General features: G+C 39.3%; 1 protein-coding gene across 2 annotated transcripts; it reads right to left on the bottom strand.

Annotated features, from left to right (window-relative positions):
- Positions 1-40435: 40435 nt before the first annotated feature.
- On the bottom strand, positions 40436-119040 carry SLC25A24 (solute carrier family 25 (mitochondrial carrier; phosphate carrier), member 24). 2 transcript variants are annotated; one of them, XM_006865982.1, is made up of 10 exons: positions 118785-119040; positions 87728-87854; positions 82780-82867; positions 66522-66633; positions 64281-64439; positions 60072-60224; positions 52770-52877; positions 50918-51085; positions 46564-46714; positions 40436-41025 (listed from the first exon to the last, which is right to left on the bottom strand). In XM_006865982.1, the coding sequence occupies exons 1-10, from the start codon at positions 118965-118967 to the stop codon at positions 40841-40843; spliced, it is 1434 nt and encodes a 477-aa protein (XP_006866044.1). In that variant the 5' UTR covers positions 118968-119040; the 3' UTR covers positions 40436-40840. The 2 variants fall into 2 exon arrangements, with proteins under 2 accessions (XP_006866044.1, XP_006866045.1); XM_006865983.1 differs by lacking the exon at positions 118785-119040 and adding an exon at positions 99156-99281.
- Between the last annotated feature and the right edge of the window lie 8214 nt (positions 119041-127254).

Below are 127254 nucleotides of genomic sequence, written 5' to 3'. Positions count from 1 at the left end.
TTGGAGGCCAAGATGGCTAGGCTTCGTCTCTCATACTTTGGACACATTGTCTGGAGAGAACAGTCGCTGGAGAAGGATGTCATGCTGGGTAAGGTGGAGGGTCAAAGAAAAAGAGGAAAACCCCCAGCGAGATGGATCAGCCAGGTGGCATCATTGATGGCTTCAAGTGCGGCGGTGGTAGTGAGGTTGGCTCAGGATCGGACATTGTTCCGTTCTGCTGTGCATGAGGTTGCTATGAGTTGGTTCCGGCACCTGACAACAACAACAACAATAGCTAGTGATCACAAACATTTCTTCATATGTTTTTTGGCTGCCTGGATCTCTTCCTTGGTGAAGTGTCTGTTCATGTCCTGTGCTCATTTTTTAATTGGGTTGTCTTTTTCTTGTAAAGCTGTTGTTGTTTCCTATATATTTTAGAAATGAGCCCCTTGTCTGATGAGTCATTACAAAAGATTTTTTCCCATTCTCTGGATTCCCTTTTTACTCTTTTGGTGAAATCTTTTGATGCACATAAGTTTTTAATATTTAGTATGTCCCAATCATCTATTTTGCCTAGTTTTGTTTGTCTAATTTTCAAAATGTTTGGTAGTCTGTATATGCCCTGAATTAGAGTCCTCACATTTGTCCCTGTTTTTTCATTGATGACATTCATAATTTTGGGATTCACATTTAGGTCTTTAATCCAGGCTGAGTTCGTTTTTGTATAGGGTGTGTGGTAAAGGTCTTGTTTCAATCTTTTGCATATCGCTTTCCAGTTCTGCCAGCACCATCTTTTAAAGAGACTGTCTCCTCCCCATGTAACATACCTAGGCACTTTGTAGAAAATCAGTTGGCTCTTTGTTGATGGGTTAATTTCTGGATTCTCAATTCTGTTCCATTGATCAATGTATCTTTCATTGTACCAGTACCAGGCTGTTTTGACCACTAAAGCCATGTAGTAAATTTTGAGATCAGGGAGTTAGAGGCTTCCAACCTTGTTCTTCTTCTTAAACAGTGCTTTGCTCATCCTGGGTCTCTTTTCTTTCCATATAAAGTTTGTAATTGTCTTTTCCATCTCTTTGAAGAATTTCATTGGAATCTGGATTAGGATTGAATTATATGTGTAAATTGCTTTGGGCATTATTGACATTTTCATGATGTTGAGTCTTCCTATCCAGGAACATGGTATGTTCTTCTACTTTTGTAAGTCTCTTTTGGTTTCTTGTAGTAGTGTTTTATAATTTTCTTTGTATAGGTCCTTTGTTTCTCTGGTTATGTTTATTCCTAAATATTTCATCCTTTGGGCGACTATGGTAAATGGTATTGCTTTCCTAATGTCCTTTTCAGCACTGTCATTGTTACTATAGTGGAATCCAACTGATTTTTGTATGTTGATCTTACACCCTGCCACTTTGCTGAATCTCCCAATGAGGTCTAGTAACTTTTTTACTGAGTCTTTGGGATTTTCTATGTATCGAATCATATCAGCTGCAAATAGAGTTTTATTTCGTCTTTGCCAATTTTGGATGCCTTCAATTTCCCTATCTTGCCATATAGCTCTGGCTAAGGCTTCCAGCACAATATTGAATAGGAGTAGTGACAAAGGGCATCCTTGTCTGGTTCCTGCTCGCAGAGGGAAGGTTTTCAGTTTCTCTCCATTGAGAGTGATGTAGTCTGTTGGTTTTATATATATATGCTCTTGATTATGTTGAAGAATTTCCCTTCAATTCCTACTTCGCTGAGTGTTTTTATCAAGAATTTATGTTGGATTTTGTCAAATACATTTTCTGCAACAATTGATATAATCATGTAGTTCTTTTCTTTTTTTCTTATTTATAGTGTGGATTATATTGATTGTTTTTCTAATGTTGAACCATCCTTGAATATCTTTTATGAAACCCACTTGGTCATGATGTATTATTTTTTTGATGTGGTGCTGGATTCTGTTGGCTAGGATTTTATTCAGAATTTTGGGGTCTATGTTCATGAGGGATATTTGTCTATAATTTTCTTTCTTAATGATGTCCTTCCCTGGTTTTAGTATGAGGGTTATGCTTGCTTCATAAAAAGTATTAGGAAGTTTTCCATCCTCTTCTATACTCTGGAATAATTTGAGTAGAATTGATAACATCTCTTCCCTGAAAGTTCGGTAGAACTCACCTGTGAAGCCATCTGGGTCTGGACTTCTTTTGGTTGGGAGTTTTTTGATGACCTGATCAATTTCTTCTTTTGTTATGTGTCTGTTCAAGTTTTCTATTTCACTCTGAGTAAGTTTAGGTAGGTCATGTTTTTCTAGAAATATATCCATCTCATCAAAGTTTTTGAATTTGTTGGAGTGCAACTCTTCATAGTATTCTGTTATTATCATCCTTTTGATTTCATTTGGTTCTGTTTTGACTTCATTCATGTGGTTTCTAATGTGAGTTATTTGTGTCTTCTCCCTCTTTTCTTTTGTTAGGTTTGCCAATGGTTTGTCAAATTTATTAATCCTTTCAAAGAACCAGCTTCTTGTCCTGTTGATTCTTTCTATAGTTTTTCTGTTTTCCATCTCGTTTATTTCTGCTCTTATCATTATTATTTCTTTTATTTTGGTGACTGTAAGTTCCCTCTGTTTGTCTGTTTCTAATTGTTGGAGATGATGTGCTGGTGTGTTAATTTCAGTTCTTTCTTCTTTTTGGATATGCGCAATTATCACAATAAATTGTCCTCTCAGCATCACCTTCACCATGTCCCAAAGATTTTGGTATGTTGTGTTTTTATTCTTGTTTGTTTCTAGGAACTTTGTGAACTCAAGTTTAATTTCTTCTTTTACCCAGTCTCTTTTCAGCAGAGTGTTATTCAGTTTCCATGTATTCGACTTTATTTCCTTGGTCTTCTTATCGTTGATTTCTAGTTTTATAGCATTGTGGTCTGAAAAGATGCTCTGTAGTATTTTGATGTTTGTAAATTTATGGAGTCTTACTTTGGACCTAACACATGGTCAATTCTGGAGAATGTTCCATGTGCACTGAAGAAGAACGTATATCGTGCTTTTGTTGGATTGAATGCTCTGTACACATCTATGAGGTCAAGTTGGTTGTTTGTACTGTTAATTCCTCTGTGTCTTTGTCGAGTTTCTTTCTAGTTGTTCTGTCCCTTTTCGAAAATGGCGTGTTAAAATCTCCCACTATAATTGTAGATCTATCAATTTCTTTTTTTCAATTTTTGTAAGGTTTGCTTCATATATCTTGGAGCTCTTTCATTGGGAGTGTTGATATTTATTATAGTTCTGTTGTTTTGCTCAATTGACCCTTTGATCATGAGACAGTGTCCTTCTTTATCTCCTATGCTGATTTTTGTCTTAAAGTTTACTTTATGAGAGATTAGTATTGCCACTCCTCCTTGTTTATTGTTGCAGTTAACTTGGTATATTTTTTTCAATACTTTAACTTTTAGTCTGTGTTTGTCTTTATGTGTAAGATGTGTCTCTTGCAGGCAGCATATTGATAGGTCTTGTTTTCTTATCCATTCTGCCACTCTCTGTCTCTTCACTGGTGCATTTAATCCATTGACATTCAATGTAATTTTTTATAGGTATGAATTAATTGCTACCATTATGCTAATTTTTGTAGTGCTGTTCATTCCTTTGTTCTGCATGCCTTCTTGTGCTGAGTTTGTGTTTTTTGTGCTATTTCTTGTCAATTTCTTCTTAGTTGTAATGTTTGGTTGTTTTGCTTGGAAATTCATTTTTATAGTAAGTTGTTAAGTGTTAACTTTCTTTGGGGTTACCTTATAGTCTATTAACTTTTCCCTCCATTTAAGATAATCTATTGTATTCTCTAATCTACCCGACCTCCTCACCACCTGGATCTCTGTTCCTGCATTTTTCTCTTCTTTGACATTGATATTATTTTGATCTTCAGTTGACCTCCCAGCTCCTTTGAATTCATTGTTGTAATTTTGTTCTGTTCTGGACTCTGCTGTCTATTGTCTGAGTTTCAGGTGGTGTTGCCATGCCTGCCAATCTCTGGTTGCTGTCTGTTCTTGTTGGTTTTCAGTCCAAAGACCTCCCTTTAGGATGTTTTGAAGTGCTGGATTGGCTTTGACAAAATCTCTTAGCTTCTGTTTATCCTGGAATGTTTTGATTGCACCATCATATTTAATTGACAGTTTTGCTGGATAGATGATTCTTGGTTGGCAGGTTTTTTTTTTTTTTTCTTTTAGGGTTTTGTATATGTCTCCCCATTGCCTTCTTGTCTGCATTGTTTCTGCTGAGAAGTCAGAGCTTAATCTGATTTGCTTGCCTCTGTAAGTAACATTTCTGTTTTCCCTGGCCGCTTTTAGGAGTCTCTCCTTGTCATTGATTTTGGAGAGCTTGATTATTATATGTCTTGGTGATTTTCTTGTGGGGTCTATCCTTCCTGGGGTACATTCAGCTTCTTGAATGTTTATCTTCTCATGTTTCACGATGTTAGGGAAATTTTCTTCCAGAAGCTCTTCAACTATCTCCTCTGTGGACGTCTCTGATGATTCTTCCTGTTCCGGAATGCCAATAATTCTTAAGTTATTCCTCTTCATATTATCCAGCATGAATCTTAGACTCTCCTCAGATTTTTTAAAACCTTTTTTCTGCTTCTCTTCTATCTTAGGAGTATTGAGAGATTTGTCTTCCAGCTCGCAGGTTCTGGCTTCCATCTCTTCAGTTCTGCTCTTTTCCCCTTTCAGTGTATTGTCCATTTCTGATATTTTATTATTAATCATCTGGACCTCTTTTTTCAGGTTTTGAATTGTTTCCACTGCTGTATTGATCTTGTTTTATTGCTCTTGTAGTACTTTCCTGACTTCTTCCTTGTTTTCTTCCACCCCTTTTCAGAGCATCTGAATTTGCTTCCATATCATTCTTCTGAATTCCTCCAGGCAAATCCAAAACCTGCTCTTCTACTTCTGGAAAGCCTTTGTCTGTCTCCAGCTCATTTGTCTCAGTCTCTTTTTTGGTTTTGGACATGTTTTGAGATCTTTTGTAGTGTTTTCTTGGTCATTTCCAGTAGTTATGTGAGTTTTTAATGCTTAAATGGATGTTTGTTACTGTGTTATTAAGCTTACTGGGTGTCTTCTGGTGGATATAATCAGGAGATAGGCTTCTGTAATGCTTTTTGTGTGTAATGTTTAGTAGCTATTATTGGCTCTTGTCTCAATGGTGGAATATTATGGGGTATGCTTGTAGCTTGGTTATATGGCCACAATTGCTGTCTCTTCTTGGGTAACATAGGAAGAAAAGCTCCCACCTCCAGGAAAAGTATGTGATCAAAAGGACCAAAAACAGAAACAATATAAAAGAAGAGACAAAAACCACCACTTTGAAACAAAATAAAAGTGTAGTTGACTGGCCAGTCACCTTGCTACACAGGCAGTGTGTGTGCACTGTAGAGGCCTCCAAAAGTGGGTGGGGGTGTCCGCTCGCTCAGGCCCCTCCTCTAGTCACCACTGTAAAGGTGCACAGATAGATATTGAGAAGTTAATGGGAGAAAGATTGTCTACTATTTTTGTCTCTGAAGGTCAGTTAGGTATCTACGTGTGCACAGCATAATTCTCGAAATAGTTGTATCCTTTCAAGTTGGGATTTTACAGATTATTCATATGGTTTGTCTGTCAGGCCAGACCAGGTTTTTTCTTGCTGGATAGGCCAGAGTAAAGGGTCCCACACAAGTTAACTTTAGGGCTGGGACCCACAAGCTGACATCATAAGCAGCCACCAAAGAATTTGCCCGTGGGACTGATAGGGTTCTTTCTCTCTGTGCCATGGGAAAACTGTGGGCTCAATGCTGGACTTTTTGGGGGGTGCACACCCACTCACCTGAAGGTGTCCAGGCTGGTCAAAGAAGGCATGACAGGGAAGAGAAGGAAAAAAATGTGTAGAATCCCCCCACACCTCCTTTTGCAAATGTCACTATGTGGCTTTTAGGTCCTGTTCACTGTGCTGGTCTGGCTATAGCCCCACCCTCTGAACTCCACCCAGGTGAGGTGATCGCAGAGGGAGTCCCATGTCCACCAATTCCTAAATCACAATATTTTCCTTTATATCATGATTTTTCCATTGGTGGGTACAGGAAACTGACACCCTGCATGTTATGTTAGACCTAGAGCTCTGGTACCGTTCGGTTAGAGCAGTTTCTCTGGGTTTTTAGCCCTTCCCCCATGGAGCCTGTCCTACCTGGCTCAGCCTCTGCTGCCACCAAAACCAGTTTTGACAGTATATTTCAAAATATTGATTTTTTTCAAAATAATAAATAATTTGTCCAAATCTTCCACTAGTCTGTAATTATCTAGAAAATTCCTATTGTTAACCCATTATACTGTTTTTCATTGGCTAAACTAGGGTGAAGAATATTCAGTTTTCGGACTATATTGTTGTTGTTGTTATTAAGTACTGTCAATTTGGTTCCAACCCATAGTGATCCTGTATTGGGTTTCCAAGGAGTGACTGGTGGATTTGAACCTTGCAGCCCAGCACATTATCTTCCAGCGCCTCACCACAAAATCATTTGGTCTGGCCCTGCCAAGGTACTCATTTCCAGCCATCACATTGTTAAGTGCCATTGAGTCAGATTCAACTCATAGCCACCCTGTATAGTGTTTCCAGGAGTGGTTTGTGAACTTGAACTGCTGACCTTATAGTGCAAACCCACCTTGCAGTCCAACACATTAATCCACATCACCACACAAGGACTCTGCCATCACAGTGTTGTTGTTGTTGTTGAGTGCCGCCGAGTTGATTCTGACCCTTAGCTACCCTGTATAGGGTTTCCCGCAAGCGGCTGGTGAGCTTGAACCACCAACCTTGCAGTTCCAAGTGACCTTGCAGTGCAGCACATTAACCCATTAGGGGTGAGTTAATTAAATGCTTGACCAAATATAGCAGGCTACTTTTTATGTTGATCATTTTGTATGGCCTGTAACTGATGTTATAAATTTTGGCAGGAAAAAAAAAAAGATTCCCTACCCCCGTCTAAAACATTGTTGAGGATGAACTAATAACTCAATAATTTTTTTAATGAGTGAACAAACAAAACCTCATTATTATCTGTAATAGTATGCATCCGAGCCAAGCCAATTATCCTCATCTTCCAAACTATGCTTTTCATGTTTGTGTATCTAAGACCTGCTGGTGTTCCTATTATTTCCTTCCCACTGTCTCCTGGATTTCCTTTCTGCTCGAATGCTTGATTCACTTCCTCTTCTATGTTTAATGAAAGTGCCAGCAAAATCCTTTTTCATCAGAGAACCTGGTTTGCGTTTCACTTAACGTTCTGATTAAGTGAACTCTGCCTAATTCTACTTCTAGAAAACATAATATAACTACCAAAGCTATGGATGAGACTGAGCACCACTTTTGGCATTTCATTTATATTTATACCCCATGGAATACTGGGGAACCCAACCCTCTACCCGTGACTTAGTAACATGGAAAGAGTACCCAGAGTTTTCTTGGGAGTCAATGAAATCATAGAAGACTGAGCTCAAATTAAGCATAAGCAATGATGGGATATCATTTATTGCAGCAACAAACTCCTGAGCCCACCCTGAAACTTGGGGCTCTGGCTCAGTCCCCCAGAGCACAGATGGTGTCTCCACATGGAAGTTATCATTTTATTTATGAAACTTGCCTTATGTGTCATTTAAACTGCCCAAGGACTCCTGCTCCTGATTTAGATGAGATATCTTCTGATTCCCTCACCATAGTAACACTAACTACTTGAGGATTTCCACACTGTTCTGGGAGGGACCAGGCATCTGGGGGCACAGCTGACATACATTCAGGCTAGTCCAACTTTGGGCAGCTCCCAAGAGCAAGGACCCCATCAGAGGTTCCTCCTACTGCTCCTCCTCCCCACCCTACCCTTCAGAGCTTCAAAAGCTTCAGAACTCCCTAGGGAAGATATATAAATTAAACTGTAAAAGTGATTCTAGGTTAATTAGCTATATTAATCGAACAAATCCTGAGTAGAAAACAAACTTAATAGAATTGGGTTTTTTTTGGTCTCTCAGCTGCTTTTCATGAAGTTGAGACCATTTCTGCCTCTAAAACAGCATCAGGGTTTTGTCTGGCAATCCAGGCAATCCAGGGTGAAGATGTGTGACTTTTAACAAGTCAAGTAACCTCTCCCTGCCTTACTTTCCTCATCTGCAAGGTGAGGATAATGACACTGCACTTCTTAGGTTGTTGAAAGGATTTACAAGTTGAGTTATATAATCAACCAGTTCAGTTCTGAGTGAATGACAGTTACCACTATTACTTCCTCAATTTCTAGCATCCCAACACACATGACCTCCTCTAGGATTTAGAGATTACCTTTCAAAGTTTCTAATGTATACTAAGAAATAAGTTATTAACAGATTCAACCTGAAAAAGAGGGTATTTATTAATCAAGATAAATCCTAATTTGTGGGAATGTTAGAAAGATAGCTTAGAACAAAGGGGGGTCTCGTGGTCCTTTGGCCCCTCTCTCCATGTCCACATGCTTTAAAGCACAGTAGAGAAACATGCTCAGCATTTCTCAAGCTGGGGGAACTGAAGAAAAAAATCAAGCCTCAATGTTTGTTATTGAAAGATTCTCTGGCCAAATTATTGAATGATGCAGAAAGCATCAAGAAAAGATGGAAGGAATACACAGAGTCACCGTACTGAAAGGAAATGGTTAATGTTCAACCATTTCAAGAGGTAGCATATGATCAAGAGCCAATGATACTGAAGGATGTGGTCCAAGGTGCTTTGCAGGAATTGGCAAAGAACAAGGCACCAGGAATTGATGGAATCAAAATTGAAATCTTTCAAGAAAGTGAGGCAGCACAGGAGGCACTCATTCATCTCTGCCAAGAAATTTGAAAGACAACTATCTGGCCAACTGATTGGAAGAGATCCATATTTGTGCCCATTTCAAAGAGAGGTGACCCAACGGAATGCGGAAATCATCAGACAATCTCTTTGATATCCCATGTGAGTAAAGTTTTGCTAAAGGTAATACAGAAACAGCTACAATCATACATTGACAGAGAACTTTCAGAGGTTCAAGCTGGATTCAGAAAAGGATGTGGAACAAGGGATATCATTGCTGATGTCCAATGGATCTTGGCTGAAAGAAGAGAATATCAGGAAGATGTTTACCTGTGCTTTATTGACTATGCAAAGACTTTTGATTGTGTAGATCATGACAAGCTATGGACAACATTGCAAAGTATGAGTATTCCGGAACACTTAATTGTGCTCATGAGGAATCTGTACCTGGACCAAGAAGCAGTTGTTCGAACAGAACATGGGAACACTGAATGGTTTAAAATTTTAAAAAAGGTATGTGACAAGGTTGTATTCTTTCACCATACTTATTCAACCTGTATGCTAAGCAAATAATCTGAGAAGCTGGGTTATATGAAGAAAAACGTGGCATCAGGATTGGAGGAAGACTCATTCACAACCTGCATTATGCAGAAGCTACAACCTTGCTTGCTGAAAGTGAAGAGGTTTTAAAACATTTACTGATGAAGATCAAAGAGCACAGCCTTCAGTATGGATTATATCTCAATGTCAAGACAACAAAAATCCTCACCACTGGATCAATAAACAACATTCTTATCAACAAAGAAGAGATTGAAGTTGTCAAGTACTTCATTCTTATTGGATCAACTATCAACACTCACGGAAGCAGCAGTCAAGAAATCAAACTACATCTTGCATTAGGCAAGCCTGCTGCACAAGACCTTTTAAAAGTGTTGAAGAGCAAAGAAGTCAGCTTGAGGACTAAGGTGTGCCTTAGTTATTTTTAATAACCTCATATGCATGCAAAAGTTGGATAGTGAATAAGGAAGACCGTAGAAGAATTGATGTCTTTGATTTATGGTGTTGGAGAAGAATATTGAAAGTACCATGGGCTGCCAAAAGAACCAGTGGATCCGTTTTGGAAGAAGTGCAGCCATAGTGCTCCTTGGAGGCCAAGATGGCCAAACTTCGTCTCTCATACTTCGGACATATTGCCAGGAGGGACCAGTCACTGGAGAAGGATATCGTGTTTGGTAAGGTGGAGGGTCAGTAATAAAGAGGAAGACTGCTATCGAGATGGATTGGCCAAGTAGCAGCATCGATGGACTCAAGTGTGGTAACAGTAGTGAGGTTGGGTCAGGATCGGGTAGTGTTTCGTTCTGCTGTGCATAAGGTCACTATGGGTTGGTACCGACTTGATGGCACCTAACAACAACAACAACAGAGGAACTGCTTCTGGCTTATGAGAGGTACCCAATTCCTGCTTTGAAACCTAAGAGGCCAAAAATAGTGTTCCTGCTCAGATTCTTAAAAGAGAAGAGAAATTTGTGGTTATTAAGCAATTATTTTCTTGATGCAGTTCCCTTTTTGATTGGTTTCTGGCAGTTGTTCCTTCCCACTTCTCTTAATCAGCAGCCCTAAAGCAGCCCTGGTATTGCTGTGGGTTAGGTGTTGGGCTGCTAACTGCAAGAGTGGTGGTTGAAACCTACCAGCAGCTTCATGGGAGAAAGATGAAGCTTCCTGCTCCCCTAATGATATACAGCCTCAGAAACCCTATACAGGGCTGCTATGAGTCTAAATCAACTGGATAGCTGTAAGGATAGAAGAATCCATGGGACCCTCCTTCCTTAGGAAACAACTGTGTCACAGAATAAGTAAGTTCTTTTAGACAATGTGAGACTGCTAAGCACTGACCTCATCGATAACTGTGTTCTCAGTGCTTACTCATCAGTGTTCACTAAGCCCAAGCTGTTTGCCGTGAAGTCAATCCCAACTCACAGGGACCTCCTGTGTTACAGAGTAGAAATGGTCCAGGGGTTTTCTGGGCTGTAATCATTATGGAAGCACTGTTGGGTGAATTTGAACTGTTAAACTTTAGCTTAATGTTGCTGTTGCTGTTAAGTGCTATCAAGTTGGTTCTGACTCATAACGACCCCATATAGGGTTTGCCAGGAGCAGCTGGTGGGTTTGAATCGCTGACTTGGCATTACTGCTCCAGCACTTATCCTACAGTGTAAACCACTAACACAACCCAGGGATCTTTTACCTAAGTTAAAGCACATGAAAAAAGCAAGTGTTGCAAGAGTATCTAGGTTATTTTACTTCCCCAAGCCCAAGTTTCTTTATCTGCAGATTGGGGTATAACAATATCCAAACACATTTTATAAAGATTAAATGATGAAACTCAAGCTGAAAAACATAATAAAGAACAAAAAGGGATATTTTGTATCATCCAAAAACAATCCACCAAGATGCTTTCATATTCAGGAACCTATATGTAACAATACAGCCTTAAGACATATACAGGACAATGCATAAAATAGTAGTACATATTCTCTCAGTACTGACAGTCAAATAGTTACAAAAAGTATATCGAAAAAAATATGACTAACACAAATAATGGAGCCCTGGGGTGGCACTATAAGGAAAGTACTAGATGGCTAACCACAAGGCTGGTAGTTCAAACCCACCAGCCACTCCTTGGGAACCCTACTCAAGGTCACTATGAGTCAGAACTGACTCAGCAGCACTTACCAGCAACAACACAAATAATGTTTGATATTATTTAAATGTGTGGATGTGTGTGTATACATTAAACAAAGAGTGCAAAAGCACACAAAGTTAATCTTGTTCTAGACCACAGAGACAATCTCTACTAAAATATATTCATTTCACTGAACACGATAAAATAAAAGTTAAAAATCAAAAGATAGTCACCCCCTTTTTATTATAAGATAGAGACATACGAAATTCAGCTCTTAAATCTAGAAAAGTAGCAATGAAAAAATCCAAAGAAAATCTAAAGAAAGAAATAACAAAGACAAACAAACAACAAAAAATATCCAAATCCACTACCATCGAGTTGATTCCAACTCACAGCCATCCTATATAGGGTTTCCAGAGCTAGAAATCTTTATGGAAGCAGTAAGTCTCATCTTTCTTGCTCAGTGCGACTGGTGGGTTTGAATTAATAACCTTGCAGTTAGCAGTGAAGTGTTTAGCCTACATTACCACCAAGGCTCCTTAATAAAGACAAAAGCAGGAATTAATTATGTAAAAAATCAAAAGTTGTATAGGAATTGAATAAAGCCAAAGGTTGGTTCTTTGTCATGACTAATGCAATACTTCAGCTTTGCCAATGATGATCAGATGGGAAAGGTAGAATACCAGAAACAGAAGAAGAATGTAACGACAGATACAGAAGTTGAGTTTATTTAAATAGTAAGAGAAAATTAAGAATAACTTTATATTAATATTAAATGGCTGTGTACAATAAGCACTAGACTGTGAAACCCAAAATTGACAGTTTAAGCCCACCAGTTACTTTTTAGGAGAAAGATGAGACTTTCTCTCCCTCAAAGATGTACAGCCTCAGAAACCCTATACAGGGACTCTATGAGTCAAAATCGTCTCTATAGCACTTAACAACAGCCAGCCACAACAATATACTTGAAATTTTAATGGAAGGGACCTTTTCTAACAGATCCTTTACCAAAAAGAGAATTTCAACTCAACAACTGGTATTCATATAATAACATGAAGTAATAATCAAAACTCTACCTCTAGACTGTAGCTTAAGAGTGTGCAGGGGAAGATAGAGTCCCTACTGAATAGTTTCCATCTTGTCTAGAGAGCTCTGGTGAAAAGAGATGGGAATAAGATTCTTATGATTCAATAGTGAGTAATTGTTATCATGACTAACTGTGACTGTCACAATTGCAAAGGTAGAAGTTGTGTAACAAAAAGTTGTGAGACAAAAAGGGGGGAGTAAGCTTACAGTTCAGGAATCTTAAGAGTACCCGAGGACCATCAAGAGAGAAGAGAATGAGCAGAATGTGGGACCCTATCCAGAGAAGCAGTGGCACCAGAGATGGAGGCAGAGATGGGAACATGGAGAGATAGAACAGCTGAGGACTCTAGACTCATGCAAAGAGAAAGGTTCTGTGCTGGCAGTCAGGTGCTGACAGCCAGGAGGTAGGCTTGCAGAATGTGTCCTTTATGTTTGTTTAAATTATTATAAATTCATGAGTGTTTTTGTGTACATCCACACCCCCTCCAAAAAAAATAAATAAATAAATAATAACAAACCAGGGAATGGAAGCAAATACTGTTGAATGATGATGCATGGAGGAGATTGTAATCATTGCAATGAAACGATGGCGTAAAGCTGATGTTCTCCCATGTAAAGTATCATTCAATTCACAATAAAAACTTACCAAAAAAACAAACAAACAAACAAAACAACTTTACCTCTAATAAAGATACCAAACCTGAATGGTTACTTACCAAGTTCTATCAAACTTAAAGTAACAGATAACTCCCACTATATAAAAGCTATTCCAAAAGACAGAAAAATGTGTGAACTTAGTCAAAAGACTGAAAACCCACAGAATGGGAAAAAATCTTTTGCAATGACATAGCAGACAAAGGACTAATTTCTAAAATCTATAGGAAACTATAACACCACTACAAGTAAAAGACAAGTAACCCAATTAAAATATGGGCACAGGATATGAACAGACACGTCACCGAAGGAAGACATTCAGGCAGCCAACAAACACATGAAGAAATGTTCACAATCACTAGCCATTAGAGAGATGCAAACCAAAACAACAATGAGATATCATCTCATACCAGCAATAATAGTAAGTTCAAAAAAGCAGAGGACAATAAATGCTGGCAAGAATGTGATGAGACTGGGACCCTCCTACATTGCTGGTGGGAATGCAAAATAATCCAACCATTCTGGAAAACAGAAAGTTGGAAATAGAAATACCACATGATCCAGCAATTCCTCTACTTGGTATATATCCACAAGAAATACGAGCCATAACACAAGTAGACATAAGCACACCAGTGGTCATAGCAGCACTATTCACAATAGCAAAAAGATGGAGACAGCCTAAGTGCCTATCAATAGAAGAATGGATAAACAAATTTTGGTACATAAACAATGGAATATTATGCTACCTTGAAGAACAACAAGGAAGCTGTAAGCCACTGAATAACATGGATGAACCTTGAGGACACTATGCTGAGTGAAATTAGTCAGTCACAAAAGGAGAAATACTGAATAGGACCACTATTATAAAAGCTTAAGAAAAGATACCCATACTAAAAGGAAAAAAAATCTTTGTTGGTTACAGGCAGGGGTGGGAGAGGATGGTAGAGCACAGGGTAGGAGATAAACATATCATTGTTCGGGTGTTGAGTAGGGCAATACACAAGAAGGGGGAGGGGATGGAAAAGCAATGTAGATAGAGGAACATCGAGGTAGGTTGGCATGAGCTAAATGGGACAGAGGTAAATAGCGATACATGCTCAACTTTGGAACAACAGGGCTCTGTAATACAAGGATCGAGGCATAGTCTAAATGGGTAAAAGAGGAGCTATAATGTTAAGATGCTTCACTGTCTTATGAATATTGGTTTTGCTTGCCTATTATTGTAAAACAGACACTTGAGTGAAATAGAAAGGAATAGAAAGCTTGTAAACCCATCTTCAGCCCATAACTGATTGGAATACCTAAAAAGGGTTCTAGAACTTGCCAAGTGAAATAGGCTTCTTATAGAACCTTTGTAGTGTATAGGACCTTAGGTGGAATGCTGAACCTTTTGAGGTGGAACATTCCCACTAGAAAGGATAAGCAGACCAGCCTGCAACAGCTAGACCAACAGAAGATACTTCTTGAAAGAAAGACTAGCAGGAAAAATCCAAAACAAAAATGGCAATCTGATTGGCTACTACAAGTTGTTCACTGTGAACCATCAAGACAAGTAGTCAAATCCATTCAGGACAAGCCCCCTTCTAAGACTGAAACTCAAAGGGAACACATGAGCAGGCATGTAAGATTGCTGGTGACCACGTTGGTCAGCTGGTGAGTGGAAGGGGGGAATGGCAGCAATGAAGATAAGTGCTGAGTTCGACCATGTTCCATAGACTCCTGTCGACCTGGATATGAGAGAGAAAAGAGGAAGGGCTGATTGTTCCAAAGTGTGGTGAGACCTGGGAACTCCTGAACCCATAGACAAGGACATAACCACAGAGGGCTAGAGCTGAGAATGAAGCATCCAGCTGATGTGAATGGAGGGGAGACGTACAAAAAAAAAATGAGGAAGAATGCCCAAACTTGTAGACAGTATTCATTTGACCTAGCCTTGATGGCCTGATGACCAGATCTCTACTAGAGGAAGATGAAAAAAAAAATCTTTTTGATAAAGGAAACAAGTATAAATTGCTACAATTTGATGAGCTTGACATATACTTATGGATATAGTAACTCAAAATACCAACTGAGAGAGGAGTCTTCACATCAAATATCAATGCTATCCTCTCTGTATACAGGATAGATAGGGATGGACAACTTAACATTGGCTACCTAAAATGGGGAGGGGGAGGCTGAAAAGGCATGAAGTGACTGGCTTACAAGTTTACAATAAGGAGTTTAGTTTCAGAGTGTGTAGGGGAAGAAAGAGTCCCCACTGAATAGTTTTCATCTTGTCTAGAGGTGTCTGGTGTAAGGAGATGGGGATAAGAGTCTTATGATTCAACATCATGATAATTGAGACAGTCACAACTGTAAAAGAAGTTTTGTAATAAAAAGAGGGGTGTATTTAATCTTACAGTCCAGGAACAGAGGACCCTAGGACCATCAAGGGAGAACAGCACAAGTGGAATGTGGGACCCTGTCCAGAGAAGCTGCAACAGCAGAGATGGAGGCAGAGGTGAGGGCATGAAGAGATAGAGCAGCTGAAGACTCTAGACTCATGGAAAGAGAAAGGCTGTGTGCTGGTGGCCAGGAAGCAGGCTTTCAGAATGTGCCCTTTGTTGCTTAAATGATTATACACTCCTGAGTGTTTTTGTGCACATCCCAAAACAAAACAAAAACAAAAGGGAATAGAAGCAAATACTGTTGAATGATGAAACACGGAGGAGATTGCAATCATTGCAATGAAATGATGAGTGCAAAACTGGTGTTCTCCCATGTAAACTATCACTCAATTCAAAATAAAAACATGAAATAAAATTTTAAAAAAGACTTTTCAAAACCAGTACAATACTGGTAAGAACACTGGACAGGGATCATTTTAGAAAACAAAACTCATAGGTTCTCTTACTTATGAATCTAGATGCAAAAGCCTTACATAAAAACATTAGCAAATTGAATCCCAGAAGTGTACTTTGAAAACTTACACCAGAACCAGGTAGAGTTTATCTCAAATATAAAAAGGTAATGCAACACTGAGAAATGCATCTAAGAAATTCACTACATTAAAAGAAAATTAAAATATAGTGTGGTATTGTTGTTAAGTGCTGTTGAGTTGGTTCAGACTCATAGCAACCATGTATAGGGTTTCCAACGAATGTCTGATGGGTTTGAACAGCTGACCTTGTGCTTAACAGTCCAGTGCTTATCTTACAGCACCACACAGGAATCCAGTGTGGTATTATCATAGGAATATACAGATTAATGGTATGGAAGAGAGAATTCAGAAGCAGACCCACACAGACATAAGAATTTGATATATGATAAATGTGCATTATGAGTAAGTAGGAAACAGATGATTATACCCCACATCTACTTCCTCTTTCTTCTTTGTTGATGTTGTTGTTGTTGTTAAGTACCATCAAGTCAGTTCCAACTCATAGCAGCCTTGTATAGGGTTCCGAAGAGCAACTGGTGAATTTGAACTGCTGACTTTGCAGTTAACAATCCAGTGCTTATCCTACAGTGTCTCTGTTTAATTAAGGAAGGACACCCTATATGAAAATGGACTTCATAGGTATGCAGCCTTTCAATTCTGCAAGGTCCCATGCTCAGAAAGGCCTGATACTTGGTTTAGTGTCAGGCTTGTCACTTTCTTATAACTATGAATAATTTTTAAAACAAGAGGCCCTGTATTTTTGTTTTGTACTGGATTACACAAAATATGTGGTTAGTCCTGCCCTACTCAGGATAAATGAGTACATGAGTCATGAGACTCCTTGGTAAATGAATCTGGGAGTACCATTCCCCTTACCAGGGATTCATTTAGGAGTGCGCATGTGATTCCGTTTTCTAGTGAGACAAAAGAGAGGCCCACTTGGAGGCCTCTGGGAAGCATCTTCATTCTGGAAAGAGACAACAGAAGACGTGTTTCTCTTTTTGTGTCTATATGTAGTTACCTATGGATATAATTCCTAGAACTGCGGTAGCAAGTCATATCATCTGGGGAACTAGCCTTGGACTGAAACTGACACTGGGGATGGCAGAGTGCTGACTGACAGAATTGACCAGACAGTTGTGACATCCTAGGGCCTACCATTCGTCAGTCAGTTTGCCATACTGTGGTGGCTTGTGTGTTGCTGTGATTCTGGAAGCTATGCCACCAGTATTTTAAGTGCCAGCAGGGTCACCCATGGTGGACAGGTTTCAGATGAGTTTCCAGATGAAGACAGTCTAGGAAGGAGAGAGAGACTACTTCTGAATATTGAGTCACTGAAAACCTTATGAATAGCAGTGGAACCCTGTCAGATAGCACCAGAACATTGACTATTGAAACATGATTGTGAGGTTGGCGCAGGACTGACTGTTTCGTTCTGTTGTGAAGAGGGTTGCTAAGAGTTGTTACCAATTTCATGGCATCTAGCAACAACAACAACAACAACAAAGAGCCCACATTAGTGGCTGCAAAACCAAAACATTACAACTGTGCAAATGGCACAGGACCTGGCAATGTTTCATTCTGTTGTGCATAAGGTTTCTGAGCTGGAACTGACCGGACAGCACCTAACAACAATAACAATAGGGTCCACACTTTCCTTCCTTTGGATTTCCTATATTGCTACGGAATGTACTAAAACCCAACCCTTTTACCACCGAGTTAATTCCTACTCATAGCAACCCTATAGGACTGAATAGAACTGCCTCACGGGGTTTCATCCAAGGCTGTAATCTTTACATCTTTCTTCCATGGAATGGCTGGTATGTTCCAACCCTCATCCTCTCCATTAGCAGCTGTGTGCTTAACCACTGGGCCACCAGGGCTTTCTATGTAATGTTGTTTGTTGTTAAGTACTGTGGAGTCAGTTCTGACTCATAGTGACCCTGCACAGGGTTTCTGAGGCTGTAAATCTTTACGGGAGCAGAATGCCTCATCTTTCTCTGGTGGAACCGCTAATAGTTTTGAACTGCTGACCTTGAGATTGGCAGCCCAACTCGTAACCACTACGCTAACAGAGCTCTAATTGTTGTTTAGTGCTGTTGAATTGTTTCCTACTCATATCGACCCTCTACAGGATTTCTGACAGTGACTGGTAGGTTTGAACTGCCAACCTTGAGGTTACCAGTCCAGTGCTTATCCTACAGTGCCACACCAGGGCCTTGTTGTTCTTTGTTGTTAAATTCCGTCAAGTCGGTTCTGACTCATAGTGACCCTGTATAGAATTTCAAAGGAATAGCTGGTGGGTTAGAATTGCTGATCTTGTGGTTAGCAGTCCAGTGCTTATCCTACACCAGCACCATACTGATTGCTTATTCCTTAAGCTACTTGGTAGGACCAGAATTAGAAGATGATTACAAGGGTGAGAGAAAAAAAAATCAACCAAGAAGTAAAATCTCATTTCTTATATTTTTAATTGGTAAAAAAAATAAAATACAATAAGAAATATTTACTCCAGTACTATTAAGTGATGATAAAATGTGAAAAGAGTCTCGAATAAGTATGTAAGGAACACAGTGGCTAAGCATTCAGCTATAATCTAAAAGGTCATCAGTTCAAATCCACCAACCGCTATGCACAAGAAACGTGTAGCAATCTATTCCTTAAAGATTACAGCCACAGTTCTCCTCCACCTTATAAGGTTGCTATAAGTCAGAACCAACTTGATGGCAAATTGCTAGCGTGGAAGTAGGTACAGATATGAGTGCCATAACTTCGGTTGGCCCAACCACGTATAAGTCTGTGGGACAAGGAGAAAAGGCTTGTTTGGAGTGATGCAGGAAGTAGGCCATAGTCAGCCTTTCCCCATCCCTGATCCAGCAGCTATGACTGCCACTGCTGAGTGTCTTGGTCAGTGCTTGTAGGAAGAATCTGGCCTGCTGCTATTCCTCCACTCTAACTCTTGAAGCTTCTCATTTTCCCAGGCTACCTGGAGCTGCTCACAGTGACACACACCCAGAGACAGTCGACTGCAGGTACAATTTTGAAAACCCTGAGATTCTGGTGCTAAGGAAGAATTAGAGCTGCTTGTGTTGGGTTCACTTTGATAGATTTGTATGAATTATATACAAACATGTCGGTTCTGACTCATAGTGACCCTGTACAGGGTTTCCAAGGCTGCAAATCTTTATGGGAGCAGAAAGCCTCGTCTTTCTCCCATGGAACAGCTGGTAGTTTCAATCTGCCTACCATGAAGTTAGCAGCCCGATTCGTAACCACTATGCTACCAGAGCTCCTTATACACAAACATAGATACTATATATAATGATTGCAGAATGTCCGAACAACATAATATCCTATCATCATATCCTATCTCACAGAACATATCGTGGACATTAAACAATACATACCTGTATAACGTTATGAGTCAGAACTGACTCCACAGAACATAACAACAACAATAATTGCACAGTAAGAAGCTATTTGATAGTATTTATTAAGATATGAATTGCTTGTGTCCCAGCAATGGAATGTAGACGGACCTCTACTAGGTCTGTTTCTTTACAAACCTAGGTGAGAGTTCCTTCGTGTATGTTCTCTTTTCCTGATGATGGAATTTGGAGCTGCCTTCAGCCACAAAGACGAAATAAGATAGATGGAAGGCTTGCCAATTGCCCTGCGAATCGTCATCTCTCCACTGTGACTGCTCACTTCATAATTGTTATGTATGAAAAATAAACATTTATTTTCTTTAGCCAATTACATTTTAATTCAATCTTTTCTTTCCATAGCTTGTTTTTGCTCTCACTAATCCAGTGTTGATGTGTGAGGTATGTGTAAAAATTTATAGAAAGATATGGAAAAGCACAACAAAATTCATTGTAGTGATGTCCTCCAGGTTGAGGGTAAGGGGTAAGTTTGAGATTACTAGTCAAAGAATTCTTTCTGTAATTAAAAATAATTACAACATTATATCCAGAGGGTGCGGAGGAAGGTAGAATCTCCACTGAGTAGTATACAACCTGTCTGGACGGGGCTGAAGAAAGGAGATGGGGATGGCACTCATGTGGCACCGCAGTGAATAATTGTTATCAGGACTGCCTGTAAGGGTTGGAAATGTAAAGGTTGATGTTTTGTAGCAAAAGGAGTGGATTGGTTGACTTTGCAGTCTAGGAGCGGAGGTCCCTGGGACCATCAAGGGAGAAGAGCAGAGAGTGGGACCCTACCCAGAGAAGCAGTGATGCCAGAGATGGAGGCAGAGATGATGACATGGCGAGATGGAGTAGCTGAGGACTCTAAACACAGCGAGGGAGAGGGGCTGTGTGCTGATGACCAGGGGGCAGGCTTGTAGTGTATACCCTTTGGCTGATTGATGATGCATGGAGGGGATTGTAACCATGGCAATGAAGTGATATACAATAGGATGAATATAAAACTAATGTTCTCCCATGTAAACTACCACATAATTCACAATAAAACATTTTTAAAAAAATTCCTGATTCAGGCTCCAGAAAAATAAAATAATAATAATAAATAGAAGGTATTCATTCATACGTTGTGTGATTTATTTAAATCTTTTAAGAATTGAGATAATGTTGCTACATTTAACATATGGGTTCTGGTGTGGCATTGTAGGATCAGCACTAGACCGCTAACCATGAGGTCAGTGGTTCAAACCCAGCAGCTGCTCCTTAGAAATCCTATACAGGGTCACTATGAGTCAGAATTGACAGCACTTAACAACAACAACAACAGCCAGTATTAGTGAGAAGTCAGGTATGAGATCATTAAGAGCATATGCTTTGTTCTCAGTAGGCTCCAATGCCCCTCTACTGGGGTACCTTGGTCATTACTTCATCTCTGAGACTGTTTTCTCACGTATAAATTAAGGCTAATAATACCTGCCTGTTATAAGAAATAAAAGAGATTCAGTATGCCAAAGTACTAGAATGGTGTCTGGCATTTGGAAAACACTCAATAAATGCGAGAACTTACTACTACTAGTGGAAAGTGATGAGGACTTAAAATACTTACTGATGAAGATCAAAGACCATGGGCTTCAGTATGGGTTGCACTGCAATGTAAAGAAAACAAAAATCCTCACCATTGGACCAAGAAAGAACATTATGATAAATGGAGAAAAGATTGAAGTTGTCAAAGACTTCATTTTTCTCAGGTCCACCATCAACAGTCATGGAAGTAGTGGTCAAGAAATCAAATAACATACCACATTAAGCTAATCTGCAGCACAAGATCTCTTTAAAATGTTCAGGAGCAAAGATATCAGTTTAAGTACTAAGGTGTGCCTGACCCAAGCTATAATATTTTCAATAGCCTCATATGCATATGAAAGTTGGACAATGAATAAGGATGACCATAGAAGAATTGATACATATGAGTTATGGTGTTGGAGAAGAATATTAAAAATACCATGGACTGCCAGAAGAACAAACAAATCTGTGTTGGACAAGTACAGCCAGAATGCTCCTCAGAAGCCAGGATGGCCAGACTATGTCTCTCATACTTCTGACATTTTATTAGGAGGGACCAGTTCCTGGAGAAGGATATCATGCTTGGCAAAGTGGAGGATCAGTGAAAAAGAGGAAGGTCTCCCAACAAGATGGATTGGCACAGTGGCAGCAGCAATGGGCTCTAGCGTAATGATTGTGAGGTTCGCACAAGTGTAGGCAGTGTTTTGTTCTGTTGTACATAAGGTAGCTAAGAATCAGAACTAACTCTATGGCATCTAATAACAACAACTACTATTACTAAGATATCCACGAAAAACAAATGAAAAACTATCTTTCACAAAGAAACAGATCTGTGAAAACAAAAATGACAAGGTGCTTGTTGTTGTAAGCTGCCATCTGATATAGCTCTATTTCAGATGGCTCAGGAGGGGGAGCCATTTCCCAGAGACTGCAGGAGAGGGTCATAAGGGTTGTTCCTTTGGCTGATGTAGTAACAAGCTAAGCATTGCTAGATCCTGTAGGGTAACATTTATGGGCAGGATTAGGGCATCAATTAGAGATGGCCAAAGGCAACTACTGTCCTTTGCTCTCCAAGTTGCTGTTGTTAGATGCCTTCAGGTCTCTGCTCCTACCCTTGGCAACCCTGTGTATAGCATAATGAAGTGTTGTCTGCTTGGTCTTGCTTCATCTTCAAGATCATTAGAATGTTTGAGTCCATTGTTGTGGGTTTTGTGCAGTGTCTGCCAACCTAAAGACTCATCTTCCAGCAGTAGCTCTCTCAGTGCTCTGTAGTGATCCCTAGGGTTTTCACTGACTCATTTTCAGAATTAGATTGCCAGAGTTTTCTTCTTAGTCTGTCTTAGACTGGAAGCTCTGCTGAAACCTGTCTACCGTGGGTGACCCTGATGGTATTTGAAATACTTGTGGCATCGCTTCCAATATCACAGCAAGATACAAGCCACATCGTATGATAGATTGATGGGCAGGTGGTGATTTACTGTCCATAGGACTCTGACAAATGGCATCCACCTCATTGGCCAGTGATCAAGTGCAGAATGATGACCTAGAAGAGCCAAATCTCATATCTAAGTTCAGCCATATCTTTCATGAACATTTCTATTCTAATCTTATTAGGTTATAAGTGCTTAATAGACAAAAGATGGGAATATGTTATCCTGTATCAGAGTTCTTGGTATTTGTCTGCTTAATTCTCAATATTTTCAATTATATCATAAAGAAATAATTATGCAAACCATAACTTCATAATCCACAGGGAAATGACTAGTTTATTATCCTTGAGAGATTTGTACTAGGGCATCTAAAAGCTTTAGATAAGGAGCTAATTTAATTTTGTTTCTTCCTCTGCTAAGATTTCATACTCTGGGGTAATATATACAAAATAGGGAAAACATGTGAGGTCTCTAGATCAAAAATATTAGCATTAACTTCCTAGTCAAAGTTTTCTTTACAGTTTTCCTCAGTGACCTCTCCACTTGCAAACTTGCCCATTTCCCTAAGCGTGCCTTTTCATGCCCCCCTTGCCTTTACAATGCTGTTCTCTCTTTCCAGAACACCATTAAAATAAAAAATAAAAAAATCTTTTTATTGCAAAATTCCCCTCATCCTTAAAGACCCAAGCTTAAATTACAACTCCTCTCTGATGGTTTGTCAACTCCCCTGCCCGTTGCTCCTAAACTCATGGAACCAACTCATGTAATCATACTTAGCACGTTATATTGAAATTGTTGCTTTTCCAAGTCAGCCTTTCCCCAGTAAAGTGTGAACTCTGAGAACAAAAACTATCTACTATTCATCTTTGTTTATGCCTAACGGAAACCTTATACAAGGTGGCTATGGTTTAGAACCAATTAGAAGGAACTTAACAACAACAACTATGTCTGGTAAGGACTCCTGTGTGGTGCTGTAGGATAAGCACTGGACTGAGAAACACAAGGTCAGCAATTCAAACCCACCAGCTGCTCCTATACAGGGTTGCTATAAGTTGGAACAGACTTGAGGGCACTTAACAATAACAACATCTTGCAAAGGCTCTGGCCTCTAGTTAGCAATAAATAGCACTCAATAAAACTGTGGTGAATGAGTTACTCTCTTTTCAGTGGTAGCATGAACACTCGATGCTTCTTCCCCCTTCTATCAACCGTTTCTGTGTTCTGGGTTAATTCCTGTCCTGTATCATTGTCTACATCTCATGACTTCTTTATATTCTGTGCATGCACTTCCAGAGGAAAAGACAAAACCTGACCTCTTTTCTTATCCCTCAGGCTCTTCTTCTTCTTTATTAAATTAAAACCCAAAATATTAAATCACAAAAAGACTTCTGGCTCAAGCCCCTCCTTCTGTAGATGATAGTGAGATCAGACTTCCTTTCACTGGCTTTGACTTATTACTTCATAAGGGAATAAAAATTAACCTCTTGGAAACAGTACATACACCCAGAGGTAATTCAATGACTAATGAATGAGCTATTACATAACAAAACAGCTTAACTGGCTATTTCTGTTTAAAAGGCACAGACTCCATATTTTACAATGCTTAATTTCCTTTCATTCTTTCCAATCTTGTCATTGTGAGGTAATTACTACATATCCCTCTTTGAAAACCAAGCCTTCTTCCGCTCATCCTATTCCTGCCCTTTTAAATGAGCTATGCCTACCTGCATCTGACATCACTGAGATTGAACTAAAGTCACCACACAAAAATGCAGGTCGTGGCTCTGCCCTCAGGGTTCTCCCAGACACCTCCTGTAGGTTCCCTCAAGTTTTCCAGGTGCTTCCATGCTCTTATATTTGGGACTTGTACAGTGATCCCTATACTGTTTTAGTTGCAGGATTAAGTTTGGATTTACTGACCAGCTGCTGACCTTGGCTGAACCTCTCACTGTGTCCTCTTGGTTCCCCCATAGAGTGATAACCCTGCCTCAGGGCCACAAGAAACCTTCCCACCCACTGTGAGAGCACAAACTTTCCTTCTGATGGGGAAGGAGTACAATTTGTCAACCCTGCCTCACATTCTTCTTTTCACTGGTTGCCGCTGCACATTGTAAAACCTTCCTGTCATCAGCTCCCTTCAAATCTGAGCTTCATAAAATTGTGCCTTATCCTGGCCCCTCCCTCCCCTTCCTATCCTTCCCTTTCCACCAAACCCCTTCCTTCTACCCTTTGGAATTTGAGCTTCATCATCCCCATCCCCCTGAGTGCTCTCTCCACCTCAAGACTGTATTTGCTGTGAGGACAGTCCTTGCCCAAGTCAGGGTGAGGTGGGACACTGTGTCTCGCTCTCCACTTTCACACCGTGTTCCCCACAGGCATCCTTTTGTCAAACTCATGCTGCACTGCAGGTCCTACCACCTGAACACTCATTGCCTTTGTCCTTCATCTTTTCCCCCAATTTCCTGACCACTCTCATTCAAGGATCCCAGGTGGTTTAATGATTAAGTGCTTGGCTGCTAATGGAAAGGTAGGAAGTTCAAACCCACCTGCTGCTCCCAGGGAGAGAGATGTAGTACTGTAAAGATTATAACCTTGGAAAACCTGTAGAGGAGTTCTGTTCTGTCCTATAAGGTCGATATGAATTGGAATCAACTCAATAGCAACTGGTCTTTTTCTCTCTCATTCATTAATGACTTTAAAAACTGGTTTTCTCTAAGACTTAAAGCTCAAAATCTGTCCACCCTAAATTCTCTCCTCTGATGTATATGCCAATTACTTCTACCACCCTTGTTCTTCAAACTCATTATTGGGACCTCAGAGTTTCTTCATGCACTTTTCTCTCTGCACCAATCTCCTCTCTCCCTCTTAATCTACTTCCATTCCAAGGCCCTAATTTAAAAAATTCCCCTCTAGCACTCTCAGTTTTCTTTCCCTTCTTGTATGCAAAGCACTGCTCAGTTCAATCAAGCTATCTGCTCTCTTTGAGCTTGCCTCTTGCCCCTGGAGAAAACTAAGTGTGGTAGAGCAGGATTTTCTTTAAAGTCACCTACTTATTTTCTTCTTCTCCAGCCCCTGGTGACCTTTACAGAGTGAAAAACCACTGATCCATTCTCAGTCCTCATCTTACGTGATGTGGCTGCCAACGCATCACACTTGCTGGGTTCTCCTCCTCTCTCACTGACTTCTCCTTCTCAATCACTGTCACTGCTTTCTCCTAATCTCTCTGACCTCTTACTAGAGGGTGCTGTAGGTTTCTGTCTTGTCCCTCCTTCCCTCCTCCTCATCTATACTCATTCCTTAGATGTCATCGGATCTTACGGTTCTAAATACTGTCTAGATGCTGATGACTCCCAAATGTATATCCAGTCTGGACCCTTCTCAACTGAATTCCAGAATTGCCTACATCAAATTTTAACTTAACTATCGCATCACTGTCAAGTTGATTCTGACTCGTAGAGACACTATGGGACAGAGTAGAACAGCATGTAAGGTTTCCAAGGCTGCTATCTCAGGGTTTTGAACCAGTTCAAAGTGGTTCAGTCACAACGGATGCAAAACAAATGGACCAGATCCAAATTTATAAAATGTAGGGGAAGTGGAATGAACAGGAAAACAATAGGTTAATGCCTTAGAATGGGAGACTTGAAAGAGGTATAAGGAGGCCCTGTCAGAGGCTGATTCAGGAGATTGGATTATTGCCAGGATTAGAGAGTAACACACATTCAAAGCAGCATAGCTGGCTGCCATCTTTGAGCTGGGCACTGTTGTTTCCAACTCTGTAAATCAAGATTTTACTTTACTCTGCCAATTGAGATTTTGGTAACATGCATGCTGCCCTTGTTTTCATATAAGGAGATTAAGATGCTAGCAAGGCACTGACCCATAACTTTCCCCAGTCCTGTTATTATTTCATTATACCCACATTTTACAAATTTGGAACCATTCCAGATATACTTCATTGGCCATGACTGAACAAGGAAGAACCAGTTTGAAGTTCTGTATTATCTTTTTTTTTAATGTTTTCTTGTGAATTATGTGGTAGTTTACATGGGAGAACATTAGCTTTACATTCATCCTATCATATATCCTTTCATTGCCATGGTTACAATCTCCTCCATACATCATCAACCAACCAAAGTATATACCCTGCAAGCCTGCCCCCCGGTTGTCAGCACACAGCCCCTTTCCCTCTCTGGGTCTAAAGTCCCCAGCCACTCCATCTCTCCACGTCATTGTCTCTGCCTCCATCTCAGGCATCACTGCTACTCTGGGTAGGGTCCCTCACTCCGTTCTTCTCTCTTTATGGTCCCAGGGACCTTCGCTCCTAGACTGCAAAGTCAGTCACTCCCCTCCTTTGATACAAAATGTCTACCTTTACATTTCCAATCCTCACAATCAGTCCTAATAACAATTATTCACTATTGTATCACAAGAGACCTATCCACATCTCCTTTCATCAGCCCCGCCCAGACAGATTGGATACTACTCAGTGGAGAGTCTACCTTCCTCCACACCCTCTGGATCTAGGCTCCCTCTTGAAAGCTTGTAAGCCAGTCACTTCTTGCCTATGTAGCCCCCATTTTGCATAGCCAACGTCCAATTTGCCCATCCCTATCTGCTCTGTGTATGGAGGTCATGGGAATGATCCTCGCTGTAAAGATTTGTTCCCTCTTTTGAGCTACTGCATCCATAGGTGTAGGTCAAGTTCATCAAACTGTATCAGATTACTCTCTTTTTTTTTTCCCTCTTCTTTCTTCTTCTAGTTGAGCTCTGATCATCCAGTCATTGAAGCCAGGTCAAGTGGGTATTGTATTATCTTAATGGGAGCAAATTGCCACATCTTTCTCCTTCAGAGTGGCTGGTGGGTTCAAGTGACCAACCTTTCAATTAGTAGTCTAATGCTTAATCACTACACCAGTAGGGTTCCTTAGCTAGCTCATGTTATTGCTATTGTTTTGGGTGTCATCCGGTCTGCTTGAACTCATAGCAACCCTACACACAACAAAAAGAAACACTGCATTATCCTTGCAATTGTTGTTTGAGCTCATTGCTGTTGTGTCAATTCATCTTGTTGCAGAGTAGAGGAGGGCTTTCAGCTTTTCACTGACCCTCTGCTTTATAAAGCATGATGCCCCTCTCCAGAGACTGGTCCTTCCTAATAACATGTCCAAAGTTGTTGTTGTTGTTGTTACGTGCCGTGGAGTCGGTTCTTACTCATAGTGACCCTGTACAGGGTTTCCGAGGCTGTAAATCTTTAAGGGAACAGAAAGGCTCAGCTTTCTCTCGTGGAACAAGTGATAGTTTTGAACTGCCAACCTTGAGGTTAGAAGCCTGATTCGTAACCACTATGCTACCAGAGCTCCTTAAGTACATGAGATGAAATCTCACCATCCATATTTCTAAGGAGCATTTTAACTGTACTTCTTTCAAGACAGATTGGTTTGTTCTTCTGGCAGTCCATGGTACCTTCAATCTTCTTAGCCAACATCATCATTCAAACTCACTGATTCTTCTTTGGACATATTATACATTGTCCAGCTTTCACATGCATATAATGTGAATGAAAATACCATGGCTTAGGTCAGATGCACCTTAGTCCTCAAACTAACATCTCTTTGCTCTTGAACACTTTAAAGAGGTCTTTTCATTTGCTTGGATCCATAATCAATACTTATGGAATCATAAAGTTTGACAACTTTAATGTCTTTTACATGGATCATGATGTTGTCTACTAATCCAGTTGTGAGGATTTTTTCTTTTCTTTACATTGAATTGTAACCCATATTTCAGACTGCATTCTTTGTTCATCAATAGTAAGTGCCTCAAGTCCTCCTCACTTTCAGCAAGCAAGGTTGTGTCATCTGCATATCACAGGTTGTTCATAAACCTTCCTCCAGTCCTGATGCTGGGTTCATCTTCATATAGTCCAGTCTCTCAGATTATTTGCTCAGCATACATATTTAATAAATCTAGTGAAAGGATACAAACTTTCCTGATTTTAAACCACACAATGTCCCTTTGTTCTAGTCAATTGCCTCTTGGTTTATGTACAGGTTGCTTATGAGTACAATTAACTGTTTTGGAATTCCCATTCTTCACAATGTTATGCACAGTTTGTCATGATCCACAAAGTCAACTGCTTTTGCATAGCCAATAAAACACAAGTAAACATCTTTCTGGTATTCTCTGCTTTCAGACAAGATCCATCTGATGTCAGCAATCCATGTTCTCTTCTGAATCTGACTTGAATTACTGGCAGTGCCCTGTCAATGTTCTGCTGTAACCATTTTTTAGTTATTTTCAGCAAAATTTGCTTAAATGGGTTATTAATGATATTGTACAATGATTTCTGCATTCTATAGGGTTACCTTTCTTTGGGATGGACACAAATATGGATATTAGAGTCCTGATGTGGTGCTGTAAGATAAGCACTGGACTGATAACTACAAGGTTGGCAGTTCACACCCACCAGCTGCTCCTTGGAACCCTATATAGGGTTGCTATGAGTTAGAACCAACTTGACAGCATGTAACAAACACCACCACTAGTTGGTTGTTGACCACATACTTGTCTTCCAAATTTTTTAACATAGATGAGTGTCTCCATGTCAACTTATTGAAACATGTCAATTTGTATTCCATTAATTCCTTGAGCCTTGCTGTTCTCTAATGTCTTCAGTGCAGCTTTCACTCCTTTTAATACCATCAGTTCTTAATTATATGCTACCTCCTGAAATAATTGGACATCGGCCAATTCTTTTTAACATAATGACTCTGTGCATGCCTTCCATCTTCTTTTGATGCTTCCTGCATCATTCAACATTTTGCCCATAGAGTCCTTCAATATTGTAATTCAAGGCTTGATTTTTTTCTTCAGTTCTTTTATCTTGAGCAATGCTGAGTGTGTTTTTCCCTTTTGGTTGTCTAAATCCAAATTTTTTGCACATTTCATGATAATACTTTATCTTCTAAAGTTCTCCTTTGAAATTTTCTGTTCTTGTTTATTTCAGCATTTATTCCATTGACTTTAGCTACTCTACATTCAAGAACAAGTTTCAGAGTCTCTTTTGACATCCACTTTAGTCTTTTCTTTATTTCCTGTGTTTATAATAGCTGTCATAGATCACATTGTATTCTCTGCCAAAATACATGTCAACTTGGCTGGACCATGATGCTTAGGGATTTGGTAGTTATGTAATGATGTGATCTCCCCACCCCCACCCCGTGATCTGATATAATCAGTTCTAATCTGATATATTGGTCCTATGTGTTGTAAATCTTCACGTCTATGATGTTAAGGAGGTTGGATGCAATCTACAGAATTAGGTTGCATTTTGAATCAATTTCTTTTGAGATAGAAAAGACACTAACCAAGCAAGTAGAGCTAAGAGGGGGCTACTACCACCAAGAAAGAAGAGCCAGGACTGGAGTGCATCCTTTGGACCTGGGGTCTTTGCACTATGAAGCTTCTATATCCAGAGGAAGATTGATGCCAAGATGCATGGAGCTCTCCAAGGAATGCTGGGCCTACAGATGCTGAAAGAAGACAAGAAACTTTCTCCAGAGCTGACAAAGACAGAAAGTCTTCCTCTAGAGCCAACATTCTGAATCCTGACTCCTAGTCTCCTAAATGGAGAGAATAAATTTTGGTTTCTTAAAGCCATCCACTTGTGGTATTTTCTAGCAGCACTGGAAAATTAAGACAAGGACCTTTTGATTTCTTCATGTGTGATGTTCTTGATGTCAACCCACAACTCCTCTAGTCTTCAATCACTGTGTCCAATCTGTTCTTGAGATGACCTCTAAATTCAGGTGCGATTTATTCAAGGTCATATTTTGACTCTCCTTGTTGTTGTGGTTGTTAGGTGCTGTTGAGTCAATTCCAACTCATGGTGACCCTGTGCACCATAAACAAAACCCAGCCTGGTCCTGCACCCGCCTCACAACTGCGATTATGCCTGAGTCCAGTCCACTGCAGCTGCCCTTGTACCAGTCCATCTTGTTGAGGGGGTGGTCATCCTCTTTTTCACAAACTTTTCACTTTAAAGGGCATTGTGTCCTTCTCCTAGGGCTGGTCCATCCTAATAATACATCTGAAGTAGATTTCAGTATCTACAAATGCATAAAATAATCATCAAAACTGGGAAGCTATATAAATTCACTCTATTTTCTTTGACTAAACTTTATTATTTCAATCTTTTGTAATGTTTCCATTCTTTGTCTCCCTTGCTGTCTCCTAACAAAGCTTTGTCCTCATAGTATTGGTAGAAAGTCCTACCACTGGCTAAACACTGGCCACCTCAACTCTGCACCCCTTTCCGTGTGTACTTTTCAGGCACAGTCACGTCTTCTGTAGAGTTTGGAGGCACTGAACTGAAAAGGCCATCTTTATTTTTGGCATAGTTGAAAGAGTTTAATGAGGTTAGTTTAATCACCTTGATTTGCTTTTTTAAATTTTCTAGGTTGGTTTTTTTTTTTTTTTCCAAAGGCATTTAAGCTGTTGCATACAGGTTTTTTATGAAATGGACAAATTACTGTTGTTGTTTTTTTAATAACAAACTAACACACAAAGGGAGTCCTGGCGTGGCACTGTGAGTTAATGCGCCAGATTGCAAAACCGTTTGAACTACAAGGTCGCTGGTTCAAGCTCACCAGTCACTCCTTGGAAACCCTACACAGGCTCTCTAAGCTCTGGTAGCATAGTGGTTATGAATCGGGTTGTGAACTACAAGGTCAGCAGTTCCACGGGAGAAAGATGAGGCGTTCTGCTCCCGTGAAGATTTACAGCCTCGGAAACCCTGTGCAGGGTTGCTATGAGTCGGAACTGATTCCACGGTACTTAACAACAACAACAAGGGTCGGAACCGACTCAACGGCACTTAACAACAACAACACACAAAGGGAAAGAGTCAATTCGGAAGAAAAGAATGAAAGCTAAAAAACAGCTTAAAGAGGGAAGAGGAGAGAGAGAGAGGTGTGGGTCTGAGCACTTGTACCTGCCATTGGGAGAGAGTTAATCAAACAAGCAAACACTGGGCAGCAGACAGCTCGTTAATCATGTGTGTGTGTCGCCCCCTTCTTCACCACGTCAGAACATACAGTTTCTTTTCTGTTTCTCTCTGAAAAATTCTAAATATTTCTATTTAGTTGTTGGAATTAAAATCACCATAAGTCCAGATTGGGTTGCTTGAGTTTTCTATTAAACTTTTCTCTGATGTTTATTGTTCCAGGAATACAGCAAAGCAGGCTTGTGTTAATCTGAAACCCAAATTTTATTTATTTTTAAACAATTTGACTGTTGCACCACGTGCATCAATAAAACAACTCATGTAAAAATATCTGAAAGAGAACAGAAGAAACTAAATTTTATGGTGTGTTTTTCCCTTTATTTTAGCTCTTGTCTTAATACCCTTGTACTTCCAAACTGGAATTACAAGCATACCTCTGAAATGATGTTTAGCAAATGAAAAGAGATTCATCACACTATGCAAACAAATATCCCAAAATACTTTCTGCGGTCACAATTTTCATAACTAACATTTACCTATGACTCTGAATATGGTCAGCAATATTTGACTTTGCGATAATTTTTCATTTGACTTATGAAATATAGAATTTTTCTATTAAAAAAATACCTAGAGGTGGGGCTTAATGGCAGCTAGGGTGGAGGTGCAGTGAAGTTCGCTGTCAGCAGTAACACAGAATACCAGGCAAAGCAGATCCAAGGCAGAGCTCCAAAACTAGGAACCACAGAGACAGTTTGAAGGTTTATAGCTTGTGGAACTTGAAGCTGAAGCAAGAAATCACGTACTTTTGAATCTGCCGGACTGGGCTCAAAGGCCCAGAGCCGACATCTTGGGTGAGACCAAATAGCCAAGTGGGGGAGCAGAAACACCACAGAAAAATGCCGCGGGAACCTTGGAGCAAAGGTGGATAATACACTTTGTCAGTTTTGCTTTGTTCTGATTTTCTTTTATTTTTGGTCTCTGGTCATTGGCGCGCCCACTGTTTGCGCATCTCCATTCTGGTGACTAGAGGGGAGCCTGAGCGAGTGGACACCCCCCACCCTAACCACTGGTGGGTTCTTCTGCCACGCATGCGCACAGATAGTCAGCCCAAAAGCAGACCCTGAATGTTTTTTTTTTTGTTTTGTTTTAATACGGGAAAGGGCAGGACAGGGCTGTAGAGAAGAAAAGAGAGTTTAAAAACAAAACAGGCCGAAAAGTAAATTAAATCCTGAGGTATAGCATAACAACCAACACTGGTATCTTGAAATCTCTCAGGCAGCTTTAAAAGCAAGAAGCTAAAGAGAGGAAATTAAAGTCATACTCATATTAGGCTACAGATTTTTTTTTCCCCCCTTTTTTCCCTCCTCTCTTTTTTCTGTGATGAGAGACTGCAGTATTCAGTCTAGTTTTTGTTGTTGTTATATTTTGGTGTTTTTTTCCCCTCGCTTGTTTTATTTCACTGGTGCTGTTTTGCTGTTATATGCTCCCCCTCTACCTTTGGAGGGCTCTTTGTCTCCATATATTACACAAACAAGGCAGCAACTGCTGCCATATAGCCAAGCTACAATCACACTCTATAAAAAACACCAAAACCCAGGCAAGAACCAATACCTACTGCCATATACCAGGGAAAGAGACAACACTTGTGAAAGTTACTCTGAGTTAAGCAATAAGAAGAGTGAAAAGGGAAGCCCACATCCTGATCACATCTTCCTGGAAGCAATCAGAAAGCATAAAAAATTACCAAAACACATCCTCAATTAAGTATTAAGGCCACAGAAAAACACTAAACATGTCCAAGAAGCAAAAGCAGATGATGATATCAGCACAGGTCCAGAAACAAGATAAAGTGTCTGCGACAAATGACCTAGAGTTAGACCTGGACTCCATTCTGGAAGGAGGGCAGGCCTTGGAAATGCCTGAGAAAGGAATTCAGAAAAATGATTATAAAGTGTTTCAAAACACTTTACAATGGTGTTGAGAAAAATAAGGAAAAAGTCAGGAAAGTGCTACAGGAACAATCAAATAAGACAGATACAGCACTGGAAACAATTCAAAACCTACAGAAAGAGGCCCAAACGATCCATAACAGAATATCAGAAATAGACAATACTCTGAAAGGGCAAAGGAGTAGAATAGACGAGATGGAAGGCAGAACCAGTGAACTGGAAGACAAATCTTTCAAAACCACTAAGATAGAAGAACAAACAAAAAAATACCTAAAAAATAAGAACAAGCCTTTCTCTTCAGTATTACACACAAAGGATCTTCATTGTCACCTTCTAACCTAGAATGGTAACAGGTCAACGACCCCAACTTCACTCTTCTAAATAACATAATGGTGGTTTGTGCAGGAAATCTAAATCTGGCCCCAAGGAACCCAGTGATTTTCCAGGTCAAATCAGACAGAAACAGTTACATTGCAATCCCGAGTACCGGCAGCTCATAGATCTGGGAGAAGTCTGCCACCTAGTGGAAAATTGAGACTACTGCTCACATTTACTTGTAATAGGTAACAGGGTCCTTCACTGGATATCAAGAACTGTATTTACAAATTGAGCATTTCCGGTTAAGACCCATACTGTCCATTTAAAACACTATCAGATGAATACACACACACACACACACACATACACACACACACACACACACACACACACACCAGCATTCAAACTTGGCATAAAATGCTTCCTATCTATAAATAAAAACGACACCGTGGTTGTGGTTATGTGCCTTGGAGTGGGTTCTGACTCGTAGTGACCCTGTACAGGTTTTCAAGGTTGTAAATCTTTACGGAAGCAGAAAGCCTCATTTTTCTCCCTCGGAACCACTGGTAGTTTCTAACTACTGACCTTGAGGTTAGCAGCCTGACTTGTAACCACTGTACTACCAGAGCTCCTTAACTACACAGTGGTGATCTGTATAAAGTGACACTTTATAAAGCAGTATCATATAGGAGCTCTGGTAGCATACAGGGTTGCTATGAGTCAGAACTGACTCCATGGCACATAACTAAAACCGTCATAAAGAGTTATGTTTTTTACTTAAGAAATTCCACCTCATTTATAAATTGCTTTGTGCTTTTCCTACATAATGGCAGATACGCAAGGTGGGAAGTATACTTATCCCCTGACACAATTACTAAAGTTATATTTTTTAAAAATAGAGTCTCTTTTAGAGCAGTTTTAGGTTTATAGAAAAAATTGTGCAGAAAATACAGAAAATTTAAATCTCTCTCCCCACCACATACCAAAATCAAAACCCAACCTGTTGCCAACAAGGCAATTCCAACTTATGGTGATCACATGTTAAGAGAAATGAGCTCCCTAGAGTTTCTTTTTAATGAATTTATATGCAAGCTTAATTTTGTGAACATTTATTTTTGACAGGAGGGGGAGAGTGGATCTTAATAGCTGAGAGCCGCTAGTGGACTTGAACCACCCAAGGACCTTTCCCTTGCACACAGTTTCCCCTATTATTAACTTCTTACATTGTTGTTGTCAAGTGCTGTCAAGTTGGTTCTGACTCATAGTGACCCTCTATAGAGTTTCCAAGGAGCAGGTAGTGGGTTTGAACTGCAACCTTATGGTTCACACAGTCTAATGCTGATGCTACAGCACCACATCAGGAGTCCGTTATAGAGTTTATGAGGCTGTAAATCTTTATGGGAGCAGAAAGCCTTACCTTTCTCCCTCAGAGTCACTGGTGGGTTTACACTGCTGAGCTTGTCGTTAGAAGTCCAGTGCTTATCCTAGAATGACACCAGTGGTTACTAAGCTGTCTGACCATGATACTCCTTTCAAAGAAAGGAGTTAGAGCTGGCCATATAGAAATACACTATGGAGAACCTGGAGACTCCGTAGTTGGAATGCCGTTGTTTATGTTAAACACACAAAGAACCTTCTCTATGTACACAACCCACTAGTCCCTCATGAAGTAACACTTACTTCTCTCACACAGCATGCCAAAAAACAGAAGACAGTTTGAGAGTTTACAGCAAGGTAACTTAGAGAAATAATCTGAGTGTATTCTCCCTTTCGTTTCAGACCAGAACCATGACTGTTAACGTTTCCTTTCCTCAGCGATTTTTAAAGGCGGAAAACAGAAGTCATTTTGAATCAAAAGCTCTTCTGTCTTTTGCAAACATCTATGTTTCCCACAGAGAGGGTGTCAAGGGCCCAAAAGGAGGAGGAGAGGAGAACCTTTAGAATTAGATAGAAACAAGGACTGAGCTCAAAGGCTAAGAAGGAAGCAAAGATGAAGGGTTCAAGAGATTCACCTTTCATACCTTGGCAGCACCCCTTAAGAGTGGAGAGGCCAGACCCTAGAAATGGATGTTCTGTGGCATCTACCCATTCCATCGACCCACATGCTTAAACATAGCACAGCTGCTAAAAACAAGGGGTCAAGCAGGCTGGAAAAAGGGCCCCTTAGCAGTAACTGGTGGACTTTGACCACTGGCCAAAGGAGCACAGACCACTATACTGAGTGGCATTAGAGCTTCCAGCTGGATTTAAGTTGCATCCCAGTTGGTACACTAAGATTCATGTGGGAATCTGCAAGAGGTGCTGGCAAAGACTGGCAGAGAGATACATTATCAGCAGAGGCCACTGACAAGTGTGGGAATTTAGGCTGATTCACCCAGGCCCATGCCATGACTCTGTTGAAGACTGTTGGTTATAAATAAAGAGACAAGTGGAAACCCTCAGGGAAGCACGTGTCATGAATTAAATTGTGCCCTCCCCACAAGATATGTGTTGGAATCCTAAACCCTGTGGATGTGATCTTATTTGGAGATAGGTGTTTTTTTCCTAGTATGTTAATTTGATCATACCTGAATAGTGTGGGTTCTGTATCTTCTTGTTGTTGTCGTTATGTGCCGTCGAGTCGGTTCTGACTCACATCAACCCTATGCATGACAGAACAAAACACTGCCTGGCCCGCTCCTGCACCATCTCCACAATTAAAGCTTTAAAATTGAAGCTCTCATATTCTGGGCAAACATAGGGCAATCAGAGAAGAAAACAAGAACAAACACAGCCTGCTTAGTTTACTGAGATTAAATTTCTCTGTAATTCTTAGGAAACTACCTAGAAAGCGAGAGGAATGAGTGACTTTTAAGGACTCTAGAGTCTATTTTTAAAACACCTTTTATTGTGTAGAACAGTTTTAGATTTACAGAAAAACTGCACAGCATCTTTTTTAAAGATAAAAAGTCTTCCTGCAGAAGGTGAGCTAGCTGTAGAGTGGCCAATAAGCCCTGTTACTGGGGAATGGGTCAACAGATGGCACGGACAGCCAGGAGGAAAATGAGTCCACCTATGGATGACATGAGGGCCACCAGATACTGTGAGTGTTTTCAATGACATTGTCAAACATGAGACTACCACCTGCAGAGAAGAGACATTTGGATCTTGTTTAGGGGGCATCACCAAGATGTTTCTGCTATTACAGACTCAGAGACAGAGAGATGCATGGCTGACGTGCCTGGCCCCTCTCCCAAATGTCCTACCTCCATAGCTTACTGTCCTCCTGTTGCTCCCTCCACCTGTGGCCTTTGCACCTGTATTCCCTCTGCCCGGAAGATTCTCCTCTAGAGCTCGTAGAGCTGATTCCTTCACCTTCTCTAGGTCTTCACACGAGCATCATGTTTCCAGCAAGGCTTGCTCTGACTATTCCATCCCATCTCAGCACTTCGTCACTTAGCAGCATCTGACATCTTGCACACTCTACTTAGTTCATTTCTAATTATTCCACTAGATCATCCTCATGAAGAAAGGTACTGAAACTTTTATTTGGTGCTGCGGTATCAGCCTCTAAAAGTGCCTGGCATGCGATTGGTACTTACCGCTCACTGAAAGAACTAATGAGTCAGTCAGTGATGATGGAATGAAAGCTAAATGGTCTGGTCTTGAATGCATTTTAACAAAGCTATAGTGACTGTGGCTAAGTAGTTGAGCACAAAACCAAAAGGTCCACTGTCAACAAGTCAATTCCAACTCATAGAAACTCTATAGAACAGAGTAGAACTGCTCTTTAGGGTTTCTGAGACTGTAAATCTTTATGGGTGACTTTGAGCCGCTGACCTTGTGGTTAGCAGCCCAATGCTTAAGGTAAGTACAAAGCCCAAGAATATGCATATCTGATAAACTTGAAAATCCAAGAATATGCATATCTGATTAACTTCCTAAATACCCACAGAGGCTATGAACAGGTATCTTCATGTACACCAGGTTCATTGAGAAGTAGCAAGGTCTCAGCACAGCTCCAGTGGAAGAGGGCAGGACAATGCGGCAGGTGTGCTCCCCAAGACCAGCCTGAGTTCACTCCCCTGAGTCCACACTTCTCCCAGTGAGAGAAGACGGCAGACAGGAGAGAGGAGTGGTGGCTTGTAGTTCCCCTTCACCTATATCATTAATCCTTAGGCACCCCTCCCAGATTCCATAGTCCATGAGAAACAAAACAAAATATATCCTAGCCATTGAGATGATTTCAGTTCATGACAACCTCATGTGCTCAAGAACAGAAATGGGCTTCAGAGGGTCTTCTTGGTTGTAATCTTTATGGAAGCAGATCGCCACGTCTTTCTTCTGGGGATCCTCTGGGAGGGTTCCACAGTCCACCTTTCGGTTAGAAGATGAGCACAAACCACTTGCACCTCCCAGGGACCTCTGAGAACAAAAGAGCTGTCACGATCCCTGTTCTAATGAGGACACCATGCTGCACTTTCACACAAGGTATGCTACTTAAAGGACAAAATTGGGTAAAAGACTCATTGAGCTCATAAATTTGCTGGGGAGACAAGAGTAGCAAGCAAGAAATAAAACTGGCAACTTTATTCTAACAGAGGGCCCCTGAGAGAAGAGGAGGCTGATGTGTTATTACTGGAATCTGGATGATATTCCTGTTGGGATAGAGAATTTCTTACATTTTATTTTCTTTAAATGAAATCAAATTTTGTACCTACTCTGTAATGTGCATTTATTACAATTTTTTAAATTACTTCTAAGAGAACTTACTTAACTTTTGCTTCCTATATCTTCAGGATAAACTGAATCTCCACCAAGATATGCCACCTTAATTCTGTGGTTTTGCATTCTCCTTGGCACTGTACTGTGAGCCCCAGAGGTCTGACCTGGTCTAGTACATGTGAAGCTTGGATACCTGATAAATATCATTTCATGCCAAAATGTATAATACAGACCACAGAGAATATGGCTGTTTAGGAAGATACAAATTATCTGCAAAGTTTATATGGAGCCAGGTGTGAAAAGCATTATATTCAAATTGCTGCCAATGATAGAAGCTGGCAACATACATTTTTTTTTCTATATTACATTAAAAAAAATAATAAAACAAGAAACAAGTTGTTTAAAAACAATTATAATTGTTATTGCTGTTTTAATATAAATGCCAGAAAGAAACAATCTTTAACTCTGGGCTTTTTTAAAAAAAGATACAAGATCAGTTTTCCCCAAAAAATACAAGATACACAGACAAATCACATTCACACCTTACAATTTTTAAATAGCAAACAATTTAAAATTCATGATGAACAATGAATAGTTTCATATTTTTTCAGCAGCTCAAAATTTCAGAAATGCTAGCAAAATTATTCATTTCCATCATTTTTATGAGTTTAAAAAAAAAAAAGAAACAGCTAATCATATATCTTATATAGGTATATAAGTAGTACTCAAAAATACAAAGCAACTGTGAAGATAGCAGAGTCCCATGCTTGCTGTACACATTCTAAAAATAGTGAGACGTTCATCAGGAATGAAATAGATAAAAACTGTATTTCAGAATATGCTCCACAAACACGAGTCCAACTTTTCTCTTTGGTTCAGAAGGTAACAGAGGTAGGTTCAAATAAAGCAAATGCCTATTGTTTCACCAGCTGTTGGATAAAACCTTGACAGTGTGTAACAGAAATAATTAGAAACCAAACTTGTTTGAGTTTTAAAAATTAAATTAAAAAAGTGATAAAAATACCTTCAACTAATGAATATTTTTCTAAGTCCTAGTCAGATAAATTTCAGAAAAAAAATTTGTTGATGACAAAAACTGGTTTCAGAAAATAAAAATGCTATCAATATGATAAATTAAGTTTTCTAGCTCATAGTATATTCCTAAGATATTGGACGAGAGAAAATGTGAATGCATATGCCTACAAACGGCTTTTCATTTAAATCGAATATATAAGACTATCAGTGTGTCCTATCCTCTGAGGCTTATACTGCCCAAATTGACAATGGTAGGGTCAAAAAACTCCAACAAGGAGAAGAAAATAAGAATGTCACTCATCCATGATCAAACTACTTCATATAATTAAGATAGGGGGAAGTCCAGGTTGGCAAGAATGCTCTCAATAAACCTTCCTGAATAAAACAGAATCTGAGTCAAGAAGTAGAAGACAAAGGATAAAGAAAAGAGACACTCCTCAAAAGCTGAAATAAACAAAAGGGTTTTCGTTCCTACTGCTTTTCAAAGCAATCGGTGAATTAATAGAAAGTTTCAAATAAGTTGTTTTGTGATGATAATTTGATGTTAATATACTGACATTTAATCAGCGTGTAATTCCAGGCACCAAATAGTGGAGCAAGTAAAATGAAAAAGTGCCCACGGAGATCAATTTTATCTTATCACTCCTCCTTAAACAAAAATGATATGAATAGACTAGATTTTTCACATGCCTTGAAATTCTTTTATGATCATTCATATTCTGCTTAAAAAAAAAAAATAATATCTCTCTGCTGTAAAGGATGTTTTAATGCAATGATTTTCTGTTTATGGTTCTGTAAGAAAAATGTTTAAGCCTATAAAGGTATTAAAAATAGCTTTAAGTCTCAAGGTTTTCTGATCTGTTTTTAAAGAAAAAAAGACACTTAAGTATAAAAGAATTGGCATAAACTTGGACCAACCAAAACACAGATTAATGATTTATAATTCTACCAACAAACAAATTTAGTTCACACAAGTAGATTTTTCAGAATTACGATTCAGAGCAAATGTTTGCAGGAATAACTAATATAAGAGATTTAAAAAAAAAAAAATTGTGAACTGTATGAACTTATCAAAACTATGATTTTAAACAATTTTGCATATATAAAATTAAGTCAAAATATCTGAAGTGATCATTAATATGTTCCTCCCTTTTATGAAAAAAAATATAGCTTTTTTTTTTTTTGCCATGGACTTGTTGCAATTCTAGGAGAAAATAACTCCAGAAATCACATTAAAAATTTCAGTAATCACGCCAAAGCAAAACCTTCAGCATGTCATTTGTGTGCTACTCCTAAAGTTTGCTTCATATTTTCATACACCACATAGCTGATGCCAACAGCAGGAAGCACCTTCATAAAGTTTGGGGTGATGCCCCTGTAAAGTCCTCTTACTCCTTCTTTGGAAATTATTCGTCGGAAGAGGCCAACCATGTTCAGCTGCGGGGCTCCTTCGACCATAGCTAGGAAATAAAAAAGAAACCAATCTAATTTAATATCCAAGCAGGTTTAATTTTTATTATTAGTTATTATGATAAATAAGGATGCTTCAGGATGATATTCTAGAATACAATGAAAGGATAAAAATCCATTCTAATGGGCTTGACAAAGTACCCCTGTATATGAGGAGCTCTCCTTTTATAGCACCTTATAGCAAGTGCCCTGACTAGGTAGTTGTTAAGTGCCATCAAGTCAGTTCTGACCCATCAGGACCCTGTATAGGGTTTCCAAGGAACGACTGGCAAGTTTGAACCATCGACCTTGTGGTTCAATCCAACTTTGCAGTCCAGCGCAACTAATGATAGTAATAAGTTATTTCTTGAGAGCTTACTGTGTGCTAGATACAGAGATCAATATTAGCTACAGTGTTAACTACTTTACATACCAATCCTACAAGGTCAATATTATTACACTGCCATTATTAATAGTATTACAACTTCAAATGAGTTGGAGACTTAAGATGGCATAAGTTATCCTAAACCATGTAGCTAGCAAACAGTAGAGCCAAAGATTTGATGGTGTTTCTGACTCCAAACCTCACGCACCTTCTACCACATCACACTGTCACCTCCTCCTCATTAGCCAAGACCTGTAAAGAGAACAAGTAAATCATGGGGTGGGATGCTGGGAGGAAAAAGAAGATGGGAAAGACTTTGAGGAGCTTATGAAAAATATAGGGCCCTGGGCCTTAAAATTTACCTCGAGAGGCATGCGAGGTAGGAAAGAGAAAATTCATGGGGTTGGCACAGCAAAGACATGTGCTAAGGGAAACAGCTGATCAATGTGTGCGGTTATTACAGAGACAGAGAGGCTGGAGGTGGGCAACATAGAGACAGAGAAAGGGAGACAAAGTTAAAACAAAAAGTAGACCCAGTGATTAAAGCTTTGAAATTCCCACCAGGAAGTTTGGATTTTACTCTAAAGACACTGAAGAGTCATAAAGATTTGTGACTCTTTCTGAAGTCACAAACGGAAGAGAAATGGCATCACATTCATTGTCAAAAAAAGCATTTCAAGATCTTGAAGTGCAATGCTGTCTGTGGTAAGACTGTATACATATGCCTACAAGTAAGACCAGTTCATACTACTATTATTCACATTTACATACCAACCACTAAAGTCCATGATGATGAAATTGAAGAATTCTACCAACTTCTTCAATCTAAAATTGATCAAAGATGCAATCAAGATGCATTGGTAATTATTGGTAAATGGAATGTGAAAGTTGGAAACAAGGAGTAAGGATCAGTAGTTGGAAAATATGACCTTGGTGACAGAAATGATGCTGGAGATTGCATGATAAAATTTTGCAAGACCAATGACTTCTTCATTGCAAATACTTTTTTCAAAAACATAAATGGCAACTATACGCGTGTACCTCACCAAATAGAAGAGACAGGAATTAAATTGACTACATCTGTGAGCACAGACAACGGAGAAGCTCATTATCATCAGTCAAAACAAGGCCAGCAGCAGGCTATGGAACAGATCAACCATCAATTTCTCATATGCAAGTTCAGGCTGAAGCTGAAGAAAACTAGAGCAAGTCCACAAGAGCCAAATATGACCTTGAGTATAACCCATCTGAATTTAGACATCATCTCAAGAACAGATCTGATGCATTAGACACTAATAACCAAAGAACAGAGGAGTTGTGGGATGATATGGAAAAAACAAAGATCATTCAAAAGACAGGAAAGAAAGAAAAGACCAAAATGGATGTCAGAAGAGACTATGAAAATTGCTGTAGAATGTAGAGAAATTAAAGCAACTGGCAGAAATGATGAAGTACAAGAGTTTAACAGAATATTTTAAAAGGAAGCTCAAGCAGACAAAATTATTATCATTGGTTGGTTATGTGCTGTGGAGTTGGTTCTGACTCATAGTAGCCCTGCGTAGGATTTCCGAGGCTGTGAATCTTTATGGGAGCAGAAAGCCTCATCTTTCTCCCACAGAACAGAACTGCTGGTAGTTCTGAACTGCTGACCTTGAGATTAGCAGTTGGATTTGTAACCACTACACTTCTATAATGAAATGTATAACAATCTGGTGTGAGAAAACCAAAATGGAAGAATACATTCACATGTGTTTGGTATTGTAAGATGACTATGAGGGAGGTGGGCACAGTGGTGCTTTAGGATAAACACTGGACTTTAAACCACAAGGCCAGCAGTTTGAGCTCACCAGCCCTCCATGGGAAAAAGATGGGGCTTTCTGCTCTTGGACAAATGGTACTAGCAAAACTGAATATCCATTTGCAAAAGAATGAAACAAGACATCCATATCTCACACAATATGAAAAATGAACTTAGATCATTAATGAAAAAATAAGGATAGATTTGGGAGCTCTGATCCGCGGCATAAAAACACTATCAAACATAATTTAAAACACACAAACAGCAAAAGACAGATGACTGGGACCTCCTAAAATATTAGACATGTACATCAAGAGATTTCACCAAAAGAGGAAAAAGAGAATTCTCACACTGAGAAAAAAATTTTTTGCAAATGACATATTAGACGAAGGGACTTACCTCTACAATTTATAAACAAGTTCAAGAAAGTGACAAACAATCCTATTTAAAAATGGGCAGAGAACATAAACAGATACTTCACCAAAGAAGACATTCGGGCAACCAACAAACCTATGGTGAAATGCTCACAATCACTAGCCATTTATTGTTGGTGCTGCTGCTGCTAAGGGTTGTGAATTCAGTTCTGACTCACAGCAATCCTGTATAGCGTTTCACAGGCATTAAGTCTTTTCAGGAGCAGAAAGCCTTATCTTTCTCTCTCAGAGCGGCTGGTGCGCCCAACTGTCAACCTTGTGGTTCGCAGTCCAGTGAGAGATGCAAATCCAAACTTCAGTGAGATATCATCTCATCCTAGCATTCACAGAAAAAAAAAAACAACAACAACAACAACCCAGAAAACACCAAATGCTGAGGAGGGTGTGGATAGACTGGAATCCTCATACATTGGTGGTGGGATTGCATAATAGTGTAACCACTACGGAAAATGGTATGGCCCTTCCTCAAAAAAGTTGGAAACAGAAATAACCATATGACCCAGCAATCCCTCTTAATTGTTGTTAAGTGCTGTTGAGTCAGGTCCAACTTACAGCAAGCCTTGATAGAGTTTCTAGGGCGCAACTGGTGGGTTTGAAGCACTGACCAAGTGGCTAGCAGTCCAGTGCTTATCCTACAGCACCACACCAGGACTCCAGAAATCCCTCTACTTGGTATATATTCTACAGAAAACAAAAGCCATGCCATGAATACAAGTATGCACACCCATGTTCATCCCAGAACTATTCACAATTGAAAAAGACACAGACAACTAAATGCCCATCAGTGGATGACTGGATAGACAACCTTTGGTGCATACACAAAGCATGAAAAGTAACAACAAACAGGTGACATAGCTCATATCATGGATGGACCTAGAGGACATCATGCTGAGTGAAATTTGTCAATCACAAAAGGACAAATATTATATGAGTCCATTATTAGAAAAAGGCAAGAAAAGGGTTTCATGCTAAAAGAAACATTCTTTATTGGCTGCCTGGGGTGGGAGGGAAAGGATGTTATTCACTGGATAGAGGCTGTTGCTGTTAAGTGCTATCGAGTCAAGAGTTTAACAGAATATTTTAATATCATAACGACCCTGTACAGGGCTTTTGAGGAGCAGCTGGTGAGCTTCAACCACCACCCTTGTGGTTCAAATGACTTTGAAATCCAACGCTTTAAACCACAGCGCCACCCCAGGGCTCGGGATACAGGGTAGACACATGTTATCTTGGATGATGGGGAAGGTGGTATACAAGATGGAGGTTGGCGGGAAAATGATAAAAGCTGGAGAAGACAGGGAGAAGTGCAGAGTTAAAGGGAACAGAGGTAAATACTGTTACATATACTATCCTGCAGTACAAGTGAATGGATGTGGGAGAGACAGTGGGGTTGTACTCACAAATATATAAGGGTTCGACAGAGGATATTTGGACATGGTTATTTACCTTTGCTGCAAATATATTCATGAATGTGGTGGAGCACACAGCAAGAAAAATTATGAAAACTTCTGAGACATTACCAAATACCTTGAGGGAATGATTTGCTGAACCTGGAAGCTAGGACCAGTATCAGGGAACACCATTGTCATTGGCATAACATATACCACAAAAACAATGCTCTACATCCTACTTTGGTGAGTAGCAACTGGGATCTTAAAAGTTCAGGTACAGCCACCTAAGGTGCAACAATTGGCCTCTCCCTGTCTGGAAAAAGAAGAGTGACAAAAACTGAAGACACATAGAAACAATTAGTCCAGCGGACTAATGGCTATGGAAACATCCGCCTCCATGACCCTGAGATCAGAAGAACTAGATGGTACCTAGCTATCACTACCAACTACTCTAAAAGGGGTCATATTTTTAGAAGGTCTTGGACAGAGTGGGAGAAAACAAGGAACAAAATTCAAAATCACACACAAAAAAGACCAGGCTTACTGGTCAAATAGAGACTGGTGGAACCCCAAGATTATGGCTCTTGGTTACCCTTCAGTTCGATAATTGAACTCACCCCCACGACTCAATTTCAGTCAAGCAATAGATAGGTATACAGAGGGGACAATAGCACTTGTGAGGTATGCATACCATAGAATGATCAACTGTTCAAGATCAAAGGGCAGCATCTACCTAAGAACAAAATTCAGAAGCGTGGGGGAAAAAGGAGGAAAGGAAACAAGAAACCCAGGGAGGAAGTAGAATAAGTAAGGTTACACTGTTGTTGTTGTTGTTGCTGTTATTGTTAGGTGCTGTCAAGTCAGTTCTGACTCATAGAGACCCTGGGCACAACAGAACAAAATGCAGCCCAGTCTTGCTCCATCCTCACAGCTGTTACACTTGAGCCCATTGCTGCTGCCATTGTGTCACTCCATCTCATTGAGGGGCTTCTTCTTTTTCACTGACCCTCCACTTTACCAAGCATGATGTTCTTCTCCAGGAACTGTTCCTCCTGATACCATGTCCAAAGTATGAGAGATGAAGCCTCGCCATCTGACTTCTAAGGAGCATTCAGGCTGTACTTCCTCCAACATAAAATTTGTTTACTCTGCTGGGAGTCCATGGTGCTTTCTTTCCCAACATCACAACTCAAATGCATCAATTCTTCTACAGTCTTCCTTACTCACTGTCCAACTTTCACATGCATATGAGACTACTGAAAATGCTTTGGCTTGGGTCAGGTGCACCTTAGTCCTCAAACTGACATCTTTACAGCATAGTTGCCTACTGTAATACATCATCTGATTTCTTGACTGCTGCTTCCATGAAGATTGATGTGGATCCAAGCAAAATGAAGTCTTTGATGACTTCAGTCTTTACATTGAGGAAATTGTAATTGAGATAAAATAAAACATATGATTTTTTTTTAATGCAAAACAGATGATCTGCTCCTGTAAACCTTCAGTCACAATAAAAAGTTAAAAACAAAACAAAAACTCACCTTGAGCCTGCATGCGAGTTCTCACCAAAGCCAGGGGGTAACTAGCCAGCTGACCACAGGTGCTGGATAAGGCACCACATCCCAACAGCACCATGACTCCAGGATTTACAGTGTCCTTTGCAAAATTCTCTAGCCAGTGGGACTTCAAGAGCTGCCAAAGGAAAGAATAATGGGAAACTAACTTTACAACTGCTTTCATTTAACATAACATTTCCACTATTCTTTTTCTAGTGAGAGGCATGTCATGTTTCTGCAAGATCATGTAGTATGAAGCCACAGGGTATTCAGAGTATGTGAGGGGTGCACTGATTCCTTACTTATTTTGTTCAAAGTACACTTGAAGATCAATAGCACACCAGACTCTGTAGGATCTAAAGAGCATTTCTGGTGGTGAGTAGTAATAAATTAACATAGCACCATTCCTGCTAATATTCCTAGTCACCATGTTCTATAAGGAGTCCTGGTGTGGCTCAGTGGGTTAACACGCTGGACTGCAAAGTCAGTTTGAACTGCAGGGTGGATGGCTTAAGCTCACCAGCTGCTCCTCAAAAACCCTATGGGTCAGAACTGATTTGACAGCACTTAACAACAACAACTAATATTCTATAAGGAGTCCTAGTGTGGGGCTGTGGGATAATGCACTGGACAACAAGGTCAGTTTGAACCACAAGGTCAGCAGCTCAAACTCACCAGTCACTCCTTAGTAACCCTACAAAGGGTCGCTATGAGTTGGAAGCGACTTGATGGCACTTAACAATAACAACACGTTCTATAAAGACACCACTAACACTGATAGCAGTTACCAAACAAACTTTGACCTTGTTCAAGCTGAACTAGATTCTTACTGTTTGGTTTTCACCCTTTACACATAAGCATGCAGTGAATGCCCACAATAGCATCAGGCAGGGTTACTGCTTTTGGGGTATTATTAAATTTTAACAAGTAGGTGAATTTGCAGAAGAGGAATCCACAAGTAATGAGGATCAATTATAACTGTATCTCATTTTACACTTTCCACATACACTATTTTTCTCAGCCCTTACAAAAACTCCGACATGGATTCTGACGTTATCAATGAGGGTAACTGGTCTCAGGGAGGATTTTAATAAGGGTCTACTGACCCCCAGGCCATGCTTTCCCCCATTATCATTAGGCCTCTGTATTTCAATTAGAAGGCAATCATTAGAAGAAATTATATAAAATATGTATGCTAATCTACTTTTTAAATATAAAATATTTTAAGAATAAAAAAGCATATGCTGGTATGTGAAAAAGTTATACAACTAGTTTAAATATTCTAATGAAAATTTTAACTGCGTACTTGGATTTTATAATTTTTACCATGAGAATAGTCCTATAAAAACTAGAAGTTAAAAGTTAGATTTGAATGTCTTATTCATGCCCATTTAGTACCATAAGACAGCAATAAAGCAAGCCATGGATGCTAAAGAGAACCAGGTCTGAACTACAGAAATGAAGGACTAGAAGTAATTCACTAGAAACAGATAAATGGTACATTTGCACTAGTAAGACCAAGACAGGAAAAAGAGGGGGAAGGGAGGGGATGTATTCTTTATAAAACTCAACAATCTATTTAAAATTCTAATAAATATAAATGAGCTCCTAAGTCTTCCTTCCATGTTCCTTAGTCTATTTTATTCTACCTCCTAGGGACCCATTTCATGATCATTCCTTGCCTCTCAATTCTGTCCTTTATTTTAAATTAATTTGTTTATTCATTGGTCTCCCTTTACTGACGCTGTACCCTCAAGTTATAGATATTCTCAAAGCTCTTATCCTATGAAGGTTCTCCTTTACAACTAGTTTGCCATATCTTCAAGTCTGTTTTTCTCATTCCCTTCACCAAGTTTCTTAAGTATTGTGTACCCCCCTTACTAGGAGTCCTGGTATAGAGCTGCAGGATAATGCACTGGACTGCAAGGTTGGTTTGAACCTCAAGGTCAGCAGTTGTAACTCAGTCATTCCTCAGAAGCCCTATACAGGGTCACTCTGAGTCAGAACTGACTTGATGCCACTTAACAACTGAAGAGCAGAGATGTCAGCTGGAGGACTAAGGTGTGCCTGACCCAAGCCATGGTATTTTCAATAACCTCATATGGATGTGAAAGCTGGACAGTGAATAAGGAAGATCGTAGAAGAATTGATGCCTTTGAGTTGTGGTGTTGTAGGAGAATACTGAAAGTGCCATGGGCTGCCAAAAGAACCAGTAGATCTGTTTTGGAAGAAGTGCAGCTAGAGTGCTCCTTGGAGGCCAGGATGGCTAAGCTTCGTCTCTCATACTTTGGACATATTGTCAGGAGGGAACAGTAGCTGGAGAAGGATGCCATGCTGGTAAGATGGAGGGTCAGAGAAAAAGAGGAAGACCCCTAACAAGATGGATCGGCCAGGTGGCATCATTGATGGACTCAAGTGTGGCAGCGGTAGTGAGGCCCAGGATTGGACATTGTTTCATTCTGCTGTGCATGGGGTCGCTATGAGTCGGTTCTGACTTGATGGCACCTGACAACAACAACAACAACAAAAAACTCCCCTTACTGGCTCTTCAATTGACATTTACTTTTAACTGAACTCCAATATCCAAAAACCACATCACTATAGCTACTCTTATGACAGCCAACAATAACTTAATAGCATGCCTGCTAAGACCAATTCAAAGGAGCTCTAGTAGCATAGTGGTTATGAGTCAGGCTGCTAACCTCAAAGTCAGCAGTTCGAAACTACCAGCCGTTCCGCAGGAGAAAAATGGAGACTTTCTGCTCCCATAAAGATTTACAGCCTCAGAAACCCTGTACAGGGTCGTTATGGGTCAGAACTGACTCCACAGCACACCACCACCAAGGTCAATTCAGTCTACATTGTACTTGAACTTTCCGAGTTCCCCATCATTCCCTCCTTGAAGCTCTCTCCCATGCCCACGCCCAGTCCTGGCATTCTCCCCTGATGCTCCTCCTGCTGCTGTGGCCATTCCTCCCTAGTGACCTCGGCTGCCTTGACTTCCTATATTCAACTCAAATTTTTTTGATAATGTCACCAAAACCCAATGTTTCTTTGCTGAACTCTGATACCCTCAAATCTTTTTCCCCAGCTTAGAACATTTCTGCCAAGCTACAGACTTATACATATATCCAAGTTCGGCATCTCCACTTAAATATTTACAAACACTTCAAGTATAATATTTACAAGCATCAAATTCATATCCCCCACCCCAACCTGGTGTGGCACTATGGAATAAAGCCCTGAACCACAAGGTCGGTATGAACCACAAGGTCAGTGGTTCAAACTCACCAGCCACTCGTTGGAAACCCTAGACAAGGGTTGCTATGAGTCAGAACTGACTCGGCGGGACTTAACAAAAACCACCACCCCAACCAAACCTATTCCTCTGCCAGGATTCCCTACAATCAGACCTAATTAAGTTTCCCACATAATTTGTCCTTCAATAGCTTTTTGTCACCTTCAGGATAGAAGCCAATCTCCTCAGCCAATCAACATAGTGTTTCAGGATCTGAACGTATGCTACTTCTCTATCACCATCAACAAACACAGTCAAATCTTATATGTTAAAGTTACCTGTAATTTTTCAAATGCTCTCTTAAACTTCCAGGTCTCTCTGCCTATGCTATTTCCCAAGCCTCAATCCCTTTTTCCCCACAAGTGTTCTTACTCGTCCTTCAAAAGCCAGCTCAAGAAGTAAAGCTCTCATTGCTTCCCCTCCTAGCATGAGCCCTGGGTGACACAGAGCATTCCCCTGCCAGACCTCCAGTTTCTCAAAGACAGATACCGAGTCTTCTTTTCAATCCTTAAATCCACAGCATCTAATCTAAGACTTGTACATAGTGTGTGCTCAACAAATGTTTGTCAGAATCATGGAGCGACTGAATGGCAGGTCTGAGTCAAGGTTTGTATTCTTCTCTTCTCTCTCCAGCACAAGAAATGAATTTGTGCTGCCCACGCCAGTCTCTTAACTTTATCAGTGTCATTAGATTTTCACAAATTTAAGCATGTGTGCCACTTTTGCATGTTTTCTCTCCCCAACAAAAAATCCCTAGGACCATCTTCTGAGCTAGCCACTATACCTAAATTTGAGTCCATGTTCTTCAACAACAAAATAACTTGTAAGGAAACCTAATACAAAACTGACCCCATACATATGGGACCTCATATTCAAAGTCTTCTTGATTGGTAAGCAAGATTAAATAAACACCACTGAATCTACATTTGGTTACAAACTACTTTCTGGTGCATATATGTAGAGTTGACTTGTCAAGTCCAATTCTAATAAGAAGAACCATCAAATCATATTTTCAGATTCAAAAGATTATTATAAACTCACCTCATATACTGCAAGATCTATGCCTGCATAAGGTATGATGCCTAGTAGGTTGGGAATATAACCTTTGTAAAAAGCTCCAAAGCCTTCATGTTTCAAAATCTTCTTGGCACAGTCATATATGCCAGAGTACTGTCCAGTTTTGCCTACAGCCAGTCTGGTTTTTAAAACCTAGATATGAAAGAATAAAACAGAAATACTACTGTTCATATAAACGGTATCATCGTGACATTCGTAAGTGATTTCACAGAGCACAAATACCTGGCACAAACTGTCACTCAAATAACTGCCCAACTCATTGGCGTGTTCTCCCTCATGTTTTCTCCCTACTGAGGGACAGAGGCCAGGGCAAGGGAGACCCATTTATTGCAAGTGAAAGGATCTGAATGGCAGAAAAACTGGACAGAAGATAATTTATTGATGTCTTAACAGAATTCAAATGGTGACCAATCAGGCATGGCAGGTGAGGAAAACGGTAGTGTAAAGTAAGCCCCCAGTGTTTCTAGTCTGGAACATAAGCTTGGGGTGGGGGGCGTGAGAGCGTGATACTATTAACTGAGATGGAGGATATTAAGGGGAAGAAGAATAGGCGTTTGAGTTAGGAGTTTTTTTTTTAGGGATGTGTGGAGTCATATGAAGACAAATTAATCATGGTGAGTATAACACGGTTATAAAGAAAGCTGTATTGATTTCCATACCACAAAGAAGTAAAATTTAAGGGTGCTTCTTGTTTCAGTTATATCAGTTATTGAAAAACCGGTTGTTATATCAATAAAGATATCCACACATCTACAATGTTATTTTTGCTCTGCAGAACTCAGAAAATGTCTTCTGTAAAAAGTCAGAAAGTAAATATTTGAGGCTTTGCAGCTTAAAATAGCAAGTCACTGTTGCGTGCTCTTTTTCTTCTTCTTTTTTCAACAACCTTTTAAAGTTAAAAAAAGGTAAAAGCCATTCTCACCTCTAGGGTTGTACAAAATAGGTCATGGGTCTGTAGTTTGCCAGTCCAAGGCCTATTAGATGGGTATCTAATTATGATTCATATCACCTACTCAAATCCTGGGTCTCCTGGTGTGGCGCTGTAGGATCAGCACTAGACTTTCAACCACAAGGTTGTCAGTTCAAACCCACCAGTTGCTCCTTGGAAACTCTATATAAGGTTGCTATGAGTAGAATAGGACTCGATGGCACTTAACAATAGCAACTCAAATCCTGAGGTTCCATTATTAAATTCATAGTACTGAAACTCTTTGGATAGGAATAGGAGTCATAATGCTCACTAACACTGGTAGCCAATCCAAGATGGCTTCCAACAATCCCTGCCTACTGGTGTTCATACACTTGTGTCATTTCCCCCCTCCCACATTCTACCAGGGGTGATCTGGGTGACCAATAGAATATGGAAAAGGGAAAAAGCATTTGTCTTCCATCTTGAGTGCTTGCTTTCTTCTCTCTCTCTCTCTTTTTCTTTCTCATACACATATACATACTGACTCTGGGGGAAGCCAACTGCTATGCTGTAAGGATATTCAGGCAGCCTATGGAGACACCCCTGTGGTAAGGAACCAAAAGTCTCCAGCCAATATCCAGCGAGGACCTGAGGACTGCCAATACCCAAGACTAGCTTGGAAGCAGATCTGCCCCACTCCTGTTGAGCACCAGGAGCCCACAGCCCTGGCTGACACTCTGATTGTAGTCTGGGAGACCCTTGAGGTGAAAGGCACCCAACCAAGCTACTCCCAGATTCCTGACCCACAGACAGTGTGAGGGGCTTGGTGTTTATACTGTCAATGTTGGCATAATCATAAATAACAAACATGAGCAGACTTCAGTCAGACTTCACAACAGTTCTTACCTCCATGGGGTAAATAAAAGTCTGTGCAGTTGCTCCAGCCATGGAACCCGAAATAAATCTCTCAAAGGTTCCTACTTTTTGTCCTTCTTCAGTAAGCAATTTTTTATACTGTATAAATGAATTTTTTAAAGTGCATTAGTACCAAAATAGAAATCAGTTCTTAGAAATGAATTAACTGACACCGTATCTCAAAATACAGCACTGCATTAACAATACCTAGCAGAAAAGCAAGGCTTAAATGTGAATATATTCAGTTCACTAGACAGTGGTTTTCAAGATAGGTTCCCACAGAATGCAGATCTTCCAAAGTGCTCCTTGGCTAAAACAAAATAATAGCATTTTTCCCCCCAAATGCAGAGAAAATTAGGAGTTATTTTAGGATATTTTCCTATAGATATTTTTTTCAGGATTAATTTTTATCAGCATAAACAAAACTAGTAAAGCAGTGTCACATAAATACTAACAAAACAATTTAGAAAAACGGTTTTTGTAATTAAGAAGTATAAATACACTAACATGTCAACCCTGCCTGGTTGACTGGACCAATGGTGGGAATCTGACCCAAGTGCAACCCAAATATCAATTGGGCAGGGTGTTAACGTCAGGAGGGCCCCAGAGTGAAACAGACCTGGGCTGTAATCCCAGGACAGTCGGGCCTTGCACACATTCATAAATATGTTCCGACAGCAGTTTCCTCATTTGCAATGACAGTACCAACCTCATGAAGTTGCTGAACAAAGTCAATAAGATAATACATGCAACACAGCACAGTGCTAGGGCACACAGCAAATGTTCAATGAATGCTATTATTACTAATTTATGATCTTTAAACATCTTGGAGAAAAAAAAGTCTACCCAAATGTAAACTGAGGTATAAAGCAGCCAGGCAAATCAGACTCCTCCTCTCAGTAATGCTAGGAGAGTCTGCAGAGGTAATCAGCCACTGACACCAGAGGGAAGCATGGAAAACTCAATGGAGAGCAGCAGACATGAGGAGAAGGTAGGAGGGACTTCTCTGAGGATTGTGCCCTTGTAGCCACACTTGTCCATTCAATAACCCCATTCTCTGAGCTAGTCAGAATTTTTGTTCCTTAATATCTAAAATGGTCCCTAGGTGGGGCCTTAAAAGGCCCAATGCAATAAATGACATATGCACACTTTCTCTTTATAAAATTATGTTCCTCTGTTCATGACACAAATTTAATCTATTCTTATTTCATAGAATTCCCTCAAATAGCAGATATTCCTCCATAAAGAGATCAGTGCTTCCAGGTGCTCTGTACCAGAATGTTGAGTAAAACTTCTTTTCAACCTGGGGCCTATTAATTTTCCTGCCTATTACATTACCACCATCATTAAATAGAATTTGTTTTTTCTTTTAAAAAAAATGCCCTGCCTATTAACAGGAACCAGAAAGGCACTTTTATATCTTGTACCCTCCATAGTACTTGCCTAAGGCATTCAGTGAATATTTGATGATTAATTAGGAATAAGTATTTCAAATAGGCAGGAGATTCAGGGCTCCTCTGCCCTCAAACACACCATATGTGGAGGGAAAAGTTGAGGACAGAGAGTCTATAAAGTGCTAGGCTCTGTGCCAGATACTTATACTATGCTACCAAACCTAATTCCCATCTTGGAAATGAGCTGACAGTCACAGAGACTTTAAGTAGTGTGCTCAAGATCACAGAATTTGACTTTCCTCTTGTCTGTCTTGGTTCTCTCCCATTTGTTAGAATACTTATTTCATTCAGTCTTTCCCATTTTCTTCCAACTTCCAACATCATTTCCTCCCTCATTCTCAGCAAGTTCTTCTCTTGGAAATTCAAGGGAGAATAGAGAAGCCATCAGACAAGCATATCTTGGTGTTCCTGCCAAACCCTGTAAGACTATCCATTTCCATGTGTATCTTCCTTCTTCCAAAACTGGCATAAGGAAAATCCCGTAGCCAGAGGCTAATCCTTCTAATATGCTCAGGATCATGTCTATTTTTCCTCTAGTCCCTTCCCACCCTACCCCATCACACACACACACTCTGAACACCTGCTGGTTCATCAACCTCCACTGCCTTATATTGAACTTCCCTCTTTGTACTGACATATTTCTTTTTACACATTGTTGTTAAGTGCCATCGAGTCGCTTCCGATCCATAGTGACCCTGTATAGGGTTTTTGAGGAGCAGCTGCACATGGGAAAAAAAATTAAAATATGCCCTCTACCTTTCATCTTTGTTATCTACCACTCTCTTTTCTTCTTTCACAGTCAAACTCCTTGAAAAAGCGACTATCCGCTCCAATTTTCTTTACCTCCCATTCAGTTTATCTTATTTCAGTATGGTTTCTCATCTCATTACTGAACTGAAAGATATATACCAAGTTTCCCTACCTCTGGGTTGATAAATCATAAAAGATACTTTCCTTATATTATTTGACCTTTCATGAAACCCTTCTCTCTTGCACTGATTTCTCTGCATTTCTTCCTGTCTTCTTAGTCATTTATGCTCCATCTTCTTTGCAAGTTTCTTCTACTTCCACTTCTTTGTTTGGGCTTTCTTTCTTTTTTCAGAATTCCTTTGGGCTTTATTCTCAAAAGTCATCTTACTAGTTTTCTTGAGTGATTCAAGTCATTACAATAGATTCAACTCAATAAAAACCTCTCTAGCAAAGATCTCTCTCCTAACTTCTGAGCGATGAGTCCATAGAACTACTGGACTGTCTATGAGTGTTGTGGATTGAATTATATCCCTCAAAGAGATATGCTGGAGTCCTAATAGCCTATACCCATGAATATGACCTTGTATGGAAATAGGATCTTTGAAGATGTTGCCAGTTAACATGAGGTCCTAATCCCATATAAGTGGTGATGCTGTAAAATAAAAAAAGAGAGACAGACAGACAAAGACAGCCATGTGAGAATGAAACTATTTCAAGGAATATCTGGGGCCACTGGAAGCTAAGTGAAACAAGAAATGATCTTCTCCTAGAACCTTTGGGGAGAGCCTGGCCTCTGCTGACATCCCTAATCTATACTACTAGACTCCAGAACTATGAGATAACAGATTTCTGCTGTATAAAGGCCCCCTTTTTTGTATTTTGTTACAGGTGGCCTGAGGAAACTAATACACAACAATATCTCAAATTCAACATAATGGAACCTGACATTTTCCTCAAAAATCTATCCTTCTTATTGTATTCTCTCTGCATTCAGTTGCTGAAGATCATCCTTGATTTGATTTCTTTCTTTCTTTTTTTTTCATTTCCAGTTACTGAGTTCTGTTGATTTTATTTCTAAAATGTTTTTTAGTTCATTCCTTTTTTCTCTATATCTACAGTCACTACCTTCTACTGGTACTCATGGTTTCTTTCCTGAATTACTAAAATATTTCCTTAAGTAATCTCCCTGCCTCCAGGTCTAGCCTCACTCTCTTCCAATCCATTCTCCACTCTTCTGTTAAGTTGATCTTTATTAAATGCAAATACACGCCCCTGTATAAGATGCTTCAATAACCCTCCACTAAATCCAAGAAAACTCTAAGCTAACATGACATTGATTCTTGCCTACCTGTCAGCCTTCTTTCATCATAATCTTTCCTGATGCACCATCCACTACACTTGAGCTATAGTGAACCACCTTCAAATCAATGCATGGGAGGCTCTCTTGCATAGGCTTCTGTCTTTCTGCCTGCAATACCCAAGCTTCCCTTCATCTTAATGGGCTTGAGACTCAGGTTGGCTCGGGCTCAAATACCAGTTTTGGCTGTTTTGTCTTTTCACTCATTTAGTGAGGATTTATTTTCACTGAGAAAGATTCTGGGGAAGACAAATCTGAAAACAAATAATTATTGCCTAAGGAAACTCTGCCTCATTCAGGAAGGACAATAGCACTGAGATCATCAGAATTCAGTGTGAAAGTCCTAAAACAGAGATGCAAAGAGAACTAGAACAATGCAGAAAAACAAACCAAAACTCACTGCCAAGGAGTCAATTCAGACTCATAGGGCCCTGTATAGGATTTCTGAGGTGGTAAACCTTTACAGGAGCAGAACGCCTTTTCTTTCTCCAGTGAAGCAGCTGCTGAGTTTGAACTGAAGACCGTGTGGTTAGCAGTCTTATTGCTACTCTACAGTCCCATCAGGAAACAGTGCAGAAGAAAAACTCTAGTCTAGATTGAGCAGTGAGGTTGTCAGGGGAGGTTTCATGGAGTAAACAAGTCCTAAGTAAAGTTTTGAAGGATGTGCACCACTAGATGACATATGGAAAGAGAAATTACGGGTGCTTATATGTGTTGGTGGGGCAGAGGTACCCTAGGATATGCAAGCAGAGATAGAGATATGTGGTATGTAGGTGGTAATACGTATGGAGATGAAGGGAAAGATGACAGACTGGATGGCAGCTAGTACATAGAAGCCAGTTAAAATGTCATAGCTTTATACAATAGAACATTGACCCAACACAGCCACATTGCAACCCTGTCATTGATACAATTACATACCACTGCAGTAATGACAACTCAAAGAGACCAAACTGAGAATGAGTTTGAACAGCTACTCATCAGGCTGAAAACATCCTTTTGTTAATGTTCTACATTATTAGTTATTCAACGAATAAGACCTAACTGACTTTAGAAGTAAGTTACCAAATATTTCATGAAATCTGAGAATACACCCCACTTAGATTACAATGAGGTTTCCATTATCCAATGGGTAACTGGATATTCTGCAATTCACTATTCTAAGGAGACTGGAAGCTGTCAAGGATTTTATTTTATTTGGATCTACAATCAACACCCATGGAAGCAACAGTTAGGAAATCAAACAACATATTGCACTGGGCAAATCTACTTCAAAAGACCTCTTTAAAGCATTAATGAGTAAAGACGTCCCAAACCATGGTATTTTCAATTGCCTCACATGCATGTGAAACATGGATAATGAATAAGGAAGACTGAAAAATAATTGATACATTGAAATTGTGGTGTTGGTGTAGAATATCGACTATACCATGGAAAGCTAGAAGAACAAACAAATGTGTTTTAGGAAAAATACAGCCAGAATGCTCCTTAGAAGCAAGACTTCATCTCATGTACTTTGGAAATATTATGAAGAAGACGCAGTCCCTGAAGAAGGACATCATGCTTGGTAAAAGAGAGGGTCAGCAAAAAAGAGGAAGACCCTCAACAAGCTGGAATGATATAGCAGCTGCAACAGTGGACTCAAACACAACAATTCTGCAGATAGCACAGGACCAGGCAGTATTTTGCCCTTTGTACAAAAGGTCGTTATTAGTTAAAAACCGACTACCCAAAGGCATTGGTTTTGGCTGAGATGCTTAAGAACACTTCTTAGAGGTAGCAAACCTTAAGAAGACCATGACGGATGAATGAATTTTCAAAAGGAAAGGAAAAGTCGAAGGACATCTCTAAGAAAATTTAGCATGCAGAAATAAGAACACTGTGACGAGGATTCAGAAAACAGTCCCGCTGAATGGAGGCAAATAATGCCTAGTGGTAAGGTCTCAAAGTAAGAATCTGACTAGTGGCATAAAATGCCATACACATGTTTACGTGCAATAACAAGGGACTTTCAAAAACATCAAAGATCTTGCATAGTGAGATTATAGGTTTATTCTTAAACATTTATTTTAGGCTTTGGCTTTACTGTCAAAAAATCCAAATGTGTGGTCAGAATAACTTAAGGATATCTAAAATATTAGCATTATTAGTTGCGATATGAATCCTCAAATACTCACAGAAAACACACACACATCCTTCCCAAAGATAGGTTCTAACCTAGTTTTTCTCTGCGTCTCTATTTCTTAAGTCAAGTAAAAGTACTTGTGTGATCTTAAGAGTATTTTGATTCTTTAAGAAAACACTTGTAAAAAACAATTTAAAGTCTATTTGCAATAATAGAAAAAATATATATACAATGGAGTTAAATTTCAATGCCCTTAGAGTCTTTCATAAACAACTATGTTGTTGTTGTTGTTATGTGCCATCGAGTCGGTTCCGACCCATAGCGACCCTGTATAGGGTTTCCGAGGGTGTAAATCTTTACGGGAGTAGAAAGCCTCATCTTTCTATAGGATAATGAAAAAATAATTCTTGTGGATGCTCAACTATACAGTACTGCTACTCGCAAATCTGCTGCACAAGACCTTTTTAAGTGCTGAAAAGCAAAGATGTCAGCTTGAGGACTAAGGTGTGCCTGACCCAAGCCATGGTATTTTCATTAACCTCATATGCATGCAAAAGCTGGACAGTGAATAAGGAAGACCTTAGAAGAAGTGATGCTTTTGAGTTATGGTGTTGGAGGAGAATATTGAAAGTGCCATGGGCTGCCAAAAGAACCAATAGATCCATTTTTGTAAGACACGCAGCCAGAGTGCTCCCTGGAGGTCAAGATGGCCAAACTTTGTCTCTCATACTTTGGACATATTGCCAGGAGGGACCAGTCACTGGAGAAGGATATCATGTTTGGTAAGGTGGAGGGTCAGAGAAAAAGAGGAAGATCCCCAATGAGTTGGATTGGCCAAGTGGCAGCATCGATGTTCTCAAAGTGTGGCAACAGTAGTAAGGTTGACCCAGAATCGGGCAGTGTTTTGTTCTACTGTACATGAGGTCGCTATGAGTCGGTACTGACTCGATGGCACCTAACAACAACAACAAATGGACCATTAAGAGAAATCAAACTCGCTAACTAATTACTAAATGCTAATATCTTAAGTTAACAAAAATCAAGAGACAAATTGGATTCAGAGGTAGAATCATTTGTTTGTTCATTCAACAAACACTCACCGAACATCTCTCCTGTACCAGGTTCAGGTTAGGCACTGGAGCGCATACAGAGAAGCCCTTGTCTTCATGAAACTTTCACTCTAAATTCAACTCACTTTTACAGCAATATTAAATTATACAAAAAAAAATTCAACTTCAAAGTTTTCCTTCCAGATATTAAGCTGGGATGTTTCCATAGAACTTATGTTAATGTGCAGCTCCGTTCTATGTTCTGTTCTGAATTCAAAATCAGTAAGCTGCAAACCTACCCTTCTTTAAAAGTCTACTTAGAAAGTAGCACAAAAGTCTTTCTTTATAATTGATATGAAATTCAGAATCACAAAACTTAACTTGAGGAATCTCTGAGTTCATCTAGTCTGAACTCCCGTAAGAGAAGTTCTTCATCGAATAGATGTGAAAAATTATCATGTAGTGCAACAGTTATCCCAAAAGCACTATATGCTTATCTTTATTAAATCCATTACCAATGCCTCTTTGTTAATAAACTACACTGGTGTTAGCAATTACCTGTTCATATGCCCAGAATTTAACAGCTGTCTCAGGAGCAATTTTAATGACATTTGTACCATTTCCTCTCCAAAGGGAACGAATGCCTCCTTCTTTCACCATCTGTCGAAAGCCACCAACTAAGTTCATTTTGTCTGATTTGGACCCATGAACCTAAAAATAAAAGTCAAATGATATAAAACATAGGTGATATGCTACTGTTACTAGCTCCAAACTAACTGTGCCAACTACCTTGTTCAATAATATTTATAATAACAGATGTAGGTGAAAATACAGAAAATTCTTCAGACAATACCAGGGCTTTGAATCAGTTCCTTCCTGTCTGACTTTCTGCTGAGAATTCGGATGTACATCTCACAAGATCCCCACCTGATACTTATAGATCCTCAGAATAACCTGGACACAAAAGAATCACATGGGGATCTTGTTAAATGTAGATTCTTATTCAGTATCTCTGGGGTGGCCATCCAAATTCTCACCAGGAGCTCAAACAGGAATGAACTGGTTCAAAGCACTGGTAAGTAAGTACACAGTCATGGGAGGAGTCTTGTATCTGAACCTAAAACTAAGAAGAATCAGTATTCTTCAGCCTGGGGATGTAGACAAAGAAGACATGGTCAAAATTCAAATGATCTTGAACACCATTTGTTAGATAATGGGAACAAATGATGCAATGTTAGGCTATAGTTTAAGATAAATTAAAAAGAAGTAACACTGAATGTAAAACCTTCACCCCTCCCCACAAGAAGTAGTGCAGACTTGGCTTATACTACAGATGTAGGAGCTACTACCAACTAAGGTGTACTCGGCCTTATTGTTGTCTATATAAAAACTGATGAAATAGAATAAACCAAAGAAATGTGTTTTTCTTGTGATTGTTTCAGCTTACACAAGAGTGTTACTGTTGTTGTTAAGTCCCATCAAGTCAGTTCTAACTCATATTGAGCCTGTACAGGGTTTCCGAGGAGAAGGTGGTGGATTTGAACCACTGACCTTGTGGTTAGCAGTCCAGTGCTTATCCTACAGTGCAGCACAAGGGCTCCTACACATGAGCAAATACTACCAAAAAACAAAACAACAACAAGAAAAACCACCTAAATCTATGAGCACATGATATAAAATAAAAATACTTTAGAAGCTATAATATGTCTATTACTAGTAAATGATTACTCTATTTGTCTGTATAATTCATAGCACAAATAAATAAAATAACCATAGACAGAGTCTTACTATGTAAATTCTCTAATTCATATCCTTGTCCTGATGCATAAGGAAACTCATATAGTCCTTGAGGGATATCAACAATCTTCAGCTAATGCATTTTACTCCCTCTCATGGCCTTCAATTTCAGATGAAAAATATCATTTCCTAGAGCAGTATGTTTTTTATGCATGCAAACATAACTATAATAGTCACTGAAAAACAGACTAATTGATATGCTTTTCTAAATCCCAAGTAAGCCTATATTGTTCCTAAAGTACAAGCTTTTTGAGAGGAAAATAGTAAGTCACTACTCACTTCAATTTCCCTTCACAGCATTTCATATAATTAACACATATTAGGTGCTCAATAGCTACTTATGAAATTAGTACACTTCAAGAACTAGAAAATAATCATGCTGGAATCAGGCTTTTAATTTTGTTTACAATGATGGAACATTAAACTAGGATTGTTGAGTTCTATGCTGTCATATCATAAGGAAGGAAAAAGCCCAGAAAAAATTCAATTTTAAATAAACAAGATTCACAATAAATATAAATTCGAATGCTTATTTGAGTTTTCTCAAAGTTAATAATTTATGGTTCCTAAATGAAAAACAAAACAAAATACAAAAACCCTCTCCACTTTTTATTTAGAGCATTATCTTTGCTCCTAAATACATTTTGGTGTTTGAGCACATTCTAAATGGATTCCAGTTACAAATATGCCCATTAATCTTCCCATACATAAATCTAAAGACAAATATTCAAAATGGTGACCCTTGGTAAAACAAATACAACTTTTAAAAATATTTAAGTAACTACTGTGTTCTAATAGGAGTCCTGGTGTAGCACTGTGGGTTAATGTGCCAGACTGCAAAGCCATTTGAACTGCAAGGTCAGCGGTTCAAGCTCACCAGCTGCTCCTTGGAAACCCTATACAGGGTTGCTATGGGTCAGAACCGACTCAACAGCACTTAACAACAACAATGTTCTAACAGTATATTCCAGTATGTCAGACATTTTCACATACCTTCATGTCACTCCATTCTTACATCCCCGATTGCTAGCTATTCTTGTTGCTATTCCACAATGGAGGAACATGAGACCTCAGGGGTTTTAAGCAATGGGAGAAACACCCATTCTTTGGAGCCCCATCCACTGCTGTCAAGTCAATTCCAACTCATAGTGACCCTCTAGGACACAGGAGAACTACTCTATAGTGTTTCCAAGACTGTAAATCTTTGCAGGAGCAGACAGCCTCATCTTGCTCTTGAGGAGTGGCTGGTGGGTTTGAACCTCTGACTTGTGGTTTGCAGCCCAACACTTAGACCAGGGCTCCTGAAAGCAACCCCACTCCTTCTCTCATTTGTTGTAAAGGAAAAGTGAATTTAATTCTCTGAGCCTCAGATTCCTGAAGGGTAAAATGAGGATAAAGTACTCATCTCATTGGGCTGCAATGGAAAGATTCAATGGTTTACCATCATGTTGTTGTTGTTGTCAGGTGCCATCGAGTCAGAACCAACTCATAGCGACCCCATGCACAGCAGAACGAAACAATGTCCGATCCTGAGCCAACCTCACTACCACGGCCACACTTGACACCATCAATGATGTCACCTGGCTGATCCATCTAGTTGGGCGACTTCTTCTTTTTCTCTGACCCTCCACCTTACCCAGCATGACATCCTTCTCCAGCGACTGTTCTCTCCGGACAATGTGTCCAAAGTATGAGAGATGAAGCCTAGCCATCTTGGCCTCCAAGGAGCACTCTGGTTGCACTTCTTCCAAAACAGATCTATTGGTTCTTTTGGCAGTCTGTGGCACTTTCAGTATTCTCCTCCAACACCACAACTCAAAGGCATCAATTCTTCTACGATCTTCCTTATTCACTGTCCAGCTTTCGCATCCATATGAGGCTATTGAAAACACCATGGCTTGGGTCAGGCACACCTTAGTCCTCAAGCTGACATCTCTGCTCTTCAATACTTTAAAAAGTTCCTGTGTAGCAGATTTGCCCAGTGCAATACTTCATCTGATCTCCTGACTGCTGCTTCTGCGAGTGTTGATAGTTGATCCAAGAACGAAGTCCTTGACAACTTCAATCTTTTCTCCATTGATAAGAATGCTGTTTACTGGTCCAGTGGTGAGGATTTTTGTTTTCTTTACATTGAGTTGTAATCCATATCGAAGACTGTGCTCTTTGATCTTCATTAGTAAATATTTTAAGTCCTCTTCACTTTCAGCAAGCAAGGTTGTATCATCTGCGTATCTGAAGTTTTTAATAAGTCTTCCTCCAATCCTGATGCCACGTTTTCCTTCATAGAACCCAGCTTCTCGGATTATTTGTTCATGAGCACTAAAGAAATCCTAATTCCTTTCCTTTCCCTCTGTACACCTCTCATTCCCCCGCCAAGGCTACACTGCTCGCAAACAGATGTCTGTTTTCAAGATTCCAGAATTCAGAAATATACCACTTCTGATAAAGTACATAAAATACAAGGACAATGCAAATAATCTAAGGAGAATCCTACAACAATGGTTAGAGATTTTCTCTTTTAATTAAACATCAAATAGGCCTAAGAATGTCAAAAGTAAAAATTTCATTCCATATGTTGTCATTGTGGTCAAGTGCCCTGTATAGGGTTTCTGAGGAGCAGCTGGTGAGCCTGAACCTCCGACCTTGCAGCCCAGCACATTAACCCCAACATTTTAAAGTTTGATAGAATCTAAAAATATCTTCATGGACTGAGATGTTGTTAAGTGCCGTTGAGTTAGTTCCCTGTATAAGGTTTCTGAGGAGCAACTGGTGGGGTTTAGAATCACCGACCTTGTGGTGAGCAGTGCTTATCCTATAGTGCCACAATTTAGTTAGTAGCCACAAAATAGAAAAGTTTTTAAAGCTATGAAAGGACATTACTGAGAAAATTTAAAACTTCCTTTTAAAAGCACTATTATTTTCCCCCCACTAAATGTTTTAGAACATTTAGCGTTTGCTGAGAAAACTCACCTGCATCATGACTTTCAGACGATCCAAAGGGGCAGTACTTGTTCGGGAGACAGCACCAGCAACCCCTCCCGCCAAAAGCTGCCTCCACCACTGTCCAGATATTTTTTCATCTTCTGTGAATTCATCTGGAATAGTTAAACTATCCCCTATGTCAATTCCCTGTTAAAATGGAAAAGAAAAACCTCATGTTTCTTCTGTTAGAATCAGATTACCCCAGAAGTGTTTTGTACAGAAGAATCATGTTATTTTATATTTACAATCAACTTTATTTCTTAGAAAGTACAGTGACCCAATTTGAGCATATAGATTATTGTAAACACCCCATTCACAATATAGCAACTGCACTATAAGTTCACAAAAAATGAAGACTAACAGCAATTTCAAAATCATAAGACCAAGAATTACAGCTTTCTTTCTTAATTCATTCAGAGTAACTTCTCTCTTCCTGATCTAAAGCACAATGAAAGTATTACCGAATATTCTACCAAGTGTAGTGAATTCTTTTTAGTTACAGTCACATCTCATAATGCCAGAAAACTATTCTAATGCACAATGGTATTGTCTAAAAAATGATTTTGCTAATTCCTCAAAGATATTTCTGTTACCTCAAAAAGTATCTCTAATATCCTAATATGCTTTATTGAAGAAATTATAATGTTTTAAAGTACACATATGAAGAATCCTAAACTCATTTTTATGCAGACTGTCTGTAAACAGCATTATGGATTTGATTTGTAATTTTAAAAAGATTCATAAAATTTTGCTATTGGGAAGGTATTATTTTCAATGCTCCCCCAATCTATTCTAAACATTATTATAGATTACAAACATAGCTTAAGAGTAAACAAAGTTTTGTAACAATACTTTTACAACTGTATCTTTGAAATGATTTCAGTGTATAACATTTTATAGGTAAGAATATAAGGACAAGGGATTATGCTATGGTCATAATCCCCTTCCTTCTTTTAACTACCAGTAAAATGAATATATAAATTTTTTTTTAACCTCAAATGTTACCATTTCCAAAGATGTCATAAGAATATGATCATATAAATATATCCTCATATAAGCATATATTTTATCTAGGCAACTAAACTATTAATGTATTAACATTTTATACTTACAGTTGGAAAGACATTAAATACTAATAATTTTGCAACAATCTAAATAAGCCTAGGCATTGTTACTAGTGGCAATCTGAACTCTAGGCTTCACTTAATGCAATGAAATTTTTTTAATGTCTTAATTGTATATACCAAATTTCTGAAATCCATGAAAAAGTATTAAAGACAAACCCATCAGGATAAAAGCAAAATCCCCTCAGAAAGCTCCCATTGGTTTCAGGAGCAGATTGCAGAGTAACTCAAACTTTGTGTATAAATTGTTTATTTTATCAGCATATTCATGACTTTTAATTTAAAAACTTGAAAGTTGTTTTGGAAGACAGACAGGTATGAAAGGCTGAGAAGTTGAGCCAGAAATATTTTTTAACCTTTAATGATTTTACTCTAAGTACCTTCATTATGCCAGCGATAAATCTGGGCATTATGACTACACAAGCAAAAATTTCTGAAGAGACCTTTGGTCATCATCAATGGTCAAAGAGAGATTTTGGCAGTCATGAGGTACTGATATGATTTATTAGGTACTGCATCTGTATAATGTAAATGCCTATCACTTTCATACCTCGAAGGCAGAATAAGTAAACAAACAAAGCACCAAACCTGCTACCATCAACTCTATTTCGACTCACAGCAACACTATAGGACAGAAGAAAACTGTCCCCTCCTAAAAAAAACCTATACAGGGTTGCTATGAGTTGGAGCTGACACAATGGCACTTAACAGCAAACAACATTTGGGTTTCCAAAGCTGCAATCTTCACAGAGCAGACCACCACATCTTTCTCCAGAGAACCAAGTGGAGGGCTTGAACTGCCAACATTTCTGTTAGCAGCCGAGCACCTGCTTAAATATAAATACAAGATGGGCAGCTTATCCTCAAGAAAGTACCTCTTCCAAATTCTGAGAATCTAGTGAAAATAGATACTACATCTTCAGAATTTATGTGGTCTTGAAGATTTCTTTTACGATACTCTAACCGTATACTTAATAGATGACATAGTTTAGTAACTACTGGGACTTGTACCTCCTGGCTGTGTTCTAGGATGCTCTTGGGTAACATCTGTGCTTATAGCTTATAGCTCCAAGGAAGTATAAACTAACACAAAATACACACTTACAGTAGAATGTTTCCAGAAACGGATAATTTCCTCAATGTCCGTAGCAGGGTTAAATAAGAAGTAGTCCCGCCATTCATTCCAGTCCACGGTCATCGTTCCATCAGCATCAATGCTGAAAATGAAGCCTCTCATTAAAGAATGAAACAAAATTGATAAATAAAGCTAACATAAGTGGCTATTTTACAAAGTAACAGGCTTTTTTCCTACTTAATATTGTTTTTAAATTTTAAAAGTCTCAATTCATAAGTATAAGTTGTTGGAAATGGCAGCAAGCATTTGATGTTCTTGTCAGATATGTTTATATATCTAAATAAAAATGGGCCCAAAAATCAAAGGGATCTTACAAACGACTAATTTCAACATAGGCCAAACATTAAGACAATGAGCTATTAAAATGAAAGGCTGAAAGGTTTGGGGAAGTAGTACTGATCAGATCCATATTCCATTTTCCCTTGCACGGCCTCTGAAAGCATTTCTTAATGTTCTGTTGCAACTTGAATGTGATTTTGAAATAAATTGAAAATATGCCATCAATGTCTTTTTCAGCAAGTTAAGAAAATTAACAAGTGAATGTAAAACAGCAAACCCTTTATGATTGGGCCTTTGAGTCTTAAATATCTCAGCTTCAATATTTAAAATTAACACATTTTAGCCTTAAATATGTGGGAGTACTATGGCTCTGTAGGATAAACACTGGACTGGTAACCACAAGGTTAGCAGTTCAAGCCCACCAAATGTTCAACAGGAGAATGAGGAGGGTTTCTGTCCTCACAAATATTTACTGCCTTGGAAACACTATACAAGGCCACTATGAGATAAATGGAGAAAAGGTTGAAGTTGTCAAAGACTTCATTTGTTTGGATTAACCATGGAAGCCGCAGTCAAGAAATCAAAGGATGTATTGCATTAGACATATCTGCTGCACAAGACCTCTTTAAAATATTCAAGAGCAAAGATGCCATTTTAAGGACTAAGGTGTGCCTGACCCCAGCCATGGTATTTTCAACAGCTTCATATGCATGTGGAAGTTAGACAATGAATAAAGAAAACCATAGAGGAATTGATGCATTTGTGTTATGATGTTGGAGGAGAATATTGAAAGTACTACACAAGAACAAACAGATCTGTGTTGGAAGAAGTACAGTCAGAATGCTCCTTAGAAGCCAGGATGGCCAAACTTTGTCTCTCATACTTCAGATACATTCTTAGGAGAAACTAGTCCCTGGAAGAGGACATCATGCTTGGTAAAGTGGAGGGTCAGTGAAAAAGAGGAAGACCCCCAACAAGATGGACTGGCACAGTGACAGCAGCAATGGACTCAAGTGTAGCAAGGACTGTGAGGTTGGCACAAGACCGGGCAGTGTTTTCCTCTGTTGTCATAAGGTCGCTATGAGCTGGTACCAATTTGATGGCATCTAACAACAGCAACAAATGAGTTGGAGCCAACAGCAACAACAACAAGACTTAAATACCTGTCATTAATTTTAAGGTTCAAAGCAATAATGGCATTGGTGTCTGCTTCTCCTAAGAACAACTCTGAATTAACTGTGCCCAGATGTATGAATGTTTGTTCACTACCGTCTACCCAGCACCAAGAAGATGTTCATTTGTTTGTTGAATGAATGCATGTCTCTAGAAAAAAGTTTCAATGTCTCCTCCAAATTTATTTGTTTTTTACATTAATGTGGATTTGTGTGAAGATAATTCATAAAGATAGCAGTCCAATAAAATCCAATTTCAGATATTTAATGTTAGGTTTTCTACTACCACTTTTTAAGGAGCTCTGGTTGCATGGTGGTTACAAGTCAAGCTGTTAATTTCAGAGTCAGCAGTTTGAAACTATCAGCGGTTCCACAGGAGAAAGACGAGGCTTTCTGCTCCCATAAAGATTTACAGGGTCGCTGTGAGTTGGAACCAACTCCATGGCACATAACCGCCACCACCAAGCAGCATCACTACTACTGTTTATTTGGATCTGCATATGTAAATTTATATTTACAATTTCATTTGTCCCAGCACACAGGTATTAACATTCTACATTCCCTGAATCCTAGTCACTGTGCTTGTCACAGTATTCCGAGCTACAATATAGATAGCTTGATTGATATCAGTATTTTATATTTTAATATAATTCTGAGCTACCTGTTTTAATTGGGGATATAACATGACATGGCTGTAACATACCAGGTAATTTTTTAAAAATGTAAGTAAGTTACAATTAACATGAAAATGCTTTAGCCAAGATGAACCAAACTGTTAAATGAATAGTAGTCAAAATGAACCCAACAGTGAACATGTTTACCTCTCAGTCCTCATAGTCTTTTCCTCCTACAGTCATTCCACATTGACCTCCTTGCTGTTCTTCAAAGGTGTCAAGCACATTTCTACATAGGACCCTCTACTGGTTGGACTATTCTTCTCCAAGTTCTCCATATAGCTCATCCTCTCATCATCTTCAAATCTTGGTTCAAATGTCATACCCTCAACAGGGCTTACTTTCTTAATACTGTATGTAATCTGCTATCACTGCCCAGAGCCCACCTCCACTCCATGTTCCCAAACCCCTTTACTTGTTCATTATCTTCTAACATAATGAACATTCCCAACATCCTCCACATGTATACGTAAGTATATTCTATAAAGGCAAAGATTTCTGTTGATCTAATATAATCTTGCACAGATAAGTAATAAATGCTTATTGAATGAATGACAGACTTAAGTGATGAACTTCTTGCTATGTCTTCAAGTTACTAACATAGTTGAGCATCTTTGGCCATGCTTACTGATTATTCATGTTTTCCCATGTGTGAAATGTCCATTCATGTCTTTTGCCCATGTTTTCAATGAGTTTATTTTTGTCTGATTCACATTCTGGCACATTTAGCCCACAGCCACAGACTGAAAATGGGATACTTAGCCCCATTGTACTCCATGTATCCTGGAAGAAATCTGCAAGGTAAGCACTCTTGAATTTCAAACCCGTGTTTCACTGCTTTCATGATTCCTTATTAAGTCTTAAGCTTTATTTATGTGTTTCTCCACCTGAAATTATGCTTCTGTTCATTCTATTTGTAGTTTCCATCTGCTCTCTAGTGGACAATTTTGGTAGGAATTCCAACATTGGCACTCTATGTGGGCATTTTAAGATAAGTAATTCTATTTCTCTTAGGAGGGTTGGGGTCATTTGTACGCATTTTGGTGGGGATCTTGAGCTGTCAGATTGTGATGGATGTCTGTGGTGGAATCACTAAAAGTCTTGCAAGAAGAAATTGTCAGGAGGAATGGGCAGCATTTCCTGACAAGTTTTGGAAACATGTGCTTGCTCAGAGAAGTCTCTGTACCTTTAAGACGTGTTAACCTACATAAAAACAGCTTTGAACATTATATAATTACTTTCACGTGTGTGTGTGTGTGTGTGTGTGTGTGTTGCTTTGTTTTGTACTGTTTGGGGGATGTTATGCTGTTGCAACACAAAATGTCATAAGGGTAACTTTAAGCTCTTTGATTTTTATGCTTAAAAATATTGGTCCTGATTTCCCTCTCCCATAAAATTTACATGGGCTTCTTTTGCAACTTGGATGTTTTCAGCTAGTTACTTTTAGATTGCCAGTTCATTTAAAGAGCATCATGTAGAAAATAACTCATTTATTTTGACTGGTATATAATAAGGCTGTAGGAAACCACAAGGTTGGCAGTTCAAACCCACCAGTCACTCCTCAGAAACCCTATACAGGGTTTCTGTGAGTTGGAACTGACTCACCAGCACTTAACAACAACAACAAACAAAGTAGTAACACTCACAAAATATGATTTTTTGCCTCCGGATGGCATTATTAAATTAAGAAATTTTTTAGCTATTTTTTTCAAACGTGTGTGCTTATGAGTTATCTCGATATTATAGATAATTAATAAAATGCTTTCATTTCAACAGATCTTAGTGTTTGAAATCAACATTTCCATAAGTAACTTGAATTGTTGTTGTTAAGTGCCACTGAGTCAGTTAAGACTCATAGGGATCCTGTTTGGAATTTTCTGAGGAGCAGCTAGTTGATTTGAACTACTGACCTTATGGTTACCAGTCCAGTGCTTAATCCTACAGCGTCACACCAGGACTAATTTGAATTGTTGTTGTTGTTGTTAGGTGCCTTCGAGTCAGTACCAACTCGAAGAACGAAACACTGCCCGATCCTGGGCCAACCTCACTACTCTTGCCACGCTTGAATCCACTGAAGCTGCCACTTGGCAAATCCATCTCGTTGGGGTTCTTCCTTTTTTTCTCTGATCCTCCACCTTACCAAACATGATATCCTTCTCCAGCAACTGCTCCCTCCTGACACTATGTCCAAAGTATGAGAGATGAAGTTTGGCCATCTTGGCCTCCAAGGAGCACTCTATCTGCACTTTTTCCAAAACAGATCTATTGGTTCTTCTGGCAGCCCATGGCACTTTCAATAGTCTCCTCCAACACCATAACTCAAAAGCATCAATTAGATATTATAAAAATAAAGTTACCTTAAAAAAAATTTTTTTCCCCTTAAATTCTGATATAGAAAAGACTTCCTCTAAAGAAATTTGGCTTTCAAGAGGAAACCTAGATCCAGAGGGCGCAGAGTAAGGTAGAATAGACTGAGTAGTATAATCTGTCTGGGCGGGGGCTGATGAAAGGAGATGGGGATAGGTCTTTTATGGTACAACAATAATTGCTATCAGGACCGACTGTGAGGGTTAGAAATGTAAAGATAGACATAGCCACAAAGGGCTGGAGCTGAGATTGAAGCATCCAGCTGATATGAAGTGAGGGAAGATGCATAAGAACACCCAAATTTGCAGATAGTACCCATTTGATGTAGCCTCGATGGCTTGATAATCAGAACTTGAGTAGAGGAAGATTAAAAAAAAAAAAAAAACATTTTTTTAAATAAAGGAAATGAGAGTAAATTGCTACAATTTCATGAACTTGACCTATACTCATGGAGGTAGTAACTCTAAATACCAACAGAGGGAAAGAGTCTTCACATCAAGTATCAATGCTATCCCCTCTATACACAGGGTAGATAGGGATGGGAAACTTTGACATTGGCTACCTAAAAAGAAGGGGAGTGACTGACTTTGCAGTCCAGGAGGGGTTCCTGGGACCATCAAGGGAGAAGAGCAGAGTGCGGGACCCTACCCAGAGAAGTAATGACACCAGAGATGGAGGCAGAGATGCTGATGTGAAGCGATGGAGCAGCTGGGGACTCTAGACCCAGAGAGGGTGAGGGGCTGTGTGCTGATGACTGACTGTGTGCTGATGACTGACTGGTTGATGATACATGGAGGGGATTGTAACCATGGCAATGAATGTAAAGCTAATGTTCTCCCATGTAAACTATCACATAATTTACAATAAAACACTAAAAAAAAAAAAAAACCAGAAAAAGAAATTTGGCTGCTCATTGTTTTCCAAACCACCTAGGCCAAGCTAAACATATGCACAAGCATTAGCAAGCCTAGGTTTTTGTCTTTAGTTGAAAGTCAGAGGTGGGGGAGGATACTCTGAATTTGTATGGCCCAGGAAGAACTTTGGAATCCTGGTAGGGAGCTGTAGGATATGCACTGAACTTGCTAACCACATGGTCATCAGTTCAAGCTCATTAGTTGCTCCTTGGAAACCCTCTACAGGGTCTCTGTGAATCAGAACCAATTTGACTGTACTTAACAGTAACAACAACAGAGATAACTTTAAAGAAAGATAAGAATTGGATGGATTCTTGGTGACTCAGAGTGTTGAGTAACCTCAGGGTCAACAGTTGGAACCTAACAGTCTGCGGGGAGGAGGGAAGATGCTGTCTGCTCACAAGCAGATTTTTAATCTCTGCAATCCTAAAGAAGAATCTGCTTTACTCCATGGGGCCCCCATGAGTGAGACTAGACTCACTGGCAGCAGGCTGGATTCAATTTTAAGTAAAAGTTTGAAAGAAGTTTTGAAGTATCCAAACAAATTATTATTTCACTAGTGATTAGATTTTATAGTATATGTGTTGAATTAAGAGATAATTCAATAGTCATGTATTTTTGCTTTTCAGAGAAAGGCTTTATGCATTTAAGTCTGATGAAGTAACATGATTTATTTTTCCTATTTAAAGGATTATATTGTGGTAGTGGTGATGTGCCATGGAGTCGGTTCAGACTCAAAGTGACCCTGCGTAGGGTTTCTGAGGCTATAAATCATTACAGGAGCAGAAAGCCTCATCTTTCTCCAGTGGATGGCTGGTAGTTTTGAACTGCTGACCGTGAGGTTAGCAGCCCAACTCATAACCACTATGCGACCATAGCTCCTTAAAGGATTATGTTGTAGGATAATAATACAGTATCATATTATAGTTCAAACTCACCAGCTGCTATTTGTGTGAGAAATTCTCAAGATGGTCCGTCATCAGGACGAAAGGGAGTCTTGGGGGTCACAGGCTAGCATAACAAACTGAGCTCAGGAGAGAGGAAGAAGCTAGTTTCACCTGCTAGAAATTTAAAAATAATAATATAACCATAAAGAGAGGAGAGGAAGGGCTGGTTGGTCCAAAGTGTGGTGAGACCTGGGGACACCTGAGCCCACGGACAAGGATATAGCCACAAAGGGTTGGAGCTGAGATTGAAGCATCCAGCTGATATGAAGTGAGGGAAGATGCATAAGAACACCCAAATTTGCAGATAGTACCCATTTGATGTAGCCTCGATGGCTTGAAAATCAGAACTCGAGTAGAGGAAGATTAAAAAAAAAAACATTTTTTTAAATAAAGGAAATGAGAGTAAATTGCTACAATTTCATGAACTTGACCTATACTCATGGAGGTAGTAACTCTAAATACCAACAGAGGGAAAGAGTCTTCACATCAAGTATCAATGCTATCCCCTCTATACACAGGGTAGATAGGGATGGGAAACTTTGACATTGGCTACCTAAAATGAGGGGGTGATGGAGGCATGAATTGACTGGCTTACAAGGTTTCAAGAGGGAGTTTAGTTTAAGAATGTGTGGGGGAAGAAAGAGTCCCCACTGAATAGTTTTCATCTTGTCTAGATGGGTCTGGTTAAAAGAGATAAGGATAAGATCTTTATGCTTCAGCAGTAATTATTATCATGACTAATTGTGACTGTGACAATTATAAAGGTAGAAGTTTTGTAGCAAAAATGGGGGAGTAGTTCATTTTGCAGTCCAGAAACAGAAGACCTTAGAACCATCAAGGGAGAAGAGCACAAGTGGAATGCAGGACCTTATCCAAAGAAGCAGCAATACGAGAGATGGAGGCAGAGATGGGGATGTGGAGAAACAGAGAACCTGAGGACTCTAGATTCATGGGAAGAGAGGGACTAAGAGCTGGTGGCCAGGAGACAGACTTGCAAAAGGTGCCCTTTGGTGGTGTAAATTATTATATATGCCTGAGTGTTTAAAAAAAAAAAAGAGATAAAGTGAATAGAGAGAAATACTGTTAACTGATGGTACATGGAGGGGATTATAAGCATTGTAATCAAACAAGGTGTATGATTTGTTGAATGTAAAACTGATGATGTTCTCCATAAACTTGCACTCAATTCATAATAAGAAATTTAAAAAAAAAAGAATACACTCATCAAGGAAACGAGGAAAGTTCACGAGGAGGAGGGAAACTAACTTTAAATGACAATGTCACCAATAAGGGCTAGTAGGCTATGTTGGGATAGATTGGAAACTCCATAGTACCCAGTAAAAGGGGAACTGGAAGACGGGCTTTTTCGAGACAGGGGAATAAAACTCTTTGCAAGCTGGTCACGCCTGGCATCTGCCCATGTCTATTTGGTTGGGCGCCCTATTTTGATAAATCGAATACAGAAAACTTCAATCTCACTAAAATTAGTATAGATTGGATTTCTTGAGCATTTGTTAGTATCGACAAGGTTCTCACACTTGGGTGGCTATGAGTCAATAGCACTTAACAACAACAACATTACAGAACATGAAGTAAAAACAGTATTTAAAAATTCAGTTAAAAGAAATTATCCAGTATAATCAAACTCACATCCTTCTGACTACAGTTTAATAGTTTAGACCACTTTAAAAAGTTTAATGTTAACGATATAATACAAGAATTAAATCTCCTTCTGATTAAAACAACACGATTTTCCTTTAATTATTGATTTACAGGTTTAATGCATTCTTTAACTAATCTGAATTTCAGGACAAGGGTGCATTAGATTTTGCCAAGCAATGGGCTTTTTTTAAAAGAAGTTTATTTATCAGCAAATTAGTATATATTCAGTGAAAGAGTTTTACTGAATTTTGCTCACAATTTTAGTTACTATGGCAATAATAATTATGCCAACTTAATCATAATTATTTTTTTACAATCCAGCTGCTTAAATACAAATGTAATTCAAATATTAATAATATAGTAGCATATCTAAAGTTTTCTAAAAAGGTTAATCATAGTATTTTAAAATATTTTCAACTAATGTTCCTTCTAAATTTTAATTAACTATATTTGACTTCACATAGTCTATAATTTCCAGCAAATCTTGCACTTTTAAAAATATTGCAATAAATTAGTCTAGCCATATTAAGTTTTATCACCTGAAAATAAACTTCTGTTCTACTGATGTGTCATTCTGATGTTTCCCAAAAAATTTCCCAAAAAAAAGGAACAATATTGGACTTATGGGAAAGACTGATTATTTTTAACTCAAATTCAACCGAACTAAATCAAAATGTCCAGATCTCTGGAAGGTGACAATGCTCACAAATTCCAGCTGATTAAAAACAAAAATTAATTTTTTTGTCTTAACCAGAAATGAGCCACTTAATAGACTAAAATGCTATAACTGGTTTTTATATTAGAATATTATCAGTGCTTTTAAGCTTCTGTTTTTTTTCCAAGTCTAAGAAACCATTTTCCTCCTAAATTGTCTTAACTAATAGGTTTAAATTTATAACTTTAAAATTAAAACTTTTATTGATACATTTAACAAGATTATAATAACCAAGACTAGAAAAGGACTGAATTTCAAACTATGATCATACAGAGTAAAATGACAAAGTTTTCTTGCTAAGTGTCTTCAAGAAAATAGTTTTATGTTTTAATAAATAAGCGTTTCTGTGTTCATGCTCACATACAAACTGAACCTTACAACATGTAACTGTTACTAGAGTTTCTGAGGAGCAGTTGATGGATTTGAACTGCTCACCTTGTGATTCGCAGTCCAGTGATGATTCTGCAGCACCACACCAGTAGTGGTATAGACAAAGTCTCACAATATCTAGTCTTACTACAATCTTTCAGATTTCAGTTTTATAGTTATCTTAGACCATTGACCCAGTATAGTTAGTATTTCTACTCAGCTCCTTTTAAACTTTGAATGTTAGTCCTTTTATTTTGAACTGTAATCTAAAGAAACTAGAGAAACAGACTAACCAAATAAATCAATACTGAGCATTGAGTCAGAATGATATCAATAATAATTTAATTTAGTCAACAAAATAATTTTATTATAAAATTGATCATAATCAAACTGTTACTCCCTTATGGTTTCATCATCCAGTTAATAGTAATCAAAGAAATTCTTGTGGAAATTCATGATTAGAGGAGGGAATGGAATATGCGTACACAAAATTTTTATCATTTTGCCTGTTTCTGAAAAGGTGACCAACAACTGTTCCTAAGGAAGGGGAGTTTGCTTGTGGGAAGAACACTTGGACTGTTGTTTTTAGACCCCCTATAGTAGTAGTCGCCCTATGTTACAGGTATGCCTAACTAAATTTTTTATTTGGTTTTGCAAAACGTTGTAATATTTTCCTTTAAAAAAAAGAAATTTAATCCCCAAGCTTACATGATTTCACCCCAAAATGTTATATGCTGGAAGAGGTTAAAAAAAAAAAAAGGACTAAATTGGAAACCTACTAAAATCGACCAAATTTTGCTGTAACTAGAAACACATTTGTCACAGATTAAATGAACTGAAACACTCCTTTTGGAATTGAAGTAAAAATGTCCTAGTGGGCAGCAACAAATGATGGCTATTCCCAAGGCCTTGGACTTTTAGTTCATTAGACTTTGTTCAAATTTCTCTATTGCTTTTGAGATTGCCTTGCCTTGGCAATTTGAGTTTACAGACTGGTAAAAATTTTGCATTTAACATCTATTTTCATGTTCTTCACTACTGTATGTCTTAGGTTTCTATAGACCAGTAGTTAGTTGCCTTAGTAAATGAATGCTATTTGAAATCATTGTGCTATGACTGACCCTCATTCTTCTTTTGATAAGTTTTATTCCATAACTTGAGTTTATTATTTTATATGAGTGAACTTTTACATGTGTCTTTGCCACAAAGTTTTCCTAAATATATATATATCATATATATAACTTCATCGGAGCCCCGGTGTGGCATTGTGGGTTAATGCACTGGACTGCAAAGTTGATTTAAACTGCAAGGTCAATGGTTCAAGCTTACCAAACCACTCCTTAGAAACCCTATACAGAGTCACTATGGATCAGAACCAACTCAATAGCACTTAACAACAACAACATATATCTTCATTAGTATTACTAAATCTGTATGGAGCCCTGGTGGTGTAGGGGTTATGCATTGGGCTGCTAAGTGAAAAGTCAGCAGTTCAAATCTACTAGCTGCTCCACAGAAGAATGATGGGGTTTTCTGCTCCCATAAAGATTTACAGCTTCAGAAACCCTATATAGTGTCTCTAAGAGTTGAAACCAACTCGACGGCACATCGACACTACCACCACCACCACTGTTGGACTAGATTAATAATGCTATTGCTATTAAAATCATAGGATAGATCCTATCCCACGGGATAAAGTTTACTTATCTAATTTCTCAAGAAGCAAATTTGCTGCCATACATGCCTAACATGGGTTAGGTCATCTTCATGAAGAATCATGGTACTTTTAAACTGCATTCTGTATATAATAGGCCCATACTGTCAGCATGTTTACAGGGAAAGAGATAGTTCTGACAACAATAATGTGCAGTTGGCTCACTCAACTCTACAGTAAGCCTGACAGAGATGGCATTCCTGTTTGAAGCCCTGGAGAAGAACCAGATGGTATTCGATGAGTTTAAAGAGCTTGCCATTAAGAGCTTGCAATAAGCCACAATCCAGATGCCCAGCAGAGTCCAGGTTTTAGTCACTGATGTGATCACCATCAATCTCTGTCTAAGAGGAGGAAATGCTATAAAGTATGAAATCAGAAGGGTTTTTTGTTTTTTTTTAGAAGTGGAAATTCATTTAATTTGCAGACTGGAGTATCAATTTGACTAGGTAGTTAAAAACATTCCAAAAGGAAAGAACTTTGAAAGATTATTTTTTTTATTAAATGTTTTTATTTTAGATTGAGTGAAAGTTTACAGGGCACATCATCAGCTTCACATTCAACCATTCATATAGCCTGTTTCATTACATTGATTATCATCCCCTCCATATATCATCAATTAACAGTGTTTCTCTCTATCCTCTTTAGCTTTTTATTTTATTTTATTTGGGGGGGGGAGGTGAGGGAACTTGCCTTTTTGGAATTTACAGTCTCGGCTTTTAGGGAAGGTTTTTACATTTGTCTGTGGATATCCAGGGCTCATGTATGAGATTACTAACAAGCATTACTGAATAATCAGATGAGGGACAGTTTGCTATGTCTACTAGGTGGCTAAAGTCTGATCCTCAGAGCCTATGGTTTGGACAGTCAACAATGCTTGGGCCCACAGGGTCTTGACCTCCTGACCGGGTCTGCACGGTCTGCATCAGATTCCCCCTTATTTATTGTTTGTTTAAGGGACGCTTCCTGTCTTAGGCGGTCAGTGTGAATTCCTCAGTCTTACCAGGAGCTCTGGTAGCGTAGTGGCTATGAATTGGGCTGCGAACCTTAAGGTCAGCGATTCGAAACTACCAGCCGCTCCGCGGGAGAAAGATGAGGCTTTCTACTCCCGTAAAGATTTACACCCTCGGAAACCCTGTACAGCGTCGCTATGGGTTGGAACCGACTCGACGGCACTTAACAACAACAACAACAACCAGTCATCAAAACTCATTGCAGCATGGCAATGGCTCTGTCTTAGGTTGCCGAGGTTTCAGAAGGCTTTTTGCCTGAGAACAACTCCAGCCTAGCAGAGATTAAGTCCATATTGTGTGTAGGTTTATGTGTTCGGATGCCATTATTTCCTGAGTACCTCATGCATCTGACAGCTGAACAGCCAGAGTTAGAAACAGAGTATATTTATAAGTGTGTTTGGGGGCCAGTCCCCCCAGCCAGCCCTCACAGGAACAACCCTGAACATACTCTTTAATGGTCACCTGGTTGTGATGTCATACCCCGAGAGCCTTAGGGACTATAAACTGTCCTAACTGCAATAGTCCCCTCTCTGTTTTCTGAAGGCATGGCTTACGTGTGTGACACACGGCTGCTGCCATCAGTCCTGGTTGTAGAAAGAGAGTCCTTTGTTCTTTGTGCCCTCTAAAAGATCCCTACGTAGAATGGAATTTTGGAAACTCATTCATGGTGTCAATGATTTCCCTTGCTCAGGTGATCTACATGTGTCTTTGTCTGTGTTTACTCTCTTTAAGCCTTAATAAAGAGCTTGTATAATATTTATAACTTTGAAGATAGGGTCTCTTTTCTCCCTATAATAGGGGTTATTATATTTGAACCTAGTTCTCCCATTTTTCTTTTTGCTTTCAATGTATCCTGGTCTATCTATGAAGTTTTTTGACTCCTTTGTCCTCTTTCTTGGATTGTCTGAATTTTCTGTTTGTTTGTTTTTTATCTTCTTATTCTATGTTCTCCCTCCCTTGTTTGGCAGTTATATGCTCAATATCTATACTTTCAGTAATCTACCTTTAAAACTTTAATTTTACCATATACATATAAGAAAGTTAATACTTTGACCTCAACACTCCATCAAAAAAAGACCAGACACTAAAACATTTTAGAGTAAATTATCCCTTCCTGACTTACATCGTATTATTGTCTAATATTTGAGCTTTCCTTTTTCTTAAACCCACAAATTAGTCATTATTATCATTTTCATTGAGCCCTGGTGTTGCGCTGTGGATTAATGTGCTTGACTGCAAGGTTGGTTTGAATCTCAAGGTCGGCAGCTCAAGCTCACCACCTACTCCTCAGAAACCCTATTCAGGGTTGCTACCTACTCAAAGGCACTTAAAAACAAACAACATTATATTCAAAGTTGTTTCCAATGAACTGCTCAAATAGTCCATAGGCAAAAGAAAGATACCAGTAGTCCAGAAAGCATCTTTGTCCCCTCCTCCAAAATACTGCTCAGCCTATTTCCCAAATATTGTCTGTCTACACATTACCTAGCAACAACAACAACACATTCCTAAGTTTACACATGCCCTTCTCTTTCCTGCAGTGTTCTTACACTCACACTTTCACACTAGGATAACTTCCATTCATTCATCAGTACATTCTTTAGTACTTTCTGAGGGTCCATATTGCCAAATGCTAAGCATAGAACAGTTAATTACCAAGAGAGATATAGTCTGTGCCCATGTAAACCTTAGTGTAGTAGGATAAAAGGCATTAACAGTCATAAATAATAACTAATGTTCATTGAGTTCACTGAGTATTTACTAATCATGGTTCTACGTACTTACTATTGTCTCCATTTTACAGGCAAAGAAAAGTTAAGTGTTTTGTACATAGGCACAAAGTTAGTAAGTAGAGTAGAATGATGTATTTGAACCTAGGCATTCAGGCTCCAGAAACTGTACTTCTAACCATAAAGCTATGCAAAATAAGCAATTCAATGGTTACTACTGATGAGAACCTTGAGCAGAGAAACAAGTTGTTCAAATAAAGAATAATGGTAAAAGGGGCTAAATTAGGAATGGTGACAGAGCTCTCTGAGGTCAGAACTTAGTCTAATAAAGGGGAGTAGGAGAGTGTTAGCTCCAAAAGCAGCAGTAATTGCAAAGAACTGAAACAAACACAAACATGGCTAGAGTCAATAGATTTGAATTCTCAACTGAATAGCTTAAATTCCTCTTTGAAGTTATCAAAGAATGGCCATTGTAGGGAATGGGAGGCAGATAAAAGCTAGTAACCCTGTGGAGAAGTCACTATTGGGAATGGAAGAAGGTGTCCAGTAAGCACATGTACCCAAAGCTTTAGGCCTGAGATAGGACTGCTTCAGAACTAGGGGAAAGCAAGAAGTGTGGAAGAAACTGGATCAAGAGGGGATCAACGAGCTGATAAAAATGAAGGGATAAGAAGTCTTTATGTCAAAAAGAAATGTGGCATGAGCTTTTGTTTGTTAATGCCATCCAGTCGGTTCTGACTCATAGCAAGCCTGTATAGCGTTTCTTGTTCAAACTTTTTCCCTATATATAATGGAATGTTAACCTGTTGCAAAGAAAATTGAATTAAGCATTGGCACATGCTGCATCATGGAAGAATCTTGAGAACATCATGATAAGTGAAAAAACAAATGAAAGGCCACATATTATATGATCCCACTCATATAAATTGTTCAGCATAGGACCTAAAGTAGATTAGTTGTTGTTGTTGTTGTGAAGTGATGTCAAGTCGGATCCAACCCATAGCAACCCTGTATAGGGTTTCCGAGGAGCAGCTGGTAAGCTTGAACCACCGACCTTGTAGTTCAAACGGCTTTGTAGTGTGGTGCATTAACTCACAGTGCCACACCAGGGCTCCGAGGTAGATTAGCAGTCCCCCCAAAATTCGGTGGGAGTGGGGAAAGAGGATAAGTGAGGAGTGACTGCTAATGGATATGGGATTCTTTTTGGAGTCCTGAAAATGTTCAGAAATTAGAAAGTGGTGAAGGTTTCACAGCTCTGTGAATACACTAAAAACTACTGAACTATGTATTTTAAAAGACTGAATTTTATGGTATGGGAATTATATCTCAATAAAAGTATCATAAAATATATGTGTGAGCATGTGTGTAACTACTTTTAAACATCCATCACTCTATATTATCCATGATATATTATGATGCTCCAGCTTGGAAGTTGTATCATGCTAAAACTATCAAAGGGATACAGGAATATTATTTCAGGCCTTAGAATTAGACAAAAGCCTTCAGTTTTGGGGAAGAATGAGTCTTTACAAGCAGAATGTTATATGCTCCATATCCCACTGTCAGAATTCTGTTTTATCTCCATTCATTTGTTAGCTTTTCATTTCCTCAGGAAACCCTTTCTCACCCAGTCCTAACAAAAGCAACTCTTATGTTCAGCCTTGAGACTTCAGGCCTTCCTATTGAGCACCTGCTTACAAAAGAAGTTCTGTTAGAAAAGAGAAAACTCATACTGGAACAGGTACGTCAACCCAAAAATCGTGTGCTTATCCTACAATGCCTCTTCAGACAAAAAAGCCATTTAGAAGAGAACTATTCAATAATGTTGAAGACTGCAAATATTCCCAGGAATATTAATATAATGCAACCATCCTTGTCTATTTTCCATTATCATAAATATTGGCGCCTGCAGTGTTTGTAACAAAGGAGTTTTTAATTGCTGGACTTCAGAGATTATTCTCTGCCCTGTGAAATAAAATTTCAAATCTGTAACGGTCTGATATACTAACTAGATGAACTGGTTGCCCTTGGCACTAATATCCTAATTGTTTTTGTTAGCCAAAAGGGTTTTGGAATTTCTCTTTTATCAAGTCATACACATGGGTTAAATAATGTGAGGGGTCTGGGAGACTTCTTGTCCTGAAACAATGGGTTTACACTGTCACATTAGAGACCAAAGGAGAGGCAAAGGGCAACACCGAAATTCCTAGCTCCTTATCGCCATTCCACCACTCCATATGATCCTGCAAGAAGGAATCTGGTCTGGGTGTACATTTCCCACTCTGACATTTTAGGTAAGGAGCCCTGGTGGTACAATGGGCTAGCAGAAGATTAGCAGTTTGAACCCCCCCAAGAGCTCCACAGGAGAAAGACCTAGTGATAGGATCCCATGAAGATTATAGCTGAGGAAACCACATGGGGAACTCATACTCCGTCATATATGGTCACTACCAATTGAAATCAACTCAAAGGGTACAATAACAAACAACACATTTTAGATGTAGGTGCACGCACAAAATGAAAAGGAAGGAAAAGGAAAGATGTTGGATGTGCGTAATGAGGAACGGTGGGGTATAGGGAGTTGTTTTAAAGCCATACTTGCAAACATAAATCTTTTAATGCAAGATATTCAAACCGAAGTCAAGAGACAATTGTCAATACAATGAAGAGCTTACCTTTTAAGAATCAACTCTGCTTGTTTTTCAGAAATAGTTAGACCCAACGTCTGGAGTGACTGGACAATTTCTGAAGCCTCAATTTTCCCTTTAAAAAGATGAAAAGATCAGCAACTCAGACTCAGAACTGATAAGAAACTTAAAAACTCATTTTAAATCTCTCATTTTATACAAGAAAGCCTTGAACTGATTAAGGCAAAATTATGTAATTAAGTGAGTTATGGGTTTGCTTAACCACATATTATTGTACTATCAGTACTCAGTATTCAACAAATACAGGCATACACACATTGTTCATTTAATAATCATAGCAAGCTTATAAGTAAATAATGATATTGCTTTTGAGAAAAAGACCAATTTTAATTAGCTTTGCCAAGTAACATAATTAAGAAGTAGCAGAGCTGAGATTCAACTCAAGATATTCTGGCTCTGGTAAATTCAAAGTAGGATCTGTTATTTAAAATATATATATGTGTATTTATACATTATAATAAATACCAAGTATATAATTTATTATGTATAAAGCCATATTGTACTGGGTTAAGGAAAGCAGAAAATGAGGAAATTAAGCCAAAGAATATGAATAAATCTTTTGAGAAATCTGGTAATAAATATAATAAGAGCTGGGCTATAAGGACAATGGAAGAGGGAAGACTGTCAGGATTAAGGAAAATGAAGCATGTCTGTAGACAGAAAGAAAAGACTCAAGAGGATAAAAAGAAAGAAAATAAAAGCAAAAAATATAGGAAATACTGCATTTCCCTTAAGCAATTAATAGAGTTAGGGGGATTCTAAGACATGAAACAAAACAACGAGGGTTTGATACCAAGCCAGTATTAATGGCAAAGCTCTCCAGGAAAAAAAAAATCATGAGTGAAATGCAAGATTTCATTTAAAATAAGGGCCTTGAAGAAATGCCAAGTTTTTGAGAGAATTTTTCAGGAGCAGTATGAGAATGTGGACTGGGGGCAAAGAAAGTTGGAGGCATCCATCTGTTAGAAAGGGAACGCCATACTTATTCAATCTGTATGCTGAGCAAATAATCTGAAAAGCTAGATTGTATGAAGGAAAATGTGGCATCAGGACTGGAGGAAGACTCAATATCCTGTGATATGCAGATGATACAACCTTGCTTACTGAAAGCTAAGAGGACTTAAAATAGCTTGCTGATGAAGACCAAAGACTACAGCCTTCAGTATGGGTTGCACCTCAAGATATAGAAAACAAAAGTCCTCACCACTGGACCAATAAACAACATCCATACCAATGGAGTAAAGACTGAAGTTGTCAAGAACTTTATTTTGCTCAGATCAGCCATCAACACTCATGGAAGTAGCAGTCAAGAAATCAAAGGACATATTGCATTAGGCAAATCTGCTGCACAAGACCTCTCTAAAGTAATGAAGAGTGAAGATGTCATTTTGAAGACTAAGGTGAGCCTGACCCAAGTCATGGTATTTTCAATAACCTCATATGCATGTGAAAGCCGGACAGTGAATAAGGAAGACTGTAGAAGAATTGATGTATTTGAGTTATGGTGTTGAAAGAGAATATTTGAAAGTACCATGGACTGCCAAAAGAACAAACAGATCTATGTTGGAAGAAGTACAGCCAGGGTGTTCCTTGGAAGCCAAGATGGCCAGACTTCATCAGTCATACTTCAGACATGTTGTCAAGAGGGACCAGTCACTGGAGGATATCATGATTGGTAAAGTGGAGGGTCAGAGAAAAAGAGGAAGACCCCCAGCGAGATGGATTGGCACAGTGGAAATCCATAGGCTAAGCATAGCAACAATTGTGAGCTTGGCCCAGCACCAGGCAGTGTTTCGTTCTGTTGTGCATAGGGTCACTATGAGTCAGAACTGACTCAATGGCACCTAACAACAACATCTGTTAGCAATTGTTGTTGTTGTTGTTAAGTGCCGTCGAGTCGGTTCCGACCCATAGCGACCCTGTACAGGGTTTCCGAGGGTGTAAATCCTTACGGGAGTAGAAAGCCTCATCTTTCTCCCGCGGAGCGGCTGGTAGTTTCGAACCGCTGACCTTAAGGTTCACAGCCCGATTCGTAACCACTACGCTACCAGAGCTGTTAGCAATAAAAATTTTTAAATGCTACTCTGAATATTCTCCTTTATAACTAAACTCTTAAGAAATATACACTTTGCTTTGAGAAAGGCTGACCAATAAAAATATGAACTTATAATGGGAATTTGTTTTAAAATATGTAAATACATTAAGAAGAAACTGTTTGCATTTACTATAAATGTATCACTAAAATTTCGTCTTCAATTATTTCCCCTGGTTCATTTAGAATTTTCTGAAATGGACAACTGATGCACACACAGTTTATATCCTGGGAAGGCTGATCTCTAATTACCTGGCCAATGATCCTGTGGTGGCTCCATCTCCTGTCACCTTAATTGTATAGAGACATCTATGCAACTGAACTTTAGAAGACTCAGGCTGGGATCAAAACTTGTGCAGAAGTAGGAAAATTGAGAGCAGGATTTTGCAAGGAGACTAAAGTTACGCACTGGGGACATGTAATATAAGGCATAGGAGCCCTGATGGTGCCAGGATTAAGAGTGTTCAGCTGCTAACCAAAACATAGGTGGTTTGAACCCACTCAATGTCTCGGTGGGAGAAGACCTGGCAATCTGCGACTGATGTTGTGGTTCTATTCTGTAACCCATGGTGTCACTGTGAGTTGAAATTGACTCAATGGCATCCAACAACAACAACATAAGGCCTGTGGAAGACAACAGATGTCCAAACAGTGCTGCTTTCCACCACAGTCTCCCTGACTGAAAGTCACATCAAAACTATTCAAAGGGTTTAACTCTTTGAAGAAACTTGCTTTGATTCTATATAAAGTTATTAATCAAGGAGCTCTGGTAGCGTACTGGTTACGAATTGGGCAGCAAACCACAAGGTCAGTAGTTCGAAACTGCCAGCTGTTCCGTCGGAGAAAGATGAGGCTTTCTGCTCCCGTAAAGATTTACAGCCTCGGAAACCCTGTGCAGGATCACGATGAGTTGGAACCGACTCCACGGCACATGACCAACCAACCAACCAAAGTCATTAATCAGCATAAACAAGAGGCCAGCAAATACAATCCTTGAGCCAAATCAGACACACTGCCTGTTTTTATGATTAAAGTTTTATTGGAACACAACCATGTTCATTCATTTAGGTATTTTTATGGCTGCTTTTGAGCTATAGCCAGGGAAATGAGTACTGTTAACAGTGAATGCATGGCCCATAGAATATTTATTATACTTACTACCTGGCCCTTTTTTTAAAAGAGTTTACCAATTCCTGATATAAGCCAAAAAATAAAGTGTATTTGTTTAACTTGTTTGTTACATTGAGTCTGTGACTGGAATGGTCATGTCTATTCTTAAGTGCTGTTGTTGTTAAGTGCCATTGAGTTGGTTCCGACCTGTAGCGACCCTGTATAGGGTTTCCGAGGAGCAGCTGGTGAGCTTGAACCACCAACCTTGCAGTTCAAACGGCTTTGCAGTCTGGCACATTAACTCACAGCACCACACCAGGGCTCCTTAAGTAGGGTGGAGTTAAAGGCAAAGTCTATTTAAATAAATTCTCTCTTCATATGAAAGGCTGTCTCTGGTGATAAGGGTTTCATGACTCTTTCTCCAACTGCTGTGGTGGTTGTGTGCTACCATGTCGGTTCCAACTCATAGTGACCCTGTATAGGGTTTCTGGGGCTGTAAATCTTTACAGGAGCAGAAAGATTAATCTTTCTCCCATGGAGCAACTGGTAGATTCAAACTACTGACCTGTGGTTAGCAGTCTAGCTCGTAATCCACTGCACTATGAGGGCTTCTTTTCTCCTACTGTTGTCCCTGTTTTTTGCTCTATACACCTGGGAAGCACTCTGGCTTCCAGCTATTAATCTAAATGGTTTTTGTTTTGTTAAGTGCCATAGAGTTGGTTCCAACTCATAGTGTCCCTGCATACGCTTCTGAGGAGCAGCTGGTGACTTTGAACCATCAACCGTGTGGTGAGCAGGCCAGTGCTTATCCTACAGTGCCACACCAGGGCTCCATTACAAAAACCTTAATCTCAACTAGATTGTAAATATGTAGACATCTATGTGGCCAGTCACTCCTTGGATACCCTATGTAGCGTCACTATGAGTCAGAACCAACTCAATGCAACTTAACAACAACAATGTGATGCTATAGGATAAGACTGGACCACAAGGTCAGCTCAAGTCACAAGATTGGCAGTTCATACTTATCAACTATTCCTTGGAAATCCTATACAGAGTTAGCTATGAGTCAGAACTAACTCAATGACACTTAACAATAACCATTTTCAGTATCACATATTATCTTCCTAAAAATAATTCTTTCAAAACACTACCAAAATATAAGATTTCTGAACAGTTTTCTTATAACTTAAAAATATGCAATATTCACAATATTATAGAAACAGAAATCTTTCTTGTCCAAAGATCAAGGAAACAATTACTATTTTTAACAAAATATTTCAAGTCAAAGCAGCATAATGTTCAGTAGTTAATATTTTACAAAAATCCCAACCAGAAGTTTTTAATTCAGTAGACATAGCCATCTATAATTTTTTATAATATGAAAACCATATTACTAACAAAAATAAGTATCAGCAAAAGTAATCATCTACAAATAGAGAGGCTTAATAGATATCATTTTAGACTTGTAGAGACATGCAAAGTACTTCCTTATGGTGGTGGCTGTGTGCCGTGGAGTCGGTTCTGACTCATAGAAACCCTGCACAGGGTTTCCGAGGCTATAAATCTTTATGGGAGCAGAAAGCCTCATCTTTCTTCTGCGGAGCAGCTGGCAGTTTTGAACTGCTGACCTTGTGGTTCGCAGCCCAATTCGTAACCACTACACTACCAGAGCTCCTTATAGCTGATGATAAATAGAAAATAAAGACACACCATCATTATTTTTGTCCAAACTCTTAAAAGCCAGTTTCATCTTTTTCTCATGGTCTTTAAGGTACTTCATAAATTCTTCAAAATCCAGCATCCCATCTTTGTTGATATCTCCAGTAGTAAAAATTTTCTGCAAAAAAAGAAAACACAAATAAGATATTTTTATTGGCAATATGAACTAAGGTACTAAGTTATTTGTACACATGTTGTTGTGGAGTTGGTTCCGACTCATAGTGACCCTGTACAGGATGGGTTTCCAAGGCTGTAAATCTTTACGGTAGCAGAAAGGCTCATCTTTCTCCCACAGAACAGCTGGTGGTTTCAAACTGCTGACCCTGAGGTTAGCAGCCCTATTTGTAACCACTACGCTACCAGAGTTCCTTATTTGTACATATAGATCAATTAAATTGGCTCTTTTCCTATAGGACTGAAATAATCCTGGTGTGGTGCTGTGGGTTAATTCACTAGACTCCAAGGTCAGTTTGAACCACAAGGCTGGCAGTTCAAGCTTGCCAGCCACTCCTTGGAAACCCTATACAGGGTCACTAATAGTTGGAACCAACTCGACAGCACTTAACAACAAAGTACCAATTACTGGCCAAATAGTTCCTTCTCCAATATGGTAAAAGATTTACAACAAAAGTCATCTTATGACTGCAAAATGATTCCAGATCATGTGTTAAATTTTCTACTCTAAAAATGATTTCTGTAAAACATGAACTTTCAATTCTAACTGGAGCACATCCTAATTTCATTTATATATATTGTAAATGCCAAAATCTAAGACAAATGCTTGACCTGATGTGGGATTTATTTAAATTTCTAAAATATTATTTTTCCTTTCAATTTCCAGAACCAAAGAATCTCTTCTTAAAGATGATTCTTATAAAAAGTTGTCATGTTAAATTGTCTGTTTTTCCTGAGCTATTACTCTTCTTTGGTTAGACTAAAATTATTTTTACGTGACCTTTTCTTCTAAATTTTATCTTATCATCTTAATAAATCATTGCTTTTGAGAAAGAAATAAAAACATATGAAATTTAGTACTACAAGTAAACCCTCACCCACTTCCACCAAAATATAAGTTCTCTATATATTAAGATAATCATAATTCCTCACCTAAAGTTTACAGATTCTTTTGGTATTATAGTCATACTCTTCTCACATACAAATGCTACATCATATCAGTATGTATAATGGGCAGATTTCAGAGAAAGAAAAGTCTGAGACCCACGGGATATTTAGAAAAAGCTATGTATAGAAGGAAATTTATTATTTAAATGCATATATTTAAAATAAATCAAATCACTTTTGGCATTAGGTAAATCTGCTACATAAGACAGCTTTAAAGTATTCAAAACAAAGACGTCAGTTTGAGGACTAAGGCACTACTGATCAAAGCCATGTTATTTTTAATTGCCTCATATGCATGTGAAAGTTGGACAGTGAATAAGGAAGACCACAGGAGAATTGATGCACTTGAGTTATGGTGTTGCAGAAGAATACTAAACGCACCATGAATTGCCAGAAGAACAATCAAATCTGTGTTGGAAGAAGTACAGCCAGAATGATTCTTAGGAAGCCAGGCTTTGTCTCTCATACTTTGGACATATTATTATCAGTAGGGACCACTCCCTGGACAAGAACATCATGTTTGGTAAAATGGAGGGTCAGTGAAAAAGAGGAAGTCTCCCAACAATATGGAATGGCACAGTGGCAGCAGCAATGGGCTCAAGTGTAACAAGATTGTGAGGTCGGCACAGGATCAGGCAGTATTTCATTCTGTTGTGCATAAGGTCATTATGAGTTAGAACCAACAGCACATAACAACAACCTAATTTAAAAGAAGAAAAACTGGGAGTCAATGATCTAAACCTCAAGAGCAATAAATTAGACTATAAAAAATTTTAAGTTGGAGGAATGAAATATAAAACAAATCTACAATCCAAAGTATCAGCAAAGTCAAAAGATAATTCTCTCAAGAGACTAAAAATTTGGTAAATACCTGAAACTGGCAAGTAACCAATGTCAGAAGTTAAAAGATGAAATTCTCTACACACTACAAACACTACAACTATTATGATAAGTTTATACTTTAAAAAATATTAAAATTTATATAAAATGAACCAATGCTTAGGAAAAGAGAACTTATAAAAATGTGGTATAAGATAAACTAGATAACCTGAGTAGTCCTATATGTATTAGAGAAATTTAATCTGCAATGTAGAAATATTCCCATGAAGAAGAGATTAGTCCCAAATGGCTTTAATAGTAACATATACCAAACATGTTAGAAAGAAATGACACCAATTGGGACAGTTAAGGTTTTATGTCAACTTACTGGGCCAGGATTCTCAGTGGTTTGACAGTTGAGATGTAGCTATTCCTCTTGATATGATTTGATGTGATAAACCAATAAGAGGATTAAAGGTGGGATTGTTGGTAGTATTAAGTGCCATCAAGTTGGTTCTGAGGAGCCACTGGTGAAGTTGAAAACTGTCATGCTTATCCCATAGCTCCACACCAGGACCACCCTTAATTCCACCACTACCATGCTCCAATTTACATGACATTCCCAAGGGTGTGGCATGCAACACCTTTTTCTCTAATAAGAGATAAAAGGAGAGAGACTCGAGCAAAGAAAGAGACACCTACTACCATCAACATAAAAGAGCTGGGAGTGGAGTGCATCCTGGGTTCTGGCACTGTGAAGCTTCTAGATTCAGGGAAAATTGATGCCAAGATGTATGGAGAGCTCTAATTAATACTGGGCCTACAGATGCTGAAAGAAGACATGGACCTTTACCTAGAGCCAACAAAGAGAATGTTGTTAGGTGCCATCGAGTTGGTACCTACCCATAGAGACTTTATTCACAGCAGAACGAAACACTGCCCGATCCTGGGCCAACCTCACTACTGTTGCCATGCTTGAGCCCATTGATGCTGCTACTTGGCCAATCCATCTCACTGGGGGTCTTTCTCTTTCTCTCTTACCAAACATGATATCCTTCTCCAGTGACTGGTCCCTCTTGACAATATGTTCGAAGTATAAGAGACAAAGTTTGGCCATCTTGGCCTCCGAGGTACACTCTGGCTGCACTTTTTCTAACACAGATGTGTTGGTTCTTTTGGCAGCCCATGGCACTTTCAATACTCTCCTCCAATACCATAACTCAAAAGTATCAATTCTTCTATAGTCTTCCTTATTCACTGTCCAGTTTTCACAAGCATATGAGGTTATTGAAAATACCATGGCTTGGGTCAGGCACACCTTAGTCCTCAAGCTGACATCTTTGCTCTTCAACACTTTAAAAAGGTCTTGTGCAGCAGATTTGCCTAATGCAATGCATCATTTGACCGACTAGGAAGAAGGAGAAGCAGACCACTTTTGAAGGTTTAGCCACTGAAAACCTTAAGAACAGCAGTGGAACGTGGTCAGATATAGTGCCCAGAGATGAGTCTCTTAGATGGGAAGCCCTCAAAATATAGTTGGGGAAGAGCTGCCTCCTCAAAGCAAAGCTGACATTAATGACATGGGTGGATCAGAGGTTTTTGGGACCGTCATTTGCTGATAGGGCACAACTCAAAATGAGAAGAAACAGCTACAAACATCTAATAATAACTGGAACATGGAATGCACAAAGTATGAGTCTAGGAATATTGGAAGTTGTTAAAAATGAAATGGAATGCATAAATATCAACATCCTAGGCATTTCTGTTAAGTGCCATTAAGTCGGTTCTGATTCATAGTGACTATATCAGGTTTCCAGGAAGTATTTGGTGATTTGAACCACCACCTTGTGGTTAGCAGTGAAGTGCTTATTCTATAGCACCACACTAGAGCCCCTAGGCATTAAGGAACTGAAATGGACTGATATTGGCCATTTTTAATCTGACAATCATATGTTGTACTATACCAGGAATGACAAATTGAAAAGGAGTAGCATCCCATTCAAGGTCAAAAGAGCAATCCAAGATCTATCTTGAAGTACAATGTTGTCTGTGATAGGATAGTATCCATAAACCTATAACAAGTCCTGGTGTGGCACTATAGGATAAGCACTGGACTGCAAGGTCAGTGGTTCAAACTCATCAGCCACTTTTTGGAAACCCTACTCAGGGTCACTATCAGTTGGAAATGACTTGACATTTAACAACAACATAAAAAAAATTGGTTTAGTATAACAAGTACTCAAATTTACATAATCACTAAAGTCAATGATGACAAAATTGAAGAATTCTGGTGTGGTACTGTATGATACACACTAGACAGCTAACCAAAAGGTTGGAGGTTCAAACCCACAGCCCCTCCTCTGAAACCTTATACAGGGTCATTATGAACTGTTGCCAACTCCTTAGCCCTTAACAACAACAACCAACTTCTTCAGAATGAAATTGATAACATCTGCAATCAAGATGCATTGATAACTACTGGTGACTAGAATTTGAAAATTGGAAACAAAGAAGAGAAGCAGTAGTTCGAAAATATGGCCTTGGTGAGATCATATGATAGAATTTTGTAAGACCAATGACTTCTTTATTGCAAATACCTTTGATCAGCAACACAAATGGCAACTACATACATGGACTTCATGAGATGGAACACACAGAAATTAAATTGACTACATATATGGAAAGAGATGATGGATGAATTCACTGTTATCAGCCAAGCCAGTGGCCAACTGTGGGATAGACCATCAATTGCTTCCATGCAAGTTCAGGATGAAGCTGAAGAAAATCAAAACAAATCTACAAGAACAAAAATATGACCTTGAGTATATCACACCTGAATTTAGAGACCATCTCAAGAATAAATTTGATTCACTAGACACTAATAAACAAACAATAGAAGAGTTGTGGAATGACATCAAGAACATCATACATGAAAATGATATATGAAGAAAGCAGTCACTAAAAAGGCAGAAAAGTCCAAAATGTAAGTCAGATAAGACTCTGAAATTTGCTCTTGAATGTAAAGAAGCTAAAACAACTGGAAGAAATGGTGAAGTACAAAAGCAGACAGATATTTTCAAAGGGCAGCTCAATAAGACAAAGTAAATTATTATGATGAAATGTGCAAAGTTAGAAAATCAAAAAGGAAGTATACACTCAGCACTTTTCAAGCTGAAAGAACTGAAGCAAAAATTCATGTCTTGGGTTGAAACATTGACGGATTCTATCTAACTCAACTGCACTTAGAAGCAACAAAATGAGAAAAATTTTGAAATGTTGCAGAAAGCATCAAGAGATGTAAGCAATACATGCAGTCACTAAAACAATTAGTCAATTTTCAGCCATTTCAACAGGTAGCATATGACCAAGAAACAATGGTACTGAAAGAATAAGTCCAAGCAGCACTGAAGACACTGGTGAAAAACATGACTTCAGGAATTGACAGAATACAAACAAATGTTTCAACAAACTGATGCAGCACTGGAAATGCCCACTCTTCTATGCCAAGCAGCTACCTGGCCAACTGATTGGAAAAGATTCATATTTGTGCCCATTCCAAAGAAAGGTGACCCAAGGGAAAATGGAAATCACCGAACATATCATTAATATTACATGACAATAAAATTTTGCTAAAGATAATTCAAATCAGTTGCAGCAGTACATCAAAATGGAGCTGTCAGAAATTCAAGCCAGATTCAGAAGAGGATGTGGAACTAGGGATATCAGTGCTGACATCAGGTGATCTTGAATGAAAGCAGAGAATACCAGGAAGATGTTTACTTGTACTTAATTAAATATGGAAAGACATTCGACTGTGTGGATCATACAAACCATGGGTAGCATTAAGAAGAACGGGTATTGCAGAACAAGGTGCTCTTGAGAAACCTGTACGTAGACCAAAATGCAGTCATTTAAACAGAACTAGAGAACACTAAATGGTTTATAATCAGGAAAGGTGTGTGCAAGGGTTGCATTCTTTCACCATAGTTATTCAACCTGTATGCTGATAATCCAAGTACCTGGGTTATATGAAGAAGAAACTGGCATCAAGATTGGAAGAAGACTCACTAACAACCTGAGATATGCAGATGATCCAATCCTACTTATTGGAAGTGAAGAGGACTTGAAACACTTACTGATGAAGAGCAAAGGCTACAGCCTTCTGTATAGCTAGCAACCTCAGTATTAAAAAAAAAAGAAAAAGAAAAAGAAAAGCCTCACAGCTGAACTAATAGATATCGTGATAAATGTAGTTAAGATTGAAGTTGTCAAAGAATTCATTTTGCTTGGATCCATAATCAATGCTCATGGAAGCAGCAGTCAAGAAATCAAATGACATATTGCATTGGGTAAATCTGGAGCAAAAAAACTCTTTAAAGTGCTAAAGAGAAAAGATATCACTTTGAGGGCTAAGGTGCACCAAGTCATGGTATTTTCAATCATCTCATATGCATGTGAAAGTTGGACAACAAATAAGGAAGATAGTAGAAAAATCAATACATTTGAATTACGGTGTTGGAAATGAATACTGATACTATCACGGACTGTCAGAATAACAAACAAATCTGTCTTGGAAGAAGTACAACCAGAATGCTCCTTAGAAGAGAGAATGATGAGACTTTGTCACTTGTACTTTGGACATATCATCAGGAAGGGGGAAATCCCCAGAGAAACACATCATACTTGGTAAGTGAAGGGTCAGGGAAAAATAAGAAGTCCCCCAATAAGATGGATTGACACAGTGGCGGCAACAATGGACTCAAACATAACAATTGTAAAGATGGTACGGGACCAAGCATTGTTTCATTCTGTTGTACATAAGATCACTATAAATTGGAAGCAACTTGATAGCACCTAACAACAACAACGATACAAGGGTGCTTCAAAAAGTTTGCAGAAAAAAAATCTATGATCTTTCATTCCATTTCCCCCCATACTTTTAGAACCACCTCCATACATTGTGAACAAGATAAATGTATTCTAGTAATGATAGGTTGAGTTAAGATTGTTTTAAAAAATCTTTTAATCTACCACATAAACAGAATAAATGAAGAAAGGCATATGATTATCTTAAGAAATGCAAAACACAAGATCTGTTGAATTCAAAATCACTCATAACTAAAAACTTCAAACAAACCAAGAATAAAGAAGACTTCCTTTAGCTGATGAAGGTTACCTTAAAGAGAATTCTAGGTCCCTGAGTGGTACAAACAATTAACATGCTTGACTGCTAATTGATATGTTGCAGAGTTAAGTCGACCCATACGTGCCTCAGAGAAAGCACAGACATCTACCACCAAAACATCAGTCATTGAAAACCCTCTGGAGCACAGTTCTACTCTGACATACATGGGCTCATCATGACTTGAAATGTGCTTGATAGTAACTGGCTGATATCATTTTTGTTAATTTTTTAAAACTAAGAATCCTAGCCCATTTTAGTTAAATTCATTTGTATGGGATACTCCTAATGCAACGTATAAACCCTAGATTAAAATATCTTCAATTATTTTTTAGGGTTTTAATATCAAATGCATTTTTATCACTGAAAAATTATTGTCATTTCATTCCTTTTATAAATTAAGTTGAAGATGATATTGCCAAACAAACAAAAAAGCAGCCAAGCCCACAGGTTTCCAGTTGATTCCAACTCATACACAAATGGAGCCCCAAAATGCTGTCAGTTTTGGGGGGATTATACAGATACATTATATACTTATGTGGGACACCATAAAGAGGAACAACTTACAGTTGATTGGGATTCCAAAACAGGAAGAGATCATTAAAAGCACAGAGAAAATCGCTGAAGGGTTGCTGGAATAAACTTTCCTAACATCATAAAAGAAGAAACTATAACCACTAAAGAAGCTGAATGAACCCCAAACAGGATAGAGCCCAAACGAAAATTGCCAATACATTGTCATAATCAAACTTTTCAAAAGCAAAGACAAGGAAAGAATCCTGAGAGCATCTCAGGAAAAACAAAAAGTTACCTATAAAGGAGAACCAATAAGATTAAACTCTGGTTTCTGAGCAGAGTTTACCATCCAGGCAAGAGGGCAATGGGATAACATATATAAGCCTCTGAAAGAAAAAAATTACCAGCCAAGAATTAAATACTAAGCAAAGCTGTCAAATACAATGGTGAAATTAAGACATTTCCTGATAAACAGAAGTTAAAGGAATTTGCAATTACCAGACCAATTTTACAAAAAATAATATCTTTAGAATGATAACCAACAATAGTCAATGATAACCTGAGATTAACATACATGCAACACCACCCAGAACTCCATCAAGATATAGAAGTATTTAAAATAAAACAAACCTACAAGACTGAAAACAGGGAACCAGTGATATCAATTTATAAAGAAGTCAACTACAAAGCAAAAAGAGGGAATAGTGTAGATACAGAGCTTCCAAATGGCAAGGAAGTCAAGTAGATTTCAAGATAAAATAGACTGTTTAAAACAGGAAAAATAATTAATAAATTACAGGGTAATCTCAAGGAAAAACAATACACCTGCTTATCAAAAATTAAAAAGTGGAAAATAAGAAAGATTTAGAAAATATTAACACAACAGAAAGAAAATGAAAACAAAACCTACAAAATTAAGTCAGCGCAGAAAATTACGTGAAACAAAGAAAACAGCAGAACCATACACACACACCAAAAAAAGCAAAATAACAACAATCAGTTCATACCTATGGATAATTACACTGAATGTAAATGGATTAAATGCATCAATCAAGAGGCAGCGAAAGTAGAATGAATAAGAAAACAGGATTCTTCAATATGTTGTCTAAAAGAGACACATCAAAAATATGGAGACAGTCTAAATGTCCATCAATGGAAGAATGGTTAACCAAACTTTGGTACGTACACACAATGGAATATTATACAAAGTTGAAGAATACTGATGAATCTGCGAAACATCTCACAACATGGATGAACCTGGAGGACACTATGCTGAGTGAAATTTGTCAATCATAAAAGGACAAATATTGTATGAGACTAAATGTAAAAAGTTAAGAAGAGGTTTCTTGATAATGAAAACATTCTATGATGGGACAGGGAAGAGACAATTATGCATGGGCTAGATGATGTTGTTGTTGTTGTTAAGTGCCATCAAGTTGATTCCAACCCATAGAGACCCTGTATAGGGTTTCCAAGGAGCAGCTGGTGAGCTTGAACCTTGCAGTTCAAACGACTTTGCAGTCTGACGCATTAGCCCACAGCGCCACACCAGGACTCCAAATGATCATTAGAAGTGAGGATGTTGAGACTTTGTGTAGATGATAGACACATGTTAACATGGGTGACAGAGCAGGCAATATACAACAAAAGGGAGGTAGGCCGAAGAAAGATGAAGGTAGCAAGAGACACAGGGAGGAACGCAATAGTTAAAGTGAATACAGGTAAATACTGTTAATTGTTGGTACATGAAGCTTTAAACAGACATGAAGACACTTTTGACCCTAAAAGGGAAAACACTTGAGCTACTTTTAGGAATTAAGAAATACACATGAGTTTTACAGCCATAACATTTTGCACTGAACTGGTCCATTGTATCCAGTACAGTCCTCTGATATGACAGGTGAGGAAACTAGTACACGGTGAACTGCAAACAGGATGTACTCAAAACACAATTGGTCAATGGTTGAATGGATGCTTTAAAAAAAGAGAGAGAACGAGAATAACTAGCTGTTATTCTTCTAACATCAAGTTAGAAGAAGAATATTGCCTAATGTTCTTTCTAGTGTGGCCCTGTAGGATCAGCACTGGACTGGAAACCTCAAGGTCTACAGTTCTGGGCTAGAGGATAGACACATGTTCACATGGGTGAGAGGGCAGGCAGTATACAAGAGGGAGACAATATACAACAAGAACCCACCAGCTGTTCGTCAGAAACCCTACAAAGGGTTGTTATGAGTTGGAACCGACTCAATGGCTCTTAACAACAACAGCAATGTTCTTTCTGAGTATCCCTGGTGACACAATGGGTTAAGCATTAGGCTGTTAAGTACACAATTGATTGTTGAGCCCACCAGCCACTCCACAAGGGGAAGATTTACAGCCATGGGAATCCTATGAAGTAGTTCTACTTTGCCCTACAGGGTCGCTGAGTCGAAATCCATCCAATGGTAGTGGGTGGCGTGGTTTTTCTTCTATATCAACATAGGAAGAGTTTTACTAAACCTTAACATGGCAGAACTAAGCCAGTAAATTTGAAGTACGTATATAACAATTGGGAGTGCTATAGCTCTAAATAATAAGCACTGGACTGTGAACCACAAGCTAGCTGGCAGATTCATATCTGTTCAAGTCAGCCAACCAGCTATTCTGCAGGAGAAAGATGAGGGCTTTCTGCTCCTGAAAAGATTTAAAGCCTCAGAAACTCTATACAGGGTCACTCGCTATGAGTCCAAACCTGATCTGACGGCAGGTGTGGCATTGAGGGTTAATGAGCCAGACTGCAAAGCCATTTAAACTGCAAGGTCGGCAGTTCAAGCTCACCAGTTGCTCCTCGTAAACCCTATACAGGGTCACTATGAGTCGGAATTGACTCGACAGCACTTAACAACAACATACCAATTATTTAAAATGAATTAGTCCTTTCTCTATTGGTTTTCTGGTCTAACGGGTTAAATATCCAAGAAGAAAATGCAATTAGAAAATAATTACATGCAATAATATTTTCCAGACAGAAAACAGCTTGAAAATATTGAGGAAGAAATATGCATGTGAAATTACATATTGAAGAAGTAGCCTATAATATAGTCTGCTGACAACTAAGAGCTTGCTGACCAAGCTCAGTCATAAAAGTCTAATAATTAAGGCATGCTATAAGGAAGCCTCAGCACTGCTAATATCCCAAGAATTTGAACCAGTTAGACTGATTGCCTCTCTCCCCTTCCTCTCTCATAAGCCCTTTCCAGGACCAGACACCAAAATATATTTGAGATATTCTTCATACCATCCTACTCCCAAACACACATACAGTGATTATTCCAGTTCCCCAAACTTTGAAGGAACATCTTTGGCTAAAGAGAGTGACCCCCAAAGAACAAGGCAGTAGCAGTCAACAAACTGAGAGCAATCACAAGTAGGAAGTTTCATGATAGCCAGGAAGAAACCTGAGGAAAGTATTAGCTGTGTTGGGTTATTCTTAATCAACAGAAAGGTTAGTAAAACTACCTGAAAACTGTACTAAGGCATGAGCTAAGCTTTGTTGTTATTGTTAAGTGCCGTGGAGTTGGTTCTGACCCACAGCGACCATGTATAGGGTTTCCTAGGAGTCGCTGGTGAGCTTAAACCGCCGACAGTGTGGTTTAAACCGACCTTGCAGTCTTGCGCATTAACCCACAGGGCCACACCAGGCTTGGACACCTGTAAATATGCTTTCACTCCGCTCTGCCCAAAAGCCTCTCCAAGGCTCCAGCCCCAACATCTGACTTTGCCCCCTTTGAGGCCCACCTTCCCTTTCTCTTGGGTCACAGTGAACCCCAGATCTCGCATGCCTTCCTGAAGCTCACGGACGTCCAGGATCCCGTTGCTATCGAGGTCCAGGTACCAATAGAGTTGTTCGTAGACATCGTCCATCTGGGATATCTCCAGCGGTGGGAGTGGTCCACGCGCCATCCCAGGGAGTGGACGTGTGAGGGACGAAGGGGATCTCTGCCCACCTAACGTCCAGTTGAAACTATAGAAAGCAGCCTTCAGGGAGATTACAAACACAAAGCACCGACACAGATTAAGGCGCAGGGAGCTAGGGGCACATGGCCCTCGGGCCAACGGCTCTACAGAGAGCGCGCGGTGGAGGCAGTAGGAACCTGGCCTCCGCGGTCGAGGACCTGGCCCCAGCACAGGACAGCCCGCACCCAGACCGGCGGCACCAGAGGTGTGCGGGGCTCGGCCCCATTCCCAGGTCAGACCCTGTTTCTTATTCACATTCCAGGAAGGTGTCCCACTCCCAGGTCTACTGCTCAGACCCTGTTCTTATTCACCCTCCAGGAAGGTGCCCAGTGGAAGAGTCAGGTCGCTTCCCCACAGACTCATAACTGTATTTAAAAGCAGAGCGGCTTCTTAGAGAAAATTGGGTATGGGAGTGTTGGAAAATGGATTGTGGAATCTAAAATGTCTGGGGAAGGGGAGGGAAGGGGAAAGCCACCAAATTTTTTTTTCAATTTGTTTGGTTACTTCTAAGAATTGTTGTTGTTAAGTACTTGAGTAGGTTCCGACACATAGTGACCCTGACCCTGTAAATCTTTACGGGATCAGAAAGCCTCATCTTTCTCCCGCGGAACAGCTGGTAGTTTTGAACTGCCTACCTTGAGATTCGCAGCCCTTTTGATTCATAACCACGATGCTACCAGAGCTCCTAAGAATGCTGCTTCCTAAATTGAGGCAGCACTAGGGAATTATTGTAGTAAAGACGGCAGCTCCCCCTCCCCCATGAAAACAAAATACACTCAGTTGGGCTTTTCTTTCTGTGATTTGCTGCAGGTTCCTTGTTAATGGCTCCAGGAACAAGTCTGCTATAACTATCAGAGTCCCAGGGTCCAGCTCTATCTATCCTTAACAGCTCTTGGCAGTGTATTTGGGAAGATAAGGAAAATTTAGAAATGGTCACAAATTAAGTCTGCTGAGTTCTGAGATAAAATAGTCAGGAGCCACTCATAAACAATGTGTCTGACATCTCTCAATCTGTACCTACCAAAATCACTGAAGTCTCTGGCTTCTCTGTACAGCGGAGAAAAATGAAAAAAAAAGTACTGCTACAAGGGTTCCAGTCCACATACCAACACGTTTACTCCAAACAAAATGTGTTTAAACATGTCTCAGTGATCACTGGGTGACTGCAAGCAAGTTCTCTCAGTAACACACTTGTCTTAGTTTGATTAATAGGTCCCATCAAAACAGTGGCTTCCAACAGGATCTGCTGGGCTAATTCAAGGCAGAGAAGTCAGCTCAGATGGTTATGACACTGTTTTGAGAGATTCTAAAGTGGTAATCTTGACAGATTTTTTTTTTTTTTTCAAAGAACAGAGGATGATCGTGTAGTTTATTAAGAAGTTTTAAGAAAATTTAAAACTGTACTGGTAAGACAAAAGGCCAGGAAAGTTGCACCAATGGGTTTTGGGGTTTTGGGTTTTTTGGGTTTTTTTTTTTTTTTGTCACAACAATGCACCTGCTCATTCTTCAAAGGTATTAAGGGCTGTACTATGAGAATTTCATTGGTAAACAAACCTTGTTTCATCCACTCTACATCCCAGATCTTGCCCCTTTAAACTTCCTTTTTCCCCAAAACTCAAAGAACATTTCAAAGGAACATAATTTGCATAGCTCAAGGGTGCCAAAACTGCCTTTTTAATGTGGTGTAAATCAAAGACTGCAGAATTCTTCAGGAAAGGGTTAAAGAGATGGAACCACTGCTTTTAAAAGTATATAGACCTAGATGGAGGATTGTTGTTGTTAAGTGCCATCGAGTCGATTCCGACCCATAGCGACCCTGTATAGGTTTTCCAAGGAGCAGGTGGTAAGCTTGAACCACAGACCTTGCAGTTCAAACAGCTTTGCAGTCCGGCACATTAACCCACAGTGCCATACCAGGACTCCAGAGGGAGGATATATTAAGGAAAATAGCTTCAAATGTTGATGTTTCTGTCTAATAAAGGTTTCTATGATTTTGTAGCAATGCTTTTTGACTTCCCTCATATATGTATGGTCACTCATCCTGATCCACTGGAAATGTTGAAGGTGCAGTTTCATGGTAAAAGCTTCATATGTAGTATGCTTTTCTAAATATGGACTACTGTTTTACAAGTTAAATAGCAAAATACATAAAGACAATTTAAGGCACCCCTCATCTGGTTAGCACTTTCTCTGTATATCAGGCATCATCTCAAGTACTGGGAATAAGAAGAGGGGTCATCAGGATTCGGGACACACTCATGGGTTTCCCTTTAGGAGGAGATGATATCATGGTAACTTGTAAGTATCACTGTAGCCTACTCAATAAACACTTCCTCCCACAGCTGTTCAGCAGGGGCAAATGTCCAATGGTGTTTCACAAGATGTGCTGTGGCCCAATCAAGAATAAGCTCTCCCATAAAAGTAAGAGTTCTTCCCTGTATACTACTGCAGAGTGCCACTAGTGACAAAAAGTCAAACAACACCGGCATTAAGGCAGGGCACAGTCCCAGTCTCAGGACCAAGCAGCAAAGACTGAAGCCATGGCCAAGGTAACAAAGAAAGCAAACTGACAGCATTTTACTGAATTGTTAGGAGGGAGCAGACCTAGAGTTGATAGACTCCTCTACTAAAAGGCAATTGTCTTTTTTAATAGCTCTTTCCACTTTAAAAAAAAATATTGTCCTGTTCATTATTTGCTCATTATTTACTAACCCAAGTTACCCACCCAACACACAAGACCTATTTTAGCATACACATTGAGAATGTCATTAGGAATCCTGTCTATATTTTTCACCACTGTATGTATCCCCAATACACAGAACAGTGCCTGGCACTACTCAAAAATATTATTTCACTGAACTGAATATTTATGGTGTACACTGCGCTAAGTAGTTGAATAGTTCTTACTAGTCCTGGTTTACATTTGAGGCTTCAGAGCATTAAATAACTTGCCCACTAAGTCTAGTGAGTTGTGAAACCAATACTTGAACCTTGGTCTAACTAATTCCATAGCCCATGATAACTGCTACACACACTGCACCAGTTAATAGTTGGAGTCCTGGTATGGCACTGTAAGATAAGTGCAGGACCACAAGTTTAAACCACAAATTGTTGTTGTTAGGTGCCATCAAGTCGGTTCCTACTCATAGTGATCTTACACACAACAGAATGAAACACTTGCCTGGTTCTGCGCCAACCTCACAATGGTTGCTACATTTGAGCCCATTGCTGCTGCCACATCTCATTGGGGGTCTTCCTCATTTTCTCTGATTGCCCCCCCACCTTACCAAACATGATGCCCTTCTTATAATAATATGTGTGTCCTTTGTCCCTTCTGGTAATATGTCTGAAGTATGAGAGACAAAGTCTGGCCATCTTGGCTTCCAAGGAGCATCCTGGCTACACTTCTTCCAACACAGATTGCTTTGATTTTTTGGCAGTACATAGTACTTTTAATATTCTCCTCCAATACTACAAAAGTATCATATTTTTAATATTCTCCTCTAACACTATAACTCAGTCTACATTCTTCCTTCTTCATTGTCCAACTTTCACATTGAAAATACCACGTCTTGGGTCAGGCACACCCTTAGTCCTCAAACTGACATCTTTGCTCGTCAACACTTGGTCTTGTGCAGCAGATTAACCCAATGTAATAAGTCATTTGATTGCTTGACGACTGCTTCCATGAGTGTTGATTGTTGATCTGAGCAAAATGAAGTATTTGACAACTTTAATCTTTTCCCCACTTATATGGATGTTGTTTATTGGTCCAGTGGTGGGAATTTGTGTTTTCTTTACACTGAGCTGCAACCCATACCACAGGTTGTGGTCTTTGATTTTTATAAGTTAAGTGTGTTAAATGCTCTTCACTTTCAGCAAGCAAGATTGTATTATCTGCATATCAGATTGTTAATGGGTTTTCCTCCAATCCGGATTCCACGTTTTTCTTCATACAATCCAGCTTCTTGGATTATTTGCTCAAGCATACAGATTGAATGGTGGTGGTGGCTGTGTGCCATGGAGTTGGTTTTTTCATTTTAAACCATTCAGTGTTCCCATGTTCGGGACAAACAACTGCCTCCAGGTACAGATTCCTCATGAGCACAATTAAGTGTTCTGGAACACTCATACTTTGCAATGTTGTCCATAGCTTGTAATGATCCACACAATCGAAAGCCTTTGCGTAGTCAATAAAGCACAGGTAAACATCTTTCTGATATTCTCTGCTTTCAGCCAAGATCCATTGGACATCAGCAATGATATCCCTCATTCCATGGCCTCTTCTGAGTCTGGCCTGAACCTCTGAAAGTTCTCGGTCAATGTATGATTATAGCCATTTATGTATTATCTTTAGCAAAACTTTACTCGCATGGGATATCAAAGAGATTGTCCAATGATTTCCGCATTCCATTGGGTCACCTCTCTTTGAAATGGGCACAAATATGGATCTCTTCCAATCAGTCGGCCAGATAGTTGTCTTCCAAATTTCTTAGCAGAGATGAGTGAGTGCTTCCTGTGCCACCTCACATTCTTGAAAGATTTCAATTTTTATTCCATCAATTACTGGGGACTTGTTCTTTGCCAATTCCTTCAATGCACCTTGGACTTCCTCCTTCAGTATCATTGGCTCTTGATCATATGCTACCTCTTGAAATGGTTGAACATTAACCATTTCCTTTTGGTACAGTGACTATGATCTCTTGATGCTTTCTGCATCATTCAATAATTTGCCCAGAGAATCTTTCAATAACGAAAGTTGAGGCTTGAATTTTTTCTTCAGTTTCCCCAGCTTGATAAATGCTGCGTATGTTCTTCCTTTTTGGTTTTCTCAGCCCAAGAAGATAAAGCCAAATATTACAATAAAAAGTGCAAAGATCTGGAGTCAGAACACCACAAGGTAGTAAACCATATATAATGTGGTTCGCATTTTAGACTGAGACTTCAAACTTCTCATCAAATCTTTGCATTGTTTTCATAAATCCTATCAGTTACAGAACTCTCCAAGGACTCTGGGAACACAGTGGAACTGTAGAGTAAGCACTAGACTGTAAATCACCAGTCATTCCACAGGAGAAAGAAGAGGCTTTCTACTCTCACAAAGACTTACAGCCTCAGAAATTCTATACAGACTCTCTATGAGTCAAAACCAACTCAATAGCACATAAGAACAACAATGGACTCAGACTCTTAAGATAGGATTTTGGAGCCCACAGCAGTCAAAAGGAATTAATTAAGCAGCACCCCACAGAATATTTCTGTGGAAACTTCTTTCTTTTTTTTAACTTTTTATTGTGAATTGAGTGAAGGTTTACAGAGCAGATCATCAGTTTTATATTCAACAAATCATTCACTTCATTTTATCTCAACGATTGCAATCCCCTCCATGTAACAACCGTTATGCCACTTCCTGTGCTTCTGGTTTCCATTCCTCCTTCTTTCCCAACCCTTCTGAATAATGTCCTTAGGTAAATGCTGCCTTTTTTATCTCTAATAGTTGATCATTCTATGATGTGCATACCTTACTAGTGTCATTATCCACCTTACATCCTATCTATTGCTTGGCTAAAAATTGAGACACGAGGTTCAGTTCCAGATCTGAAGGGAGCTAAGGGCCATAGCTTCAGGGCAGGGTTCTATCAGTCTCTATCTGACAAGTAATTTTGGTCTTTTTTTTTATGATTTTGAGTTTTGTTCCACATTTTCTAACAGGACCTTCACTTTCAGAGTAGTTGGTCATGGTGGTAGTTCTGGTCTCAGAGTCATAGAGACTGATGTTCACACTGTCATTAATCCACTGGACTAATTATTTCCCAGTACCTTCAATTTTCATTGCTCTTTTTTCCTTTGCATAAGAAGAGACTAATAGTTGCACATTAGATGGTTCCTCATGAAAGCTTATTTATTTCTAAATGGACTCATTGGAATACTGATAAAGGAAATAATCTTACTGGGCTAGAGTAAAATTACAAATGTGAACTGAGACCTTAAATAATGCATAATCATTTATCAGACACAAGAAGGGGAACAAGAGAAGTCCCAAGAAGAGAGAAGCAAACATAGGGATAAATTTTAAGTGTTCTTGACCCAGTAAGGGACTATAAAAAAGAGGTAGAAATGCTACAAAGATGGAAAGGCTATTTTATGCCTTACTAAGTAATTCCTCCATTCTCTTCATTGCTTCAGAAATGCGAAGCCATCAAAGAAGGGATTCATATCAGATTTTAGACTATAAATCAGGGGAAAATATAAAAGATTTTGGTTTTACGTACGTAAGAACATTTGACATGAATACAGTTGAAATTCCATTGTTTTTCTTTTAGTTTCCCTACTGTTTTGACCCAAAGTATGCACCCCTATGACATCTATACCACGTGTTTTTCTGGCAATACAGTTTCCAACAACTGAAATGTTAATGGTTGAATACTCGTTAACAGAGAAATTATCACGTGGAGTAAAGCTTTGAAAAGAAATCCCATTTAAAGGAATAAACACTTGGCTAAGCTGCTGTTTTTGTATGGAATTCTGTTACCCTCTGCAGTTGTAAATTTATAGACAGAGAACCAAAAAGTCACAGAACATAAAAACTTGGATAGCCTAAGTCAGATTACCCAGTCCAACCACTCCCCTGATACCATCTGATCATTCAACATATACTTGATATCTACGGGGACCAAGGAGGTTGCCATCTAATACATGTGATAGCACATTGTACAGTTTTTACATGAACTTTCACATCTAGTTTTATTTGACAGTGTTAAGAATTCTGTCCAGGTTGTTGTTATTAAGTGCCAATGAGTCGGTTCTGACTCATAGCTACAATGTATACTGTTCCCAAGGAGCAGCTGGTGGGTTTGAATCACCAACCTTGTGGTTAGCATCCAGTACTAATCCTACTGCGCCATACCAGGAGGCAGGGAAAATATCTGCAATTGAGAATAAGGAAATAAAAGTGTAAAGGGGCTAAATGACTTGATCAAGGTTACCTGACCCTGTTAGAGCACTGACTAAGTACATGACTGGTCAGTTGTTCAAACCCACCAGCCACTGTTTGGGAGAAAGAGGTGGCAGTCTTCTCCTGTGAAGTTTACAGTCTTGGAAGCCCTGTAGGACAGTTCTACTGCATCCTACAGAGTCACCTTCAGTTGGAATCAACTCAGTGGCAATGTGTTTACTTTTGTTGTTATTAACATGAAGTACGGAAAAGAGAAAGACCCCCAGCAAGATGGACTGGCAAAGTGGCATCATCAATGGGCTCAAGCATGGCAACAATTGTGAGGTTGGCCCAGGACCAGGCAGTGTTTCGTTCTGTTGTGCATAGGGTTGCTATGAGTTGGAATCAACTCAACAACTGGATTGGGGTTTATTTCATACCCCCTATGATTCCAAGTCTCCTAAAAAATGTTGCAGTAAGAGTGTGTACCTATAAAAATACTAAAAAAATCTTAGTTTTAGAAATTGCTTGTAATTTCTCAGGCTAACTGAGAATACAGGAATACCCTCATACACTACAAAATTAGCTGCCCTTTCTCTTCCATGTATTAATGAGAGTTGCTACTAAAATGATGTCCAAACTACAGAAGGAAGAGAAAATATCTATAATATGTGAAATAATTTTTTTTTTATTTTAATGTTTAATTATAAAGCCAAATAGATATTTGTTCTTTGGCCCTCCAGTGTCCCAAAGTATTCCAAGTTTAAATTGAATAAAAGTAAGCATGCTTCCATCTAAAAGTGCTGATTCTTCCACCTTCATTTTATTTTCCTCATGCATTATCCATTTCCATTACAGTAAATTAAAATCATTATCTCCACTCTTTAATGTCCTGAAATGTGATTTTTTTTTTTTTTTTTTTTTTTTTTGGTCATCAGAGTACCTCAAATGACTCCAACCTGCTGTCTTTTAGATTGTAGCTTTTGATGAAAACAAAGAAAAGTAAGGAAGAAAAGAACAGAATATTCTAAAAAGCAGATGGGATTATAGTTATGGGTAAATTAGTACGGTTAACTACTTTACCTCCTTGTGCCACGTATTACATTCTACTTTCATTTCATAGTCTTACATTCTGTGAGTCCTAGGAGAAGTTAATCTGAATTTCTTTCTTCTGAAACACTAATTTCATAAGGATATTTGGAAAAACATACAAAAGAGATTTCATAAAAGAAATCTTCATTTCCAACTGGTTCTTAATTTTGTTTCAGGATTTACCTAAAAGTCGTCTTTCTTTATTTGAATAATTTGTGAACTCTCCATAAAGGTTAGCTATTGTATCCCTTATGTCAACTGTCTACATTCTACTCATACTGCTTCCATCTAAGGCCTAAAGGAATTTGCTCTCTTCTAAATGCTGAATTCATTACAGAAGCATTGAAGCACAGAGAGATAAACTGGGTGGAAATTGAGAAAGATTCCCAGTGTATAAGTATTTATCTATCTTGGATACAAACCGCTATCTTGAAACCTTCCCTTGAAGAACCACTCTACAGTTCTCATGTATACATACCTGAGTAAACATTCTTCTTAGTACTTAACATTACACAAACCGCTTCCGTTTTTCCCATAAAGACTGACCTTATCCAGTCACAAAAAGAGAAATACTGCATAGGACCACTACTGTAAAAGACTAAGGGAAAGAACCCATACTAAAGGGGGATGTGGAGAACTCTTTGTTGATTGCTGGGGGTGGGTGAGGGGAGGGAGGGGAAGGTGGAGCACAGGGCAAGGATTAGACATAGGATAGTTTGGGTGCTGGGGAGGGGGCAATATACAAGTAGGGAGAGGGGAATGGAAGAACAAAGCAAATGGAAGAACAATTAGGTCTCAATGGGCTAAGTGGGACAGAGGTAAATAATGATATATGCACAACTTGAGAACAACAGAGTTCTGGGATACAGAGATTGAGCCATAGTTGGAATGGGGAAAAGGGGGGAATACTATTAAGATGCTTGGCTGTCTTTTGAATCTTGGTTTTCCTTGCATTATATTATGAAATAGACACTGGAGGGGGAGAGAAACGAATAGCAAAAAGCATCACCATAGAAAGCTTGTAAGTCCGTCTTCTGCCTATAACTGATTGGAATACCTAAAATGGGCCTACAACGTGCCCAGTGAAGGAGGCTTCCTGCGGAGCCTCTGCAATACATAAGACTATAGGTGGAAGCCTGAACCACATCCAGATCTCCAGAGATGGGAAATTCCCACTTGAAAGGACAAGCAGATCAGCCTGGAGTGGCTAGAAGAACAGAAGATACTTCTTGAAAGAAAGACCTACAGGAAAAATATAAAACAACATAGGCAGACTGACTGTTACTACAAGAACAAGCAACTTGCTTGCCCAGGAAACATCAAGGCAAGTTGTCGGGTCCCCTCAGTGCAAACCCCCTTCCAAGACTAAGACTCAATGGGAATACACCCTCTGATTGGTGACCACGTTTGACACTGATAAGGGGAACTGAGGGAAAAACAGCAATGAAGTGGTGAGCTAAGCCCTACAATGTTCAATAGACTTCTGTGAACCCAGGTGAAGACCTGGTTGGCCAGCAGTGTGGCAAGACCTGGGGACTCTTGGGCCCAGAGTCAGTGACATAGCCACACAGGACTAGAGTGGAGAGTGAAGCGTCCAGCTGATAAGAAGAGAGAGCATATGCATAAGAACACCCACACTTGCAGATAATACCCATTTATCCTGGCTTCAGTGACTGGATGATCAGAGCTCAACCAGAAGTAAAAAGAAGAGGTAAAAAAAAAAAGTATTCTCATACAACTTGATGAACTTGACCTACATCTATGGAAGCAGTAGCTCAAAAGAGGGAACAAATCCTTACAGCAAGAATCATCCCCACCCCCTCCACACACAGAGTAGACAGGGATGGGCAACTTGGACATTGGCTACCCAAAATGTGGGGGCTACAAAGGCAAGAAGTGACTGGCTTACAAGCTTTCAAGAGGGAATCTAGAGCCAGGGGGCCTCGAGGAAGGCAGAATCTCCAGTGAGTAGTATTCAATCTGTCTAAGCTGGACTGATGCAATGAAATGCAGATGGGTCTCTTGTGATACAATAGTGAATAATTGTTATCAGGACTGATTGTGAGGGTTGGAAATGTAAAGGTAGACATTTTATAGCAAGGAGGGGAGTGATTAACTTTTCAGTCTAGGAGCGGAGGTCCCTAGGACCATCAAGAGAGAAGAGCGGAGAGCGGGACCCTACCCAGAGAAGCAGTGATGCCTGAAATGCAGGCAGAGATGATGATGTGGAGCTATGGAGCAGCTGGAGACTTCAGATCCAGAGAGGGAGAGCAATTGTGTGCTGAAGACCTTGGGGGTACAGGGGAAGGACTGCAGGGTATACCCTTTGGTTGGTTGATGATGCATGGAGGGGATTGTAACCATGGCTATGAGACAATATACGATAGAATGAATGTAAAATATAAAATTAATAATAATAATAAAAAGAAGATGGGGAAAAAAAAAAAAAAAAAGACTGACCCTATCATCCCAATTCTAGGAATTTGATTATCTGCTGTTTCCCAGGTTTGGTTCAATGCCATGTCTGCTTCCAGTTTATTTCTCACACAACACCAGCCTAGTCTTATATATAATAATATGCCTATGACGTTCTCTTGCTTAAGTTCCTTCTAGGCTCCTGTGAAATCCTGGTGAGGTACTTGTAGGATAATGCACTGAACCGCAAGGTCGGTTTGAACTACAAGGTTGGCAGTTCAAAGTCACCAGCCGCTCCTAGGAAACCCTATCTATACAGGATTGCTATGAGTTGGAACTGACTAGCTATCTGGCACTTTACAACAATAACAAATCCTTCATATAATAAAACTCAAAGCCATCCAGCAAGCCCATAATGCCTTTCCTGATCTGACCTTGCCTAGCTCTTCAAGTTTCCTTCAAGCCAATTTTTCTTCTCCAATTAAGCCCTACTAAAACCAACAGATTTGTGGCCCATGGATCATTCAGTGCTAGATTTTGTACTACTGATGACATTGTTGGGAAGGCACATTCCCCACTAGGCTTCAAGATTTATCACTAAATACTGCCTTCTCTCCATAAACGTATTTCAAAAAAACAAGAATAAATTGTTTCATAATCTACAGAAAAGAAGTGTTTTTCTAAACACTAAAATAAAGACAAACCCATAAGAGAAACTATGCGTAAGAGTATACATATTAAAACAACAGTAATTACCTCTGGATGACAGGAATACTATAAGTTAGACTGAAAACAAGATGGAAAATATTTTTAAGACATTTTAAAAATGTAGGTATTTTTAATAGACAAAAAAATTACTCTTATAAAACTTAATGGGCAAAAACTCAAATAAAAATGAGTAAAAGACACACAAGAAGTTAATTTTGAAAAATGCATCAAAAGACAAAGCAATGTTTAAGATATGCAATTTACCAGTCACGATTAAATACAAATTAATCATGCAAAAGCATATTTCCCTTTGGGAATGAGAGAGTTTATGGCGATTCATGATATGCAGTACAGATAAGGACATGAAGAGACAAGTATTGTCAGGCAACAGAGATTGAAAATGACTGCCAAGTTTCTGGACGGCACGTCACATTCCAATTTAAAATGTGTGTACCCTCAGGCTCAGCAATTTCTGTTTCTCAGAATTTATCTGATGAAAATAATTGGACCAAAATTGGAAGAAAAAAATAAGAAATCATTTATAATCATTTAAAAACTACCAATACCCTACATGAAGATCGATAAAAATTAGTAAGATAAATTTTGATACAAACACACAACAGAATACCATGCAGCCACTAAAAAAGGATGTAGCTTAGCAGTTCTCAAACTTTTTGGTCTCAGGATCACTTTATGACTCTAATTGAGGACTGCAAAGAGCTTTTATTGTAGGGACAATGGAGTTGTACCACTCATATCTCTCTTCATGAGATCTTGCTGTGAAGAGCACAGGTAACGGGCATCCACAGCCACATCACTTTCAGATGCATTGCCGTAAACTCCATAGCCAGGTTTCCACTGGGTTACTCCCAGCCAATGACTGGGCATGGTGGAAAACTACAGCTATCATCTCATAGATGCACCAGCTCAGTGATTTCCCCATCAGCAGAGCTGAGACTTTTACAGAACTGTGTTATGGTTTAAGCTTTTCCTATAAGGAGCTCTGGTAACATAGTGGTTACGAATCGGGCTGCCAACCTCAAGGTTGTTGTTGTTGTTATGTGCCATCAAGTCGGTTCCGACCCATAGCGACCCTGTACAGGGTTTCCGAGGGTGTAAATCTTTACGGGAGTAGAAAGCCTCATCTTTCTCCCGCGGAGCAGTTGGTAGTTTCGAACTGCTGACCTTAAGGTTCGCAGCCCGATTCGTAACCACTACGCTGTAGGCAGTTCAAAACTATCAGCTGTTCCACGGGAGAAAGATGAGGCTTTCTGTTCCAGTAAAGATTTACAGCCTCGGAAACCCTGTGCAGGGTCACTGAGTCTGAACCAACTCCATGGTACTTAACAACAACAACATACACATATAATCTTTCTTTCCCTAACTCCAGATGGAGAAGGAAAAAATCCAGAGCCTGGTCTACTAATGGATTGACTCAGTATGTGGCTGTAACCTAAAACCTGAAAGCAACTACATTACAACAACATCTAGAAGAGGCCCTAAACATAGTAGAGAAGGAGTCTTGCTAGTAAGCAGCTATCCACTTTGTGTGGTAGGAGAACTGACCCAAGGTAAGAATATCTAGAGTACTAAGCAGTGGTCAATGTCCTGGCCAGTGGGCCAGGTGAAGATGAAAAGGACTGAAAGATGAAGTAGAGATCTAGAGTAGAAGCATGTGGATAGATACGTGGGAGTGGGCACAATGAGGGAAAGTTTTTGTATCTTACATTAATGCCGACCAGAACACATTAGCCACAAAAGAGGCACCAAACAACCAAACAGATAAAATGACTTGTCCAGTACATGCTGACCAGCATTCGTCACAGGCCACTGTGGGACTACAGTGGATCAAGGTTACACTTGGGCTTAACTGCCTGGTCCCTCAATTGTCAAGGTGAATCTAACTTGATTGCCTCTGAATGTCCAACTCAGAGACCCCAAGCCCCACCTTACTTCCTGTTTTCTTGATGACTTCTGGTGTTCCCTATGTTTGTTCAGATCCTCTGATGGACAGACATCAAGATGGGGTTGGGTGTGCAAAAGCTTTGTTGTAAGAAATGACAATGAAGGATAAGGGAGAAGGAGCAGAAGTTGACAGAGAGTCACATCCTAGTCAATTACTTCTGCTGAGATGGTAACTCTGCATCTGAGGCAAATCAGTGTATCCCTTCTGTTCTAAAGATCCAAGGGCTCATTCTCACCTAGCCTTTTCTCAGTATAGGCTTCACTTTCCTGTCTGCAGAAGAGCAGTCAGCATCACTATCTGGAGGTTTTTGGAATGCCTGATCCTGGAAAGTGAAATCCCACGACATAGCATCCAACCAGGGGATTTGCTTCAGAGTAAAAGAGGTATAAAGCAGGTCCGTGACCAAAGAATTCAGTGGCCATATCACACACAATATTTGGAAGCTGCTGGCCTCACCGACACTGAAATGACCTATAAAAAGCACCACCAAGGAGACAATATTCAGCCAAAATTCATCCTGATATGGCATTATAGGATAAGCACTGGGGTACTAACCACAAGGTACAACCGGCCAGCCAGCCACACCTTGGAAGTCATATGTTGTTGTTGTAACATGCTGTCGAATAGGTATTGACTCATAGCAACCCTATGCACAGCACTGCCCAGTCCTGCAACCTGTGCCAACCTCACAATTGTTGCTACACTTAAGCCCATTGCTGCTGCACTGTGTCAATCCATCTATCTAGTTGGGAGTCTTCCTCTTTTTTGCTGTCCCTCCACTTTACCAAGCATGATGTCCTTCTCCAGGGACTGCTACCTCCAGATCATATGTCTAAAATATGAGATATGAAGTCTGGTCATCCTGGCTTCTAAGGAGCATTCTGGCTGTACTTCTTCCAACACAGATTGGTTTGTTCTTTTGGCATTCCATGGTACTTTTAATATTCTCCTCCAACACCAAAGCTCAAATACATCAATTCTTTATGGTCTTCCTTATTCACTGTCCAACTTTCACATGCATATGAGGTTATTGAAAATATCATGACTTGTATCAGGTGCACTGTAGTCCTCAAACTGACATCTTTGCTCTTCAACATTTTAAAGAGGTCTTGTGCAGCAAATTTGACTAATGTAATACACCATTCTATTTCCTGACTGCTGTTTCCCTGAGTGTTGATAGGTGATCCAAGTAAAATACAGTCTTTGACAAATCTTTTCTCTATTGATTCTTGATGTTATTTATTGGTCCAGTGGTGAGGATTTTTGTTTTGTCACATTGAGATGCAACCCATACTGAAGGCTGTGGTCCTTGATCTTCATCAGTAAGTATTCCAAGTCTTATCACTTTCAGCAAGGAAGATTTTATCTTCTGCATATCACAGATTGTTAATGGGTCTTCCTCCAACCCTGATGCCACGTTTTTCTCCATATAATCCAGCTTCTCAGATTATTTTCTCAGCATACAAATTGAATCAGTATGGTGAAATAATACAACCCTGGCACACACCTTTCCTAATTTTAAACCATTCAGTGTTCCTTTGTTACATTCGAACAACTGCCTCTTGGTCTATGTACAGGTTCCTCATGAGAGGAGCACAATTAAGTGTTCTGGAATACTCATTCTCCACAATGTTGTTCATAATTTATCATGACCCACACAATCGAAAGCCTTTGTGTAGTCAATAAAGCACAGGTAAACATCTTTCCAGTATTCTCTGCTTTTAGCCCAGATCCATCTGACATCAGCAATGATAGCCCTTTTTCCACATCCTTGCAGTTCCCTGCCAATGTACTGTTGCAGTAGTTTTTAAATTATCTTTAGCAAAATTTTTATTTTAATGCAATATTAATCATATTGTTTGATGATCTCCACATTCTATTGGGTCACCTCTCCTTGGAATAGGCAAAAAATATGGGTCTCTTTCAATCATTTAGCCAGGTACCTTTCAAATTTCTTGACATAGATGAGTACCTCCAATCCTGCATCAGTTTGTTAAAAGATTTCAATTTGGACTCCATCAATTCCTAGAGCCTTGTCTTTGTCAATGTCTTTAGTATACCTTGGACTTCTTCCTTCAGTATCATTGGCTTTTGATCATATGTTTCCTCTTGAAAAGGCTGAACATTGACCTTTTTGTTTTAGCACAGGGACTGTGTAGTCCTTCTATCTTCTCTTGATGCTTTATGCACCATTCAATATTTTGCCCATAGAATCCTTCAATATCATAAGTCGAGGCTTGAAATCTTTCTTCATTTCCCTCAGCTTCAGAAATGCTTAGCGTGTTCTTCCCTTTTCATTTTCTAAGTCCAGGTCTTTGCACATTTCATTATGATATTTGATTTTATCTTCTTGAGTTGCCCTTTGAAATTTTCTACTCAACTCTTTCCTTACTCATTTCTTCCATTTGCTTTAGCATCTCCATGCTGAAAAGCAAGTTTCCAAGTCTCTTCTGACTTCCATTTTGGTCTTTTTCTTCTTTCTTTACTTCTTAATGACCTTTTGTTTTCTTCCTATATGATGTTCTTGATGTCATCCCACAGCTTTTCCGGTCTTCAGTCATTAGTGTTAATTCATCAAATCTGTTCTTGAAATGATCTCTAAATACAGGGTCACTATGAGTCAGAACTGACTCAACAGCACTTAATAATGACAAATCTTTATGATCCAGTTATTGCTGTTAAGTGCTGTTGAGCTGGTTCCAATTCATGGTGACCCTGCATAGGATTTCTGGGGAGTGGCTGGTAGGTTTGAACTGCAGATCCTGTGATATACAGTCCAGAGTTTATCTTATAGCACCACATCAGGAGTCAATATATGATACAGCATCTGCACTAAATTAGAAACCTCTATATTGGGCTGAAAACTCCAAGGTTAGTGGTTTGAACCTATCAACTGTTCCACAGGAGAAAGATGAGGCTGCCTACTCCCATAAAGATGTATAGTCTCAGAGACCCTGTATAGCACTGCTATGAGTTGGAATGAATGCAAAGGGTACAGATTTGGGGAAGCTTTGATTGTGCAGTGGGCAAAAGACTCAGTCACACCATGGATTAAAGGTTTGGCAGTCTGCCTCAGTAAAGGTTTCAGCCTCGGAAACCACATGAGGCCGCTCTATTCTGTCTTATTAATAAGGTCAACTCAATGGTAATGGTGTAATTGGGAGGGGGGAATGTAATCTAATCCATAACAAGTAGTAATATGGGAGACAAAGAGCCTACACACAACAGAGTGGGTCTCAAATCTACTTTAGAGAACAGTCCAAAGAGACTTCACAGAGGTGGTGGTAGTTGTGTTGTTAAGTGCCTTCAAACGCTGTCGAGTCAGTTCCGACTCATAGCGACACTGTATAGGGTTTCTGAGGAGTGGCTGTTGAGTTTGAACAATCAACCTTGTAGTTCATACCAATCTTGCAGTCCAATGCTTATTCTACAACACCACACCAGGACTCCAGAGGTGGTGGAAGTGACATTTAAAGTAACTTTTTTTCCCAAAATGAAAACAACTTTATTTTTGGCCTAATCATAAATATAGTATATGCTCACTTTTAAAAAACTAAAACAATAGTAAAACTGAAGAAAAAATTTAAAAAGTAATCTATCTCCTACCACCCAGGCCATAATCATTATTAACATTTTATTGAAGAATATAAGTAAAAAAAGTGCTAGGATTGGGTTAGCAATCCAGACACTGGGCTGCAAACTGCAAAGTTGGCGGTTCAAACTTGCCAGCTTCTACTGTAAAGATTTACTATGTCGGCAACCCTGTGTAGGGTACCTATGAGTTGGAATCTACTCAATGGCAGTGGGTTTTGAGTTTAGCAATACTTTCAGTGTAAGTGCAGGGAGCCATGTGCTTGAGTATGTATAAAGTATACTTTAAATATTATAATGATAGAAAATGTATGCTGTACTGTTCTCTATATATAATTTTATATACATTATACCATAATTTGTTTTTATGTACATTTTAGAAAATTGAAGTTTTTTTTTTCATTTCTGAGGTTGCGTTTTTCCATTTTCTTCACCAACCTTACCAAAGGCTCAGCTATTTTATTCATATTAAAAAAACAAACAAACATATATTTGGAAATTTAAAACATTTAAATAACTTGTAGGTCAAAGATGATGTCATATTAGAAAACACTTGAAACTAAAATAATAATAAAAAATACAAGCTAGGAGCTAAAACCAATGAACAAAAAGCTCATTGTTGTCCAGTCATTTCCAATTCATAAGAGACTTTATAGAACAGAGTAGAACTGCCCCAAATGGTTTTCAAGGCTGTAAATCTAACAGACGCAGACTGGCACATTTTTCTCCCATGGAGTAGCTGGTGGGTTTGAACCACTGACCATCCAGTTAGCAGCTGAGCACTTTAATCACTGTGCCTTCAGGACACCAATGCAGCTTCAGAAGTGAATAAAGGGATGGTGGTGATGGTGACCGTGTGCTTTGGAATCAGTTCTGATGTGTGGTAGCCTTGTATAGAGTTTCCAAAATTGTACCTTTTAGTGGGAGCAGAAAGCCTCATCTTTCTCCCTTGGAGCTGCTGGTAGATTCAAACTGCTAACCTGCAGTTAGCAGTTCAACTCATAACCCACTATGCTACTGGAGTTCCTTGAATGAAGGGATAGTATAGCTCCAAATTCTACCAGTGGTCTATCAGTTTGTCATATTGTGGTGCTTTGCATGTTGCTATGATGCTGGAAGCTATACCACCAGTATTTTAAATACCAGCGGGTTTACCCTAGGTGGACAGGTTTTAGATGAACTTCCAGACTAAGACAGACTAGGAAGAAGGAGAGATAGACTACTTCTGAATGGTTGTTGTTGTTCTTGTTAAGTGCCTTCGAGTCGGTTCCTACCCATAGCGACCCTGTAAAGGGTTTCCGAGGCTGTAAATCTTTACAGGAACAGAAAGACTCATCTTTTTCTAGCAGTGGAATATTGTCAGATACAGTGACAGAAGATGAAAATATTGTTAATAGCACCAATATATTGTCAGATATAGTGCCAGAATATGAGCCCCTCAAGATGGACGGCACTCAAAAGGTAACTGGGGAAGAGTTGCCCCCTCAGAGTTGACCACAATGACACAAATGGAGCAAAGCTTTCAGGACATTCATTTGCTGAATGAAGCGACCCTGTATAGCTGGTGGGTTTGAACCGCAGACCTTTTGGTTCAAATCAACATTGTAGTACAGTGCATTATCCTGCAGCGCCACATCAGGATTCCATAAAAGCACTGTTGTTGTTAAGTGCCATTGAGCCGGTTCCAACTCATAGCCACCCTGTATGGGGTTTCCAAGGAGCCACCGGTGGGTTTGAACTGCCTGCCTTGTGATTTACAGTCCAGTGCTGATCCTACAATGCCACACCAGCATCAGCAAACATTAATAACCTTAAACAAAATGAACAATTTTCTAAAAATGTACAACTTATTAAATGTGAAACAAGAAAAAAAATAAGTTATTGAAAAGACCTATATATAAAGTACCTGACATCGAAAGTAGTCTCAAGTCCAACAGTAAAACAGCTGTTGTCCCTTCTAGTTAGTTGCCTAAGATTACTTTCCCTTTTTAGACTGGGAATGCCACAGTATCCTCTTATACTTCATTCGGGTTGGACAGGTTCCAAATATCCCCAGCCCGCTAAGGGGGCTGAACCAGGGACACAACATGACTCACAGGCTGCATAAATTGAAATGGCTCAGAACAACAGATCAAGCCTTCAGATCAGCACAGAACCTTAAAAATGTCTGAAAGAATGGAATGTTGCCTCTCCTTCACAACAGGAAGTTAGGGCAACCATAAGACTGGTTTTGTAGTTGAAACTATAAATAAAAGTAGCTGGTATAACGAAGCAGCTCCAAAAGAGTATAAACTTTGAACCCTTCTACAAAACTTGAGACCCACGTAAGTCAGAGCGTTGACAACGACTGATTAACAAAAAGCAGATAAAGGACCTGGGATGGATTCAGACCACAAGTGTTTGTGGTACATACAAGGTTATGAAATTATAACAGTGCCCCGGGTTCAGGGTGTTCACAAAACTAATTTTATTTGGAAAATAAACCAGTTGCCTTTCAGATCCCGGCCTGCATCCGCCTTGCAGTGGAGCTCGATGCTCAACCCATACCGAGTTTCTGATCCCGGGCTCTCCCTCCGAGGGCTGGCAGCCACAGTTCCGCCTTCCTCCTGGCAGAACCCGGGCGCCGCCCTCGTCCTGGCAGCGTCCCCAGCCAGAGTCTCAGCACCCCTCCCTACCCACGGGCCCGCACCCCGCCAGGACCCACCTCCTCGGCGTCCTGGCCCAGGGGGATGCCCAGGCTCTTGAGGCCTTCCTGCAGCTCGCCGATGTCCACCACCCCGTCCCCATTGCGGTCCAGCTGCTGGAAAAGGTTCTCGTAGCGCGTGAGCGGCTTCGCGTCCTGGCAGGCCGCCACCGGCAGCACGAAGCCCCGCAGCCAGCGAAGCATGGTCGGGAGGCGCTGGACGGCCCAGAGGGAAACTGGCAGGTCAAGCGCGTCGCCGCCCTGGCAGTCAGCGCGAGGGCCGTGGGCGGCCTGGTCACTGTGAGGACTCGAGCGGAGACTCTGGTCTGGCTGGGAGAAGCCGCAGAGGAACCGCGTTCGGGGTGTCGTCTCGGGCGATAGAGACCCCACCCGAGCCCAACAGGGCGCGCAGGGCGTGGCTGCTCTGGGAGGAGCTCACCCCGCTCTGGCCTCCGCTAGAGGGACAGAGGGTCGGGCTTGGCACTGCCTACCGCGGGCTGGAAGTGAAAGAACAGCGGAATGGGGAGCGGTTCCATGAAGAATTTAAGCGGGTGTGAGGACCTCGGACTACAGTTGTCAAGGATGCGGGTGCCAAGAGGAAACCCCCTGAAAGCTGTGAGTTTCAGAGTACTACAGCAGCTTCAAAGAGGCACAAAATGTGGGGCTTTTTACAAAAGTTTGGTGTCAATCTGAGCACTAGGGTTGTGAAAGCTCAAAACTCAGGTACAGCTCTTGAGATGTATTCACACCCAAAGTTTTGTCTGCCACAGTGCCGGTAGGAAAGGTTGGAGACAGAATTTGCCTGAAGACTCTTGGGTGGTGTTGGAGAGTTCTTCTGACCAGGAAGTTGCCTGAAGACTCTTGGGTGGTTTTGGAGAGTCACCCTTCTGACCAGGAGTCTTGGTGAATTTCCCCCGAGAGATAGTCTCCGCTTAGAAACTGGCCCACTTCGGACTTGTCTCACAGGAATGGATCTCTGACTTTTTTTGTGTGTGACTCCACAAGACTTCTCTAAGCCCGTTTTCCGCTCACAAAACTGAGGAAGTTGAGTGGTTTTAGATTCTGTGGTTGTACACCTTGGATGGTAATTCTGTTGTATAACACTGAGGGCAGGGCGTGGCCTGTATACCTGAAAACATCCATTACAGAAATTAAAGGGACCTTTTCAGAAAACATCATCATTTATCCCATGGTGGGGGCAGTAGTAAACAAACGGACTGCCTTGGTTAAAAACTTACTTGGTATGATCTGCTTGTGGCAAATCCTAAGAAGTATCTACCAGTAGCACCTCTTAGGAAATTTTAGGCTCCTCCCTCTTAACATGGGTCTAGTTCCAAGGCTTGGGGTTTATTATCCAGGCAGGATAGAACTTCGATCAGCACAACTTTGCATAGTAAATGGAACATTGGACTAATCTTTATTCTGTGGTTCAACTGTATAGACTTGAAGACGTGACTCTGAGTCCAGGAATATAAATTATCTGACTCACCACAATGTCTGCCTCACTTTGTATGTGAAAGGTCTTAATACTCTTAACCTGCCAATGAGATATCACTAATTGTTCTAGTCTCTGTTCAACCACAGCTGCTTACAAGAAAGTATCCTTGTGTTCTTATATTCAGAATAAGACACCTTTATACAACTGTACATCTTCTGAATCACCAAAGACCAGTTGTTCCAACAGAAGCCGCAGGAACAAACTCAGGATCTGAAATTGCCTCACGTCATCTTATATGTATAAGAAATTTGTGAATCTGGAGTTTGTAAGTTGAGTACTGCCTGTTTAGTAAAGTCATTTTGAAAACAATTTACCCATTTTAATACTTCAAACTTCCAGTTTTGTTAAGAATTCTCTTTCCTTTGGAATGGCCTTCATACGTTATCAAAATTTTTATTTGTTCTTAGAAACCTCTGGTAGGGCTGCGAACCTTAAGGTCAGCAGTTCGAAACTACCAGCCGCTCCGCGGGAGAAAGATGAGGCTTTCTACTCCTGTAAAGATTTACACCCTTGGAAACCCTGTACAGGGTCGCTATGGGTCGGAACTGACTCGACGGCACTTAACAACAACAACAACAACATGAATACTCTGTAAGATAAGCACTGGATAGCAAGGTCTGTTAGAACTGCAAGGCAGGAGGTTCAAACTCACCAACTGCTCCTTAGAAACCCTATACAGGGTTGCTGAGTTGGAACCGACTCAATGTCTCTTACCAACAACAGCAACATGAATATTCTGTATTTGAAATTGTACTGGACCACAGGTTTGAATTTTCCTCTTTATTTGTAGTAATAACAAGAATTATCTATCAACTTTTTTACTTAGAAAATATACGCTCACACAAAAACCTGCATGCAAATTTATATAGTTTTATTCATAATTACCAAACACCAGAAACCACCAAAATGTTCTTTAATGGGTGAATATATAAACTACGTGATATATATACAGTGTAATATTAACCAGACTTAAAAAGGAATAAACTACTAATACTTACAACAATGAATGATGCTATGTGAAAGGAACCTGACTCAGTATGGTTCCATTTATGTGACCTTCTGGAAAAGGCAGAAATGCAGGAACATCTAAAAGAGCAGGATTGCCCTGGATCAGGGCCTGGGGAAGGGATAACCACAAAGTTTGGGGGGCTATGGAACTGTTCTGTGTTCTCATTATGGTGGTGCTTACACAACGGTGTTAGTCAAAAGGCATAGAGGTGTAAACTAGAAAGGTTCATTTTATTCTATATTACATCCCAATAATGTCACTTCTAAATCTGGATTACAAATGAGTAAAATGGAATATAATTTTTAATGTAAAAGGTCCATATGAAGGTCAAACAAAATAGTGTGTGAAAGTCCTTCACTCTAAGCCTTGCTACCAAAAGTGTGGTCCACAGACAAGCAGCACTATTATCACTTGTGAGCTTGTTAAAAATGCAGAATCTCAGACTCACTCAAGACTTACTGTGGTGTAGTAAAATATTTAATGTCTCTTCTAACCACAGTCTTTGTAAACTCCCACCTTATGCATCTGGGTAAGAGGAGATGGGGGAGGATGCTGATGGATTAAGGATTCAGTTAGGAATGACTGTTAACAGGATTAATTGTGAAAACTTAAAACTCCAACATGGGTACAAAATGAACTATCTCAGAAGTAGGAATGTGGAATCTCACTACCATCGGAGAAGAAGAGCCAGGAGTGGAGTACATCCTTTGGACCCCGAGATCCCTGTGCCTTGAACATCTTTGACCCAAGGACACAAAGCTATGGCACCAGAGGAACAGCAGCAGCAGCAGAAAGCAGAACCAGAGCACGAGAGAACATGGTATAATTCCCAGCCCACCTAGCAGGTAAAGCTGAGTGATTTTAAGCAGGAGAGTTGCTTATAGAGTGGGGTGCCATGGGCGCTTGATTGGCAGAGGGGTTGGTGGGGACTAGGATAGCTGACTCACATTCAGGCTGAGGGTTATGACTGACTATGTCCTGTAGGCATTTATCAGCAGCCTTAAAAGAGTTTTGCAACATTTCCAGGACAGAGAGAGGCCTGCCTATGGAGACAGCAGAGGAGTGGCTATCCTGACTGGTAGAATTGTACCCCTGAGCATTTTCTGATCCTGTTAACTGCCCTAATAAGCCTCATAACTATGAATATGTTGCTGAGTTCTGTGTGACCATTGCAATAAATTATCAAACCCAGTTGAGTGGAGAGTACTGTGGTGAGGGGCAGTTAGTGACATTTTTTGCACATACTATATAAGAGATCTATATTTGTGCCCATTCCAAAGACGTGACCCAACGGAATGCTGAAATCATCGGACATCTCTTTGATATCCCATGCAAGTAAAGTTTTGCTAAAGGTAATACAGAAACGGCTGCAATCATACATTGACAGAGAACTTCCAGAGGTTCAAGCTGGATTCAGAACAGGCCGTGGACCAAGGGATATCATTGCTGATGTCTGAAGGATCTTGGCTGAAAGCAGAGAATATCAGAAAGATGTTTACCTGTGCTTTATTGACTACGCAAAGGCTTTTGATTGTGTGGATCATGACAAGCTATGGACAACATTCATTGCGAAGTATGAGTATTCTGGAACACTTAATTGTGCTCATGAGGAATCTGTACCTGGACTAAGAAGCAGTTGTCTGAACAGAGCATGGGAACACTGAATGTTTTAACATTTAAAAAGGTGTGCGACAAGGTTGTATTCTTTCGCCATACTTATTCAACCTGTATGCTGAGCAAATAATCTGATAAACTGGGTTATATGAAGAAAAATGTGGTATCAGGATTGGAGGAAGACTCATTAAGAACTTGCAATCTGCAGCTGATACAACTTTGCTTGCTGAAAGTGAAGAGGACTTAAAACATTTTACTGATGAAAATCAAAGAGCACAGCCTTCAGTATGAATTACATCTCAATATAAAGAAAACAAAAATCCTCACTGGACCAAAAAACAACATTCTTATCAATGGATAAAAGATTGAAGTTATCAAGGACTTCATTATTCTTGGATCAACTATCAATACTCATGGAAGCAGCAGTCAAGAAATCAAATGACATATTGCATTAGGCAAATCTGCTGCACAAAACCTTTTTAAAGTGTTGAAGAGCAAGGAGGTCAGCTTGAGGACTAAGGTGAGCCTGACCCAAGCCATGGTATTTTCAATAACCTCATATGCATGCGAAAGCTGGACAGTGAATAAGGAAGACCACAGAAGAATTGATGCCTTTGAGTTATGGTGTTGGAGGAGAATATTGAAAGTGCCATGGGCTGCCAAAAGAACCAATAGATCCATTTTGTAAGAAGTGCAGCCAGAGTGCTCCCTGGAGGCCAAGATGGCCAAACTTCGTCTCTCATACTTTGGACATGTTGTCAGGAGGGACCAGTCGCTGGAGAAGGATATCATGTTTGGTAAGGTGGAGGATTAGAGAAAAAGAGGAAGACCCCCAATGAGATAGATTGGCCAAGTGGCAGCATCAATGGACTCAAGCGTGGCAACAGTAATGAGGTTGGCTCAGGATCTGAGAAGTGTTTCGTTCTGCTGTGCATAAGATCACTATGTGTCAGTATCGACTCAATGGCACCTAACAACAACAATATAAGAACATAAGGAGCTCTGGTAGTGTAGTGGTTACGAATCGGTCTGCTAACCTCAAGGTCAGCAGTTCGAAACGACCAGACAGTCCTCAGGAGAAAGATGAGGTGTTCTGCTCCTGTAAAGATTTACAGCCTCGGAAACCCTGTACAGGGTTTATACACCATGTAAGAACTTTTATTTAAACAAAATCCCAGGGTGATGCTTTGATACATTAAAGTTTGCAAAGTGCTAATATATAAAAACAAGGCAAAAAGTATGGCTATAAAATCATAGAAACTTTTATGAAAGAAAAATATCAAAATGCGAAGCTATTGTTTCTTAAAATAGCCTCCATCTTGGTCTATACACTTTTGAAGACTATGTTTCCACTTTTCTAACCTTTCCCTGAAGAATTCTGTTCTCTTTGATTTACACCATGACAAAACAGCATGTTTTAGCAACCTGAGGGATTCATATCACATTCCTTTACAATGTTCTTTAAGTTTGGAAAACAAGAAGTCTGAAGGGGCAAGTAAGGGCTGTAAAGGATGGAGAATTCTTGTAGGAAAGACCTTGCTACCCTTGAAGGATGAGCAGGTTCTCTGTCATGACAGAAAACAATTCCTTGGGGCAAGTTTCCTGGTCTTTTTTCTCACCAATGCAGTTTTCCACTTTCTCAAAACTTCATAATAAGTTCTCATGAGAATCCTGTGTCCTTTTAGAAAAATCTATCAATATTGCCCCTCTGAGATAAAAAAAAAAAAAAAAAAGTCATCATAACTTTCTGCCCATTGCTTTGAGTGGATCTTTTCGTGAAGGCACCCTACTAGAAAATTGCCATCATTACCAAATCCTGCAAATACTTCCCATTTCAAAACAGTTGTGTAGAATTTAAATTGGCTTCAAGCCCACTTACTTCAGCATTTTGAAAATAATTATTTTAAAAGGCTGTTAAAATTATCTTCAATGTTCTAAAATTTATAGAAACTATTTAGTGATGTTTGTTGTTGAGGCCTGACATAATTAAAATGAAAAATAATAATTTGCACATTTATTGAAGAATCAATACTCTGGAACTGAGTAAGATCAATACTTTACACTTACTATTTTTTGTATGTATAACTCTAATTGACTTTCTTTTCTTTCTTTTTACCTTCTTTCTTTCTTCACTTCCTCCTGAATCATTAGTTGAAAGCCATAAGGCAGGCTTGAGTGAGGAAAGCTGCCCAGCAGGGGTCAAAGATCAAAGAAGGGAAGGGATGGAGCAGAGCAAGACCTGACTGGGTTTGGGAGATTGGTTACCTACAAGGGAATTGAGCAAGTAAGTAACTACATCGAAGATCATGAAAGCTAGGCTTCTTGCCATCTGACAAGTGAGTTACAAATATGGAAAGGGGAAAAATATAAAGAACCTTGTAATATTGGGTCAGAACAGCAATATGGGTGTGAATTAATGTTTTTCAAGATTTTTAGATGTTGAAAGATATTCCAAGTGGTATATTTGTATATTTGTGGAGGGTATACTCATCCATACATATATTTTCTTACTTGTCCACTGATAAGACCTAGGAGCACTGGTATCCATGTAGCCTGTGTAGAGCCAAAGATCTATTTTTTCTAAATACCATTCTCCATAAGAAAGATTTCTCCTTGGAGAGATTTCTGAGTCCAGGGCAGAGTCAGGGAAAGCACAAGATAAAGATAAAGCTCATTTTTGCAGAAAGTAAGGAAGAGCTCAGAGAATGGAGATAAATCAAAAGGACATGGAATCAGCTTGAAGTCAATTTGAGCATCAAAATAAAAGATGTTAAAGGATTGCTGTTGTTGTTGCTGTTGTTGTTAAGGGCCATGGAGTCAGTTCTGATTCATGGCGACCCTGGATAGAGTTTCCAAGGAGCAGCTGGTGAGTTTGAACCGCCGACCTTGTGGTTGATTGCTTATCCCATGGTGCCACACATCCCCTTAAATAAAAGAGTAATTCATTAATGCACACTGATATGTGAGGAAATTTCTTTAAATGGGATTAAAGAACATGGGATTTTTCCATGAACTCTTTGAAACCTCATTCATGCATGCATACATACAGAATAAATGAAAACTCTTCTCTAAAGTAAGATGCCAACAAATAAATGGTGATGGAGTGACAGAACTAGACAATTACCTCTTGGAAATCATTATAGTAATAGTAGCTAATCCAGGCAAGAAACATCAGTAAATACTAACACCAAAAACCCACTGCATCAAGTTGGTTCCAACTCATAGCAACCCTCTGTAGGGTTTCCAAGACTATGGATCTTTATGGGAGCAGTAAACTTCATCTTTCTCCCAAGGAGCAGCTAGTGGGTTTGAACTGCTGACCTATGGTTAGCAGTCCAATGCTTATTCTACAGAAAACTTTGAATGAGGAATGTGATAGTTCCTTGTTTCAAACTATCTCCCCAAAAATCAATTATCAATTACAAATGGAAAAATTAATTTTGCAGTAGAGAAGTCTAGCAAATGTCATCTTACTCAAAAGATCAAAGTTAATGTCACCAGTGATGGGACACATGCGTATCATGAGTCTTGTATACAATTGGCATTAAGTATATACTTATTGATTGATTGAAGTAATTTCTTCCCTACCTTTAGCAAACAATCTACTGAAAAGGTTCATCTAGATTCCATACTTGTCTAACTTTATATATAAACTGAATCCATTATGTTGGTTAAATGGCACATGGGGCAATTTGCCATTTATATGAAAATACTGTTATCAATTCTGCCTAGCACAGAGGCCCTGCATTTAAGCCATAGTTTTGGAACCTTTCCAGAGACTTATTCTGTTTTATTTAATGTCCAGTTCTTGTCATGTTTGGTTATCTGCTGTCCAGGAGGAGAGCAGATTTGACGTAGAAAAGTCCAAAGAGTATCTTGGGAGTAGTCAGGAATGTCTGAGTCAGGCACAGTGACAGAAGAAATGACACTGTAAGGAAAACCAGAATTTTGCTACAGAAAAGGGTAATAATGAATGTTTAAAATAACAACAACAAACACTTAACAGCAACAAAACATGACTCCAAGAAAAGTTTAACTATCCTCTACATTCTCTGCTTGAGAAGACAGGGAAAGAGACAGTAATATATTACTGAACATTTTATAGGAGAGGCTTCAAACGTTCATGGAAAAATTCGATTATCTTTTCATTCCATTTTCCCATGAACTTCTTGAAGCCCCCTTGTATAGGATTATGTAAAGTGGGGAGAAACTGTAGTTAATTCTTACATAAAAACACTTGCCCACAAAACAATGAGATATCATATCACACCAACAATAACAGCAAAGATGAAAAATACAGAGGACAATAAATGCTGGCGGGGATGTGGAGAGACTGGGACACTCCTGCATTGCTGGTGGGACTGCAGAAT

Source organism: Chrysochloris asiatica, unplaced genomic scaffold, assembly GCF_000296735.1.
Source record: "Chrysochloris asiatica unplaced genomic scaffold, ChrAsi1.0 scaffold00085, whole genome shotgun sequence".
NCBI classification, from domain to species: domain Eukaryota; kingdom Metazoa; phylum Chordata; class Mammalia; order Afrosoricida; family Chrysochloridae; genus Chrysochloris; species Chrysochloris asiatica.
This window is presented reverse-complemented; position numbering and strand designations above follow the sequence as displayed.

What these genes read in the sequence shown, in the direction of transcription:
- SLC25A24 (XM_006865982.1), bottom strand. Translation starts at nt 118,967, where the DNA reads ATGCTTCGCTGGCTGCGGGGCTTCGTGCTGCCGGTGGCGGCCTGCCAG. An exon ending in TGGGCCAGGACGCCGAGGAG is followed by an intron (nt 87,855 to 118,784) that starts GTGGGTCCTGGC and finishes CTTTTTTTGCAG; the next exon opens with AAAATTTTTACTACTGGAGA. An exon ending in GTCTGAAAGTCATGATGCAG is followed by an intron (nt 60,225 to 64,280) that starts GTGAGTTTTCTC and finishes TTTTATTTTTAG; the next exon opens with GTTCATGGGTCCAAATCAGA.